The 127,164-nt window shown below is 42.0% G+C and overlaps 2 protein-coding genes across 2 annotated transcripts in view; one reads left to right on the plus strand and one right to left on the minus strand.

Annotated features, from left to right (window-relative positions):
* NEMP2 (nuclear envelope integral membrane protein 2) overlaps positions 1-2,748 on the plus strand; it is a 23,362-nt gene extending 20,614 nt beyond the window's left edge. The window contains exons 8-9 of the mRNA XM_068968444.1: positions 1,674-1,850; positions 2,607-2,748. Of these exons, the coding sequence (XP_068824545.1) occupies positions 1,674-1,850; positions 2,607-2,748 (319 nt within the window). The remainder of the gene's footprint in view (positions 1-1,673; positions 1,851-2,606) is intronic.
* A 9,193-nt stretch (positions 2,749-11,941) lies between these two features.
* MFSD6 (major facilitator superfamily domain containing 6) lies at positions 11,942-73,822 on the minus strand. Its single transcript, XM_068967863.1, has 6 exons — positions 72,267-73,822; positions 41,498-41,595; positions 18,487-18,648; positions 17,564-17,662; positions 15,912-16,192; positions 11,942-14,009 (listed from the first exon to the last, which is right to left on the minus strand). The coding sequence occupies exons 1-6, from the start codon at positions 73,820-73,822 to the stop codon at positions 13,806-13,808; spliced, it is 2,400 nt and encodes a 799-aa protein (XP_068823964.1). The 3' UTR covers positions 11,942-13,805.
* Positions 73,823-127,164: the final 53,342 nt, after the last annotated feature.

Consider the following 127,164-nt stretch of genomic DNA (forward strand, 5'->3'; position numbering starts at 1 on the left):
GACTGGCCACTGCACACCCTTGAGGCCTCGCATCCCTTGTCTGGCTTGTGGCCTGAGGAGTCCAAGCGAATTCCTTCCGCTTTCCTTGTCAACGTCCGCTACCCTGCCGAGAGCCGAGTGTGTTCTCTTACCTGTGTGGTGATGCTCTTATGCGTTTGCTGTGCGTTTTCTTAACACAGAACTAGCAATCGAAATGTACTGTAACTTCCTCAGCTTTTCATACTGCTGGTGAGTAATTATGTGAAGGATTAGAAAATAAAATAGGAACTCACAGGGTAAACAATAAGCCAAAGAAATAATGCTTTGAATGTGTAGTACTTTCTAGTTTACAAAGAGCTGTTTGAATACATTTTGATAATATATGGTTAGTTTTTATTTTACCTCTGTTGAACACTTACTGTAGGCTGTTCACTGTGCTAAGCATTTGATACAAAGTAATATTTTTCATCTGTCCAGTGACCTCCTGAGGTAGACCATGTTGCTTTAACTTTTTTCCCATGTGAGCAAAGTGAGGCTCAGAGCTGTGAAGGAGCTGCCCAGCTCACACAGTGGGTGAACTTTACAGCTGAAACCGTGTCCCCGTCTTATGCTCCGAGCTCAGGCATTTTCCTCCATGGAGACCAGGCTAGGTGTTCAGAAAAGGAGGAAGAAATAATGTCAGTGGTTCCCTAATCCAGGTTATCAACCACCAGACGAGCTGTAAAAGTTTAAAGATTTTCAGGCCCCACACGTCAAGAAAACAAACATACGTTAAAACACCTCCTGGTGACTGTGTTGCTCATTTGTATTTGGGAATCTTTGGTTGAATTTTAAACCACCTAAAACATTTTTTTAAAACTCACTGATAAATATACGTGTTAAAACCTCTTCATTATTACCATTCTTTATGGGATTCTTCTCTTTAAGACTGTTTCAGTTGGAAAAAAGTTCCAATCGTGAGCCCCCTCCATATGTAGCAAGAGAATAATGATTTTAATATTATGAATTACTGTGTGTACACGACCCTTGTACTCAGGGGAAGTGTGTTTACTTCCTCTGAGGTTAGTCAGCGTCTCCACCACTAGATGGAGGCCATACCCCGCAGATCTTCCCAGCTTCTCTGTTTAGACTCAGTGGCAAGTGATTCTGCTGGGTCTCCATAAAAGGTCATCTCAAAGGTTTGCTGGTATTGGTGCCCAAGAAAATCAGCAGGGCAGGCAAAAAGAAGCCAGGTTTTTAATTGCCTGATTTGAAATCACTGAGGAAGAAAAATACAATTATGTCTCTATCAGAAATTGATGCTCAGGACTTCTTGGTGATCCAGTTGTCTAAGGCTTTGCACTGCCAATGCAGGAGGCCCAGGCTCAGTCCCTGGTTGGGGAGCTAGATCCAACGTGCCACAGCTAAGTAAGACCCCATGGGCTGCCATGACGATGCCACAGCCAAAAAAAAAGGATCCTCAGTGCCTTAGGACATTATTTCAGCTGGTCCAGGAAGAGGGGGAGTGTACAGTTAGGCCCAAATTACACGTTCTGTAAACCTCAATTGGGATAACAAGAGAAATAAGTAGAGTATGATATAGAGGAAGTTAAGAATTATTACTTTCTAAGAAATGTATTTTTATAAATCTTAAGAGTTGAATTGAGCAACCAGGTATGGCCAGGAATCTAGCAACCAAATGCTGCCTGTTTTAGGAAAATGAAGAAATGGTTTACATCAGAGAAGCTGGTGGTGAAGTTTCTTACTGAAGACGAGTACAGGGAACAAGCTGATGCCGCCACAACCTGCGCCCTGGAGGAGCTCCGCCAGGCCTGCCGCAGCCCCGGCTTCCCATCCTGGCTGGCGGTCTCCAGGCTCCAGGAGCCGAAAAAGTAAGCCTTGCCCCGCTGCCCACACCACAGCTGGGTTGGCGTTACCCGGAAATAACGCGACAGTTTGGATCAGGTGCTTAAGGCTAGAAATACAGCTTCCCGGGTAACATGACGTGGAAGCTGTCGAGCTTCTTTTGCTTCAGTGTTCTGCATTGCACCTTAGAACTACCAGGGTCGGAGAAAATGTTGATCTGATGTATTATATAGGGAAGGCCATAAAGACCACTCATAGGAGAAGGGAGACAGAATGGGATGCGTCCTCTGCTTCTCATACGATATATTATATAGGGAAGGCCATAAAGACCACTCATAGAAGGGAGATAGAATGGGATGCGTCCTCTGCTTCTCATGCTTTAGGGGTGGAAACTCATTTATAAAGTTCCCCAAGAAAGAAATCTCTGCCCCAGCCTCTGAAGCTTTATCCAAACAGCAGTGCCCTCAAATTAAAAATTGAAGGGGGAAAGACACTAAAGTAGTGAATAAATAATACATTTAATAAGAGAGAAAAGGAATTAGAAAACTGGAGTGGGTCTGTTTAGCAGCACCTGGTGCTTCCAAGTCTGCCTGCTTCCTGATCCTTCCCTGAGTGTCTGGAGGAGCACACAGCCATTCTTGTTTTCACACCCACTGTGCAAATGCCATCCTCTACTGATGCAAAGCCAAATTTAATTAAGGGGGATAAGCAGCCAGGGAACATGATATCTTCCAAATAAAGCTTTCTGTGATAACATTAACTTTATTTGAAATAAATACTAGGTTTGCAGACTTTGTTCTGGGAGGAAGCCACTTGTCTCCTGAAGAAGTGAGGCTCCATGAGGAACAATATGGCCTTGGGGGCGCCTTCTTGGAAGAGCAGCTCTTTAACCTGAGGACTCCTGACAGTCTGCCTGCACAGTGACTTCATCCTGGACAAGGAAGTGGGCATGCGCAGGGATGCAGAGCTGTTCCAAGGAGCAGTGGCCAAAGCATTCGCCACAGAGAAACATCAAACCATACTGGAAAGGAAAGCTAAACTTTATTGAAGATAACTGATCCTTCTTGGTCAGTTCTGTGTATTGTCCTGTAGGTGGCCACTGAGATCGTGTGACGGTCATTATCGCTTTGCTTGAATGAAGACTCTCGTTAGGAACAAGGGAATCGTGTTGATCTTCAAAGGTCCAATTAATATGAATAAGTTCCTTGTCAACTCCAGGGCATTAAAACGTCTCTTAAACCCCAGAACTGCAACAAAATAGTGCATTGCTCTTCCTGTGTGTTATCAATGTAAGGACTGGAAGAGACCTGGAATATCCTGGACCAATGTTTTCCAAAGTGTAGTCCACAGGATGCTACCGTGTTAGCAGGTAAGGGATCCTGAGGTCAACCAAGATGGATACATGATTAGACAAACATACTGCAGGACTTATCAGAGCCTTTAGTAATGCTGATGCCTGTTGTGTGAACCTCCTGAAGAGGAGAAATGGTGTGTAGCAGTCTCTGACTTAATTTGAAAACAGAACCCTTCTTTATGACATTAATATTCCTTGGACAGAATGTTTAGAAAATGCTGATGGTGGAGGAATGGAGACTTGGAAAAGTTAAATAACTTATCCAAGACCACAGAGATTTTTAGAGGCAGCTCTGGGACTAGAATTCCAGCCCTACTCTTTCCTATGATTCAGGTAGAAGAGACTTCTAGAAGCAAGCTGAGGGGCCGTCTCTCCACAGCCTTGGGTCTTAACAATATTGCTGACATATTTTTTTACTTTTTAATAATAACCAAGTAACTGATAACTTCAATAAAGAGAAACATTTCCTAAGGTTATATTTTAAAGTTTTGACAGGACTTTTATAGACATATATTAAAGATTAGAAGTTAGAATTACTTTTCTAAACTTTTTGTGTGTGTTGAAATTGTTGAACTACTTTTTGTATTTCTTTGTATGTTGAAATTTAACCTCAAGTTTACTGGCCTATTTTTTAAAACTGTGTAATTATATATAACAGTTTCCTACGAAACAGATTTGTGTTCTTCCTTATAGAGAACAAATCTTTTTCTTGATTCATGATGTTAATTCTGGAGTGAAGTGAGGGACTGATTGTGAGCTTTGACCTTGAGGAAAAGAGGCCAAAACATAGGTCTGAGGAAAGGTCTGGACGTGGCACAACGACCCAAGGGTTCAGATGATGTTGAGCTGATTCTCTTTAGGAATCAAATATGGACTCTCTTGCTATGGGGGGCCACGAGGAGCAGCAGCATAAAGAATAAGACATCTCCCGTCTCTCATCTGCGTTGAGTAAAGGGGACCTGCCCTTCTCAGGTGGTTGGCATGGGTTCTGTGCCTCATGCCACCGTGGGCGTGTAGCTGGGGAGCACAAGGGAACCTTTGTTGTGTTCTGCTTCCACAGGCTGCCTCGTAAAAGCTCACTGTTGCTAGCAAATTGGACTGTTTGACACCAACATATGTGGGTGAGATGTAGTGTAGGTGGCCATGTTTGAATAATCATATCCTTCTATATTATTTTTTAAAGGTTTTAAAACATATATCACAAAAATTGCTTTGTGAACTAATAATACTCAGGGCTGGATTACAAGAGAGTGTCCATCTGACATTTAGGACAGTATTTGAATTCATGACTTTTTTTTTTTTTAATCTAGAAATTTAAGAAATTTTAGATTTTAAGAGGATTGGAATATTTGATATCTAAACATGTGAAACAGTTAAGACCCCCAGAATAGCATCAAGAAAAGACAAAGGATCTTACATTTTTCTGTATGTGATTATTACTCCCAAGTTAAGAGAAGTACAATGTTTAAATCACTTTTTTTTTTTTGGTCCAACTGAAAGAAGGATCTTATGCAAAAATAACAGAATGGATGTAGAATTTTGAAGACACTTGCAGTGAGACAGGTATTTTTAGCTGACCCTAAGAGCCAGATGCTTTCTGTATTTTTTTTATTTCCTCTTTTACATATTTTTAATAACTGTTTTATTGAGATATAATTTATATACCATATAGTTCATGTATTTAGAGTGTACAGTTCATGATTCTTAATATCTTCAGAGTTGTAAAATCATTGCCATAATCAATTTTAGAACATTTCCGTCACTCTGAAAAAAACCACTGTGCCCGTCAGCAGCCACTCACTGCTTGGCCCCCGTCTTTTTTCCCTGAGCCACAGGACCTAGAGGTCTGCTTTCCATCTCTATACGTGCGTATTCTGAACGTTTCATATCAGTGCATGCATGCGCGCTCTGTAGCTTCAGTCAAAAGCCTCATACAGTTTGTAGCCTTTGCTTTCTGGCATTTTTCATTTAGTATAATTTTTTTTAACTTATTTTTTAATTGAAGGACAGTTGCTTTACAGAATTTTGCTGTTTTCTGTCAACATAAATCAGCCATCAGTTCAGTTCAGTTCAGTCGCTCAGTCGTGTCTGACTCTTTGCGACCCCATGAATCGCAGCACACCAGGCCTCCCTGTCCATCACCAACTCCCGGAGTTCACTCAGACTCACATCCATCGAGTCCGTGATGCCATCCAGCCATCTCATCCTCTGTCGTCCCCTTCTCCTGCCCCCAATCCCTCCCAGCATCAGAGTCTTTTCCAATGAGTCAACTCTTTGCATGAGGTGGCCAAAGTACTGGAGTTTCAGCCTCAGCATCATTCCTTCCAAAGAAATCCAGGGCTGATCTCCTTCAGAATGGACTGGTTGGATCTCCTTGCAGTCCAAGGGACTCAAGAGTCTTCTCCAACACCACAGTTCAAAAGCATCAGTTTTTCGGCGCTCAGCCTTCTTCACAGTCCAAGTCTCACATCCATGCATGACCACAGGAAAAACCATAGCCTTGACTAGACGGACCTTAGTCAGCAAAGTAATGTCTCTGCTTTTGAATATGCTGTCTAGGTTGGTCATCACTTTTCTTCCAAGGAGTAAGCGTCTTTTAATTTCGTGGCTGCAATATCCCCTCCCTTTTGAACCTCCCTCCCATCTCCTGCCCCATCCCACCCCTCTAGGTTGGTACAGAGCCCCTGTTTGAGTTTCCTGAGTCATACAGCACATTCCCGGTTGGCTATTGCATATGGTAATGTAAGTTTCCAGTTTACCCTCTCCATACAGCTCACCCTCTCCTCCCCTCTCCCCATGTCCGTAAGTCTATTCTCTGTGTCTGTTTCTCCATTGCTGCCCATTTTTCTAGATTCCATATATATGCGTCAGAATACGATATTTATCTTTCCCTTCCTGACTTACCTCACTCTGTATAGTAGGTTCTAGGTTCATCCATGTCATCAGAACTGACTCAAATGCATTCCTTTTATGGCTGAGTAATATTCCATTGTGTATATGTACCACAGCTTCTCTATCCACTCATCTGTCAATGGACACCTAGGTTGCTTCCATGTTATACTATTATAAATAGTGCTGCAGTGAACAGTGGGATACATGTGTCTTTTTCAGTTTTTATTTCCTCAGGGTATATGCCTAGGAGTGGGATTGCTAGGTCATATGGTGGTTTTATTCTTGTTTTTTAAGGAATCTCCATACCGTCTTCCATAGTGGCTCTATCAGTTTACATTCAACAGTGCAAGAGCATTCCCTTTCCTCCACATCATTTCCAGCATTTATTGTTTGTAGCCTTTTTGGTGATGGCCATTCTGACTGGTGTGAGGTGATATCTCATTGTAGTTTTGATTTGCATTTCTCTCATCACTTCATGGGAAATAGATGGGGAAACAGTGGATATGGTGTCAGACTTTATTTCTTTGGGCTCTAAAATCACTGCAGATGGTGATTGCAGCCATGAAATTAAAAGACGCTTACTCCTTGGAAGAAAAGTTATGACCAACCTAGATAGCATATTCAAAAACAGAGACATTAGTTTGCCGACTAAGGTCCGTCTAGTCAAGGCTATGGTTTTTCCTGTGGTCATGTATGGATGTGAGCGTTGGACTGTGAAGAAGGCTGAGCGCCAAAGAATTGATGCTTTTGAACTGTGGTGTTGGAGAAGACTTTTGAGAGTCCCTTGGCCTGCAAGGAGATCCAACCAGTCCATTCTGAAGGAGATCAATCCTGGGATTTCTTTGGAAGGAATGATGCTAAAGCTGAAACTCCAGTACTTTGGACACCTCATGCGAAGAGTTGACTCATTGGAAAAGACTCTGATGCTGGGAGAGGTTGGGGGCAGGAGGAGAAGGGGACGACCCAGGATGAGATGGCTGGATGGCATCACGGACTCGATGGACGTGAGTCTGAGTGAAATCCAGGAGTTGGTGATGGACAGGGAGGCCTGGCGTGCTGCGATTAATGGGTCGCAAAGAGTCAGACGCGACTGAGCGACTGAACTGAACTGAACTGAATAATGAGCGATGTTGAACATCTTTTCATGTGTTTGCTAGCCATCTGTATGTCATCTTTGAAGAAATGTCTGTGTAAGTCTTTTTCCCATGTTTTTTTTTGTTTTTCTGGTATTGAGTTGTATGAGCTGCTTGTATATTTTGGAAATTAATTCTTTGTCAGTTGTTTCATTTGCTATTATTTTCTCCCATTCTGAGGGTTGTCTTTTCACCTTGCTTATAGTTTCCTTTGCTGTACAAAAGCTTTTAAGTTTAATCATGTCCCACGTGTTTACTTTTGTTTTTATTTCCATTACTCTAGGAAGTAATGGGAGAAGGCAATGGCACTCCACTCCAGTACTCTTGCCTGGAAAATCCTATGGATGGAGGAGCCTGGTAGGCTGCAGTCCATGGGGTCGCAAAGAGTCAGACACGACTGAGCGACTTCACTTTCACTTTTCACTTTCATGCATTGCAGAAGGAAATGGCAACCCACCCGAGTGTTCTTGCCTGGAGAATCCCGGGGACGGCGGAGCCTGGTGGGCTACCGTCTCTGGGGTCGCACAGAGTCGAACAGGACTGAGGCGACTTAGCAGCAGGAAGTAATGAGGATCTTGCTTTGATTTATGTCATCAAGCATTCTGCCTGTTTTCCTCTAAGAGTTTCTGGTCTTATATTTGGGTCTTTAATCCATTTTGAGTTTATCTTTGTGTATGGTGTTAGAAGTGTTCTCATTTCATTCTTTTACATGTAGCTGTCCAGTTTTCCCAGCACCATTTATTGAAGAGGCTGTCATTGCCCCATTGTATATTCTTCACTCCTTTGTCAAAAATAAGGTACCCATAGGTGCATGGGTTTATTTCTGGGTTTTCTATCTTGTTCTATTGGTCTGTATTTCTTTTTTTATGCCAGTACCATACTGTAGCTTTGTAATATAATCTGAAGTCAGGAAGGTTGATTCCTCCAGCTCCATTCTTCTTTCTCAAGACTGCTTTGGCTGTTTGGGGTCTTTTGTGTTTCCATATGAATTGTGAAATTTTTTGTGCTAGTTCCGTGAAAAATGTCACTGGTAATTTGATAGGGGTAACATTGAATCTGTAGATTGCATTTGGTAGTATAGTCATTTTCACAATATTGATTCTTCCTACCCAGAAACATGGAATCTCTCTCCATCTGTTTATGTTGTCTATGATTTCTTTCATCAGTGTCTTATAATTTTCTGTGTACAGTTCTTTTGTCTCCTTAGGTAAGTTTATTCCTAGATATTTCTTTTCATTGCAGTGGTGAATGGGATTGATTCCTTAATTGCTCTTTCCGATTTTTCGTTGTATGTAGAATGCAAGTGATTTCTGTGCATTGATTTTGTATCCTGCAACTTTGCCTAATTCACTGATTAACTCTAGTAATTTTCTGATACTATCTTTAGGGTTTTCTATGTACAGTGTCGTGTCATCTGCAAACAGTGAGAGCTTTACTTTTCTGATCTGGATTCCTTTTATTTTTTTTTCTTCTCTGATTGCTTGGCTAGGGCTTCCAGAACTATGTTGAATAATACAATAGTGGTGAAAGTGGACACCCTTGTCTTGTTCCTGATCTTAGGGGGGATGCTTTCAGTTTCTCACCACTGAGAATAATGTTTCCTGGAGGCTCATCATATATGACCTTCACTGTGTTGAGGTAGGTTCCTTCTATGCCCATTTTTTGAAGAGTTTTAATCATAAATGGGTGCTGAATTTTGTCAAAGGCTTTTTCTGCATCTATTGAGATTATCATATGGTTTTTATCTTTCAGTTTGTTAATATGGTGTATTGCATTGATTGATTTGTGAATATTGAAGAATCCTTGCATTGCTGGAATAATCCCAACTTGATCATGCTGTATTAGCTTTTTGATGTGTTGCTGAATTCTGTTTGCTAAAATTTTGTTGAAGATTTTTGCATCTATGTTCATCAGTGATATTGGCCTGTAGTTTTTTGTGTGTTGTCTTTGTCTGGTTTTGGTATCAGGGTAATGGTGGCCTTACAGAATGAATTTGGGAGTGTTCCTTTGTCTTTGATTTTTTTGAATTCTTTTTTGAGGAGGATAGGTATAAATTCCTCTTTATATGTTTGGTAGAATTCCCCAATGAAGCCATCTGGTCCTGGACTTTTGTTTGTAGGGAGTTTTTGTTATTTCAGATTGTTTTCTAGTGATCGATCTGTTCAAATTGCTTGTTTCTTTTTGACTCAGTCTTGACAGGCTGTATGTTTCTAGAAATTTGTTTCTTCTAGGTTGTCCAGTTTGTTGGCATATAACATTACTTGTCATTTATCTCCCCATCCTCTTCAACTTATGTTTTGATTAATTTTATCCCTTAACTAATATCTCTAATCACTTAATGTTTACAGTGCATGTTGGAACTGAATGCCTTATTAGACAGCTTACTGGGTATATGTAAGCATGTAACACAGTACTATAGTTTGGGAGCATACAGTGGGATTTAAATGTCACAGCATACTCAGAGAGCTAGAACTTGATTGGAGAAATGAGACAGCATTTGTGTCTATTTGCCACACAAAAATGCTGGCAGTATTTAGGGAGTGTGTACTCTGTGTAGGGCATGTCATTTACACATCAAACGTAAGGCGGATGCTGCGATGACCTTAATTTTACAGAGGAGGTCCCTGATGCCACATGGGCTACTTACAGGTGTGAGTCCCCACTGGCAGCAGTGAGATGCCCATCCACACAGTGGCTCCACGGCCAGCACTGTTAAGGTCCTTGGGTTGCCGTCCGAAAGTGGGGACCTCCCTGGAGCCGCAGTGGGGTAAGTGGTCCTGCATTCACCACCTGAAGGAGGTGGGAGCTGAGAGAGAGCAAGGTACTCACCTGGACTGGCTCATATCTTCCCCCTCTGGACATCACCAAGTTTCCGGCTACTGTCTTATTTTAAACCACAGTTAGTCCTTGCACAAGGTAAGTCGCTTTGTGATTTGAGAGCCCACTTCCCCTTCCCCCTTTATTCTCTTTCTGTCCAGACACCAGCCTCTTTCCCGTCTGCCTGGTGATTTGGGATTCTTGAGCCAGGGGTTCACAGGAGTGCTCTGGGGCTTCAGAAGTAGCTTTCTCTGTTTCTTGTACCCAGGAACAGAAGAATTTCTGAAGAGAAAAGCATCTTTTGCTTCCCTACATTCAGCTCTGTCACAGCCTAAGAGTCGATGTGGAGTTAGGCAGTGAGTCTAGGTTAGTCACTCACAGGAAGCCACACCCATTGTTACTGGGCGCTTGTTGTGTGCTGATGACCTTGTCATCTTGTCCTTAAAACCACACCAGGTGATGTAACGAAATGCCTCTTCACAAAATAATGTTAATTTTAGGGGCCACCCTTTCACAGTGAAGATGAGAAAACTAAGACCCAGAGATCTCCCAAAGGTGGTTTCTTCCTGTTTCTGCATGTCCAGCATAATAGCCAGGAGCCGCATGTGGCTGTTTAAATAGCAAGAGAAATGAATTCCTCGGATGTACCAGCCACATGGCAACCACTTAAGAACCGCCTGTGGCTAGTGGCTGCCACACTAGAGGGCGCATCGAGCAGTGGGCATGTCTGCTGGCCCTTCCCGACTCCACGGCATTGGTCTTCAGAATCCCTGCTGACCTCCAAGTTTTCTCTGCAGGTTGCCAAACCTTCCAAGTTACCTCCAGGGTGGCACTCACGACTCACCGCCGGAGTTTGAAGGTGCTGGACTTCCACGTATCTGGAATATCTAGGGATCCTATATGGAGCTACAACCATGCCATGTGAGTACCAGGCACATGACGGGCAGATTCAGAATGACCAGGGCTTTTCTTCAGGCTCATTTTACCACAACAGAAGCAGGGAAGGGCCTCCCTGCCTCCTGGGGTCAGGGAAAGTCCTGGGTGGACATTAGGTGGGTTTGAGTTTTGAATCCTGGCTTTGTGACCCGGGCCCCATAAGCTGAGTTAGCTGCAGAATCCTCATACTTAATGTGGGGACGGTGATACCACAGCAGGTGGTTGTAAGGCAGGAGGACAAGGTCATCAGCACACAGCAAGCGCCCCGTAACCATGGGTGTGGCTTCCTGTGAGTAACTAACCTAGAGTCACTGCCTAACTCCCGATCCACTGCAAGGGATACTGCTTAAACAATGGTCCCAGCGCCATTGGCAGCCTCCACCCTGGCAGTTTTGGAGGAACTGCCATCAGAGGGAAGCAGTTCACCCAGCATTCTGCTTCCTGTGGCCCATGACAAGATGAATAAGCCAGTAAGGCTGTGATGTTCTTCCTGTGAATTCCTTACACTTTTCATGAGGTTTTTTGGTAGGTGGAGGGATATGTGTTAGTGTCTGTCATCTGTTATTCTACTGAAGGCTTTGAGCAATAGTTTACTAATTCGTAACTAACCTCTTCAGATACCACATGAGCTCAGCGCTTTGTGTAACTTACTTTTTCTGCAATTAAGGGAAAAATATGAAACAGGTCATTAAGGCAGTGATTGCCAGCCTGGGCTTTGTGACTTCCCTAGGTATTTCCAGGGGTCCTTAAAAGGGATATAAAATTATAAAATCAAAATTTAATTTGCACTCTATTTTTAATGGCACTTTAAGGACAGAAGTCACAAAGTCTACAAACCCATGAAGGTGTCTGTTCTGAAAGGTTGGAAATTACTGCATTGTTGAGTCAGCTGTCACAGTAACTGTCTCATAATAAAGGCCTGTAGAATTTGATCTCATTCATTACGGAGCAAGGGACTTTTATTTGTTTGGTCACATCATTATCATTTAGGAAGTATTTAAAAATGGTATTTAGTTTTATTTGAACATGTCAACTGTGCATTTCCAAAACAGCAGGCTTTTCAGAGGAATAAATCAGAACTGTAAACACAAGACACAGAAGTTTTTTGACTTCCTACAGTCAGTTTCACAAATCCACATACTGTATATTCATAGGTGAGGTTCAGCCTGTCACCCATCTATTTCTATAATTACATAAGCATAATAAATACATCTGATTTTTAAAGGTCACTTAAAATGAGTTATGATAATTTACAGTACAGTACATTTCAGTCAAGTGCAAAAATAACTATTTGCTTAATTCTTTTCCTTCCCATTTTATTTTTAGGCTGTGTTCTGTGGTGAAGCTAGATATCCAAGTGTAGAGTTCCTTCTCCCAGATGCTGCTGTGGGCAGAAGTGTGGTGTCGTGGGGAAGCCCTTACTTTACAGTTGGTCCTGCCTAATCAGGGTCAGAGAGTAAGGTGAGTTTTTCATTTTTAACTCTGTTCTTTTCTCTCCTCTCCTCTGTGCTCATCCACAGTATTGTACACACTGTATAACTGCCCTTCCTTCAGCTAAAGCAGCGTTCCCTTGCCCACAGCCCTCCCCCAAGGCTTCCTGTAACCTCAGCGTTCACTTTGAGCAGCAAGCTTGATGCAGGAGTCACCTGGCCACTGTCCTGACTGCAGCTGTAGTATTTACAGTAGTGTGTTCATACCTGAACTGTCCAGTGTCTGACTGTGTCTTCACGGGAAAGAATAGACTGATACTTGTGTCTTAAGTCATTGGAAAGTGTACTTATTTCTGTCTTTCCCACTCCTGGCTTCCTGTTCACCACCATTTTTTTTCCCCTCACCAAAAAACAAAACAAAAACTGACCCATTATGTAATTTTAAAAAATTGTATCCCTCCCCCAGGCACTTAAATTTCATATGGTTATTTGTAAGTAGTACTGCTTAATTAAAAGAAACCCTTAGGAATTCATTGATTTTGCGTTTGTTTTATTCCATCAGCTAATTAGAGCCCAAATCACTAGAAAGCTGTAAATAGTGATAGAGGCTATTTACAGTGTCAATATATTTAGTAAACCTTTGTCTATCAAGCCACAGCATACTGAGTTGGTTGGTTTATTTCAAATATTCCTCCCTCTGGTCTTAAAGGCCATTTAAAACAGAAGGCATTTTAAAGCTCAGCTTAGCTTGCAGTGGTCAGTAACAGCTTTTGCTGCTCCAAGAATTGACTATTTTCATTATATACCATACACATATAAAAATATATTTCCTAGAGATATCCCCAGTTTCTGACGAAACTTTTTCCTTTGTTTTTCTTTCTTATTAAACAAAAACATAGATGCTACCAACTTTTATCTGGTTACTTTTAAAATAAGTCTTATAATTTTTAAATGGTTCTTTTTAAAAGAAACAAAATTATAGATGTATTCTGTTTCCTCTCCGTTTGCATTAAGAACCAAATAATTAGAATAAATAATCAGAAGAGGGAACTTATATCAGCATTCACCTTGAAACACTTTCTTCCCCTCCACCCATTCAGTGTAACTGCTGGTTCCAACTCTTACTGCCCTGGCAGAGAAGTCCTGTGGTCCTTAACCTACAAACCCAAGAACCGAAAGCCCTCACTGAACTCCATTCTCCTCCTGTGACTCCAGTGGGGCTGTGGGAGGTGGCCTGTCCTGCCAATATGTACTGTAGCTCCTTTGTGTGTGGGTGTCTCCTTGGCGATGAGTTCAGGTGTTAGAAGCGTGTGTGGTGCTGTGCCCCTCAAGTGAGGCGTGTCCTGGGTTCAGGCGCCTCTCCCTCTGTCCTGGCAGAGGAGCCCAGCTCCATGCAGGGTGTGAGGTGAGCGGGACGCCTCAGTGTCCCCCAGCGGCAGGTGGAGCCTGGTGGTCCTCACTGTCCTCTGTGCGCGGGTCCACACTGGGGTGAGCAGGGCTGCTCTGCGTCTGAGATGCGGCTGCTGGAGGGGATGGCTGGCTTCTAGGTGGGTCAGGGGGAGCCTCACATGGTCCAGGCTGGGCTCCACCAGCCGCAGAATGTTTCTGACTCTCACTGGTCCCCTGGAAGGTAAAGATAGGACGTGCCCCATGGTCAGTGCTAGCAAACTTTCTATATGCTTTCAAGTGAGATAGAGGCAGCATGGGGAGAGCATCCTGAAGCAACCGCTTCAGGAAGCAAGTGATAGAGGAATAAGGGTGGAACAGCTTACCTTTCATCTCCTTTCCTATGTGCAACTGCCAAAGCCGCATGAAAAACATAAACACTGTAAGCAGATGTACCTTGTGGATAAAGGATACATTACTACCACAATGCCTGCTACTCCTAGGAAAACAGTCCGCATCAGCAGATGTTTCCTGCGCTCCCACTGGCCACTGTGGCAAGTCGCTGGGTGAGCAGCATGGAATGGAAACTCATGCTGTTTGCTGAGGCCAGAGCCTTCAAGGCTGGAAGGCACCTTGTCTAACAGGGAGTGAGGAAGGCATTCTCGGCCTTGGAGAAGGGACCAGGAAAAGAAAGGTCCTGAAATGAAGAATCCTGATGTGTATTTAACTAAACAAGTAAGACAGAACATCCATGTAAAAAAAACAGTAAACGAGCCCCTATGTGACCAGCTGGTTTGAGGGAGTACCTGTCACTCCAGAACATCACCTATACCATGTCTGTAAAATACCACATTCCTGGTTTCTGAAAATCAGAAAATATGTTTTTGTTTTTCTTTAATGGATTCCTCTCTGAACTAATACCCATCACTTCAAAAAGTTTTGTTTCTGTAATTGATTCTAAAATGTGAAAGAAAAAATTGTATGATGACTTCTTTATAAGAATAAGTTATACCAGCTAGTTTTAATTAACCTTAACATACCAGAAAAAAATGTTTAATGATGCTTAAGCCTCATAGGCTTCTGTGAAAATGAGGATAAGTGTCCCAAGTATGAAAACACTGCCATTTGGGCAGAAGACCTCATTTTTCCTCCTGCTTCACCTCCTTCATACGCTCCTCCCACCCTCTTGTCCCTCTTGACTTGTGAGCAGAGGATTTGCATGAGTTTATTATCTTGATAGACCAATAAGATCATACATGGACTAGACGTTACCAGCAAAGAATCAGATTTGGTTTAAGCTATAGAAATATTATGTTAGTTTACAAAATTATGATAAATTAATTAATGTATTTCAAGTTAAACAAATTATCAAATTACTTTTTAAGTCTTTCTCCTTTATTTTTTTTCCTCCTATGTCCTCTGAAACTGCTCTAGATAAAAAACTGGTGATTCATCCCATGAAAGAGAATGATTTGATTAAAAAAACACAGGGACGTTAAACGCATTACTTTGGCTAAACTGTTCATAGAAGTCACACTTAATCATTTTCCAAAAATATTAATATAGCTTCAGTGACAATTACCTACAATGTTTTATCCATGAGATTCGACTCTACTCAGGAGAGACCACAACTCTAAGGGTAAGAAAAACCACACTTTTTATCTTTCAGGTGAGCCCACCAGCAAATCCACACTCCACTCAGTTGGGTATCCTATAAGACCCCTACAGTGGCTCAGAGTACTAACTAATTCATCAGATATTTACTGACATACTACTATATAGAAAGTCCCCACTAGAAGTTTTAAATTAGAGATTAATATATATAATCCACCAAGGCAAGAACCATATATCCACACAGTAACTAGTGTCCATCAACACAGACATTTTAAAGAAATATAGAAAATCAGAATGAATTTCTTTCAAGAAGTACTGTCTTGTCTGTGAGGCCTTTCTGAACTGTGTAAGGCAGAATTTTCCCTCTATGAAACCTTGTATACACCTCTGTAACACAGTTGTCACAAAAGTACTGAAATTACCTGTCTGCATGTTTATTTCCCCGTCAGACCTCCCAGAAGTTTCGCTGAGCGAATATCTGAAAAAACCAGGCCTATGTAAGGGGGCGCAGCAGAGGACCTTTACCTGTAGAGGCTGTATCTCAGAAGCACGGTTGTCCCTTGTGAGCTGCATCATCTCTTTAATCTGGTAGAGTGCGTAGGCAAAGGTCACCCAGGGAGAGGAACTGACCCCCCAGGCTGGCTTGTTCACATCCTCCTGTTCTTCCTGGTGCTTGGTTTTCTTGGGTGGAAGTCTGGGCTCAGTGCGTGGCATAACATCTTCTGTCTGTTGCTGGACCAGGTCGATGGTTGCTATGGGAACAGGGCTAGAGGGAACGGGAATCCTTTCTGCCAACATCGTCTTGTCTGGAGAGAAAATCATGTTTAAATCATTTGTCAGTTTTCAGTGTATTTAAACAGATGCATGTAAGTATATATAAATAGTGAAAAATAGACAGACAACCTCGATCATCCCATGCCAGTGTGCTTGGGAACGGCAGCAGGTGGCAGTGTAGGGAGGGTGGCTTTCCCACCTGGTGGCGATTACTGAGCAAATGAATGTGATGTCTGCCTTCCAGGTCTCCTTCCAGAGCCTAACAGACACGAACCTATTTATGAAATGTATTGTTTGTGTATCAGTATGTCGTATTTGTGGGGCATAGGTTATAGCTTCGGTATAACCACTTACAGTACTGAAATTGTAAAGAGAAGCATCGAAACAGGAAACTCACATGACAGATGCTTTTATTAGGCTTTTACTGAAGGCATGGACCAAGCTATGTAAGAGAGATGATCTGGTTAGGATTATGGAAGAACAAGAGTGAGGAAAGTCAGTATTGGTCTTTCTTTCTGAATAACTTGTTGGAATTAAAATCTGTCGTTGGGGTTTCTGTAACAAGTTAGTGTTTCTCTTAATAGAAGCACTTTGAGTACTTGAGGCAAATGCTCGTCAAAGGACAAGACACTGTAGAAGATGAGCCTGTTCCAGGACTCAAAAGCTGAGAAAGAATATTTGTTTTAATGGTTGGCCTTCTTCATTCAAAAAAAGAAAATTAAAAAGTTGATTGCCCAAATAAGTTGAAAACTTGTTTTCATCCACGTATTATATTGGATATAACCTTCTTGCTGTATAATAATTTTAATGAAGTCCATACCTAATCTGCCTGCAATGCAGGAGACCTGGGTTCAGTCCCTGGGTTGGGAAGATCCCCTGGAGAAGGGAATGGCAATCCCCTCCAGTATTCTTGCCTGGAGAATCCCATGGACCGAGGAGCCTGGTGGGCCACAGTCCATGGGGTCGCAAAGACTCATACACGACTGAGCAGCTACGACTTTCACTCTCATGCCTGATTAAGGGAAAACTTCAAATTAACGCTTAGGCTTTTTTTTTCAGATGAAGGTAAGGCACAGAGATGAATGTCACTTCCTGTCCCTAATAGTAAAATTACTGTATAGTCCTTTATGTATTTAAAATTTAAATCTCTTTAGAATACCAGAGAAATTTAAAACCAATACTTCCCCAGAAACTTAACAAAAGGAAGAAAACCACAAGCTATTTAAAAAACCAGTATTCTTTTCAACACAGCAAGTGGCATCTCTCCAGCCATGGTGCACATGAGCTCAGAGCCATGCGGGTCTGTGGCACACTGTTAGCACCTCTGGGTTTCTCAGGGGTATGTGCAGAACTCCCCTTGGCTTCAGCCTTTAGAACCATTAAGGGTCAATGCACATGTTTACCTTCTTCCTCATCTGGTACCGCCAGCCACTGGATCAGGGCAAAGAGCAGGAGGATCACCAGGCAGGCCATGCCGATTCCTCGGAAGGTTGCAGCAGCCCCTGTGAAAACAAGTGACGCTCCAGAGAGTAGCTCCTGGAAAGGCGGGTAGCCCTCACCCAGGCCTGTCCATGTTCCAAAGCTGAGAAAGGCAGCAGGGCAGAGAACGGCAAGTGGCCGTTAGCTTCGTACCGAAGGAGAGACACAGGTCTGGGTAGTTGTCAACAGACCCAAGAGCTGGTATTGGATATCTGTCATTGATCAGATTTTCAAACTGCATTTATAAAATAAAAGACTGTCTCTGAGTGCCTTTTTAAAATGCAGTGGGCTCTCTTCTTCATAAGGGCCATCTACCTATTAAACAGTCCTATTAATCTGTAGTTAAAACAGCCAAGCTCAATAGGTGCTATAAATTCAGACATCTGTGAGCCCACTGAGTAGTGAAGATCCTGGAGCAGAATAATCCCACCTCCACCTCGGCCCCCTGTATTTCCGGTAACGGGGAACCGTTGGAGCAAACAGACAGTTACCACAGATGCGGGGACGTCACCAAAGCCAGATGGAAAAACAGTGATGAATTATCTTTTCTCCAGCATTTTCATCAACAGGTTTAGGGCACTTCAAACCAAAAGCACGCGGGATTATTCCTTTGTTTGGCTCCTCTGAGGTATCTGTGTGGCACGCGGTTAACTGTCTGTCTGCTCTAATCATCTTAACTACCGAAGCACACTGCACTGCAGTTCTGACTACTGTGAAAGCTAGAAAAAGAATGTGAAAACGAGAGTCTGGCAATCTTCAGTAGTAATCTGAGTGTTTATGGAGGTGTTGCTGAAAACCTGTAAGGTTTCATCAAAGAAGAAAGGGAAAGAAGGCAAGCCATTCTTACCAAAAAAGTTGACTAACACGCCTCCGATCATGGCACCACAGCCTCTCCCCAAACCCAGATGAAGGCCTTGCAGGATGCCCTGGGCAGACGTCCTCAGCTCAGGGGGAACCGCGGCGCTGAGATAAGAGATGCAGGCCGCCCAGATGGCCGCGTGTGTCACTCCTGGGGAGAGAGGGGAGCAGGCGGGACGGCTGGTCAGCACTCCTCAGGCTACTCTATTTTGGAATGTGAGTTACTAATGAGGAACATACATGTGTACACATACATAGATATATACACATCTAACAAAGATGTTTACTTTTTTGTGGTAAAATACACGTAACAAAATTTGTCATTTAACCATTTTTAAGTGTATGGTTCACTGGTTTTAAGTACAGTTCCAGTTTTGTGCACTCATCACCACCATCCATCTCCAGAATTTATTTTCAGCCCAAACTGAAATTCTGCACCCGTTAAACAATACCATCTCCAGGCCTTGAGAACCACCATGTACTCTCTCTCTCTGTGAGTGTGGACTGCTTGGGTACCTCATACAGGTGGGCTCATACGGGGTTGGTTCTTTGGTGTCTAGCTTCTTTCACTTAGCATACAGTCTTCAGAGTTCGTCCATGTTACATATGCCAGAATTTCCTTCCTTTTTACGGCTCATGGATATGTAGCCTTGTAACACTCTGTTTATCCATTCATCTCTTGATGGATATTTGGGTTTCCACCTTCTGGCTGTTGCGAATGCTGCTGCTGTGAACACTGATGTGCAAGTGTCTGAGTCCCTGTGTCAGTTCTTCGGGGTATATGCCTTAAAGTGGAATTACTAGGTTACATGGTAATAATACATTTAACACTTTGAGGGTCTGTTTTCCACAGTAGCTGCACCATTTTACATTCCCACTAGAAATGCTCAAGGATTTCAGTTTTTCCATATTGTACCAGATGTTATTTTCTGTGTTTTTATAATAGCAATACTAATGGGTATCAGGGCTTCCCAGGTGGCGCTAGTGGTTAAAGAACCCCCCTACCAATGCAGGAGACATGAAGAGATGCAGGTTCCATCCCTGGATCGGGAAGAACCCCTGGAGGAGGGCACGGAAACCCACTCCAGTATTCTTGCCTGGGGATTCCCCAGGGACAGAGGAGCCTGGCAAGCTGTAGTCCGCATGGCTGCAGACTGTCAGACACAACTGAAGCGACGTAGCACAATGGGTGTGAAGTGGTATCGCACTGTGGTTTTGATTTGCATTCCCTAATAGTTGACTCATTGGAAAAGACCCTGATGCTGGGAGGGATTGGGGGCAGGAGGAGAAGGGGACGACAGAGGATGAGATGGCTGGATGGCATCACCGACTTGATGGACATGAGTCTGAGTGAACTCCAGGAGTTGGTGATGGACAGGGAGGTCTGGCGTGCTGTAATTCGTGGGTTGCAAAGAGTCAGACATGACTGAGCGACTGAACTGAACTGAATAGCTACTGATACTGAATGTTTTTCATTTATTAGCCATCTATAAATCTTCTTGGAGAAAATTTGTGCAAGTCTTTGCTCATTTTCAAATTGGGATGTTTGGGTTTCTTTGCTGTTGTGGTTGTTTTTAAATATATTTTGGATATTAAAACCTTTTTTGGGGTACCTGTTTTGACATTAAGAATAGATACATAGATCAATGGAACAGAATAGACCCCAGAAATAAACCCATGCATATATAGTCAATTAGTCTACAACAAAGGAGACCAGAATATACACTGGAGGAAAGGCAGTGTCTTCAGCATGTGGTGTTGGGGAACATGGACAGCTACATGTAAGTCAATGAGATTAGGGCACTCCCACACACCGTATACAAAACAAAATGGTTTGAAGACCTAAATGTAAGACATGGCACTATAAAATTCCTAGAGGAGAACATAGGTAAAAACATTCTCTGACATAAATTGTAGCAAAATTTTCTTAGATCAGTCTCCCAAAGCAAAAAAGAAAGAAAAGCAATAATAAACAAATGGGACTTGATATAACTTAAAAAGATTTTGCACAGAAATGAAACCATCAACAAAATAAAAAGACATCCTAAGGAATGGAAGAAAATACTTGGAAGTGATGCGGCCAACAAGGAGTTAATATCCAAAATCTCCAAACAGCTCATAAAACTCAATATTGTAAAAACAACACAGCCAAAGAATGGGCAGAAGTCTTAGACATTTTTCCAAAGAAGACAGCCAGATGACCAACATGCACATGAAAAGATGCTCATCATTGCTCATTCTTAGAGAAATGCAAGTCAAAACCACAGTAAGGTATCACCTCACACTATTCAAAATGATCATCATTTAAAAAGTCTGAAAATGCTGGAGAGGGTGTGGAGAAAAGAGAGCTCTCCTGCTCTTCGGTGGGAATGTAAGCTTGTGCAGCCACTATGGCAGAAGAGGTTCGGAGGCTCCTTAAAATACTGAAACAGAGCTAGCATGTGACCCAGTAATCCAACTCCTGGACAATTATCTGGAAAAGACACAAATTAAAACTAATTTGAAAAGATATGTGTACCCTAATGTTCACAGCAGCACCATTTACAACAGCAAGACAGAGCAGCAACCAAATGCCCGTCAGTGCATGACTGGCTCAAAAGATGTGGCGCACAGACACACAATGGGATATAACCCAGCCCCCAAATGAAGGATTTCCATTTACAGCAACAGCATGGACCTAGAAATAGTATAATGAAGTCAGATATAGCTGCTATACGATATCACTTATATGTGGGATGTAAAAAATAATACAAATGAATCTATGCAAACCAGAAACAGGCTCACAGACATAGAAAACAAACATATGAAAGAGGAGAGGGAGGGAGGGGGGTACAAATTAGGAGTATGGAATTAACAGATAAAACTACTGTACAAAAGATAAGCAATGAGGATTTACAGTATAACAGGAAATTCAGTATCTTGTAATAACTTAAAATATCTTTTAAAAAATCACTTTGCTGTACATCTGAAAATAATGCAGTATTGTAAATCAATTTTTAAAAAAGATTATTTCCAGTTTTTCCATTATATTAGCACTATGATTAACATTTTCAGAGAGATAGCTTTTATGTGTCTTATTTACATTAGCTATAATTCTATAAGTGGGGTTAATGACTTGAAGGATATAATCATTTTTTCGATTTTGCCTTTTAATATATAGTTTCAGTTTGTTTTCCAAAAGACTGCAGGGACTATTTACAATGCCTCATTACCAGTTTCATTATATTTTCACTATTGGTTGGCAGGAAGAGGAGGATAAAGATAACAGGATGGGAAAAAATTGATCATTAATGTACAGGAACTACACATTGTATGAATTTAAATCTTTATTAGAACACAGCTTTACATGTAACAGGAAGATATTGTCACAACAGGTTTTATAAACAGCTGCAAAGGATTAAGAAATCATCTGGTACTGCTTACATTAAGATGTGGACTTGCTCCTGAAAAATAATCTCACTTGGAGATAATATCATCAGAAAGTTTTAACCCATGTTTTGGAAAATTGAAAGCATTAAATTGAAAAATTAATATTCATTTAAGATTTAATCTGACAATCTGCTTCTGGCCAAACTGGAATAACAGGTACTGGATTTACTTCCTTCTTGAAACAACCAAAAACTGGACAAAATATATGGAACAATAGTTCCCAAGACACTGGATGTCAGCAATAAGGACAGTGATCTCTGAGAGACGGGAAGCAGTGCGGGGCCCAGCCCACTGGGTCAGAGTCTGACAGCTGCAAGGCACAGAGGGCACCAGCAAACTGAGGAGATGGGGCAGACGGGGCAGCTGGGACCCCAGGTCAGACAGCCAGAGAGGACAGAGCTCCACAGGAACTCCAGAGGCCCGCAGGTGGCTTCCCTCAAGTGTGCAGCAGAGCACTGATTAACAAGTGCGTGTGTCAGGAACCATCCAAAGCCAGGTAAAGAACTGCCCAAGTCAATACAAAAAACACTCCTCAGAACCCATCCAGGGCTGGGAATAGTACCTGTTTCTACCAGCCAAACTGGAAAAACTCATGACTCCTGGGATTGCTAGATTCAAAAGGGTCTTGTTTTAGGACAACCAGCAGGGACCTTCTGTATAGCACAGCAAGCTCTGCTTACTGTTACATGGCAGCGAGGATGGGAGGGGAGTTCGGGGAGAATGGGTACATGTTTGCATGTGGCTGAGTACCTTTGCTGTCCACCTGAAACTCTCACAATGTTGTTAATCAGCTGCACTCTAACACAAAATAAGTTTTTAAAAAAACACTGAGGATAAAAACAAACAAAAGGTCGTGTATTAGTACTATGAAAGAGTTAGCCCTAGTTTAAACGACGTTCTGGTCCCATCTAAGTAGTGTTTAAAAGCAAGACTCAAGAGGGTCATACTATTTCTAAGTTTAGTTATGTTCCAGAACAAAGCTCAAGAATATTTGTAGGAAAGCAAAAATATACAGCACCTAAACGTAAAATTCACAGTGTTGAGCATGTAATCAAATACATTGCTATTCAGTTGCTAAGCTGTGTAGGCCTCTGTGACACCCCATGGACTGCAGCACACCAAGCTCCTCTGTCCCTCACTATCTCCCAGAGTTGGCTCAAATTCAGGTCCATTGAGTCGATAATGCTGTCTCACCATTTCATCCTTTGCTGCCCCCTTCTCCTTTTGCCTTCAATCCTTCACAGCATCAGGGTGTTTTCCACTGAGTCAGCTCTTTGCATCAAGTGGCCAAAGTATTGCAGCTTCTGTTTCCGCATCAGTCCTTCCAATGAATATTCAGGGTTGATTTTCTTTAGGATGGACTGGTTGGATCTCCTTGCTGTCCGAGGGACTCTCAAGAGTCTTCTCCAGCACCACAGTTCAAAAGCATCAATTCTTCGGTGCTCAGCTTTCTTTATAGTCAAACTCTCACATCCATACATGACTACTGGAAAAACCATAGCTTTGCCTAGACTCTCAGAGTCTTCTCCAGCACAATTTGAAAGGATCAGTTCTTTGGTGCTCAGCCTTCTTTATGGTCCAGCTCACATCTGTACATGACTACTGGAAAAACCAAAGCTGTGACTATATGGACCTTTGTCGGCAAAGTGATGTCTCTGCTTTTTAATATGCTGTCTAGCTTTCCTTCCAAGGAGCAACGTCTTTTAATTTCATGGCTGCAGTCACCATCTTCAGTGATTTTGGAGCCCACGAAAACAAAATCTGTTACTGCTTCCACTTTTCCCCCTGATATTTGCCATGAAGTGATGGGACCAGATACCATGATCTTAGTTTTCTGAATGTTCAATTTTAGGCCAGCTTTTTCACTCTCCTCTTTCACCTTCATCAAGAAGTTCTTTAGTTCCTCTTCATTTTCTGCCATTATAGTGATATCATCTGCATATCTGAGACTTTTGATATTTCTCCCAGCAATCGATTCCAGCTTGTGATTCATTCAGCCCAGAATTTCACATGTTGTACCATTCATATAAGGTAAATAAGCAGGGTGACAATATACAGCCTTGTCATACTGCTTTCACAATTTTGAACCAGTGAGTTGTTCCATGTCTGGTTCTATTAGGTTGGTGCAAAAGTAACTGCAGTTTTGCACTGTAGAACTTTACCATTTGATATCAGAATACATTCTTAAATATATGTGGTTATGTTACACATCATTTTAATGGGCATTTCTCGCTTCATTTTTTGCTAATGACATTATTTGCTGTTCATAGTTATCTTAGGGAAATGATGTTAGACAAAAAGCAAATTTGATCAGTTTTCTTATTCAAGTTCAAAATGAGTCATAAAATAGCAGAGACACTCACATCACCAACGCATTTGGCCCAGGAACTACTAACAAACATACAGGGCCGTGGCAGTTCAAGAAGTTTTTCAAAGGAGACAGAAGCCCTGAAGATGAGGAGTGCAGTGGCCCGCCAGCGGCAGCTGACAACCAAGAACCATCATCGAAGCTGTGAAAGAACTCAATGGTGACCGTTCTATGGTCATTTAGTATTGAAGCAAATTGGAAAGGTGAAAAAGCTCCGTAAGTGGTTGCCTCACGAGGTAACCAAAAGGTTTTAGAAATCATTCTGAAGTGTCTTTTTGTATTCTACAAAACAGCAAACCATTTCTCCATCAGATTGTGACCAAAAGCGGATTTTACATGACAGCTGGTGATGGCCATCTCAGTGGTTGACCGAGAAGCTCCAAAGCACTTTCCAGAGCCCCAAACTTACACCAAAAAGGCCACGGTCACTGTTTGGCGGTCTGCTGCCAGTCTGATCCACTGCAGCTTTCTGAATCCCAGTGAAACCATTACCTTTGAGAAGCATGCTCAGCAAATTCGTGAGATGCAGTAAAAACTGCAATGACTGCAGTCGGCGTTGGTCAACAGAAGGCGCCCAGTTCTTCCCCATGACAACGCCTGACAGCATGTTGCATAATCAACGGTTCAAAAGTTGAACAAATGGGGCTCTGAAGTTTTGCCTCAGTAGCCAGGTTCACCTGACCTCGCGTCAACCAACTACCATTTCTTCAAGCATCTTGACAACTTTTTGCAGGTAAAAGCCTTCCACAACCAGCTGGAGGCAGAAAATGCTTTCCAAGAGTTCATTGAATCCTAAAGAAAGGATTTTTATGCTACAGGAATAAACAAATTTATTTCTCATTGGCAAAAATGTGTTGACTGTAATTGTTATTATTTTGATTAATAAAAATGTTTTAAGCCTAGTTAAAATGATTTCAAGTTCATGATCCAAAACTGCAATTACATCACACCAATGTAATAAATGTTACTTCTTGACCCACATACAGGTTTCTGAGGAGACATGTAAGGTGGTCTGGTATTCCCATCTCTAAGAATGTCCCCCAGTTTGTTGTGATCCACACAGTCAAAGGCTTTAGCGTAGTCAATGAAGCAGTTTTTTTTTTTTTCTTTTTTTCTGGAATTCACTTGCTTTTTTTATTATCCAATGGACATTGGCAATTTGATCTCTGGTTCCTCTGCCTTTTCTAAACCCAGCTTGTACATCTGGAAGTTCTTGGCTCACATACTGCTGAAGCCTAGCTTGAAAGATTTTGACCCTAACCTTGCTAGCAGGTGAAATGAGAGCAACTGTATGGTAGTTGAAACATTCTTTGGCATTGCCCTTCTTGGGGGTTAGAATGAAAACTGACCATTTCCAGTCCTATGGCCACCACTGAGTTTTCCACATTTACTGGCATATTGAGTGCAGCACTTTAATGGCATCACCTTTTTAGGATTTTAAATAGCTCAGCTGGAATTCTGTTACCTCCACTAGCATTGTTCATAGTAATACTTCTTAAGGCCACGTGACTTCACACTCCAGGATGTCTGGCTCTAGGTGAGTGACCTCATCATCACGGTTATCCAGGACATTAAGACCTCTTTCTATGTAGTTCTTTGTATCTTGTCACCTCTTCTTTATCTCTTATGCTTCTATTAGGTCCTTACCATTTCTGTCCTTTATCATGCCCATTCTTGCATGAAATGTTCCCTTGGTATTTCCTGAAGAGATCGCTAGTCTATCCATTCTACTGTTTTCCTCTATTTCTTGGCATTGTTTAAGAAGGCCTTCTTATCTCTCCTTGCTATTCCCTGGAATTCTGCATTCAGTTGGATATATTACTCTTTCTCCTTTGCCTTTGACTTCTCTTCTTTTGTCAGCTTTTTGTAAAGCCTCCTCAGATAACCACATTGCTATTTTGCATTTCTTTTCCTTTGGGATGGTTTTGGTCACCACTTCCTGTACAGTGTTATGAGCCTCCATCCATAGTTCCTCAGGCACTCTGTCTATCAGATCTAATCCCTTGAATCTACTTGTCACTTCCACTGTATAATCATAAGGGATTTGATTTAGGTCATACCTGAATGGTCTAGTGGTTTTCCCTACTTTCCTCAATTTAAGTCTGAAGTTTTCAACAAGGTGCTCATGATCTGAGCCACAGTCAGGTTCAGGTTTTGTTTTTGCTGACTACAGTATGGAGGTTCTCCATCTTCAGCTGCAGAGAATATAATCCATCTGATTTTGGTACTGACCATCGGGTGATGTCCATGTGTAGAGGTATCTCTTGGGTTGTTGGGAAAGGGTGTTTGCTAAGATCACCATGTTCTTTTGACAAAACTCTGTTAGCCTTTGCCCTGATTCATTTTGTACTCCAAGACCAAACTTGCTTGTTATTCCAGGTAACTCTTGACTTTCTTTTGCCTTCCAGTCCCCTATGATGAAAATGACATCTTTTTGGGGTGTCAGTTCTGGAAGGTGTTGGAGGTCTTTATCAGTTCTGTAGCTCAGTCATGTCTGACTCTTTGAGACCCCATGGACTATAGCACGCCAGGCTTCCCTGTCTATCACCAACTCCTGGAGCTTGCTCAAACTTACGTCTGTCAAATCGGTGATGCCATCCAACCATCTCATCCTCTGTCCCCTTCTCCCACCTTCAATCTTTCCCACCATCAGGATCTTTTGTAATGAATCAGTTCTTCACATCAGGTGGCCAAAGTATTGGAGTTTCAGCTTCAACATCAGTCCTTCCAATGAATATTCAGGACCGATTTCCTTTAGAATGGACTGGTTGGATCTCCTTGCAGTCCAAGGGACTCTCAGGAGTCTTCTCCAACACCACAGTTCAAGTATCATTTCTTCAGTGCTCAGCTTTCTTTATAGTCCAACTCTCACATCCATACATGACTACTGGAAAAGACATAGCTTTGACTAGACGCACCTTTGTTGGCAAAGTAATGTCTCTGCTTTTTAATTATGCTGTATAGGTTGGTCATAGCTTTTCTTCCAAGTAGCAAGCATCTTTTAATTTCATGGCTGCAGTCACCTTCTGCAGTGATTTTGGAGCCCAAGAAAATAAAGTCTGTCACTATTTCCATTGTTTCCCCATCTATTTGCCATGAAGTGATGGGACCGGATGCCATGATCTTAGTTTTTGTAGGTCATCAGTTCAGCTGCTCAGTCATGTCTGATTCTGTGCAACCCCATGGATGGACTGCAGCACTCCAGGCTTCCCTGTTCTTCACCATTTCCCAGAGCTTGCTCAAACTCATGTCCATCAAGTCACTGATGCCATCCAACCATCTCATCCTCTGTCATCCCCTTCTTCTTTGAATGTTGAGTTTTAAGCCAACTTTTTCATTTTCCTCTTTCACTTTCATCAAGAGGTTCTTTAGTTCTTTGCTTTCTGCCATAACGGTGGTGTTATCTGCATATCTGAGGTTATTTATATTTCTCCCAGCAATCTTGATTCCAGCTTGTGCTTCATCCAGCTCGGCATTTTGCATGATGTACTCTGCATATAAACTAAATAAACAGGGTGTTAATATACAGCCTTGATGTACTCTTTTCCCAATTTGGAACCAGTTCCATGTCCAGTTCTGTTGTTCCATGTCCAGTTTTAACTGTTGCTTCTTGACCTGCATACAAGTTTCTCAGGAGGCAGGTAAGGTAGTCTGGTATTCTCATCTCTTGAAGAATTTTCCACATTTTGTTGTGATCCACACAGTCAAAGGCTTTGGCATAGTCAGTGAAGCAGAAATAGATGTTTTTATGGAACTCTCTTGTTTTTTTGATGAGCCAGTTTCAACGTTGGCAATTTGATCTCTGGTTCCTCTGCCTTTTCTAAAACCAGCTTGAACATCTGGAAATTCACGGTTCACATATTGCTGAAGCCTGGCTTGGAGAATTTTGAGCATTACTTTGCTAGCATGTGAGATGAGTGCAATTGTGCAGTAGTTTGAGCATTCTTTGGCATTGCCTTTCTGTGGGATTGGAATGAAAACTGACCTTTTCCAGTCCTGTGGCCACTGCTGAGTTTTCCAAATTTGCTGGCATATTGAGTGCAGCACTTTCACAGCATCATCTTTTAGGATTTGAAATAGCTCAACTGGAATTCTATCACCTCCACTAGCTTTGTTCATAGTGATGCTTCCTAAGGCCCACTTGACTTCACATTCCAGGATGTCTGGCTCTAGGTGAGTGATCACACCATCGTGGTTATCTGGGTCATGAAGATCTTTTTTGTACAGTTCTTCTGTGTATTCTTGCCACCTCTTCTTAATATCTTCTGCTTCTGTTAAGTCCATACCATTTCTGTCCTTTACTCTGCCTATCTTTGCATGAAATGTTCCCTTGGTATCTCTAATTTTCTTGGAGATCTCAGGTCTTTCCCATTCTACTGTTTTCCTCTATTTCTTTGCATTGATCACAGAGGAAGGCTTTCTTATCTCTTCTTGCTATTCTTTGGAACTCTGCATTCAGATGGGTTTATCTTTCCTTTTCTTCTTTGCCTTTAGTTTCTCTTTTTTTTCTCAGCTATTTGTAAGGCCTCCTCAGACAACCATTTTGTCTTTCTGAATTTCTTTTTCTTGGGGATGGTCTTGATTACTGCCTCCTGTACAATGTCATGAACCTCCATCCATAGTTCCTCAGGCACTCTGTCTATCAAATCTAATCCCTCGAGTCTATTTGTCACTTCCACTTTATAATCATAAGCTCTGTACAGTCAGCAAAAACAAGACCTGGAGCTGACTGTGGCTCAGATCATGAACTCCTTATTGCAAAATTAAGAGTTAAATTGAAGAAAGTAGGGAAAACCTCTAGACCATTCAGGTATGACCTAAATGAAATCCCTTATGATTATACAGTAGGTATCTATAGATCTGGTCAACTTTAGCTTCTTCAGCATCAGTGGTTGACCATAATAGAATAAACATTATTTTCACTGGGTACATTAGATTATATGCCTTGAGAAATAGCACAATAATTTTTCTTATGTATGTTTCAGTAATCATTTAAAGTAGGTTGTTTTTTAACTAGAAAGATATACTAGATGATTAGAGGCAGTATGCATACTTAATTAATTTCAACAATTCAAATGAAATATTTGCTTTATTTGGCTTAACAACTACAGTACCTTAGATAATGCCAGCCTTCTCTGAATTGAACAATGCCTGGATAGAATCTTGATTATAAATGTTGACAGTAGTATAAAATTTAAATATTATTATATATATCTATGTAAACAATAATTACTAAAGATGCGGCTAACTTTTCAGATATGACTATTTTTTCATTAGCAGTTAGGGAAAAACCTCAAAAATTATAATAAATAAAATGAAATTTATTCAAAATCAATTCTAACTAATAACCAGCATAGGTTTTGGAAGTCATTTCTTAAAGATGAATCATCAAAGACCTGAAACCACATGAGATGGTTTTAAATTAATTTTAATAGTGATGCCAACTCTATTGTTATGTCTATGTTTCAGCAATCAGTGACAGGATTTACAAGGAGACATAGATTGGTCTACATATTTATATGATGCTCAGTTGTGTCTGACTCTTTACAACCTCATAGACTGTAGCCCACCAAGCTCCTCTGTCCATGGGGATTCTCCTGGCAAAAATAGTGGAGTGGGTTGGATCTTCCCAACCCAGGGATCAAATCCAGGTCTCCCGCATTGCAGGCGGATTCTTCACCAGCTGAGGCATCAGGGAAGCCCTTTACGTGACCAAATGGTAACAAGTATATTTCTGCTATAAGTCTATATCAAATGTAATTCTAGCAGTTATTCTCTTCAATGTGAAGGCTTGGACACACACAAAATCTTTCAATAATAAAGAGTTTCTTTTCTTTGTTTTTCCCAGTCCTAAGGGGCTTTCTAAAACTTTGAGTCTTTTAGGATAATTAAAGCATTTTCCAGCAGGATGACTGAAAATTAGGATACTTTTAAACTAAATCTGTTGGCTGGTATTAAGGGGCAGTTATAAAAAATTCTCTATAGTTAGAATTCTAGAGTTTCCTTATTGCTTTTGGGGACTGATTAGATAATTGGAAACTACATTCTTTAAAGCAACTCAGGGCTTTAACTGAAGGGAAAAATAGTAAAGCATTTAGAGAAAAAAATTTCTCTGGTACTAAAAGCAGAAGAATGAAAGCAATTCTGTCTGTATGCTCCAACATTTTCCAAGGTAGATGTAGAATTAAAATTGGTTTATCTGAAATACCTTATTTTAAAATATCATGTAAATGGGAGAATCCATATTACTTCCAAGAAGTAGTAAATCTAAATCCACAAGAGAGCACTCGGTTGATAACAACACCTTGTATACAAGACTATTGTGGAGTTGCGGTTCTTGTTCTTAAACTAATGCAGACTTCTAGTAATTATATTAATAAGCTGAAACACTTGCCAATATTTTTACTGCGCTTGTGTTCTAGTCCTCTAAGTTTGAATCATTATAAAGCAATCTAGAAATCTAAAAAAAATCCCACCATTTTCCATATTTGTAAAATTGTATTTTAGGTATAAAAAAAACTTTCCTTTAAAATGTAAAGGGTAAGAGATATCATAAGCAGGAAGAAGAAAATGTTTCTTATGTGCTTGACTTTTATTAGATAACTATGAAAAGGAATAGATGATTATTCTGTATATAATGAAATAAGCTAATGTATTCAGTGGCATGGGTAAATATGTTTATACTAGAGTTATCCATTTTTAAACCTTGTAGTGTGAGATAACTAAGTTGCTGGATCAAACAGCACAAATAAAAAGATGTTACCTCCCTGACTGATAATAGTAACAAAGGCACATGAACGGATTCTCCTTGCAATATGTATTACTCTTCCTTGACTACTTGTCATCAAACCACTGGTAATTTTGAGTGGCAATTCAACACCAACTCACATAACAGGTTCTTAATAAATGTTTGACTGGCAATTCAACACCATAGGTTAACTGACAACTAGTGATTCTCCAGGATCACTCAGGTCATGAAAACTTAGCTTCTCAGCCTTTTTTACCTTCCCTGGGGTCCCTCAGGATCACCTTCAAGGCTAACAGAAATTTAGAGATACTTTCACACCACCTACTGCCAGGACCTTAGCTGTTTGTGAATACACTACATTTCAATAACCTTGAACCACTGGAAAGAATTAAGATTAATGTTTAACTTTTCCCATTAATAATGATAATTTTTAAGTCTGTGGTGGCTGAGTGGTGAAGAACCTGCCTGCCAATGCAAGAGACGTGGGTTTGATCCCTAGGTCGGGAAGATCCCCTGGGGAAGGAAATAGCACCCACTCCAGTATTCTTGCCTGGGAAATCCCATGGACAGAGGAGCCTGGAGGGCGACATCCATGGGATCACAAAAAGAGTCGGACATGTCTAAGCAACTAAACAACAACAACAATTTCCATTAATGATGTTATTATTACAGCAGCTTACTCTACCAGGAACTGTGCTAAATATTTTATATAGCGTTATCTCATCTGTTGTTCTTAGGAATAAGTACCATTTTTTTCTTCATTTTCCAAAAGGGAAACCAAGGCACAGAGATTAAAGTGCCTTCTCCAAAGTGATACAGACATCAGGGTAGTGGGACAGAATTTGAAGCACTTCAGTGCTTAAGAAATAAACTGTACATTCTCATAACTATTGAAAGTATTCTATAATAGTGTGTGTTAGCCGCTCAGTTGTGTCTGACTCTTCGTGACCGTATGGACTGGACCCCTCCAGACTCCTCTGTCCATGGGGTTGTCCAGGCAAGAATATTGGAGTGGGTTGCCATTTCCTTCTCTTTATTATTCTATAATAAAGGTAATCATCTAATTTGAGAGGTTTTATTGATAATACCAAATATCCCAAAGAACCTATCAATTTTTAAAAATGTATATTCTTACTGCCTTCTTCTCCTCCCTTCTAAAAGTGCTCACAGCACACATAATATCAAGTTTTTTATATGCCCCAAAGAGCTCTATACCTTATAATACTCAACATTCCCACCTGATTCTGCCACATGAAGTTCAAGATTGTTCAGTCTTGGCTGACAGGCATGCTCTGTTACAATACATGGCAGGTATGAACAAGAAAAAATCCTTTCTTCCCAAGTAGACAGCTGCTCTTTGTACAATCCTGCTTGGCTTGGGGAAATCACATCATAATGGCAGGGAGGGGTGAGAACTGACAAAGTACTGGGAAACAAGGATTGTTTTGTTTTTCTTGCTCTGTCACTGACATGCGCTTACTCAACAAAATATACACATCCCTTTAGCACTGGCACACTAAATCACCTGTGACAAACCTTTTCTATGCATGGACCAAAGCAGACATTTCCATTAGTTCACTGGACCATTCAAACGTTGAGATTAAAAGAAGTTTCTGAGAGATCAACGTGGTAAAAATCAGTAAGAGACTCTTCTTCAAAACACAACACAAGAAAAAAAGAAAAAAAACAAAACTTCCATTGGGCAGGCAATACAAAAAGCAGTCAGTACTGGTTACAGTCATGATCCTGTGCTGAGACGGGCCTTGGAGCCTTAGTGGCCTCACCCACTGCGTGGTTTCTCTCCTTGCTCACGTCAAGCCCAGTGGGCAAGGAGTCCCTCAGGGCCCCGAGGCGGGCTCACTGCTGCGCTCCACACACGGGCACCTGGGCAGCGGTGCCTGGTAGAGGAGGGAGGAGAAGATGACACGGGGAAGCCTTTACGGGCTGGGTTTACAAGCGATACATCATTCCTGCTTACTACCAGGCAGAATCAGTCATCCGCTCATACCTAACTGCCAGGGAGACAGGCAAGTGGAAGCCAGTGTGTGTCTATGAAGAAGGGACACAGCAGGCAAACAGCAAGCCAGTCTCTGCCGAAGTCAGGGCCACCAACAGCAAGGGACCTTCCAAAAAGAGTAGAGGACCCCACAAAGAACAATGGTCCTAGTAGAAGCTTCAAGAACCTTTTTCGTCTGGCATGAAGGTGACTTTATGAATGGCAGGTGACAGTCAATGCTCCCAAGCCCGCCAACACACTTAAGAAACTGCTGCAAGAACCTGCTTTGTTTATTCCTTCACCAGCACCTGCCGAGCAGCCAGACTAGGTGCCGGAGCCCCTGCTCTGCGCTGAGACTGATGATATGCAGAACATGTCTAAGCGCTGCGGAGCTTACAGTCTCGAGGGTGGAGGGGGAAGGATGCACCCGAAGGAGGGGCTGACTGAGCTCCCTGAGGATGAACAGGCTAGGGCCTGGCTCAGGGCTTGACACATACTGGCAACTGAGCAAAAGAGCTGAAATTAAACTCAGCAGGCAGTGGCCTGCGGGCTGGGATGTGAGGAGAAAGCATTTGTGGAAAAAAGGTACCCTGGGTAAGGATGGAGAAAACTAACTCTCGTGTGAGTGAAAGTGGAAAGAAGAAATGAAGCTTCTATAAATTTAACTTAGCAAAAAAAAAAAAAAGACTTATAAGTTGCTTTATATAAAAAAAAAAAAGCCTATAGTTACTACACCAATGTTTTGGGGGCCTTTGTGAATTTTACATGCTGGCATAATACCCGTGCATGTGTGCTAAGTTGCTTCAGTCATATCCAATTCTTGGCGAGCCCATGGAGTATAGCCTACCATGTTCCTCTGTCCATAGGATTCTCCGGGCAAGAATATTGCAGTGGGATGGCATGCCCTTCTCCAGGGGACCTTCATGACCCAGGAATCAAACTTGAGTCTCTTACATTTCCTGCATTGGCAAGTGGTTCTTTATCACTAGTGCCACCTGGGAAGTTGTTATACCCTTCAGCTCAGATCAGTTCAGTCGCTCAGTCATGTCCGACTCTTTGCGACCCCATGAACCACAGCACGCCAGGCTTCCCTGTCCATCACCAACTCCCGGAGTTTACCCAAACTCATGTTCACTGAGTCCATGATGCCATCCAACCATCTTATCTTCTGTCATCCCCTTCTCCTCCTGCCCTCAATCTTTCCCAGCATCAGGGTTGTTTCAAATGAGTCAGATCAGGTGGCCAAAGTATTGGAGTTCCAGCTCAGCATCAGTCCTTCCAATGAACACCCAGGACTGATCTCCTTTAGGATGGACTGGTTGGATCTCCTTGCAGTCCAAGGGACTCTCAAGAGCCTTCTCCTTCACCACAGTTCAAAAGCATCAATTCTTCGGTGCTCAGCTTTCTTTATAGTCCAACTCTCACATATAAATGACGACTGGAAAAACCATAACTTGACTAGATGGACCTTTGTTGGCAAAGTAATGTCTTTGCTTTGTAATATGCTATCTAGGTTGGTCATAACTTTCCTTTTAAGGAGTAAGCGTCTTTTAATTTCATGGCTGCAATCACCATCTGTAGTGATTTTGGAACCCAAAAAATAAAGTCAGCCACTGTTTCCACTGTTTCCCCATCTATTTCCCATGAAGTGATGGGACCAGATGCCATGATCTTAGTTTCTGAATGTTGAGCTTTAAGCCAACTTTTTTACTCTCCTCTTTCACTTTCATCAAGAGGCTCTTTACTTCTTCACTTTCTGCCATAAGGGTGGTGTCATCTGCATATCTGAGGTTACTGATATTTCTCCCAGCAATCTTGATTCCAGCTTGTGCTTCTTCCAGCCGAGCGTTTCTCATGATATACTCTGCATAGAAGTTAAATAAGCAGGGTGACAATATACAACCTTGACGTACTCCTTTTCCTATTTGGAACCAGTCTGTTGTTCCATGTCCAGTTCTAACTGTTGCTTCCTGACCTGCATACAGATTTCTGAAGAGCCAAGTCAGGTGGTCCAGTACTCCCATCTCTTTCAGAATGTTCCACAGGTTCCTGTGATCCACAGTCAAAGGCTTTGGCATAGTCAATAAAGCAGAAATAGATGTTTTTCTGGAACTCTCTTGCTTTTTCAATGATCCAGCGGATGTTGGCAATTTGATCTCTGGTTCCTCTGCCTTTTCTAAAACCAGCTTGAACATCTGGAAATTCACGGTTCACATATTGGATTGGAGAATTTTGAGCATTACTTTACTGGTATGTGACATGAGTGCAATTGTGCAGTAGTTTGAGCATTCTTTGGCATTGCCTTTCTTTGGGATTGGAATGAAAACTGACTTTTTCCAGTCCTGTGGCCACTGCTGGGTTTTCCAAATTTTCTGACATATTGAGTGCAGCACTTTCACAGCATCATCTTTTAGGATTTGAAGTAGCTCAACTGGAATTCCATCACCTCCACTAGCTTTGTTCATAGTGATACTTCCTAAGGCCCACTTGACTTCACATTCCAGGACGTCTGGCTCTAGGTGAGTGGTCACACCGTCGTGATTATCTAGGTCATGGATGTCTTTTTTGTACAGTTCTTCTGTGTGTTCTTGCCACCTCTTCTTAATCTCTTCTGCTTCTGTTAGGTCCCAACCATTTCTGTCCTTTATTGTGCCCATCTTTGCATTAAATGTTTCCTTGGTATCTCTAATTTTCTTGAAGAAATCTCTAGTCTTTCCCATTCTATTGTTTTCCTCTATTTCTTTGCATTGATCACTGAGGAAGGCTTTCTTATCTCTCCTTGCTATTCTTTGGAACTCTGCATTCAAATGGGTATATCTTTCCTTTTTTCCTTTGCTTTTCGCTTCTCTTCTTTTCACCCTTGGCATATCTTAAAACGAGTTTGAGAAGTTGCCACCACAAACCGCTGTGTTTAAGGTCGAGACTGAACGACACTATAGACTAGTCACTCAGTGTCTCCTCATAGCAGCCACACAGGAGAACTTCTTTTTAGCAGAGCTGGTTAACATTTCACTTCCCCGAAGATAACTTTAAAAAACTCTTCACTGACTAGTCACTTATGGCAAGGCTTTAATGCATAGTTGCAATTTAACTTTTTAGAGTAGAATCTTCTAAATTATATTTCTCCTGGTCCTAATTTTTATGATAATTCTTTATTTTACTTTAATGCATATTATTTAACATTTATTGAAAGCTAACTATGTGCCAGGTAATATGCTAAATACTTTGCATAAATTAATTTATTTAACACTCATTTCAGCCTAATCTGTAGCACAAAAGTCTAAGAGGCTTAGAGTGAGTGATTAAGCAGTTTGTGTAAAGGACACAGACCTACAGGTAGGGGAGCTGCAAGATGATCTAATTCAAGGCTAGGCACTGTATGGTTTCCAGATTATTGCATATTTTGCTAAGCTGTCTCAAATAATATACAGGATGATGCAGGAGCGTAAATAAGTAAATAATTAAGATGCACTGATGTTTTTAGAAAGGTGCAATGGATGGCAGGATGGCATCCTAGGGAAAAAGCTAGCAGATTAAAGATTCAACTTTTAAATTTAGTTTTCAGCTTTTCTTCCCATATTTGTAAGTCTCTGAGATAGAACCTCTTCTATTATTCATAAGCTTTACTAATTAGAAAATATCAACTACAGTTCATTTCTCAGGGGACTGTGAAACCAGAAAAACAAGCATTTATAGTATGTCTTCCTATGATCATGTCTCTTTGGAAAATTCAAAAAGCATAAGATGTGGTCTTTGCTCTTAAGGGTTAAAACCAAGTCAGGAAGTAATATTTGTTCAATAAAATATCTGGGTAACAAGTAAGTGCTAAACTGTACCACAGTCCCTAAGTTTGAGAACAGTTCAGAAAAGGAAGAGCTAAATGTCAGATGCAATTTGCCAGCAAAGCATTGTTGGGGCAGGAGATATTTAAACTCTAAAGGGACAAAATAATGTCTATTTTGAAGATGCTATGTATTAATAAGAACTTTTAGTAACTGTAAAGCATGGGAGCGATAAAGAATAAAACTGCTCTGTTACAATTTATGAGATTCTTCTGATTAAAAATTCACAGTAACATCAATGACCTCCGTATGTCAGTCTACCCACTGAAATACCAAGAGCATTCTGTATATATTATATAATCATGTGACAAGCTACTTGTGTTTCAAGAGTTAAGTCAGACAGAAAATTTCCAATATGGATGATAGCAGCCTAGAATCACAGCTAGAATTTCCACTGTCAGATAAGGACCGCAAAGCTAATGCTTTCATAATTCTTCTGCACTCTACCAGAACATGAGAGGAGGGGAAACGTGATGCTCACTTGGCTGAGCAGGCATACTAAACAAGAAAGCAAAGCTTCATAAATGTCAGTTCAAGCCTTCCTACTGGTGACATTAAAAAACTGTCTTCTATCAAAATCTTAACCCACATCTTACTGGTCAAGCATCCTGCACACGAGGAACCGACACAGACCTCATTTTCACCCTTCAGTGCCTGAGCCATTAAGGTGAGCGCCACAGAAGGACCTCTTCAGTTACAGCAGCCCTGGTCTGGCCTGCCTCTCCTTAAATACATTTTAATAGCAAGAATAATTTGGATCACATGCATCTCTAAGTCTTGCAAGGGTTTAAAACTAACACCCACATAAAAATGAGCATAACACATCTGACCTTGATTTTTATCAAAAGTGTATACTCCTGCTCACAAGAATATATTTAAATGCTTCTCATACAGAAGTAAAGGAGAAAAACCTATGGGTTTTGAAAATGAGATCTTTAAATAAGTATAAACTATCCCACCCCCTCCATTGCAACCAGCAATGCTTTGAGGCACTTAGACTCACCATGTCTTTTTTTTTTTTTTCTTTTCTTTTTTTTAAATTTTAAAATCTTTAATTCTTACATGTGTTCCCAAACATGAACCCCCCTCCTACCTCCCTCCCCTAAAATAAATTACAGGCTCCTTACTACTGACTACCAGTCAGTAAAGAATCGGCCTGCATTGCAATGCAGGAGACCTGGGTTCCATCCCTGGGTCAGGAAGAGTCCCCTTGAGAAGGAAATGGCAACCCACTCCAGTATTCTTGCCTGGAAAATCCCGTGGACAGAGGAGCCTGGTGGGCGACAGTCCATGGGGTCAGAGAGTCTAACACGACTTAGTACTAAACCACCACAGGCTCTTATGAATAGGAAATGTATCTTTCTGCTTCTTTACATGGTAGCACCAGTTGCCTACTGAACAACATGTTTGCTGCAAGAGACACTGGCTACTAAATGTAAGAAAGAACATGGAAAAGAAACATGCTCGTAATCCCCAACAGTGTCCAACAGTCTTACCCACATGGCCTCCTTCCTAGGGGCCGAGAGGAGAAAAAATATGTTTTATCCCCATCCCATCTGCCAGTGATTATCAGCACGGCCTGAGGAGCCAAATGCTAAGATGATGATAAACAGCTTCCAGGAATGTGGAATAACAAGGCATCCTCCTCCATCAGTTACAGGCACCCCCCAAAAGGAAGAGAGGAGCAGCCCGAGATATGGGTTCAAGCACACCCCTTGTCTCTGCCCCTTTGGTTGCTCAGAGGGTACTGGTTCTCATGGTGTTTGGGGAACGAGGCAAGGGGCGAGAGGGACGATGAGGAGCCAGCCCTCACCTCTTTTGTTTAAGAAGACCCTCTCGTGTGGTGTGGGGGAGGAATGAAAGAGTGGAAGTTTTGTCGTGACCATTAGGGGTGAAAGCCAGCCTCCCACCCCACCCCAGCCTTCCCTGCTATGGCTGGGTCTATGGAAATTGTCAGGTGGCAGTTCCTGTCACAGGGTTACGGGGCATCTATCATGACAGCGGACTTGGCCTGTAATTAAACCGTTCCTGCTTTGTCATCATTTCTTGTCTGACTGCATCGCCAGTAGAGCTGCCTAGAGCACCAGGACTTGACAGTCATTTGGACAAGCCTTGCAAATATGGAAGAATCCAGACTGGAAAACAACCCTGTTTGGTCAGAAGTGTGTTCCTAAAATGCAGGATTTATTCCACACAGATAATCCACTGTTTTCCGTGGCAGGCACGGGTCAAATAAAGGCAAGGGAGTCTTTGGTGTACAGCCAAAACACTGAGGCCTCACTTCCGCCAGGGGATGGACCCATGCCCTCCAGGCTTAGACACAGAGAGCCCTGTGGAGCCAGTCCCAGAGCCCTGTCAGACGAGGAGGCTCTTTGTATGTACAGATTCCCCCTTTTTACTTACTTCAGATCAGTAACTAGGTCTCTGCTGGCACAAGGTGAAATACAATCAAACACAGAGGTATAAACTGCAGCCTGCCACAGGAGGCAAGGGTGACTGCCTGGAGTGGCACGTAAGTACACTTTGTAAAACCAGGCCTGGGTCAGCAGCTGAGGATGACAGACCCACCGAGCCCTTGCCAGGATCTCCCACTCGGGTTCCCAGGAAGGCTAGTCTGCTCTGCACAGACTGCTTTGGCAGGGGGCGCTGCTCTGAGCCAACATGTCCATTTCTCTTTAGGTCCCTGGCTGGATCCTAGTCCCCCTTCAACATCCTGATCATCTGTGATCTCCTTAGGGAATCTTTTACCAATATCTCCATCCTCCCATTCTCTGCTTCACAAAGCTGATCATCCCCTCTCTGCAGCATCTCTGGTACCTGGCACATTGCTCCTGATTCTGTCTAACACACAGGGTAGCAGGCATGTGTTTACACATCTGCCTTCCAGAACAGTCAGCGAGACCTTGAGGGCTAAGTTAATATATTGTTTTTTAATTACATTCCCAGCGCCTGGCATCCTGCTTGACTTGTGGTGGCTGCTAAACATTTCTTTGATAAATTAACAGGAAAAAAAGTGTCTCAATTCACAACAGCATTTGTTTTATTCCCTCTTACAAAATTCTTCTGTTATAAATATCTTCTTTAATCATTAAAAAAAAAACTTCTCTCATTAGCTCTATTTTCTTAAGTCACTAATGCAAACCATCTTTTTTCATCTAATTCATATTAAATTAAAAGGAGAGAAAAAAGTATATGCAAGTATTATTATGACAGGTATACTGGTTTTTTGTTTTATTTCTAGTTTAGGGTCTGCACCTGCTATCACAGCAATAAATAAAGTAATTAAATCAAGTGAGCATCCTCCTCACAGAACAGAGCAGGAATTAGAGGTGGAATTCCTAAGAACTGTGTTGCATATATCTTGTTATCATTGCACATATCTTTCCTGCATTTCATATTTTGTGCTTTTTCTTATATGACAGAACACTGAGATGTATGCTCCACCTTAAGACTCTTCAAGAGTTCTCATGATTACAAACAATTTCTTACCATAAGACCAAACTTCCATTTTATATATATATTTATAAATATAATCTGTTTTCATCATTTATACCACTGCATCAGACCTGAGAAAAATGTCTTTACAGTGTGTACATACTTGAATTTTATAATTATCATATGACTATAAATTATGTCTCCTTTCAGTTAGGATAATTTTTTTTTCTTGAAACGGCATTTGATGAATGACCTTGCATTCAGTACATTTCATTTAGATATATAATTGTGAATCTTTCATCTTCTGTATTAGGATGGAGAATTATGTTGATGGTACTGTATTTTTTATCTTCATGGTTATGGAAAATGATAACAGCAATCCATAAAGCTAATGAAATTGTATATAGTCACAGATTATTTGGTACAACTAATGATTTAGGAGCCTGGGTGGTCCCAGAAGACCTCAATTCCAGTGATGTGGTCCTGAACCTTTATTTTAATCATAATACCAATCGCCAAATGGAACAGCCAAGCTGCTAACGGAGCTTCTCCGGATACAGTCTGGATTATATAGAGCTAATGAACAGAAATCTATGTTTTCACTGTTCTTAAACCACATGGCAAGAAGTTTTTTTCAAAGTTACATGTTTCAAGGAAACAGTCCAGTGAAGCAAAGAGAAGAACTTAGGTCAGGATATTTGAGCAAAGATATTAAAGGTTCATGGGAAAACAACAGTCTGACTGTAAAGCTTTAGTTACAAATCACTAGCTGTGATCGGAGTAACTGAAGAAATAAAATAATTATGGCAAACATTTTTATCAATTAGTTAATCGACGAAAACACCAAAATCTTTAAAACATAAATCCTTTTATATTTAAAACCACCTTTGGATGTGCACACCTCACAATTGTATGTAAGAGTTTATTGCAGAGTTCCTCTTTCTTTGTTGAATCACAGGGTGTGGGAAATAATCCAGCTTTGTTTGGCTTGACAAACACAGAACACTCAGAGGAACTGAAGAGCCAGTCCCGCTGATGTCACCTCTTCCTTCACAACCATTTCAAACTCATGAAACAGTGGGTCTGTCCTTCCTCTGTAGAGTCAGATGCTGAAGGCCACTGAACTTTCATGTAGTCATAACTCAGGTGGAAAAATAATCCTAACTCCAACTATTAACTTACCTTGAAGAACTTCCATGGGCAGAACAGTCCAGGCGTTTTCCAGGTAGGAAATATAAATATAGCGAGCTGTATTGCAGGCCAGACCAATGTACAGAACCCTAAAAAAAAAAAGAAAAATGAGTCACTAGTAGAAATAGAAAACACGCAAACATCAACTCCTTTACCTCTGCCCAGAATATCCCTGATCCAGCAGATGGCTTTCCAAACTCAGGAGTGGAGAAACTAAAGGACAATTAAGTGCAACCATGAACGCTTAGGGATAAGAAGATGGCTTCCAACATATCTGCTCTCAGCCTTTTCAAAATGCTTGTTAATATAAAAGCGAACGTCGCCCTTCCTGAAACTTAATTAGTCACAGAGATGATGCTTTTTTAAGATAGTTTGGGCACACTGCCATCTGTAATGACATTGCTGGCTTCCTTCCAGGTGGCTCTAGGGTAAATACGCCTAGGATTGTAGCTACCTCGCTATGTCGGGGAAGGACAGGATAAAAATGAGAACGTCTGAATATGCGGCCTCACTTCCAACACGTAAGACACCGAGTGGTTTCCCAGGGAGACTCGCAGGGTCACTGAAAGCTACCCTCCAATGATGAATAATAAACTACCTGGAAATCAAATACTTTTTTCCTATGAGTTCAATTGATACAAGCTCATTATTTTTAAAAAATCCATGATATCACATGCTTATGAAATTGATAAATGTATATCAGCCTCTAGCTTTCACCCTCGCAATCACCACCGCCAAAATTACGAGTGAAAACCAAAGAAACAAAAGCCTAAAGTGGTGAATCTGAGCACAAGTTTACGATCTCTCTCTTCTGAGACAGATGGGCTGGTTTAGAAGCAAACGGTGGCTTCTTCTCTCTACCAAATACAGCCTGGGGGGTTTCCTTTTCTTGGTTGTTTTCCATTTCTTGGGTAATTTCCCCAAGGTTAATACTTTTCTTGTTTTCTAAACCCAAGTGAATGAAAACTGGAAGGTAAAAGAAAGAAACCAGTCTGACAGTCAGCAGTTATTTTCCTAGTTTTGCTCAACTGTGTTTTTATACTAAAATCATTCCTATAAACAATGTTCTCTTTTGCCAACACTGGATTAAGGAAAGGAAATGCTCGGAGCTATCCAGCTGGCATTCACTGCAGACATGCACAGAAGATGGGGGAAGACAAAAGGACTGAGGTGGTGGGGATGGGCTAGGAAATGGATACTAGGCAATTTAGGAGATCTTCAACAGTGAAATGGCCTGAGTTATCAGAACCTTTGGATTCTGTGTTCTTCTTATTTGTATGTTTTGAGGGAAAAAGTATGTCTCAAACCTGTTTGATAAAAAGTCAGCTGAACAAACTTGCTATAAATCCATCAACCAGGGCCCTTCTGCTGGGAAATAACAAAAAATCCACAGGCGATTAAAATGTCAAGTACACTATACAAGCAAGTTACACAAATGTTTCCTTCCAGGTTCTAAGGCAGCCCTGATGATGACATCAGCTTCACCTCACTCACGCTCAGCAAACATGCTCTATAAAGGGCCGTATAGTGAGCATGCTTTCGGATCTTCTGCAACTACTCAACTCTGCCGTTGTGGCGTGAAAGCAGCCACAGGCAAAACGTCAATGAATGAGCATGGATGGCTGTGTTCCAGTACAAACTGAATTAGGAGCACTGAAATTTAAATTTCATGTCATTTTCACGTATTGCAAAATAGAGATTTTTTTTTTCCCAACCATCTCAAAGGGTAGAAACAATTCTTAGTTCCCAGACCCTACAAAATAGGCAGCAGGCCAGATCTGGCCCCTGGGTCACAGCTAGCCAACCTCTGACCTAGCTCATTAGTGCTTCTTAACTTTGTACATCAGAGCTACTTGGGCAGCTGTTAACAACTACAGACGTCAAGGCCCACACCACTCTCAATTAGGCTGAACCCAGGCTCTGTGCTTTTAAAAGCTCCCCAGGTTATTCGGATACTGAGCCAAAGATGGAGAACCACTGATCTAGCCCTTTCTGGGCAGCTCCCAGTAATTCTTGCCCATAATCCCATCATGAAATATTGGGTAATACATCTTCCTCGTGTTCTTATTGCCTGTTCGTGGTAAGTTGCTTCAGTTCTGTCTGACTCTTTGAGACCCCATGGACTGTAGCCCACCAGGCTCCTCTGTCCATGGGATTCTCCAGGCAAGGATCCTGGAGTGGGCTGCCATTTCCTTCTCCAGGGGATCTTTCTGACCCAGGGATCAAACCCGTGTCTCTTATGTCATACTGCCTATCCTGAAGCTTTCTTTTAAGCCCACTTTTGAACCAGTTACCACAACAACCACTATTCAACCAGGCCACGGTCCACAGTTCTTGGCTCCAAGTAACCCAGAATCGACTGGCCCAGTTTAAGAGGCAGATTGTGCTATGCCTTCAAACCTCTGCCCATGTGGAATTCAGTCACCGGAATCTGTAACTTTGGGGAGCTTTAGGTCCCAGATTACCACCAATAAACCCAGTGGATACAAATTGACACATCCTTCTTTTCCACACTTCTAATCTCACAACTGATAGTCCTTCCGGACCGGACCAAACATGTGCCTTAAAGGAAAAACCACAAAGAAAGTATCCAGGGCAAGTTACTTCATGTCTCAGAGCCTCAGTTTCCTCATATATCAAGTAGATAGTAACATCAGCTCTGCAGACTCATGGTGATCATTACAACACAGTGAGTTGCCCATGATAAGCACTCAGTGAAAGGTGTTATTATTACTAGTCTTATTAAAGAAAAGTATCCAAGTATCTGTTTTTCTGATAAAACTTTGATCCCAGAATTCCAAAAGAGAGTGTGGACATGAACTTTCCTTCCTCACCAACCATTCTGGGGAAGCCAATGGCTTCAAAAAATCAAAGGGAAAAGGATAAGCAGAAAGGAAGACAGCATTTTGGTCTATGAAAAGAGAAAGTAGTATGAATAATCACGGAAAAGTACTGCAGCAAGCTAAGAATCTCTCTACTATCTGAATGGGATATTTAAACTGAGACATTATTCACTGACTGGTGTGCTGATTGTGTCCCCTCTAAAATGCATGCTGAAATTCTAAGTCCTAAACCCTAGGATTTCAGAGTATGGCTGGATATGGAGGAAGGACCTTTAAAAAGGTAATTAAGGTAAGATGATGTAACATCAGTTCAGTCTCAGTTGTGTCTGACTCTTTGCGACCCCACGGACTGCAGCACCCCAGGCTTCCCTGTCCATCACCAACTCCCAGAGCTTGCTCAAACCCATGACCATTGAGTCAGTGATGCCATCCAACCATCTAATGTACAGAAGATGGGAGAAAAGCCTCTGTTGTCCCCTTCTCCTCCCTCCCTCAATCTTTCCCAGCATCAAGCTTGTTTCAAATGAGTCAGTTCTTCGCATCAAGTGGCCAAAGTATTGGAGTTTCAGCTTCAGCATCAGTCCTTCCAGTGAATATTCAGGACTGACTTCCTTCAGGATGGACTGGTTGGATCTCCTTGCAGTCCAAGGGACTCTCAAGAGTCTTCTCCAACACCACAGTTCAAAAGCATCAATTCTTCGGCGCTCAGCTTTCTTTATAGTCAAACTCTCACATCCATACATGACTACTGGAAAAATCATAGCCTTAACTAGATGGACCTTTGTTGGCAAAGTAATGTCTCTGCTTTTTAATATGCTGTCTAGGTCGGTCATAACTTTTCTTCCAAAGGAGTAAGCATCTTATAATTTCATGGCTGCAGTCACCATCTGCAGTGATTTTAGAGTCCCCCAAAATAAAGTCTGCCACTGTTTCCATTGTTTCCCCATCTATTTGCCAGGAAGTGATGTAACATGGGTGGGCCCTAATCCTACGTGACTGGTGCCCTGGTAAGATAGGGTAGCAACAGACACAGAGGGGAGACGAGGTGAAGACAGTGGAAGGCAAGCCAGGGAAAGAAGTCCTCAGAAGACATGCATTCTGCCAGCACCGTGACCTGGGACTTTTAGCTTCCAGGACTGTGAGGAAATAACATTTCTGTTTTGTGGACTGAGAGCTCTAGCAAATGAATACATGCACACTCGTGGAATTTAGAACTTGCTAATAAAAAGGAATTTATAATATGTTTTACTAAACCATCTTCTGGACAATCAAATTCATTATACTGCATATAGAGCACAAGTTTGAAGTCCAAAAATTTTCCTGAGCATTAAGAGGTCTGGAAATACAGAAGAGTCTGAAAAATGCCTCTCAGTGAGATATGGAGACCTACCAAACACCTATCGTGAAACAGCTCAGAAACAATATCACTGCTTTCCTGTTTCACAGCAGGAAGTCAGTAAGTATAAAAGTAGACAGGAAATAAAGACAATTTTAGAACTGGTGGCATAGATAAATTATCTGTAAAGAACACAGTTGGTCAGGAGCAGATGATTCAGCAGAAAATACCACACCATAGAACACTCAAATCACACATCAAACTCCTTGATTTGATGCTTGAGCAAAATATAATGGTGGGAGAAAAGTACTCTTGAGATTCTAATTTCTTACAAAACCACAACTCACAGTATTAACAAGATAAGTTGATTGGTGATTATCTTATAATAAAACTGGTACTTTATTCCCCCCCTAGGAAAACAGTATTCAAGATACAGATATAATTAATTGTGAGTCATCCTTCAATTCCTAATACAGTTGTGGGTTAATTACGATGCCCTACTTTTGTAATTCAAACCATCTATAACATGGCTGAATGCCCCCTGAGAACGTTTCTAAACCACAGAGAACACGAACTTTGCTCAATAAACATTAACTGAGGTAACACTGTGTGCTATACACTATGCTGGACTAAAGGGGAATTTTAAAAAATGAAGTGAAATTGGGATTTCCCTAGTGGTCCATGACTAACACTCCATGCTTGCACCTCAGGGAGCCCAAGTTCAATCCCTGGTCAGGGAACCAGGTCCCCTGTTGCTGCAATGAAAAGATCCTACATGCTGCAACAAAGGTTGATGGTCCTTCATGACATTACTAAGGCCCAGCGCAGAGAATAAATGAGCAAAAATAAATATTTTAAAATGTTTCTTAAAAAATGGAGAAATCCTCCACGCCTTCAAGTAATTTAGTCTAGTGGGGAGACAGACACAGAAGCAAGTTAAGTTAAATACAGTACTCCAGGAGGTCTGCACAAAGTGCTAAGACTGTGACAAAGGAGACGTTCCAAGACACCTGCTGCTGCTAAGTCTCTTCAGTCACGTCTGACTCTGTGCGACCCCATAGATGGCAGCCCACCAGGCTCCCCGGTCCCTGGGATCCTCCAGGCAAGAACACTGGAGTGGGTTGCCATTTCCTTCTCCAATGCATGAAAGTGAAAAGTGAAAGTGAAGCCGCTCAGTCGTGTCCGACTCTTTGCGACCCCATGGACTGCAGCCCACCAGGCTTCTTCGCCCATGGGATTTTCCAGGCAAGAGTACTGGAGAGGGGTGCCATTGCCTTCTCCACAAGGCACCTGGGTTAGAAGCAAATGGACAAAGAGGGAGGGCTGAGCATCACAGGCAGAGGAAAGAGTAGAAGGTTAACTATGAAACCTCAAGCATGTGTGTAGAGAGGGTGTTTGAAAGATATAAGAAGGATCAAAGTCTCAGGATTTATGAAGAGATGAGTGAACCTCTCCAGTCCAGATCCACTCTGGAAATTATCCCCTGTTCCAGAGAAAATATAGGTTATGAGCAGCAGAGGAAGACTGAAGAAGGATTACAATGCTCTCAAACGAATGAGACAGAAGAGCAGTATCACAGGGAGAGAACCCATTCTCAGCTGAATGAGTAACTGGCAGCAAGCATGTTGCCAAGCCTCTAATGGAGAAACAGAAAAGTTTCTCAAAAAGGAAAAACCATGGGATGGGGCTTTCCTGTTGGTCCAGTGGTTAAGAGTCTACCTGCCAATGCAGAGGGCACAGGTCTGATCCCTGGTCCAGGAAGACCCCAGCAGCTGAGCCCATGCGCCACAGTTACTGAGCCCACACACTCTATAGCCTGTGCTCTGCAACAAGAGAAGCTGCTACAGTGAGAAGCCTGCACACTGCAACTAGAGACAGCCCAAGTGTAGCAATACAGACTCAGCGCAACCAAAAAAAAAAAAAAAAGTTTTTTTTTTTTTTCTAAATTTTAAAGAACGCTGGAGAAAACAAAATGCCCTGGGTAAAGATGTTTTTTAATCAACCAGACATGAAATATTTGCAGATGGAGACTGAACATGCGCTCAGCCTGTGGTTCAAGTCCTTGCACAAAGACACAGTGTTCCAATGCACACAAGTGTTGCTCCAGGACTGGAACAAACTAAGATTCAGAGAGTAACATTTTGACAGGTCACAGACCACTAGGACAATGTCCTTAGCTACACCTGGCTGGAGTTTCACAGGAATACCAATTCCTAATGAAGTGGTCATAAGTACCAGATGCTTGGAGTACTGTCTGCGGTTTGCCTCGTCCCTGAGTCAGCTTAGGTTTGCACAATGGTGAACAGTATATGGGTTCACCCTTAGGCTGCATTCCATTATTCCCAGGTCGTTCTTTTCTGGTCTATATAAACTTGTCAGAAAAACAAACAAACAAACAAATTCCTTCAGACACCATTACAGATGTCTTTCTAGAGCAGGCAGACACCAGCTGCTAATTAAAGTCAGCATTCAGTGTGAACAGTGAATGAAGAATGAAGCTTATTTCCAGTGTAATTACCAGTTCATTCTGACAACCTTATAGTAAGATGATGTTCCCGACTGTCAGCTTTAAAAGGTAGGAAAATATATATACAGACTTTTCAGAAGACAACTAAACTAGAAGATTTAAGCCCTGAAGAGTTACATTTTAGCTAGAGAATTCCTGGTTCCTCATATCCATCCCCCTCCTCCCATCCCTCCTCCATGAGGGACGCTCACTGTGGGTGTGCTCCTGTCTAGTAGGAAGGGGTTCACTGTCACTGTCTGCAGCCTCTTGTCCTGCCTCCCCTTTCTTGCCCCATACCCAGGGCTGGCTGGCTTGAGTGGACCCTAGCCGGCATTCCTGGGAATTCCCACCCGAGGCAAATCATGGACACGTCTCATGCTGCAGTGGTAGCAAAAGCAACCCGACAGGGCGTGGAGGTGTGGCCGAGAGCCAGGGACCTGAGCAACGTGTGGCAGCAGCAGCCACGCCGCATGCCCGGCGCTCACCCAGAGGTGGCGGGCCGGTGACACACCACCGCTTCCTTCTTCCAAGACACGACCTTGGGCACTAGTATCTCTGACTGTGAGAGTCTGACCCTTGAAAGGGCTCATCTCTTCTAAGGAACCTTCTCAAATGTCCCCAGGTATAACTGATCCCCTCTCACCCTGTTCTTCTGTTAGACGCTGTTTCCATCCGAGCGCTCATCAGAGTCTACCCACGCTGCGCAGAGAAGACTGAGTGTTCTTGGGAGGCAAGGGCTGGGTCTGCTTCACCATGTTCTCAAAGGAGCCCCGCTGCTCACGCGCTCAGGGAGTCATAGCAACTTAATAAACTCTATGTAGACGGATAAAACCTGAGGACCAAAAGCAGCACTATTCTCAAGAAAACAGTATTTCAGGATACGCCACTCTCATTTTGGATGGCATAATTTTTCATCATACGGGACACACCCATTCACTGGGGGATGTTTAGGATCCTGGCTCTTGGGCATGAAATGTCAATCTCTGGAAAAACTAAAATGCTCTCCCCTCCACCCCTGACACACATATACTTCTAAACCTCCTTTTGGGAACTATTAGAAAGATCCCTCTGAAACAAAGGCCTCCTGGTCACTGTGTTACAATGTTGACTGTGTGTCTCCATATTCAAGTTATATCAGTACATAAACAAACCTACGAGGAACAGACACTGAAACATGTCCGATGGTTATCTTAGAGATTTGTGATAACAGACCATTCGCAGTCTATGGAGTGCAATTCTGTAGATTAGAGTTTGTGTAGTGGGTTATGCACTTTTTAATAATCATATAAAAATTAAGATTTTAAAAGATGGGGAAAACTATAAAATTAGGCATGGGAAACCAACCATTAAAAACCTAGGTTAAAATAATAGAAAGGCTAGTAGAATTCCATAGTCAGACGGTCTTTAAAGTATCTTTACATCTGTGTTCCACACTAAAGAAACCAAAACCAATGGAAATCATAAACCCCAATAACAGAATCATTTTCAAGGAAAACGTTTGGCCCTACATCCAAAGATAAGCAAATATTTTTATATTTTTGTGTTTTAAAATGCTTAAGTTCTAAATGATCCACCAGCCACTAACCACTTGATGCTGTCACCTAAAGCAAGCTAAAACACTCAGTTCAGTCACTCAGTCGTGTCCAGTTCTTTGTGATCCCATGGACTGCAGCACGCCAGGCCTCCCTGTCCATCACCTACTCCTAGAGTTTACTCAGACTCATGTCCATCGAGTCAGTGATGCCATCCAACCGTCTCATCCTCTGTCGTCCCCTTCTCCTCCCACTTTCAATCTTTTCCAGCATCAAGGTCTTTTCAAATGAGTCAGTTCTTCACATCAGGTGGCCAGAGTATTAGAGTTTCAGCTTCAGCATCAGTCCTTCCAATGAATATTCAGGACTGACTTCCTTTAGGATGGACTGGTTGGATCTCCTTGCTGTCCAAGGGTCTCTCAAGAGTTCCCCAACACCACAGTTCAAAAGTATCAATTCTTCTGCACTCAGCTTACTTTATAATCCAACTGTCACATCCATATATGACTACTGGAAAAACCATAGCTTTGACTAGATGGATCTGTGTTGGCAAAGTAATGTCTCTGCTTTTGAATATGCTATCTAGATTGGTCATAACTTTTCTTCCAAGGAGCAAGCATCTTTTAATTTCATGGCTGCAGTCACCATCTGCAGTGATTTTGGAGCAAAAAAAAAAAAAAAAAAGTCTCTCACTGTTTTCATTGTTTACCCTTCTATTTACCATGAAGTGATGGGACCAGATGCCATGATCTTCGTTTTCTGAATGTTGAGCTTTAAGCCAACTTTTTCACTCTCCTCTTTCACTTTCATCAAGAGGCTCTTTACTTCTTCTTCACTTTCTGCCATAAGGGTGGTGTCATCTGCATATCTGAGGTTATTGATATTTCTCCCGGCAATCTTGATTTCAGCTTGTGCTTCATCCAGCCCAGCATTTCTCATGATGTACTCTGCACAGAAGTTAAATAAGCAGGGTGACAATGTACAGCCTTGACGTACTTCTTTCCCGATTTGGAACCAGTCTGTTGTTCCATTTCCAGTTCTAACTGTTGCTTCCCGACCTGCATACAAATTTCTGAAGAGGCAGGTCAGGTGGTCTGGTATTCCCAGCTCTTTAAGAATTTTCCAGTTTGTTGTGATCCACACAGTCTAAGGATTTGGCATAGTCAATAAAGCAGAAGTAGATGTTTTTCTGGAACTCTCTTGCTTTTTCCATGATCCAATGGATGTTGGCAATTTGATCTCTGGTTCCTCTGCCTTTTCTAAAACCAGCTTGAACGTCTGGAAGTTCACGGTTCATGTACTGTTGAAGCCTGGCTTGGAGAATTTTGAGCATTACTTTGCTAGCATGTGAGATGAGTGCAATTGTGCGGTAGTTTGAGAATTCTTTGGCATTGCCTTTCTTTGGGATTGGAATGAAAACAGACCTTTTCCAGTCCTGTGGCCATTGCTGAGTTTTTTAAATTTGCTGGCATATTGAGTGCAGCACTTTCACAGCATCATCTTTTAGGATTTGAAATAGCTCAACTGGAATTCTATCACCTCCACTAACTTTGTTCGTAGTGATGCTTCCTAAGACCCACTTGACTTCACATTCCAGGATCTGGTTCTAGGTGAGTGATCACACCATTGTGGTTATCTGGGTCATGAAGATCTTTTTTGTACAGTTCTTCTGTGTATTCTTGCCACCTCTTCTTAATATCTTCTGCTTGTTAGGTCCATACCATTTCTGTCCTTTATTGAGCCCATCTTTGCATGAAATATTCCCTTGGTATCTCTAATTTTCTTGAAGAGATCTCTAGTCTTCCCCAGTCTATTGTTTTCCTCTATTTCTTTGCATTGATCACTGAGGAAGGCTTTCTTATCTCTCCTTGCTATTCTTTGGAACTGCTAAATAGCAAATATAGCATTCTAATCCTCACATCAGAGGAAGAGAGTTACATACACATGTGTACACTTACATGTTAAGAGAATATCTCTGGAAGAAGATGCTAGCCCTCATGTCACTGAGGGGCTCCATGGGGCACGGTGAGGGGCTGAGGGGCTGTCCCAGGGCGGGATGGAGAGGCTTACTGGTTATCTTTCAGTGCCCTCGTATGTGTGTGCTCAGTTCCTCCATCAAGTCTGACCCTTCGCAATCGCATGGACTGTAGCCTGCCAGGCTCCTCTGTTCATGGGATTTTCCAAGCAAGAATACTGGAGTGGGGTGCTATTTCCTTCCCCAGGGGATCTTCCTGACCCAGGGATCAAACCTGCTCCTCTTGTGTCTCCTGCATTGGCAGGCAGATTCTTCACCACTAGCACCACCTGGGAAGCCCCTTGTGTATATCTACTTTCTCAAAGAATAGAGATCAGTTATTAAGTCTCATGTAGCTATAAACAGACACAGTAAATGATGTATGATGTCTGACCCATGGCTCTCCTACCAGAGGGAATCATTTTCTAGATTCCTATTTTGGTTTTAAAACAATACAACATCCTGGAAGAATGAACACATGTGTGTGTGCACCTGAGTCAAAATTGTTAATCGGCTATACTTCAACAGAAAATCACACGCTTAAATGAAAAAGCAATACAACCTCCTAACTTAATTAATCTTCAGTATTATTTCCATATTTGAATCTATTATGAGACGTAAGTCAAATAGTCATACAAATAGTTAAGAAAGGCACATGAAATACTCAGTATTGCCATGATTGGTTCCTTCTAGACAAAGAAAATTGTCATTCTGTAGAGATAAACTTAAGAAAGTATTCATTTGCTTCAAGAACCACCTGGATCAACTGAAAGTATTATATGTAATACAATAGGGAACTCTGAATCAAAACTGCTAACAAAAAAGTTTCTATTATACAGCTTTTCTCAGTGGCCTTTATGACACAGTGCTCTGCCTAGCTCTCTGTCCTCTAGCTGCATGAATTCCCAAGGGACCCACTGGGCCACCCTCCCCACCCATTCCTACCTCTGCCCTGAGGTCCCACTCCTCCTTCAGAGCTCACTCAGCTCCTTATACGTGGTCACAGTGTCATGTGCTTCTCCTCATAACCCTTTTCTGAGTTGTAACTGTACAACTTGACTGTATGCTCTATGCAGGGTGATGTCTATTTAATATGTTGATGTAGATTTATTCACTGTGCTTGACACATAGTACACACTCAATAAATACTCATGGACTGGTGGGAATACTCATGGACTAGTGTTCTTGCCTGGAGAATCCCAGGGACGGCGGAGCCTGGTGGGCTGCCATCTATGGGGTCACACAGAGTCGGACACAACTGAAGCAACTTAGCAGCAGCAGTGGGAAGATATCAATACTTTAAACAGAACATCACACAACAAATATTTCTTGAACATAATCTGTGCTAAGTGCCAGGTATAGGGCAGTGAACAAGGTATGAATGTAAACTATGCAAAACTATCCGTGTAATTATATGTATATGTAGGCACCTACTGGGCTTCTCTGCTGGGCTCAGCTGGTAAAGAATTCACCTGCAATGCGGGAGACCTGGTTTTGATCCCTGGATTGGGAAGATCCTCTGGAGAAGGGAATGGCTACTCTCTCCAGTATTCTTGCCTGGAAAATTCCATGGACAGAGGAGCCTGGCAGGCCGCAGTCTTTAGGGTTGCAAAAGAGTGTGTCTGACTCTCTTGCAACACACAGGCTCCCATTATATTGGTGATTATATATGCATACTTGTAATTACATACATATGTATAATATAATAAGATACTTGATCATGGTATAGGAATAAGTGATGGGTATATGGGTTTTCCAAGTGGTGCCACCAGTAGAGAATCCACCTACCAATTCAGGAGATCCAAGAGACATGAGTTCTATCCCTGGGTCTGGAAGATCTCCTGGAAAAGGAAGGCAACCCACTCCAGTTTTCTTGCCTGCAAAATCCCATGGGCAGAGGAGCCTGGTGGGCTACAGTTTATGGGGTCGCAAAGACTCAGACACGATTGAATGACTGAAAATATGTGTATTTAGTCAAAGGCTGAAGGTCTTTCTTTTTCTTTTCATGTGAAAGAATAAACTGTCTTATAAAAGAGGCCTACAACTAGGATGATTAAAACAATGGATGTCCACATTTGGCAGTATTTTTGATTAATGTTAATAGGCTATGCTTAAAGATAAATATCCAGTCATTTATGAACAAACAGTAGTTCAATGAATAGTTGACTGCAGTTTGTATTTTGGGGGGGGGGGGGGCATCCTGAAGTAGTAGTCAGTGGAACCTCAGCACATGTGCACAAGCAGATAGCAAGGCTCTTGGGCACCCACAGGCCTATCTCACCAGGGTGAGAATTAGCACACAAGCCGCAAAGCTCAAAGAGTCAGTCAGTGGTGCTGCCACGCCAACCACAGCACAGCCGGAGGGATCACCGACAGGGCCTCTGGAAGACATCAAGCTTCTATCGCCAAATACAGCTGGCCGCTAGCCCGTCTTCGTAGAACACAGCATAAGACTCAAACCATTCGTCAGAAGAGTAAACTCGGGGGCTGGGGGAGAATATCCATTTAGCTGTGTATGTTTTCTACAGCTGCTAATATTTCCTTCTATTTGTTCTGCTGGAGATAGAAAAGGTAAAAGTGAAGTCTTAGTCATTCTTTATTTGCTGCCTTCGAATCTCTCTTCTCCAAATGACCAATAAGCCAAGCTAAGAGAAAGACAGTGGTGACCATCAGCCAGGTCAAGGTGCCGGTTCCTGGCCATTTGTACATTTCTCCATTGCTCTTTTAGTTTTTGTCAATCTACTTTTTCTCAGCTTGTGTATATCTCTAGGTAGAAAACTAAGGATGTTTAAAATAAAATGGAAAAAACAAAAACAGAACAGACCCCTGATTAATGGAGCCCAACCAGCTGAAAGGTACAATACGCTGTTTTGTTGTTATACTTTCCATTTGGGCAAAAATCACATGACCAATTACACTTACATATACATCCACATACATATACATCCACACACACCACGATTTTGTTTAAAAATTTTCCATAAGTATACATAAAATACAAACTCTGTAATTTCCAGACAAGAACCACTGACATCTGTCATAGCAATTAATTTGAAAAAGGCCTCAGGAGTTTTAGTTGACCCTATTTCCCTTTCATGCCTTGGAGAAGGGAATGGCACCCCACTCCAGTGTTCTTGCCTGGAGAATCCCAGGGACGGGGGAGCCTGGTGGGCTGCCGTCTATGGGGTCGTACAGAGTCAGACACGACCGAAGACTTAGCAGCAGCAGCAGCAGTAGCATGCTGTAAACAAGTCCATCGAAATTCAGGCTGAAGGAATATCATGACCAAACCAAAAGGACATAATAATCCTACTGTTCGTGACTTTGGCCAGACCACAGCAGGAAGTGGTTACAATTAGGAGATCACTGACCAAAGGAAAAGAAAAAAAAAAAAAAAAGGAGTCTGAATGAGTGGGAAGATAAAAAGAGGAGAGTCTAGGATAAGATGTTCTGTGGAAAATCCCTGAGGGAACTGGAGAACCAAAGCTGTGGGAGGGACATTCAGATATGTGAGGGGCTTTTCTGCTGAACAGGGAGTGGGCTGTGTGGGCCCAGAGTCATACCTGTGAGCAGTCAGCAAAACAGGCACGTTGTTTCAGCTGCTAAGCAGAAACTACGAGAGTGCAGCACTTTGTCCTTTTAGCTCCATTTGATCCTGGGAAGATGTGGACCTGCCTGGACCTCCGGCGAAAGCCTGGAATATACCCAATAGGAGACAGAGCCGGTAGGAGACAGCAGGCTCTGGTCACACCTTTAGAGACCCAGTTACAGCCACACCTCAGGCCATCTGCTGGACTGTTCAGCTAGACAATACACTCCTTGTTTTGCTTAAGATACCCTGGGTAAGGTTTTCTGCCACCTCAAGTGAAAGAGTCCTAAGTGATCCAAGATCTTAGCTGCCTTGTGAGGTAGCAAGTTCCACATGATTAGAAGGGTCCAAACAAAGGCTAAGTAACCATCTACCAAGGATTAGGGGGAGAGAACTCAACTGGGCTGAACTTAGGCCCCTGTGATTTTCCTGGGACTACCATAACAAATGGGCTTCCCAGGTGGTACAGTGGTAAAGAATTCACCTGCCAATGCAGGAGATGAAGGAGATGTGGGTTTGATCCTTGGCTCAGGAAGATCCTCTGGAGGAGGAAATGGCAACCCACTCCAGTATTCTTGCCTGGAAAATCCCAAGGACAGAGGAGCCTGGTCGACTACAGTCCATGGGGTCATGAAGAGTCAGACACAACTCAGCGACTAAGCAACGGACACCATAACAAATACCCCAGACTGGGCAGCTCAAAGAACAGAATTTATTTTCTTCTAACTCTGGAGGCTCTAGGTCTAAGATCACGGGGTCAGCAAGATCCAGGTCTTCTGAGGCATCTCTCTTCAGCGTGTAAATGATGCACCCTCCGCCTGTGTCCTCACAGGGTGCCCCCTGCACGTGTCTGTGCCCCAATCTCTTCTCAAAAGGACATCGGTCGTATTCGATTAGGGGCCACCCTAATCAGTCAGTTCAGTCGCTCAGTCGTGGCCGACTCTTTGCGACACTATGAACTGCAGCACACCAGGCCTCCCTGTCCATCACCGATTCCTGGAGTCCACCCAAACTCATGTCCATTGAGTCGGTGATGCCATCCAACCATCTCATCCTCTGTTGTCCCCTTCTCCTCCTGCCTTCAATCTTTCCCAGCATCAGGGTCTTTTCAAATGAATCAGCTGTTCGCATGAGGTGGCCAAAGTATTAGAGTTTCAGCTTCAGCTTCAGTCCTTCCAATGAACACCCAGGACTGATCTCCTTTAGGATGGACTGGTTGGATCTCCTTGCAGTCCAAGGGACTCTCAAGAGTCTTCTCCAACACCACAGTTCAAAAGCTTCAATTTTTCAGTGCTCAGGCTTCTTTGTAGTCCAACTCTCACATCCATACATGACTAGTGGGAAAACTATAACCTTGACTAGATGGACCTTTGCTGACAAAGTAATGTCTCTGCTTTTTCATATGCTGTCTAGGTTGGTCATAACTTCCCTTCTAAGGAGTCAGCTTCTTTTAATTTCATGGCTGCAATCACTATCTGCAATGATTTTGGAGCCCCCAAAAATAAAGTCACCCACTGTTTCCCCAGCTATTTCCCATGAAGTGATGGGACTGGATGCCATGATCTTTGTTTTCTGAATGTTGAGCGTTAAGCCAACTTTTTCACCCTCCTCTTTCACTTTCATCAAGAGGCTCTTTAGTTCTTCATTTTCTACCATAACAGTGGTGTCATCTGCATATCTGAGGTTATTGATATTTCTCCCAGCAATCTTGATTCCAGCTTGTGCTTCATCCAGCCCAGCGTTTCTCATGATGTACTCTGCATATAAGTTAAATAAGCAGGGTGACAATATACAGCCTTGACATATTCCTTTTCCTATTTGGAACCAGTCTGTTGTTCCATGTCCAGTTCTAACTGTTGCTTCCTGACCTGTATACAGCTTTCTCAAGAGACAGATCAGGTGGTCTGGTATTCCCATCTCTTAAGCATTTTCCACATTTTGTTGTGATCCACATAATCAATAAAGCAGAAATAGATATTTTTCTGGAACTCTCTTGCTTTTTCGATGATCCAGAGGATGTTGGCAATTTGATCTCTGGTTCCTTGCCTTTTCTAAAACCAGCTTGAACATCTGTAAGTTCATGGTTCATGTATTGCTGAAGCCTGGCTTGGAGAATTTTGAGCATTACTTTGCTAGCATGTGAGATGAGTGCAATTGTGCAGTAGTTTGAGCATTCTTTGGCATTGCCTTTCTTCGGGATTGGAATGAAAACTGACCTTTTCCAGTCCTGTGGCCACTGCTGAGTTTTCCAAATTTGTTGGCATATTGAGTGCAGCACTTTCACAGCATCATCTTTTAGGATTTGAAGTAGCTCAACTGGAATTCCATCACCTCCACTAGCTTTGTTCATAGTGATGCTTCCTAAGGCCCACTTGACTTCACATTCCAGGATGTCTGGTTCTAGGTGAGTGATCACACCATCATGATTATCTGGGTTATGAAGACTCTTTTGTACAGTTCTTTTGTGTATTCTTGCCACCTCTTCTTAATATCTTCTGCTTCTGTTAGGTCCAGACCATTTCTGTCCTTTATTGAGCCCATCTTTGCATGAAATCCTCCCTTGGTATCTCTAATTTTCTTGAAGAGATCTCTAGTCTTTCCCTCATAGCCTCACTTTAATTTACCTCTCTAAAGACCATATCTCTTAATGCAGTCACATTTTGGAGTACTGGGGATTCGGACTTTAAGGGGTGAATTTCAAGGGCCACAATTCAGCTCACAAAAATGACCTCTAAGCCTACTTACAACTCCAACATGAAAGAAAGTTGAGTAAAAAGTCCTAGTTTGTTTTCCTCAAAAGCCATCTAGGATTTCCCTGGTGGTCCAGTGGTTAAGAATCTGCCTGCCAATGCAGGAGACCCGGGTTTGATCCCTGCTCCAGAAGACCCCACATGTCCTGGGGCAACTAAGCCCACGCACCATAACTACCGAAGCCCGAGAACCCTAGAGCCTGTGCTCCGCAACGAGAGTCACTGCAGAGAGAGGCCCACAGATTGCAACTGGGGAGCATCCCCCATGCCTTCTCATGCACAACTGGAGAAGCCTGCACATAACAACAAAGGCCTAGCGCAGCTAAACAGAAAAAAATATATACACTTGGCAAGTGTGACTGTAAAAAAAAAGCCATCTGCTCCGTGGACCAGAAATAGAGCCTGTGCAAGCAGAGGCAGCTTCTCTGGGCCTCTAAAGTCAAAGTGAGTCTGCATCCCTAGAGGAGGATTGTTAGCATTTTGTATAACCCAATCTACTGTATTTACTCATTTATGTTATCTAGGGCATTGCTATTTACTCTTCCAGAGGTTGATGTAAAATGAAAGGCTTTGACAAACAGTGCTAATTAACACATTTTCACAAGGGGCAGTGCAACAGGGCGCCTGCTGTACTCGGGCTGAAGTGGTGGCATCCAGGGCACAGGCCACAGGAAGGGGACTTTTCTCAAGAATGGTCATAACTGCCTGGGTCATACTACAGGCATTCTGAAAAGATCAAATAAGCACGTTAAGAAAAACGCAAATGTGTAAACTACCATTAGATACAATGCAGATATTTCAGCAAGAGCAGCCAAGTCTTTTACAGATTCCATCTGAGCCAGCACATGGAGAAATGTTTAAGGTTTAGGATTCTAACATCCACTGAAGTCAGCTGGTGGTGGAGAAAGAAATCCTCTATACAGATCCCAGGGACTGCTATCGTCCGCCCCCTCCCCCGTCGCTGACTCGACGGTCTGTTGCCGCGGCAAGGCCTGGATAAGCCGGCATGAGTGGCTCTGTGTACATTGCTGACTCATCAGCAAAACCCATGGAAGCCTAAGTCCCTGGTGGGGTGGCCAGGGAGGAGTGAGATCGGACGTGCGGTTTTCACATAGAGAAACCAAGCAAAGCGAGAACTTAGATCAGCAGCGTCACCAAAGACACGCCATCAAATCCAACACCCTTGTTTTCCAGAGACAGGAAAATACAGAGAGGCGGGATAGGGCCACTGTTAGTAGGCCAGTGGCAGGCCAAGGGCCCTCTGCTCTGTGGCTCTTAGGCCGGCCACAAAGTGCTCTGCTCCTACTGCGAGGCCCCTGCGCAAAGTCAAACCTACACACAGGCTCGAAAAAACACCTCTGAATTGGATTCAGGAAGTTGGGTGTATGTTTAGGTCGACTTTACAAGATGGTTAATATTTTAAACTTTGATGAGTTGGTAGGAATGAGGGAAGAGGAAAGTAGAAAAAACAAAGGCCACTCAACAGCTGCCCAATATCCTGGATCACAAAAGAAACATTCACCCAGAAACAAAATTTGGGGTTCCTAGAGGAAATGACTCAAAAGACCCTTTCTACTGATGCAGAACCAGAGACCTCAAGTACCAGTGCTGTGGCAGGACACAGGGTGAACCAGCATTTCTGCCTCCACCCACGGGCTGGAAAAGGGCTGCCTCCAGCAAGCAGACTTCGAAATCAAATCATCAGAAGTTGACTGTATGGTTTGGGATGGGTAAGGAGCAGAGGGATTGCCCTGGCGGCTCAGCAGGAAAGAATCCACCTGCAACGCGGGAGACCCAGGTTCCATCCCTGGGTTGGGCAGATCCCCGGGAGGAAGAAATGGAGAGCCACGCCAGTGTTCTTGCCTGGAGAGTCCCAAGGACAGAGGAGCCTGGCCGGCTGTGGCCCATGGGGTCACAGAGCCAAACACGATGGAGCAACTCAGCATGCACACACATTCAAATTATAAAGCCTACAAAAATATCGTTTAGATTTAGTTCTATTGGTGATCTAGGAATTGGAAATGGAAACAATGATTTTCTGATTTAGCCTAACTAGGACACTGAACATAAAACTGTTCCCCTATAAAAACTACAAGAATCTTCTTTGTGGAATAAAGTATATTACAGCTATTAGTAGCATTCCTGAGGTAAGGTAATAAAAATCAATCCTACACTCGGGCATTTGTGTTAAAAAACAATAATAATTGATTTGTTTGCTGGTCTAGTCCTGGTTTGTTTTCTTTCCCAGTTTAATCGCACCTAACAGATAAACACTAGCCACAGAAGATAACGCTTAAGCCATTAGGCCGTTTGGGGCATCACATTCCCTCTAGTATTGCGTTTCTCCAGGCAGAAATGAGGGGCCACAGTCCTAAGGGTGAATGGAGACTCTCTCTAGAATGAACTCCTTCAGTTATGAGTTAATAACACCAAAAGAGCATTAAAGATATAGCCACGACTTCATGTCCTGACTTTAGAATATAATTTTCTTCCCCTTAGAAGCACTGAACTTGTCACTTCCCGAAAGTCCTGTTGCATGGCACAGCTTCCAGAAGTAACGCTGATAGCGTCATGTGTCTTGCCCCAGATAGCTTTACTAGCTGAAGGGAAGGGAGGAGAGTGGAGGAGGAGGATGGTTACAGAAACCCCGGGCTGAAGTTAGCTGTTCCAGCTATGTGCCAAGGTTTCCTACAAACATCTCTGGCTTCATTCTCTCTCCCAAGATCTAGACTCATAAACACAACTTCCCAATGGGCATCTTTCTCATCTGATAGGACCTCCACAAGCCCCATTCTTCCGCACTGATAGCTCTTCCCTGGGTTTCCTTGCTTGGTAAGTGGCACCACCACCCATTTGGTGCCCAATTCACAAGATAACTCTTCTTTCTCACTCCACCTACACTAGGCCCTGCCCCCCCAAAACTCTTGATTTTACTTGCTTTTCTCTTTTCCAACTCCCAGTGTCTCAGGTACCTAAGCTAACACTTCTGTAACACCTAGTATTTTCCTTTTATGCTACGTCATCCACCCCCTACCAGAAAGTGAACTCTGTGAGAGAGGAACCTTATCTGTCTGGTTCAGTACTGTATTCCCAGAATAGAACCTGGTCATTTAATAAAGACTTCTTTAAAGAAACACTGAAAGAACATAATATTTAATTGTGAACTAACTCTGTTAATGATGTATGATACCTAGTCATGTCTGATAGCTAGTCATCATACATGCATTTCTGTATGATGCCTAGTCATCATTAAAAACATTTTTGCCACTTATATACAGTGTGAATTGGTTTAATCACATTACTCTCTTCCTAACACTTGAAGGTAGTTAATCCGGAGGAATGACAATTTCACTGGGGGTAAAAAAAGATAATTTGAGAGAATGGAGTATTTTAGAGGAATGGAGAGCTCACCGGGAAGACAAAAGAGGGTGGTTGGAGCAGGTGAAAAAGTTGTATCAGACACTGGTCACTCAGAGCAGTCCAAGATGTGAGGCTGGGCTGCATAAAGGGACAATATACTCGCCAATCTAAGACCGTGCCTATGAACCTACAAGGTAGCTGAGAACACAGGCTTTGGAGTCTGAGTGGCTGGTCTGAATTCTACCACTGCTAGTTACCAGCTGTATGACTGTGGGCAACTTACCTTAGCACCTTGAACTTCCCCTCTCTGAGACAGACACAGCAATGCCTAACTCACAAGGCTACTGCAAGGATAAATGGGGGCTTCAAGGTAAAGCATTTCACCAGTGACTTGGAGGGCACTTGGATGTAGTAAATGCTGAAATGACAGTGTTAACAACTATTACTATTTTCTCAATATTATACTATAATTATAATGTTTGTTAAGTTTGGAGATTTCTTAATTTAAAATTTTTATTTTTCAATAAAATTTAAAAATTAAAAAAATTTGTGATTCTGCAATTCTATTGCTATTCTGCAATTTTGAAGTTGCTAAAAAAAAAACAACAACACAATTTTATCTGGGATTGGTGGAAGGCACAACATCAACAAAGGTCATGCATGAGTCACCAGCTTGTGACTCAAGCAAGAAAGGACAACTCATTATTTATCTGAAACTCAGGGAACGAAGTAAAATGGGACTTCTCTAAAGTAGGGCAGAATAAACAATAATAAATGCTCCACCAAGAGAAGTGTTGCAGAAAGGGAACCCCTTCCAGGACCTGAGAGTGGGTTCTTGTCTAACATTCAGAAAGGAATTGTCCGGAAACAAATGGTCCAAGCAGACACAGCTGACAAACCATAAAACCTGAGACGGCGAGCCACGCAGCAGAGTCCTCCTGGGTTCCTTTAGCCTGTTGCTCTCCACCCTTCTCAGTAAAGTCTCACCCTCTGTGTCTCCTTGGACAATTCATTTCCAAGTGTTAGACAACAGCCCCCTCTGGGGCCCTGGAAGGGGTCCCCCTTCTGCAATAGAAGTGTTTTAAAGAAACATCAAGGCAGACATCTGTTCATGCCACCTCTTGCTCAAACTCACCAATGACTTCCCATTGCTCTTAGGGAAACACACTCTCTCTCGGTGGAACCCGGAGCCCTTGCACGAGCCCTGCCCACCTTGCTGACTTTTATCACTCCTCACTCCTCGTTCAGGTGATACGCACACTTGTGGTTCCCTCATCTTCCCTGGGTGGCTTCTGTGCAAACACCACTCTGCTCAGATGTCTCTTCCTTAGAGAAAGCCTCTCTGTTAGCTCAAGTGGAAACGGTCACCTCTTCTCAGTCACTCTGGGAACCTGCGTCCTGCGTGAATTTTGGCACGTCATCATTCATCATGATCAGAAATGAGATAATCTGTGTACTGTTCACTATCTACCCCAATAGAAGGTTCGTCCTACGAGGACTGGCCTTTGTCTATCTCATCACACATTCCAAATAACCCCAAGACCTACAAAAGTGCCCGTCACCTAGGGCATGTTTAAGAAATATGTGTTGAAGGAGTGAATTAATAACAACAGGAATAACACCACCTGTTGTTTACAGCTGAGCACTTACTATATCCTATGCATTATCTTATTAATCTTAACAATGGTATGAAGTCAGATACAATTTTTACCACCATGTTACAAATGAGGAACCTGAGGCTTAACAAAGCTAAATTGCTGGCTTATCCAAGGTCAGATACAGTTGAGCACTTACTATATGCTATGCATTATCTAATTAATCTTAACAATGGTATGAAGTTAGACACTATAGTAAGTGTGGGATTTGAACCCAGGTCAAATGCACACACTCACACATGTGCACTCTTTACAGGTGAACCGGCAAAAAGAAGAACACAAGGAAACAGGAGACCTACCAGACTACCCAACACTCCTACCAGGGTTTGGGAAGATGACTAGGGTCAAACCTGGGCCAATTTACTTTCTGCTCCTGTTCATTCTCCTAAATGGAGTGAACGCCCGACCGACATCCACAGTTATAACCAAGGACCATGCCGATCATCCATTGCTGAGGTGACCTCACTACACTCAGCAGCCAACCACACCACACAGGATCATGGGCCAAAACTACGGTCCCCAGACAAACGCAACTCGACACTGATTTTTTCTGAAAATGTCTGAGCTTCCTTCTACGTGTTATCTTTTTAAAGGAAAGAAAAAGTTAACAAGTTACTGTTTGTCAGCCCCCCAGACTACTATTCAAAGATGTTGTTGACAGCAGACAAAAGGCAAAGAAAAGATGATTAATACTTGAGAAATAAGAATGGGGTGCAATTCTTCCAGTTGGAAAGGTTTTGGAGGGGTATGCTATGAAGGAAGCTTGAAGAAAAATTCTTATCTACTATTCAAAGTATCTTATTGTAATTATATAATTAAAATCTACCAGGCATCCCAAGAATAAGTAGAAATAAGTTAGCCACACTGCTTAGGCTTTTGACTTGCACAAAAAAGGCAGTAATTGACACTGTATGACTCGAGATAATTAAACAGCTGGTGCAAACACTCATACTTGGACTCGCGTCAGGAATAAAATGCAATATCTCTGGGATATCACTTGACTTGACTTTTTAGTACCTCGATCTCTTAATATATAAAGAAATATTATAATTACTGCCCAAGTCAGGTTATTTGATACATTTTGATATTAATTCTTAATGAGGTACTATAAATTTCCATCTGATTTCATTTTAAAGAAAAAGAACTAAGACTTGAAGCCATGATAATTCTGTAAAAGTAGGCTTTTAATCATTTAAATGTATGCTACTTAGGGAAAGCTATACGGGAAACCCAGATGCTCAATGGTAAAGAGTCCTGCCCATGCAGGAGATGAGGGTTCAATCCCTGGGTCAGGAAGATCCCCTGGAATAGGAAATGGCAACCCCCTTCAGTACTCTTGCCCGGAAAATTCCATGGACAGAGGAGCCTGGAGGGCTACAGTCCATGGGGTCGGAAAACATTGGACCCAACTGCTGCTGCTGCTGCTAAGTCGCTTCAGTCGTGTCCGACTCTGTGCAACCCCATAGACAGCAGCCCACCAGGCTCCCCCGTCCCTGGGATTCTCCAGGCAAGAACACTGGAGTGGGTTGCCATTTCCTTCTCCAGCACAGGAAAGTGAAAAGAAAAAGTGAAGTCGCGCAGTCGTGTCTGACTCTTAGCGACTCCATGGACTGCAGCCCACCAGGCTCCCCCGTCCCTGGGATTCTCCAGGCAAGAACACTGGAGTGGGTTGCCATTTCCTTCTCCAATGCATGAAAGTGAAAAGTGAAAGTCGTGTCCGACTAGTAGTGAGCCCATGGACTGCAGCCTACCAGGCTCCTCCGCCTATGAGATTTTCCAGGCAAGAACACTGGAGTGGGGTGCCATTGGCTTCTCCAATGCATGCATGCATGCTAAGTTGCCTCAGTCGTGTCTGACTCTGTGTGACCCTATGGACAGCAGCCCACCAGGCTCCTCCATCCACAGGATTCACCAGGCAAGAACACTGGAGTGGGGTGCCATTGCCTTCTCCAATGCATGCATGCATGCTAAGTCGCCTCAGTCGTGTCTGACTCTGTGTAACCCTATGGACAGCGGCCCACCAGGCTCCTCCATCCACAGGATTCTCCAGGCAAGAATACTGGAGTGGGCTGCCACTTCCTTCTCCAACTGAGACACATACATATTAACGGCACAAAATCTCAATGTTTATTTTACCTGATATATAAGGATACAATATGTCTCCTTAGAACATATACAGCTTTAAACATACACACACTCTCACTCTCTCACACACACATCTGGTTCTTTTATGGGAAGATAATTATACTGATCCACTATAAACTGACCTAAGCTTCAAGCTATTTTCCAATCTAAAATACCAAAAAAGGGAGAGAATATATGTATCTAGCACCAAGAATGGAAACTGAATATTTTGCTGTACTTCCTTAAAGAAACAAAATGTTACAGATAAATGGAGGGCTTCCCCATCTTCTTTCTTCCCCAACCAGTCCCCTTCTTTTTATGTCCTGTCCAGAAAGCTAGGGCTATATGAACTCAGGATGCATTTTCCCTCCATAAATTTAAGTGGTTTTTTTTCTATACAATTAGGCATATCCATAAAAGTATGTATAACTTTTGAAATGCATTGTTAAAATTTGCATAAGTGTACCAAACTGTGTATTATTTTGCTTTCTCCCCCATTCAACATCATGGTTTGAGAGCTTTCTATGTTGACATACTGATATAGTCCGTTCCTTTTCTGCATAATATTCCATCTTACGACAACCCTACACTGAATGCATCTATTCCCCAATTGATGAATATTTAGACCAGTTCTCTTTCTCACTGTTAGAAAGCTGCAGTAAGCAAGTAGCATCTTTGTACATGTCTTTCTGCATGTGTGTAAAAGTTTCTCTGATGGCTCATGAGGTAAAGAATCTGCCTGCAACATGGGAGACCTGGGTTTGATTTCTAGGTTGGGAAGATCCCCTGGAGGAGGGCATGGCGACCCACTCCATTATTCTTGCTTGGAGAATTCCCATGGACAGAGGAGCCTGGCAGACTATAGTCCATGGGGTCACAGAGTCGGCTACGACTGAGCGACTAAGCACAGCACACAGCAAACGTTTCTCTAGGCAGATAAGTATCTTAAAATGCAATTATCAAGCCATAGGAAATGTCCAACTTGTACATTACCATGGACTGCTGAATTGGTCTCCACAGTGGTTATCAAGCAACATAATCTACCAGAATATTGGCTAAATAATAATTTAAAAAATCAAGAGAACTACTATATGCAAGTCACTGTTCTAAGCAATTAATGTGCTTTATCTCATTTAGTTTTCATGAAAAAAAAGGTTAATACTAATGATATTCCTACTTATAGATGACAAAACAGAGATACAAAAATTATATAACTTCTCCAAGGCCACATGGTTCCAAGAGGCATAGTGAAGCTCTAAACCAGGCAACATGCCTCCCAGTCCCTGCTTGTAACCACTATGGACACCGCCTTTCATGAATAAGGACAGGAAGAGACCCTTCCCTGGAGACTGCAGCTATCTCCTTTCTCTATTTTCTTACTCTTGGTCCCTGTTTCTTTTATTCCTTGTCCTTTATTGTTCCCTCTCCCTAACTCACGTCTCCCTTGGTCGACTGTAAACATGTCTAGAACACCGAGGCTCAGGTGATGGCATTGGAGGGGTGCTCAGAAAGGCATTTGCTCCTGAAGCAAGACGTGGAAACAGGTTACAGTATCATACAATTCCCCATAAACGTGAGGATACAAGGATACTATTTTAAACCATAAAACAGAGACCAACATGTCAATAAGATCAGAAACTCAGAACAGGATCTTGGAGACAAGCGTAACTGATTTTCCTCAGCCCATTTCTCTTCTTCCACAACAAGATTTCCTTGCTCACTTCGCTCACGTTCCTGGTTTTAACTATCCCAAATCTGTATTCCCAACCCTAACCTCTTTTGGGGCTTTTATAATAGTCAACTGTCTGTTCGACCTTCCCACATAGATGTTTCAATTTTAAGGTAAACCAACCGATCGCTGGATTCTGATGAACTTCCACTCTCTCCTCTATCCTGTATCTTCTCCAATTTCCTCCTGGATTTGGCAGAACCACTGCACCCAAACTGAAACACGAAGGCCTCTACATCACTTCTCACATCAAACCATTCCACTGATTCTACCTCCCCCACACACTCCTTCCCTCAGCTTCTGCTGCTACTGCTGTGCTCCAGGCCTCTATCATCTCTCACTTGGACTCTTTTAAGAACCTTCTCAGGGGGCTTCTGCTTCAAAGTTCCCCACTGCATTCCAAATAAATGAACACCGCTGGCTCTCCTCTGCTCCGAACCTCGCCACGATGCCCTACTGCACCCAGGATAAAGTTCCTTTCCTAATCCCAGCTCCTATCTGGCTTTCAATCTCCCCATCTTTTCCAACCCCCTTCCTTTTAGTGTTCATCCTTGCATCCTATTAAACTGGGTTGTCCAGGCCTAATTAAACTCTTCAATTAAACTTAACACGTATGCAGAGTTTTGATTTTTAAACGATAAGAGTAATAGTTACTCCTTTAGATCATGTATAATTTCAAACGAGATGGCTGAATGGCATCACCAGCTCAATGGACATGACTCTGAGCAAGCTCCAGAAGACGGTGAAGGACGGGGAAGCCTGGAGTGCTGCAGTCCACGGGGTCGCAAAGAGTAGGACACGACTGAGTGACTGCACTACAATGACAACATGAGAAATAAGCCTTATCATTTTTTTTCTATTGTGGTAAAGTCATTTTGTAAATAAAAAATAACATTCCATTAAGAAAAGAGAAGGAAAAAATCTTCAGGGCCCTCCTCTGTTGTTATTTTTTAAATCAAGAATTGAGTTATTCTATTTCCATTCTTTCCCTTCATTGTGGCGATTGCCAGCTAAGCAGTTAAGGACTGTGGATGTCAGGATATAACCAGGGAAACAGGGAAATAGGCACCAACCTTAATTCAGGGTGGTTAGATAGATGGCGGAAGAGCTGAGAAGCCAGAGAACCTGGAGAAAGCCGCAGCCAGCCTCCGCAAGGCCTAGGTCTGAAGGACGGGGTGAGGGCCGTGTTACCAGAGCTCAAGGTCACTCACAGCACGCAGAGCCACAGGTGAGAGGCGACTTGGCAGGGCATGGAGGACTCGGGTTGGCAGGAGGCAGGGCTGAGTCTGGGAGCAGGGCTGAGCACCGCAAAGGAGGGAACTCTCAGCACACCAAGTGAGGGCTGCAGAGGGCGGCCCTCAGTCTCCAGCTGAGTACTGGCCAACACCTGCATCTGAGCAAACCACCGAAGCCGGGGCGAGAACCACATGAATTAAAGGGATTAAAGGGAACAATCTCCAAAGTTCACCCAAGACGGAAGAGGGAAGGCTTTTCCCTTTCTTCATACCCTCTCATCCTCCACCCGGGCCTCTCACCAGCCTGGCTGTTACCACCCCAGCTGAAATACCTAGGTACACACCCCCAGACCGTCTAAGGCAATTGGTCTAAGTGTAGCTGGAGCGTTAGGAGTTTTAAAAGCCACTGCAGCAGCGGAACCCAGCAGACCAGGGGCTGGGAGAAGCAGCTTGTGGAAGCCTGCACTGGCCCTGCAAGGTGCAGAGAGGCCCCAAGAGCCAAGGGGCCAGGATCAACAAACAAGGCCGAAGAGGCAGGTAGAAACAAGGGAGAGGGTACGAAGCAATACAATCATAAACACAGTCCTAAATCTCCAGCTCCAGGTCCGCTCCCCTGATCTCGCCAGCTGCAGTTTCCTCCCCATTCTGACGCTGACGGCTATCCCTCCAGTGACAGACTGCTAACACTGTCCCGCGTGTCCTCAGCTGTGGGCCGGCGTCTTGCTATCCGCTCTTGCTCTCTGTGCAGCGCCCACCAGGAATGTCTGTGTTCCTCCTCTTGCTAGTAGCGTCGTGTATTTCCCTCTCTCCTCCCTAAATGACCAGCCAACTCATTTGGATACTTAGCAACTATTTAGTAGTAATTAATGGCTAATGATGGTTAATATATTATCGCTTCCAGATAGTATTTGCATGACAAAACTGACTGAGTATAAGAATTTCAGGTCAAAGTTAGAATTGCTTGAGTAGATTTTTGTGTGTGCCTTAAAATGTAAATCAATTTGAATCACATAACATAGGTGATGGCCTAATATTAAATAGTAATGATTTTTGTTGTTCTTCTTAGTCACTCAGTCATGTCTGACTTTTTGTGACCCTATGGACTTCAGCATGCCAGACTTTCCTGTCCTTCACTTTCTCCTGAAGTTTGCTCAAACAAATGATTAATTGAAATGTATTTTGATCACAACTCTACTCATGGTTGCTGAAACATTCAACAAGGTGAATATAGCCTTAAAATACATTTATATTTCTAGATAAAGAAATCTAGTCATTACATAAATTAGCCTAGAAATGTACTTGCTGTAAATACCAAAGTCTTGTGGTTTTGAATCAAAAGAAATTTACTTTTTTAGTGGAAATAGGAAGCATTATCCTATTTACCTGAGATAGCCACTTTCCAGTGGGGACAAAATCCAAGATTGAAATCAGAAATCATTTACTCTGTGTGTGTTTAGACTGATAGATATGTTAGTCAATGAAAAATGGGGTCCAAGCTGCCGAACTGCTACAATAGTAAGTGGTTCAAAACTGGACATGCTGTTTTAAAATTTGTTTTCTGGTATGATGGTTTCTTCACTATGAACCTATATAAACTTATGAAAATCTACTTTTTAAAAATTATTTTTGTTGTTGTTTTAATTTCTTAGTTTTTAATTGAAGAAAAATTACAATATTGTATTGGTTTCTGCCATACATCAACTTTTGACTATATTAGGATAGTTACAATTTTTGTGGCTATGCTGACTCCTTTAAACAAACCCCCATAACCAGGCTCCTCCATCCATGGGATTCTCCAGGCAAGAATACTGGAGTGGGCTGCCATTTCCTTCTCCAGAGGATCTTCCCAACCCAGGGATCGAACCCAGGTCTCCCGCATTGCAGGCAGACACTTTAACCTCTGAGCCACCAGGGAAGCCTAAGATAGTCACAGAATACTGAAAAACATGCATGCATATATACGGGCCAGACAGATCTCTCCGTATGATCCTACAAGGAAAACATAAAGGCTATGAATTCATAGAAAGATGATTTCTGTTTATCAACTAGCAACATGATATTCTTCCAATTAAAAAGTAAAACTGTCATCACTAAATTTTTAAGCCCTCAAATCTCAACCACCACTAACCTGACTTCAAAAATTCTCACCAAGGGAAACATATCCATTCTACTTACATACATGGGCATAATCTCACCACAACTATCAGAATCTTTTAAAAGTAGTTAATTCATTTCAATGAACAGGATAAAAATTCAAAAGCAGTAAATGACCACAAACTGATGGAATCCCAGTAGGCTTCTGGGAACAACAATGTGACCACAAGAGCTTTCTTCTTCCATTACATCATTTAAGGAAAAAAAGATGCTTTTGTATGTGAAACTAGAATATTAAGGTTAAGTGAGTCATTCGTTTTTACATAAGGAGATATTAGCGTTCATGTAATGAGTTTTTATGTAATGAGTTCTCTCTTAAGAAAAGAAAACACAAGTGTGGAGTTTATGTAATTACCAAACCTAACGGTAAACCCGCTAGGGTTCTATCATAAAGCTATATACTTTAGACAAAAGGCAAAGGTAGAAGAGAAATTACTTTTCTTAGCATGTGAGAAGACCTTAACAATTTCTGTGAAAATAAAACCTACATGCACACTGTGTACTGAGTCGACATTCAATTAACATTATTGAGTGATTAAATCATGATGTCTAGGAAAGCCACTCATGAGTAAGACCTGACAAGGTACCTTTCTGGGAATAAATGGCTGTGGGTTTTAAACACACTATTAGGTGAGGGGAGATCCTGCTCATACAACCCAACCAAGCTGAAGAAATTCATCACTGTGAGTCTAATTCATCACAGCTCGGAGAACATAAACATAACCTGGACAAGGTTAAAGGACAACCCCAGACCATAATATCACAAGGCTCTCTGAGTGTGCCTCAGGGACCCTGTGTCTCTGGTGGCTGTCCATATAGTGCCTGACTTTGTGACAACAAAGGGGTCAGAGATTTGAGACGGAGAAGGAATGGGAAACAGCCTCCCAAAGCAAAAATCAAACAAGGAAAAATAGTCACAATTGCACTGGGAAAAGAAAGATTCTAGGTTGAAACTTGACATTAGAAAATATTTTCTTCAGTTAGTCAAAGGGATATTAAAGGAAAAAAGATCAATGTTTCTCAGATCTTGCCAGTGTCTATTTCTCCTTTGTAATTTCTCATAGAACAGTAGATTTAAAGATTACCACATACACACAAACGCACACGGTTGCTTTTAATTACAGCAACTTCAAATTTTAGGGACAGACAGGCCATGCTTTTCTATGAGGTTTAAGTGTATCTGGCTCCACATTTTAGAGCCAACAGCAAAGCAGAAAGACATAAAGAGCAAGGTACTATTCAAACAACTTCAGACAAACATTAGTGGTAAGAAACATTACATAAAAAACACTAAGTATTTATAGATTTTTTTGCTTAAAAGATTACATGGGAAATTTTAGGTAGAAGAAAGATTTTTAAGTATCCCATGTTTTCATGGCAGATAAAAATGCAGAGACCCATGTAATAATCAGAAAAAATTATATAAGATGCTCTTCCATGTAATATCATGGATTAATGATTTTGGTGTGTTACATCACAGCCTTATTAAATATAATGGACATCTTCAATACACCATATATTCAAGGTCTTTCTGCATCAGCAAGTGGCTGAGAATAACTGAAGGCTGAAAAAACATAATCCTCTTTATCTACTTAAACTCTTCTTCATAAATGCCTTAGACAGCTGGACCCTTCAAGGTCCATGGAGTAATAGAGTTGACTAAATTGGTGCTTTTATACCTGAAAACACTTAATGTAAGAGTCTCTTAGCATACAGAAGGGAAACACCATATTTTGAGATAATTCAACTAAGTTCTTTATTTCCTTCCTTTTGATTCTATTTTAAAGAGAAAGAGCAACAGAAATCCCCACTCCCACCTAAACCTTACCCCCAACACAAATTATAATATCCGTAAACGTGCTCAAAGGAGCTATAAACTATGAAAAGATGAAGTTCAACTGCTGAGAGGCAGCAACAGTAGGCATGCTCTTACCTGATATGGCCAATCAGTTCAATAAGCTTGTGACTAAAAAAATAAGCTGTCAGCTCAGACACATGGCTCAGGACTGAGCAGACCCCAAAGAGAGTTGTTGTTCCATTCAGGTCCTCCAAATGCCAGTAGAGAAAGGTGAACACGAAGCCATATCCGAAACCCATAAACCAAGCCACGAACAACACGGAGCCGTACTGCACGCTGCAAAGCAGCCTGATCAAGTCCCAGAAGCTGAAGGCCTGCGAGTGGCTGGTGGTGGTCGGTGTCTCCTCAGAGGACTCCGTGGAGCTGTTCCTCTCCACCTGAGGGATCTCCACCTCTTTCCCTTTACTTTCACTGTTTTTGAAGTGGCTGTAGCGGAACCGGAACTGGGTAGCAACAATCAAGGCCATGGTCATGAGGACCCCGAAGACGAAGAAGACGATCTGGTAGTTCCGGTACTCGGGCGGCTTACAGCCCTTCCCTTCGATGAGCACGTCCATGTGGGTGTAGTCGATGCCGATGCCCACAGACAGCATGGCCAGGCCCCAGCCCAGGGAGCCCCACATGCGCTGCAGGCCATAGCGGTCTCTGTGCTTACCCAGGTACTGGAGCGTCACTGTGTCCACGATCGTGACGGAGGAGGCGCTGAAAAACTCTCCTATTACAACAACGACCAAGACCACCAGGAATATGGCTTCCACTTCTTGCTGATCATAAACAAGAGTGACTCGGTCAGAAGGTACAGGCTTGGTGGTGGTGACGATGGAGGTGGTTGTCTCCCTGGTTGCATTTCCTGGGGGGGCAGAGGAGGTTGCAGTGCTTGGGTTCAAGGTCACAATATGGTCAGTAATTTCATCGGTCTCAGGCTGCAGAGTGGGTGCACTGGTCTTGTTTGGAGCTGTCGGGAAGATGACAGTTTCTGTGACATTGGGTTCTGCTTCTGACATCACTGGCCCATCATAAGGAAGCAGGTGCCTTTTCTCACGAATTCTTGGGGAGGTGGTGATGAAAGAGACGATGGAAGAATTTGTCGGCAGGATAGTGAATGGGTGACTTGAATTGGTGGGATGAGCTGTTGGGGGGATCTTTGGTACACATCGCAAGGTAGCGGGTTTGACAAATCCGATGCCCAGGTTGAATAAAACCCAACACAAAAGAGAAAAGAGGAGGACGATTTTGCCTTTTTTAAAGCGATCTGCAACTACACCCCAAAAGGGGGCACTGCAGAATTCAATGAAGTATCGAATACCTACCAGCAGTCCACTCTGGCTGGGTGACATTCCCAGCTGCTTGTAATACACAGGCAAAAGGGGGTAGAGAGAGCCATATGCAGAGTAAAAGAAAAAATAAAAGACCTTGGAAATGAGAAGATCATTGTTTATCTTAACGCAGTGTTTCTCTATCCAGTCTATTTCCTCCTCAGGAATAGCAGCTGTTTCAGACGGGGACGGCGTTTCGTTTGAAGGTGGTTCTGGTTCCCTGGAAATACCATTAAAAGGATCGGCCAGCACGTATTTCCTCTTTTGTTCCTCTTCATCATCGGTTAAGATGGCAACTTTATCATCTGTCGCCATGGCTTATCACCACCATCAGAAAGCTGACGGCCTTCAAAATTTTGGCTGTTGATCTGTAAAAAAAAAATTTTAAAGAAGGCTTAGAATGAAAATGATAACATTTAAACATAAGAGTTTCACCTGGTGGGAAACAGAGGAGTTTCAAACTACAACTAAAAGTAATAATTGTGAGAGAAAACTATCACCATTCACTTGCAGCCATACAATAATGATAAGGAAAAATAACTTTACAAAATTCAAGCGCTCTCTCTGTGGCCACTGACTGGCTAAAATTACATCTTCTAATAGTTCATTCTTCAGGTTCATTCTCAATCTTTTCACTGATTCCTAGGGAAAATGTACAAATAATAGGGATTACGTCTAAACCAAATAAAGGGTAAACAGTATTTACAGTTTCTCGATTTTACTTTTCAAACAAATCCATTGCACTATGAAGTCTAGAATGCTTAGAAAATAAAGGTAGCTAAAACCACTTCAGTTTCTTGGGAAAAAACAGAAATAAGCCCTTAACCACAAACACAAATGTGATGAGAAAAAGGGACCCAATCGCACATTTGCATCTGCATTTGGTCACTACAGCCATAACAAAGATATCCTGATAAGGAAGTAGTCTTTATGCTGCTTATATTACATACATTTTCCAGATGTGCTTTTATAGACTGTAGTTTAAGAAAATGTCAGAAAAATAGCAGATAGCATTTACTGAGTACATCCTCTGCACCAGACTACACTGAAAGATCTTTAAATGTGTTAATTCACATTCATCACAATATCTCTATTGTCTCCTCCACTTTACAGATGAGAAAAAATGAGGCGTAGTGAGTTTAAATAACTCACATGTGCACAGCAAGGATTTGAACTCCAATATTATGATTTTAGGCTTCCCACATGGCTCAGTAATAAAGAATCCACCTGCCAATGCAGGAGACTCAGGTTCAATCCCTGGATCAGGAAGATGCCTTGGAGAAGAAAATGGCAATCCACTTCAGTATTCTTACCTGGGAAATCCCATGGACAGAGGAGCCTGGGAGGCTACAGTCCATTGGGTTGCAAAAGAGTCGGACATGACTTAACAACTAAAACAACGACATTATGGCTTTAGGACATAAACTCTAGTATACCACACTAAACTGCCAAATACCACATTTTGGATAATAAAGTGCTATTAAATCTTTTTATGAGACAGGGTGTTTCATATGAAAGATAAGCAATATAACAAAGGTAGAAACTTATCGGAATGATGCCACATTCCCCAGAATTTCCTTTTCTTCTATTATACAAATGATTAAAGAGTCAAAAGGTCTTGCTTGCATCAAGATTTGTCAAGGTGCAATGAGTATATTTGTATGTAGGAGGTGTACATATTAAATACCTATTAATTCCTCTCATCTTCTTTACTAGAGAGAAATAACTCCACCCTTTGGAATATATTTTCCTCTCCGTTTTCCCAAAATGAGAAGTAAATTTCTGAAGATCTTCCAAAATCATGCTTGTAAACATTTAAAAATGTCTACCTAGCTTCAGGCAGACAGTAGAAACATAACGTGATGAGGCCTGTGTAATAAGTCAAATAAGTCAAATTATCTTTTACCACCAAAAGTCAGGTGTCAACATAGTTCTAGCTTTGAAAATGTTCATATATTTCTCTTTAGGTTAAGTTTTTTTTTTAATTTGAGGTAAAATTCATGTAACAAAAAAGGAGCCATTTTTAAGTGAATAATTCAGTGGAATTTAGCACACTCACAATGTTGTACAACCATCACCTCTCTCTAGTTCCCAAATCACAGTTTTCTTAATCATACTGGAAAACTTTTTTTCATCTCCCACAAAACTTGAAGGAAAAGCAAAATCCACCCTTCTGCTGCCAGGCTAGAAGATTTTCCTCACTATTCTCCCTTATTTTCCTTTCATCATTAGCGCCTGCACCTACTCAGGTCAGCACCTCCAATTCTATTTCATCACCTGAAAAACACAGTCATTCTCCTTTGGACTTATTTTCTAAATTAATTTCAGTTTGAGCTCAAACTTCAAAGAAATGTTTGTCATTTTTAAAATGTATAAAAATTACATGACACTTCTGGTAAAAATGGCAGATTGAGCACATCTGTTTCACTGCATCCCTAAACCTGACTCAAACAGCAACACCAACGAACACCCACGCTTTTAAAGTCATAATCCAAGCTGTGAACATTTAAAGGTACATAATAGCACTAAAATAAAATCCTGGAAGCCAACACATAGACAACTGGTAAATAATGGTGAATCTGAGAAAACTGAAACCCTGGTTGACAGTGGGGAAAGCCAAGAACAACGAATTACAATTTATTCCTCAGAGTCCCTCAAAGGCTCACGGGTTGGCCATATGAGGTTCATCTGCAAGTAAGAGGGCATGTGTTTAAGGAGGGGTTGCTGCTAACAACAGAGTTAACAGAAAGTCTGGACCCCAGCGCAGAAGGCCCAGTCCCCTTCCCCTCTCCACCTAGCTAGCCAATCAACTAGAGGATATCCCTCTGGAGAGGATAAAACGGAGTTCCTGAGTCACAGAGGACCAGTAAGAGCTGAGAGTACGGGTACCACACTGAAAAGAGGGGGGCGCTGAGTGAACATACACATCCTGGATTCAAGCCCTGGCCTGGACCCCCAGCCCTGCCCCACTTTCCACACTAGCTTCTCAGAGGCTGGAAGGTTCTTCACTGGAGAATTTGACCAACCCAAGAGAAACGACCTCTCAGTCATGATATTGAAACCTCCCCAACTAACATTCCAACCAAATCACTCCACACAGGAGCTCAGGGTCTTAACAAGCCCTGTCACTAACTGTGAGTAGTCATCAAGAATTACAAGACATTTAACAAATGGCTCTTACAGGAAAGATGGAATCAAAACAGACAGGAAAAAAATCAATATGGAGAAAACAGAAGTTCTATGAGGAGGAAAATAGTTCTTAAATATAATATTAATATTTTCATAAATAAGATACATACATGCTACAAACATGCTTGAAACAAATGAAAAAAATAGAAAGTTGAAGAACAGAAATAATAGAAAGTCTCAGCAATGTAAGAAATATATATATATAAAGAAAAACAAAATGGAAATGTTAGAACTGGAAAATACAATAACCAAAATACAAAAACTCTATGGATAGACTCAACAGCAGAATGGAGGAGAGGGAAGAATCAGTGAACTGCAAGTATAATAGAAATTATACAATCTGAACAACAGAAAGAAAATGGATTGAAAAAGATTTCACAGAGCTTCAGGGACCTGTGGGACTATAACAAAAGACTGAACATTAATGACATCAGAGTTCTTGAAGGAGACGAGAAAAAGAGCAGCACTGAAGCACACAAAGAAACAAAGGCTGAAAACATCTCAAAACTGGCAAGAGACATAAACCTACAGATTTAAGAGGCTGAATGAACTCTGAACAAGTGAAACCCACACCGAGACACAACATAGTCAAACTGTAAACACCAAACACACAAAAATATCTTGAGGGCAGAGACAGAAATCACAACTTACCAACAGGGGAAAAGCCATTCAAATGATAGTATGTTTGTTTCTTTAAAACCAGAAACTAGGGACCCAAGAAGGAATACAATATTTTTTAAATGTTGAAAGAGAAAAATTGTCAAGCAAGAATCCAGTATCCAGAAAAAAAGACAGTCCAAAACCCAGGAAACTATGGACCCATATCCCTTATGAACACAGACACGAAAATCCTTAACAAAATATTAGAAAGAAAATTTAGCAAGAAGAATTGTGCACTATGACCCTGTGGGATTTATTCCAAGGATGCAAGGCTGCTGCAGTACTTGAAATTCAATGTAATCCACCATATAAACAAGCAAATGAAAAAAAAAAGGTAACACGGTCCTAACAACTGATGCAGAAGAAGCATTTGATGAAATTAAACACTCATTCCTGAAAAGTCTCAGAAAATTGGAATAAAAGGGATCTTCTTCAACTCAATAAAGATCTCCTACAAAACCCCACAGGTAGCATTACATTTAATGGTGAAAGACTGGGAAGAAGGGAAGATGTTTTCATCACTCTAAGGCAACGTCGTGGTGGAAGTTCTAGCCAGTGCAATACAGGGAAATACAGGAAACAAAAAGTATACAGATCAAAAAGGAAGAAACTGTCTCTGTTTACAGTGGCACGATTGTCCATGCAGGAAATCCCAAGAAATCTAAAAAGCTTCTAGAAAGAAGAAATATTTCAGCATAAATTAACAAAACATGTACAGGACTATATGCTGAAAAACTACAAAAGGCCAGTAAAAGAAATAAATCTGAAGAAATGGAGAGCTATATCATGTTCATGGGCTGCAACACTCAACACAGTAAAGACTTCAATTATTCTCAAATTTATATTCAGGTTTAACACCGTCCCTATCAAAATCTCAGTAAGGCTTTCTGGGAATTTGGGCGAGATCACTCTAAAATTTATCTGAACAGGAAAAGGAATTAGAATAGCTAAAGCAACATTGAAAAAGATTTATCACCTGAAGTGAAGTCACTCAGTTGTGTCTGACTCTTTGCGACCCCATGGACTGTAGCCTACCAGGCTCCTCAGTCCATGGGGTTTTCCAGGCAAGAATACTGGAGTGGGTTGCCATTTCCTTCTCCAGGGGATCTTCTCAACCCAGGGATCAAACCCAGGTCTCCCATATTGCAGGCAGACGCTTTACCATCTGAGCCACCAGGGAAGCAACATTGAAAAAGATTTATCACCTAGCCACATACTAATCAGGACTGTGTGATACTGGCAGAAGAACAGACACATAGATCAGTGGGACAGAGCAGGGAGCTCAGGAATAAATCTATACACACATGTCCAAGTGATATCTGACAAAGATGCAAAAACAATTTGGTGAGAGAAAGATGATGACCTTTTCAACAAACAGTGCTGGTGCAATTAGACATCAAGTTGGACTGTGAAGAAGGCTGAGCGCTGAAGAATTGATGCTTTTGGACTGTGGTGTTGGAGAAGACTCTTGAGAGTCCCTTGGACTGCAGGCAGATCCAACCAGTCCATTCTGAAGGAGATCAACCCTGGGATTTTTTGGAAGGAATGATGCTAAAGCTGAAACTCCAGTACTTTGGCTACCTCATGCGAAGAGTTGACTCATTGGAAAAGACTCTGATGCTGGGAGGGATTGGGGGCAGGAGGAGAAGGGGACAACAGAGGATGAGATGGCTGGATGGCATCACTGACTCGATGGACGTGAGTCTGAGTGAACTCCAGGAGATGGTGATGGACAGGGAGGCCTGGTGTGCTGCAATTCATCGGGTCGTAAAGAGTCGGACGCAACTGAGCAACTGAACTGAACTGAGGCAAAAAATAAACAGCTCATACATTATATGAACACTCACTCAAAATACATCATGGATTTAAATGTAAAACTATACAACTTTTAGGGTAAAAAAAAACCCCTAGATTCTAGTGCTAGGCAAACAGTTCTTAGACTTAATATCAACAGCATGACTCATAAAAGGAAAAATTGATAAATTAGACGTTATCAAAATTAAAAACTTTTGGCCAAAACCAACACAATATTGTAAAGCAGTTTTTCTCCAATTAAAAATAAATAAATGTTTTTAAAATTAAAAACTTTTGCTCTGGGAAAGACTCTATTAAAAGAATGAAAAGAGAACTTTTCCTGGTGGCCCAGTGGTAAACAATCTGACTTCCAGTGCAGGAGAAGTGGTTTCAATCCCTGGTCCAGGAAGATTCCATATGCTGAGGGGCAATTAAGCCCATACACCACACAACAAAGACTCATCACAGCCAAAAAAATAAAAATAAAAATAAGAAAAGACAAGCTGTAGACTGGGAGAAAATATTTGCAAGCCACATATTCAACAAAGGGCTAGTATCTAGAATATGTAAAGAATTCTCAAAACTCAACAGAAAATATACCAAACAATCCAATTAAAAAACAGATAAGACATGAAGAGACATTTCATCAAAGAGAATATATAGGATATACAGATGCAAATAAACTTGTGAAAAAATGTTCATTGTCACTAACCATTAAGAAAATGTAAGAACATGATATATGTAAAGAAAATGTAATGTAAAAACATGATATACCACTACATATCTATAAGAATGGATAAAATAAAAATAGTAACAACACCAAATTCTGACATCAATAAAGAGAAATTAGTTCATTCATACATCGCTGTTAGGGATGTTAAATGGTACAGCCACTCTGCAAAGCTGTTTGGCAATTTCTTATAAATTTAAACAGTGACTACCATGTGACCCAGCAATTTCACTTTTGGGCATTTATCCCAGAAAAGTGAAAACTTGTTTTCACACAAAAACCTGTTCACAAATAAAGCAGCTTGATTTGTAATAGCCAAAACCTGGAAACAGCTTAGGTGTCCATCGTGGATGAATGGATAAAAAAACCTTGGCACCTCAATACCACTGAAAATTGTTCAGCAATAAAAGGGAATAAATGATTGACACAGTAACCTGAATAAATCTCCAGAGAATTAAGAAGCGTGAAAAAAGGCAATCTCAAAAGATGATGTACTCCGTGATTCCATTCACACATCGTCCTAGGAGTGGCAGAATTACTGGTGTGGAGAACACAAGAGAGGCTGCTGGGGCTCACCAGGAGTGGCGTGGGAGGGAAGAGGAGGTGGCTGCGAAAGTGCGACAGGAGGGCTCTGGTGCCCTCAAAGTGCTCTGCATCTTGGCTGTATCAGTGTCAGCCCTTATCCTAACGGTTTTGCAAGATGTTACCCCTGGGGAAGAGTGGGTACTGGGTAAATGGGCTATCTCTGTATTATTTCCTATAATTGTATGTGAATCTACAATTATCTCAGAATAAAAGATGTTAATTTTAAAAACTTAAGATAGCAGTTACCCTGGGGTGAGGTAGTAGCTAGAAGAAGGTCTGGGGTCTTGATAATTGTTTTCTTTTTTAATCTGCATCTTTTATTAAGTGGAAGTGTTCACTTTGTAAGAAGTCAGTGAACTATATTATTTTTCAACAGAAAATTAACTTGGGGGGGGTGGGGTGGGAAGGGGGCTCAAGAGGGAGGGGATATATATACATATACACACACATACACACACATATACTCACGGCTAATTCACATTGTTGTATGGCAGAACCAACACAACATTGTAAAGCAGTTATCCTCCAATTAAAAATAAAATTAAAAAAAATAAAGTGAAGCACAGAAAAAAAATGAACTTAAAGACTTAAAATATAAAAAGAAAAGAGATGAAAGTAGAAGAGAAAAGATAATTATAGGCTCACCCAGAAAGACAGGTATCTAAAAAACTGGAACTCCGAGACAAAACAGAGAAAATGAAGAGATGGGAATTTTTTAATTCAAGAAACTTTCTCAGAACTGGAAGATATGAGTTGTCTGAAATGATTGTGGAGTACTGACATAGTGGATAAAGCAGACCCAAGCCAAAACACATGAGCAAGCTTTCAGAACTCGAGAACAATCAGATGGCCCTACAAACTTTCAGAGACTAAAATGTGTCACATACTAAGGACCAGGAACCAGAATGGCTTCAGGAATCTCAGCAATAATCCTGGAAGCTATTCCAAACCAAATTATCACTCAAGTTTATAGGGGGAAAAAAGACACTTTACATATGCAATTTCTCAAAAAACAAATGCACTTCTCATATATCCTTTCTTAGGTTGAGCACTGCCAAAACAAGGGAATAAAACAAGAGAGAGTAAGACACGGAATTTAGAAAGTAAGAGGACCAACACAGGAGAGAGGCGAAGGAAAGATGTTGTGATGGTGACGAGAGGTCCTAGGGTGACGCAAAGGGCGGGGTCACTGGGGCAGGTCTGCAGGCTCCAAGCAGACGTTTTGTCAGCAAAGTGACATTGGCAGAATACCAATACATCTGAATGTCCTAAGGTTAGACCACTGGTGAGAGTTTAGGGATTAATTACTGGTAAGTGTAGAGAAAGGTAAATAAAACCCTATAAGAAAGCAAAAAGTTGCAGAGGAAAAGACAGATAATCATGCTTCACTATTCACTCATGTCTCAGCTACATGGTCATAGTAATGTAAGCAGTGACTATTAAACTATTCAAAATTGTCACGTACCTGTATGAAGAAAATAGGAAAATGAGAAGGCTGAATGGCCATGGAGAGCCGAGGCAGGATGGACACTTAGCTCTGTATCTTCCACCGTGGGAAAACAATAGGTAATGCCTTCATTTAAAAACCACGAACTCAGAATACAAGCTTTTTATTTCAAAACACACTGGTGAATATAAAAATAATCACCTTAAAAGCAGAGAATGTATTAATATTTGCCTCTGAGAGAGGAAATGAGGCAAGATGGTGTAAGAAGTCTAATTAAAAAAAAAAAAAAAGCCCTGCAAACTTGCTCAGTTTTTTTAAAAAAAGCTTTGTATATACATAACTCAACTTAAAAATAAAAATCAAAGCTAAAAAATAATTTTGCAGTTGTAGGAGCTTTGTCTTGTTGAAAGATAATAATCAAAAGCAGTTACTAGCATCCTTCCATCACAGACTAAAAAGACTTTTCAGATTTGTACAGATCAAATTCTAACTGCATGAATTCTAGCCAGGTGGCCTTTATTTAATTATTCCTCATAAATCAACTGCTGATTCTATAACAGTAGGTCAGAGAAGGACACAAAGTTGCCTTTAAAAAACATAATTTCTAAATTGTTCAAGGGATGATGAAGAACTAATGTCCAAATGATAATTCAAAGTTGCAAAATATCTTACAATAGGAGGTTGATTTCAGAAAAGGCAATGGCACCCCACTCCAGTACTCTTGCCTGGAAAATCCCATGGACACAGGAGCCTGGTAGGCTGCAGTCCATGTGGTCGCTAAGAGTCGCACACGACTGAGCAACTTCACTTTCACTTTTCACTTTCATGCATTGGAGAAGGAAATGGCAACCCACTCCAGTGTTCTTGCCTGGAGAATCCCAGGGATGGGGAGCCTGGTGGGCTGCCGTCTATGGGGTCACACAGAGTCGAACACGACTGAAGCGACTTAGCAGCAGCAGCAGCAGCAGGTTGATTTAAACCTTGATGAGTGACTTTCCCCTAAACCATTCTTTCCTCTCCATCAGATTCAAATGATTTTTGATTATCATAAGGTTATGAAAGGTTTCTCTTGTTACATGAGTCCAGGTGTTAAGTAATTCTCATAGTATCAACCAATGCAAAGTAGTGAAGAAAATGTTCATGTAATATGACATTCAGTACCTGTTATATGAATGTCACATTCAGTAACTTTTTTATATGAATTTCAAATCTAAAAATACAAACAAAAACTTTTCGTTTCAACTCAGGATATTAGTGTTTAGACTCTAAAATTTTCAGTTCATCCTTAGATACTGAAGAAAAGGAACTGAGATAATCCACATTGTGAATACAGAAACAAAATAAAGTATAACTGTAGCCATCTGTAGACTGGTCCCAAACTGGTTCCAAATTGGGAAAGGAGTACGTCAAGGCTGTATATTGTTACCCCACTTATTTAATTTATATGCAGAGTACATCATGAGAAATGCTGGGCTGGATGAAGCACAAGCTGGAATCAAGATTGCCGGGAGAAATATCAATAACCTCAGATATGCAGATGACACCACCCTTATGGCAGAAAGTGAAGAACTAAAGAGCCTCTGATGAAAGTGAAAGAGGAGAGTGAAAAAGTTGGCTTAAAACTCAAGATTCAGAAAACGAAGATCATAGCATCTGGTCCCATCACTTCATGGCAAATAGATGGGGGAACAATGGAAACAGTGAGAAACTTTATTTTCTTGGGCTCCAAAATCACTTCAGATGGTGACTGCAGCCATGAAATGAAAAGATGCTCGCTACTTGGAAGAAAACTTATGACCAACAGCATATTAAAAAGCAGAGACATTACTTTGCCAACAAAGGTGCGTCTAGTCAAGGCTATGGTTTTTCCAGGAGTCATGTATGGATGTGAGATTTGGACTATAAAGAAAGCTGAGCGCTGAAGAATTGATGCTTTTGACATGTGGTGTTGGAGAAGACTCTTGAGAGTCCCTTGGACAGCAAGGAGATCCAACCAGTCCATCCTAAAGAAAATCAGTCCTAAATATTCATTGGAGGGACTGATGCTGAAGCTGAAACTCCAATACTTTGGCCACCTGATGCAAAGAACTGACTAATTGGAAAAGACCCTGATGCTGCGAAAGATTGAAGGCGGGAGGAGAAGGGGATGACAGAGGATGAGATGGTTGGATGGCATCACCGACTCAATGGACATGAGTTTGAGTAAGCTCTGGGAGTTGGTGATGGACAGAGAGGCCTGGCATGCTGCAGTTTGTGGGGTCGCAAAGAGTCAGACAGGACTGAGCAATTGAACTGAACTGATAGCCATCTGTGTAATTAAAAGATCAGGAACAAAAAAGAAACAAATGAACTCCCGCAAAACCTCTGTGTTTTAATAAAATTAAAACGTGTCAAAATCAATACAATATTGTAAAGTAATTAGCCTCCAATTAAAATAAATAAATTTAAATTTTAAAAAAAGTGTCCCAAAGCAGGACATGCTTTGGCTGACTTCAGTTCAATTCAGTCACTCAGTCATGTCCGACTCTTTGTGACCCCATGAATCACACCACGCCAGGCCTCCCTGTCCATCACCATCTCCCGGAGTTCACTCAAACTCACATCCATCGAGTCGGTGATGCCATCCACCCATCTCATCCTCTGTCGTCCCCTTCTCCTCCTGCCCCCAATCCCTCCCAGCATCAGGGTCTTTTCCAGTGAGTCAGCTCTTCGCATGAAGTGGCCAAAGTACTGGAGTTTCAGCTTTGGCTGACTTAGATTACATTTAATTTGCCATAAGGATCTACAGAATAAGTATAGGGAACAGTAAGAATATTTATATGTTGGATGAAGTACTTACTGTGTTTGCAAACATAGGAGAGATTTTGTGTATTTAACAGTCCATCAACTTGAACCCATTAAGCTAATATTTTGTTTTAAACTTCTGAATCTTAAAGATTTTTTAAAACAAACTTTTAGAAAGAGAGAAGACATTTTAAATTATAAGCAGAAACAAATCTATGAACTTCTCTGGGAAATCTTTACTATAGGTTTGCAGTCAGTCCTACTTGGATGAAGAGGGCAGGGGGGGCTTTTGTTTTTCAGAAATCAGAAAAATTTTCTCACCTGGCACTCTCTACTGATAGTAATCAACATCATTACTGTGAAAACCTGGAAAGGCATTCAACTAGTATCTACACCAAGTCATTAAAAAATAGCAGGTATTTCTGAATTATTGACGAGAGGTGATGAAATCATTTTTGTTAAAACTGATAGCTTTCTTCATTAAATATTTAAATTCAAACTGCTAAAACATATATTGAGTTATCCATAAGTAGATGAGTACTGAAGTAGATTCAACTTGTGAAGAAAAAAATCTTAAACCTGAATATATTACTTGGAACAACAAATGCCAAAGGTCAGATCTACCAACACACGATGATGTGTGCTTTACTGTAGCAGTGACATAACCATTGGTGATGGAGAGCCAACCCTTGGCTCACCCAGAAGGGAGACATTCCCTCCTGGCAACACTGCTCTCTTAATGTGATGCTGCCCAAAGACCAGAACTGAAGCTGCAGATGGGGAAAGAGCTACCCTGTCAGCTCTTATGGACCACTCACTAGGCTTCTGAGCAACTCAGATCATAGAGCAGAACTTTAACTATGGCTGCAATTTATTCCCAACACAGACATGGAGAAACCACTGTAAATGAGCCTTAGCATTGGGCACCCCACTCTAGTACTCTTGCCTGGAAAATCCCATGGACAGAGGAGCCTGGTAGGCTGCAGTCCATGGGGTCGCAAAGGGTTGGACACGACTGAGCGACTTCACTTTCACTTTTCACTTTCATGCATTGGAGAAGGAAATGGCAACCCACTCCAGTGTTCTTGCCTGGAGAATCCCAGGGACAGAGGAGCCTGGTGGGCTGCTGTCTATGGGGTTGCACAGAGTCGGACACGACTGAAGCGACTTAGCAGCAGCAGCAGCATCCTGGTATTCACACACTACACTGTGAACCATTCAATTCACCCCCGAGTGTTTTCCAGAATAGAGTTTTCCTTAAAGGAACAGCACTCAATGTCAATTCCAACAGACCTTTTTCAATAAGGACTGGTTTAGCATCTGCTACACACTGAGCCAACGTCATGAAAGAGAAATATAAGGCTGGTTTTATAACAGGTCCACATGCTGCAAACGCACTAAGGTATGCAAAGGTGAATGACTGTTGTGGAATCTGCCTTTTCCTCTGGGAGCATTTTGACATGACTCCTTTATGGCTGCATGAAATTGTGAAAGATCCAAAGCAGTTCTACTCTTGTCAACCCTGTCTGATTCTCTAGGGTCCAACTGGAGCCCTGTGGGTGCTCAGTGCTACCCACAGACTCCCCACAACCCTTCCCAGAACCCAGAACCTGCCGTTTCTTGTCATTCATGGTGGACCTTTCCCAAGCTTGTAGCAAAATGCGTCTGCTAGGGGACAAACTGATCCATATGGTGGTTAATTCATAGCCTGCGGCTGCCCACTTTAGACAGCACTTTTGTATTTTAATAGGAGCTTAGTGGGGTATATTATTCTCACTATTATTTCTAAATAAAACACAACACTTGCTGTGGCTTAAAATGGACTAACTCATTATTCCTCACGACTGTTCTCTGGGGCAATATGATTACTTCCCGTTTCAGACGAGGAAAGGAGAAACAAAGAAGGTAAATAATTACCCCAAGGGAATAAGTGGCAGAGCTGGGATTCAAATCGAGAAGTCTCTTCTCTTAGCAGTTACTGCCTCTTGACACGCTGGGCAGCTACTAGACAGGGAGCCAAAGACCTGGTCTTGGGTCTCAAAGACTTCATAGTTCAAAGGTGAGCCCAAAACACAAGGAAGGTTTAAATGACAAGTCAGAAGAATAACAGAAGCCACAGAACACTGCATAATCATCAAAAAATGTTACTGACAAGAGGGGTGCTTCCAGAGTTCAGAAAAGAGAGTGCAGATTCCAGATGGGAGCTGTCAAGAGCATGAGGGACTTAACCTGACCCTTGACAGATATGCAGGGTTAGGCTTTAGGCAAAGAGGATGAGAAAACTACTCTGGGACAGGGGAAAGAAAAGACAGCAAGACATCCTTACAAGGTTAACCCTGGGGCTGATGGGCAAATGAGGTGAGCAGACAGTAATAGCTTATAGGAGGCCTCAAGTAGTAAGCTACGGAACGAATGGATAGAATACAAAATATTACATTAGGGACTGATAATGAAGATAAAAGGCTTCCCTGGTGGCTCAGTGGTAAAGAATCCGCCTGCCACTGCAGAAGACGCGGGTTTGCTCCCTGGGTTGGCAAGACCCCTGGAGAAGGAAATGGCAACCCACTCCAGTATTCTCGGGAAATCCTAAGGACAGGGAGGAGCCTGGTAGGCTACACTCCACGGGATCGCAAAGGAATTGGACACAACTTAGTGACTAAACAATAGCAATGAAGACATTCTTTTTTTTAACCCCACAAATCTAGCATCAACTATTAGATGGGATGCAAGCTTGGTGAGCAGCAGTTCAGACAGTGAAGAGCCTGCTGTCCTGCTATCCAATCCAGTGGTGAGCCAAAGGCAGGTGCAGGCACGGGTGACACAGGAGTCTCTGGGGTGGGAGTGGGAGTCTTAAAGGATGAGTAGGAGACACCCGCAAAGGAGGCGCTGAGCGTGATGCCAAGGCGTTCCTGAGTGGGAAGTGAGACGGGCAGAGACTGAGAGCCTCACTCCACCACTGTCCAGCTCTGTAGCCTTGGGAAGGCTTCCAGCTTCTCAAAGTCTTATTCTTCCTTATCTACAATATGTGGAATACATGGATGTTTTTCCATTAGGGTAGCTGTGAGGATGGAAAAAAGATGATGCCTGTTGAACTCTTAGCATGGTGCCTGACCTGTAAGAACGTGTGCATGTTATTTATTTTGAGCATAATGGAGAGCCACCAAAGAGAAGAGGAGGGCAGAATGACAACATGTGTATTTTGCAACGATCGTCAGAGCTTCAGTATGGAAAACAGATCGTCAGCATTCTGCTACTGCAACCTCTACTAAGGATTTCCTAACATTTGATCTTTTATTGTACTGTGGCTCAATAGTAAAAACCTGCCAGCCAATGCAGGAGATGTGGGTTTGGCCCCTGAGTCATGAAGATTCCCCCCACTCCGGTATTCTCACCTGGGAAATCCCATGGACAGAGGAGCCTGGCAGGCTACAGTTTATGGGATCACAAAGAGTCAGACACAACTAAGCGACTAAACAACAACAACTGCACTTAACACTAATTGCAAATACTAATATCCTGTGATGGAACCATTATAGATAGAACTTTATGAATCTAATGCAATCTTTTACAAATCAAATAAACTGGCAGTATTTTCCTGACTCCTTCCTCAACTTCTGGAGGTTGCTCTCACACCTGAGCTGTTGCATGATTTAGGGGTGATTTTACTGCTCTTTTAATAGATATTTCCTGTGTGCCCCAACTAGATTTTAAACACCTTGAGGGAAGAATTCAGGACTCAGTATATCGCCCTTTACTCTTGAGCTCTCAATAAACATTGGTTATCTTTTACAAACACCTGATGGCAAGATTCTAAAGGTTCTTCTAAGGCTTAACGTGGCAGACATTTATTTTAGAAGCGCAGAGAGAAGTCCCAGTGGCTCTCCTGGCTTTGACATAGCAGTGCCTCTTTCAGCCTCCCTTTCCTCAGTGTAAAATGGAGACTGAAAACACAAACCCAAGTCAACTAACTCTCAGAGGGATTCTGGGGCTTAAATGAAATAATGTATGAAAAAGCAATTTTTCTAACTCAAAAGCAACATAGGAAAATTTGGTGGTGGTGGGCATGATATTTCATTACAACTCTGGGTCTTATTTTGCCATTACTCCAAAAGCATTCTTCCCGAGTGTTCTCGTGGTAATCTCTGGCATCACCCTTGAACCCTGGAACCCAGCTAGTATTTTATCCATCATTGCTCATCCATGAATTTACATCCATAACCATTTTGATGACCATAGCCTAGCTGGGGAGTGGGGAGGAGGTGCATAGGCTCATTAGAGGACATACTGTTGGATTATGAACTAGAATAATTAAGTAAACCAGGCAAGAAATAACTATCCATTTAAAATACAGCCCCCTGGGGGCGGTCCTAAGATGGCGGAGGAACAAGACAGGGAGACCACTTTCTCTCCGACAGATTCATCAAAAGAACATTTAAATGCTGAGTAAATTCCACAAAACAACTTCTCAATGCCGACAGAGGACATCAGGCACCCAGAAAAGCAGCCCATTGTCTTCGAAAGGAGGTAGGAAATAATATAAAAGACAAAAAAAGAGACAGAAGAAGTAAGGATGAAGATGCGTCGCAGGAAGGGAGTCTTAAAAAGAGAGAAGTTTCCAAACACCAGGAAACACTGTCCCTGCCGAGTCTGTGGCGAGCCTTGGGAAGCACAGAGGGCAACATAACAGGGAGGAAAAATAAATAAATAATTAAACCCCGCAGATTACGTGCCCAACGGTAACTCACAGCAGAGAAGCAGTGCAGACTCCTGCACCCGCCACCAGCAAGTAGGGGCTGGGCAGGGAGGTGCGGGCTGCATTGCTCAGAGTATGGACCGGGCCTGAATGCCCCGAGGGCAATCTGAGCAAACTAACTTGGGCTAGCAAACCAGACTGTGGGATAGCTACCACTTGAAAAGCCCTAACCTAAGACACCGCCAGGCCCGCGCACAGAACAAAGGACTGAACAGAACTAGCCGGCTGCATCCCCCTCCGGTGACAGGCAGCCAGAGCCCGAAGGGGGCAACTGCAGCCCCAGAGAGACATTATCTACCAAACTGCAAGCAGGTTTCTTTGCTAACTAAGACTTCTCAGGGTTCTGGACGGTCAAACCTGCCTGAGGAGGTGTGCCGGGTGTACGCCCAGAAAACCGAGTGGCAGGGACGGGGAAGGCCGTAAGTTGCAGCGAGTGCGCTCACCAAACACCTCATCACCTGAGCTGCTTGGACCTGGGAAGGGCACAAAACGCAGGCCCAACCGAGTCTGCGCCTCTGAGAACTACCCAAGTGCCTGAACCTGAGCAGCTTAGACCTGGGAGGTGCATGCAGCCCAGAGCCGGCCTCGGACAGTTCCCGGTGGAGCAACCTAGAGCCTGAGCAGTGTGGGCAGGGAGGGCACATGCACCGTGAGCAGGGGCAGGCCCAGTGTAGCTGAGATACTGCGAGCACACACCAGTGATATTTGTTTAAACAGTCCATCCCTCCCCACAGCGCGACTGAACAAGTGAGCCTAAAAAAGTGTCCACCACTGCTCCCCTTGTGTCAGGGCGGAAATCAGACACTGAGGAGACCAGCAAACAGAAGAAGCTAAAACAGAGGGAACCGCCTTGGAAGTGAAAGGTTCAATAGATTAAAACCCTGTAGTTAGTACCGACTACATAGGAAGGGGCCTATAGATCTTGAGAAATATAAGCCAGACCAAGGAACTATCCGAAAATGAACTGACCCCACACTGCTCACAACAACACCAGAGAAAGTCCTAGACATATTTTTACTATTTTTACAATCATTCTTTTTAAAAAAATTTTTAAGTCCTCTATTACTCCTTTAATTTTCATTTTTATAACCTACTATTACTTTGCAAAAAAAAAGATCCTATTTTTTAAAAGCAAACTTCAACTATATATATTTAATAATTTTTGTGACTTCTTTTTTCTTCTTTTCTTCAATATTGTATTTTTGAAAATCCAACCTCTACTCTAGATTTTTAATCTTTGCTTTTTGGTATTTGTTATCAATACCTTTAAGAACCCCATCTTCAGTACCCATTTTTACTTGGGAGCGAGATTACTGGCTTGACTGCTCTCTCCTCCTTTGGACTCTCCTTTTTCTCCACCAGGTCACCTCTGTCTCCTCCCTACCCCTTCTCTTCTCTACCCAACTCTGTGAATCTCTTTGTGTGTTCCAGACTGTGGAGAACATGTAGGGAACTGATTACTGGCTGGATCTGTTTCTCTCCTTTTCATTCCCCCCTTTTATCCTCCTGGCCACCTCTGTCTCCTTCCTCCCTCTTCTCTTCTCTGTATAACTCCGTGAACATCTCTGAGCAGTCCAGTCTATGGAGTGCACATAAGGAAGTGATTACTGGCTAGCTTCTCTCTCATCTTTTGATTCCACCTCATCTCATTCAGGTCACCTCTAACTCCTTCCTCCCTCTTCTCTTCTCCATGTAACTCTGTGAATCTCTCTGGGTGTCCCTCACCGTGGAGAAACTTTTCATCTTTAACCTAGATGTTTTATCAATGGTGTGGCAGAGAAGAAGTCTTGAGACTACTGTAAAAATAAGACTGAAAACCAGAAGCAGGAGGCTTAAGTGCAAATCCTGAGAACACCAGAGAACTCCTGACTCCAGGAAACATTAATCAACAGGAGCTCATCAAATGCCTCCATACCTACACTGAAACCAAGCACCACCCAAGGGCCAACAAGTTCCAGAGCAAGACATACCATGCAAATTCTCCAGCAACACAGGAACACCATGCTGAGCTTCAATATATAGGCTGCCCAAAGTTACTCCAAAAACACTGACATCTCATAACTCATTACTGGACACTTCATTGCACTCCAGAGAGAAGAAATCCAGCTCCACCCATCAGAACACCGACACAAGCTTCCCTAACCAAGAAACCTTGAGAAGCCACCTGTACAACCCCACCCACCGCCAGGAAACTCCATAATAAAGAGAACTCCACAAACTGCCAGAATACAGAAAGGCCACCCCAAACTCAGCAATATAAACAATATGAAGAGACAGAGGAATACCCAGCAGGTAAAGGAACAGAATAAATGCCCACCAAACCAAACAAAAGAGGAAGAGACAGGGAATCTACCTGATAAAGAATTCCAAACAATGATAGTGAAAATGATCCAAAATCTTGAAGTCAAAAGGAATCACAGATATATAGCCTGGAGACAAGGATTGAGAAGATGCAAGAAAGGTTTAACAAGGACCTAGAAGAAATAAAAAGAAGTCAATATATAATGAATAATGCAATAAATGAGATAAAAAACACTCTGGAGGCAACACATAGTAGAAAAATGGAGGCAGAAGATAGGATTAGTGAAGTAGAAGATAGAATGGTAGAAATAAATGAATCAGAGGGGAAAAAAGAAAAACGAATTAAAAGAAATGAGGACAATCTCAGAGACCTCCAGGACAATATTAAACACCCCAAGATTTGAATCAGAAGAGTCCCAGAAGAAGACAAAAAGAAAGACCATGAGAGAACACATGAGGATATAATAGTTGAAAACTTCCCTAAAATGGGGAAGGAAGTAATCACCCAAGGCCAAGAAACCCAGAGAGTCCCAAACAGGATAAGCCCAAGGTGAAACACCCCAAGACACATACTAATCAAATTAACAAAGATCAAACACAAAGAACAAATATTGAAAGCAGCAAGGGAAAAACAACAAATAACACACAAGGGGATTCCCATAAGGATAACAGCTGATCTTTCAATAGAAACTCTTCAGGCCAGGAGGGAATGGCGAGACATACTTAAAGTGATGAAAGAAAATAACCTACAGCCCATATTACTGTACCCGGCAAGGATCTCATTCAAATATGAAGGAGAAATTAAAAGCTTTACAGACAAGCAAAAGCTGAGAGAATTCAGCACCGCCAAACCAGCTCTCCAACAAATGCTGAAGGATATTCTCTAGACAGGAAACACAAAAAGGGTGTATAATCTCGAACCCAAAACAATAAAGTAAATGGCAATGGGATCATACGTCTCAATAATTACCTTAAACGTAAATGGGTTGAATGCCCCAACCAAAAGACAAAGACTGGCTGAATGGATACAAAAACAAGACCCCTATATATGTTGTCTACAAGAGACCCACCTCAAAACAAGGGACGCATACAGACTGAAAGTGAAGGGCTGGAAAAAGATATTCTACACAAATAGAGGCCAAAAGAAAGCAAAGGTAGCAATACTCATATCAGATAAAATAGACTTTAAAACAAAGGCTGTGAAAAGAGATAAAGAAAGACACTACATAATGATCAAAGGATCAATTCAAGAAGAAGATATAACAATTATAAATATATATGCACCCAACATAGGAGCACTGCAATATGGAAGACAAATGCTAACAAGTATGAAAGGGGAAATTAACAATAACACAATAATAGTGGGAGACTTTAATACCCCACTCACACCTATGGATAGATCAACTAAACAGAAAATTAACAAGGAAACACAAACTTTAAATGATACAACAGACCAGTTTGACCTAACTGATATCTATAGGACATTTCATGCCAAAACAATGAATTTCAGCTTTTTCTCAAGCACATACGGAACCTTCTCCAGGATAGATCACATCCTGGGCCATAAATCTAGCCTTGGTAAATTCAAAAAAATTGAAATCATTCCAACCATCTTTTTGGACCACAATGCAGTAAGATTAGATCTCAATTACAGGATAAAAATTATTTAAAATTCCAACATATAGAGGCTGAACAACATGCTGCTGAATAACCAACAAATCACAGAAGAAATCAAAAAAGAAATCAAAATATGCATAGAAATGAATGAAAATGAAAACACAACAACCCTAAACCTGTAGGACACTGTAAAAGCAGTGCTAAGGGGAAAGTTCACAGCAATACAGGCATACCTCAAGAAACAAGAAAAAGTCAAATAAATAACCTAACTCTACACCTAAAGCAACTAGAAAAGGAAGAAATGAAGAACCCCAGGGTTAGTAGAAGGAAAGAAATCTTAAAAATTAGGGCAGGAATAAACGCAAAAGAAACAAAAGAGACCATAGCAAAAATCAACAAAGCCAAAAGCTGGTTCTTTGAAAGGATAAATAAAATTGACAAACTATTAGCCAGACTCATTAAAAAACAAAGGGAGAAAAATCAAATCAATAAAATTAGAAATGAAAATGGAGAGCTCACAACAGACAACACAGAAATACAAAGGATCATGAGACTACTATCAGCAATTATATGCCAATAAAATGGACAATGTGGAAGAAATGGACAAATTCTTAGAAAAGTACAATATTCCAAAACTGAACCAGGAAGAAATAGAAAATCTTAACAGACCCATCACAAGCATGGAAATTGAAACTGTAGTCAGAAATCTTCAGCAAAGAAAAGCCCAGGTCCAGACAGCTTCACAGCTGAATTCTACCTAAAATTTAGAGAAGAGCTACCATCTATCCTACTCAAACTCTTCCAGAAAATTGCAGAGGAAGGTAAACTTCCAAACTCATTCTATGAGGCCACCATCACCCTAATACCAAAACCTGACAAAGATGCCACAAAAAAAGAAAACTACAGGCCAATATCACTGATGAACATAGATGCAAAAATCCTTAACAAACTTCTAGCAATCAGAATCTAACAACACATTAAAAAGATCATACACCATGACCAAGTGGGCTTTATCCCAGGGATGCAAGGATTCTTCAATATCCGCAAATCAATCAAAGTAATACACCACATTAACAAACTGAAAAATAAAAGCCATATGATTATCTCAACAGATGCAGAGAAAGCCTTTGACAAAATTCAACATCCATTTATGATAAAAACTCTCCAGAAAGCAGGAATAGAAGGAACATAACTCAACATAATAAAAGCTATATATGACAAACCACAGAAAACATTATCCTCAATGGTGAAAAATTGAAAGCATTTCCTCTAAAGTCAGGAACAAGACAAGGGTGCCCACTTTCACCACTACTATTCAACATAGTTCTGGAACTTTTGGCCACAGCAATCAGAGCAGAAGAAGAAATAAAAGGAATCCAAATTGGAAAAGAAGAAGTAAAACTCTCACTGTTTGCAGATGACATGATCCTCTACATGCTGCTGCTAAGCCACTTCAGTCTGTGCGACCCCATGGATGGCAGCCCACAAGGCTCCCCTGTCCCTGGGATTCTCCATGCAAGAACACTGGAGTGGGTTGCCATTTCCTTCTCCAATGCATGAAAGTGAAAAGTGAAAGTGAAGTCACTCAGTCATGTCCGACTCTTAGCAACCCCATGGACTGCAGCCTACCAGGCTCCTCCGTCCATGGGATTTTCCAGGCAAGAGTACTGGAGTGGGGTGCCATTGCCTCTACATAGAAAACCCTAAAGACTCCACCAGAAAATTACTAAAGCTAATCAATGAATATAGTAAAGTTGCAGGATATAAAATCAACACACAGAAATCCCTTGCATTCCTATACACTAATAATGAGAAAATAGAGAAATTAAGGAAACAATTCCATTCACCATTGCAATGAAAAGAATGAAATACTTAGGAATATATCTACCTAAAGAAACTAAAGACCTATATATAGAAAATTATAAAACACTGGTGAAAGAAATCAAAGAGGACACTAATAGATGGAGAAATATACCATGTTCGTGGATTGGAAGAATCAATATAGTTAAAATCAGTATACTAACCAAAGCAATCTATAGATTCAATGCAATCCCTATCAAGCTACCAGGGGTATTTTTCACAGAACTAGAACAAATAATTTCAAGATTTGTATGGAAATACAAAAAACCTCAAATAGCCAAAGCAATCTTGAGAAAGAAGAATGGAACTGGAGGAATCAACCTGCCTGACTTCAGGCACTACTACAAAGCCACAGTCATCAAGACAGTATGGTACGGGCACAAAGACAGAAATATAGATCAATGGAACAAAATAGAAAGCCCAGAGACAAATCCACACAACTATGGACACCTTATCTTTGACAAAGGAGGCAAGAATATACAATGGAGAAAAGACAATCTCTTTAACAAGTGGTGCTGGGAAAACTGGTCAACCACTTGTAAAAGAATGAAACTAGAACACTTTCTAACACCATACACAAAAATAAACTCAAAATGGATTAAAGATCTAAACGTAAGACCAGAAACTATAAAACTCCTAGAGGAGAACATAGGCAAAATACTCTCCGACATAAATCACAGCAGGATCCTCTATGACCCACCTCCCAGAATACTGGAAATAAAACCAAAAATAAACAAATGGGACCTAATTAAAATTAAAAGCTTCTGCACAACAAAGGAAACTATAAGCAAGGTGAAAAGACAGCCTTCAGAATGGGAGAAAATAATAGCAAATGAAGCAACTGACAACTAATCTCAAAAATATACAAGCAACTTCTGCAGCTCAATTCCAGAAAAATAAATGACCCAATCAAAAAATGGGCCAAAGAACAAAATAGACATTTCTCCAAAGAAGACAGACAGATGGGTAACAAACACATGAAAAGATGCTCAACATCACTCATTATCAGAGAAATTCAAATCAAAACCACAATGAGATACCATTTCACACCAGTCAGAATGGCTGCAATCCAAAAGTCTACACACAATAAATGCTGGAGAGGGTGTGGAGAAAAGGGAACCCTCCTACACTGTTGGTGGGAATGCAAACTAGTACAGCCACTATGGAGAACAGTGTGGAGATTCCTTAAAAAACTGCAAATAGAACTGCCTTCAGTTCAGTTCAGTTCAGTCGCTCAGTTGTGTCCAACTCTTTGCAACCCCATGAAACGCAGCACGCCAGGCCTCCCTGTTCATCACCAACTCCCGGAGTTCACTCAGACTCACGTTCATCGAGTCAGTGATGCCATCCAGCCATCTCATCCTCGGTCGTCCCCTTCTCCTCCTGCTCCCAATCCCTCCCAGCATCAGAGTCTTTTCCAATGAGTCAACTCTTCGCATGAGGCGGCCAAAGTACTGGAGTTTCAGCTTTGGCATCATTCCTTCCAAAGAACTCCCAGGGCTGATCTCCTTCAGAATGGACTGGTTGGATCTCCTTGCAGTCCAAGGGACTCTCAAGAGTCTTCTCCAACATCACAGTTCAAAAACATCATGACCCAGCAATCCCATTGCTGGGCATATATACCGAGGAAACCAGAATTGAAAGAGACACATGTACCCCAATGTTCATCACAGCACTGTTTATAATAGCCAGGACATGGAAGCAACCTAGATGTCCATCAGCAGATGAATGGATAAGAAAGCTTTGGTACATATACACAATGGAGTATTACTCAGCCATTAAAAAGAATACATTTGAATCTGTTCTAACGAGGTGGATGAAACTGGAGCTGATTATACAGAGTGAAGCCAGAAAGAAAAACACCAATACAGTATACTAGCACATATATGTGGAATTTGGAAAGATGGTAACAATAAACCTGTATGCGAGACAGCAAAAGAGACACAGATGTATAGAACAGTCTTTTGGACTCTGTGGGAGAGGGAGAGGGTGGGATGATTTGGGAGAATGGCATTGAAACATATATAATATCATATGTGAAACAAATCATCAGTCCAGGTTCGATGCAGGATACAGGATGCTTGGGGCTGGTGCACTGGGATGACCCAGAGGGATGGTACAGGGATTGAGGTGGGAGGGGGCTTCAGGATGGGGAATATGTGTATACCCATGGCAGATTCATGCTGATGTATGGCAAAACCAATACAATATTGTAAAGTAAAAAAATAAAATACAGCCCCCTTAAAAACATTTTAATTATATTTGTAACATAGCAAATGTGAAAGAAAGGAGGTGAAATTATCTCTAACATATTTTCCTTCACTTGCTAAGATGGTGAAAAGAACAAATTATTTTCATCTCAAGAAGAGGGGAAACAGAATAGATTTTAACCCTAAATAAGGTTTTAGTGATTAAAGCCAAGTGGATTTTCACTTCTACTCTGTGAAAGATACACTTAAATATCAATTTTAAAAATTGTAATTTAGATTCTCAGACCTTATCAGCCATCATAGAAGCAGATTTCTATTCATTTCTTTAAGGCTTTTGATTAAATATTGTGTCAAGAGGTTACAGAATAAATTTGAAGCAAGGCCCAGAACCTCATTTCCCTCTCTCTCTCAAATAAACCTCCTGTCTTAAAACAAGCCCAGTATGAGGTACAAGCAACGGTTGGTAGTATAGCATGGAAAAAAAATGTTAAAAAAAATTTTGTATATCTTGTGAATTTATCCAAACCAAAAAAATCCAGTAAGTGTTCAAAATTGGAAGTGAAATTTACTAGACATGCTGTTAGTGACACTCTGTATTTATTTGTCAAGAAGAAAAACAATATAAGGATTTAAGGGGGTCACAGAGGTTTGTAAAAATTAGAATCAGTGCACAGTCATCTCTCCCTAAACCAAGATCAATAGCCAGTTGCATCAATGAAACTGTTTAGAATAACCAAGCTCCTGAATAGGCTGGGTTTCCAATATTCATTGAACGTCCATAGCTGAAGCTTAGAAACCTTTTCCCCACTGAAATAATATTACAAATAATGGTGGTACTCAGATGACTGAACCAAGAGTGCTAAAAGTTACAATGTGCATAACTTTTAAATTAGGGGAAATTCTTTCTCAATACTTTTCAACCTGTAATATAAGCAACAGGTCATGAAAGACAAGCCCACTCAGAGGTTCCCCATCCACTTTCCTCCATCCAGGAGCCATGGAAGTGGGCATGGCGCCACCAGCCACTTGCTTCCTCCAGGGCAACAGTTCTAACCTATAAAAATGTGGAGTTCCTGCCAGCGGTCTTTGAAGCCACTGAATAAATGCGTTGCACATACATGTTCCACTCATTTTCAAATGTATGCTGATGCTACCATCATATTATCTTCTTCTCTAATAAATGTTTATGCAATTCTGATTAGCTTTCTGACATTATGCAGTTTCTCAGACAGGGGCTCCCACAAGGGCAATTAGCATCAAGTGGGAGCCTGAGAACCATGGTGTCTGCAAAGACCTTCGAGGTAACAGAACAGGTACTGCATTAGAAGAGGGGAGAAAAAGGAAAGCATGAAACCTGGTCAGCATGAGCACAAACCCAGTTACAGTGGGAGCCACAGCAAGTCAACCCTTATCATTTGAAAATTGCCTTGATTATCCAATTATTTACCATTTTAATGATTATAAACACAACCTTTGTTTCTTTGCCAAGAAGTTAACACAGAAAAATCTTACCTTTTCTTTCTCTTTTCTTATCTTTTCAAAGCATAAAACAAATAATTTTTAAAAGGTTGATAATGAAAGTTGAGTTATTTAAAGTTTTAGATTCTTCTCTGTAAAGTACCACTTCATACTTCAGAAGCAATCTATACAGAATATATATGATTATAAAAGGAATTACAATTCTATTAAAATGCTTTTTGATTTTTAAAAGGTTTTTTATTTTTAAACCTATGTGAATGCTTGTTTTATATACACAGACACATTCATTTTTTTTTCAAATTTGTTCAGAAAAGGACTGACTTTGAGCAAATACAATTATTATAGGACTATGAGTCTAAAATCTAGAAATACAGGAAATACTAAATACTAGAAATACAAGAAAATTAGACTGTGGAAAAATAAGAATTATACTGAGAGATAAAAAGACAACTCCAAGTATTAGTTGTATAACACTGGATTAGAACATTAGCACATGTGTTAGTTGTGTAAAATAATGCTATATTTATAATGGGTGCTTGATAAATGCTTATTCAATAAATGACTGGCTTATTCAATAAAAGACTTACTTGGCTATTCTGGCATTATTAGTCACTGAGAAAGTTAAGAGGCTTAAAGAGTGTATAATATATATATATAAGACATGGCATTCTAAACAAAAATTTATAGTTGCTTCTTTCTCAAACATGTCTTTTATGAGTATACAATCTAGATCAAAATATGGATCTCACAGTTTAAAATACATTCTTCCATAGACATGTAGCTATCACCAATGACTTTTCCTTATACCCCCTAACTACACTGCAGTTTATTTATTTATTTTTTAATTTTAAAATCTTTAATTCTTACATGTGTTCCCAAACATGAACCCCCCTCCCACCTCCCTCCCCATAACATCTCTATGGGTCATCCCCATGCACCAGCCCCAAGCATGCTGTATCCTGCGTCAGACATAGACTGGCGATTCAATTCTTACATGATAGTATACATGATAGAATGCCATTCTCCCAAATCATCCGACCCTCTCCCTCTCCCTCTGAGTCCAAAAGTCCATTATACACAGCTGTGTCTTTTTTCCTGTCTTGCATACAGGGTCGTCATTGCCATCTTTCTAAAGTCCATATATATGTGTTAGTATACTGTATTGGTGTTTTTCTTTCTGGCTTACTTCACTCTGCATTATCAGCTCCAGTTTCATCCATCTCAACAGAACTGATTCAAATGAATTCTTTTTAACGGCTGAGTAATACTCCATTGTGTATATGTACCACAGCTTTCTTATCCATTCATCTGCTGATGGACACCTAGGTTGTTTCCATGTCCTGGCTATTATAAACAGTGCTGTGATGAGCATTGGGGTACATGTGTCTCTTTCAATTCTGGTTTCCTCGGTGTGTATGCCCAGCAGTGGGATTGCTGGGTCATAAGGTAGTTCTATTTGCAATTTTTTAAGGAATCTCCACACTGTTCTCCATAGTGGCTGTACTTACACTGCAGTTTAAAACAAAGTTTTATATACTAAGCACATCCCAGCATATGTAATCTAATTTGTCTTGCTTTTTATGCTGTTAGGACTCTGTTGAATTCAGAGCTACCAAGTGCTATCAGTTTCTTTCAGAAAAGGATTTATTACCTAGCCCATTAAATAAGACACTTCAATAAACATACCATACTAATACTTTTGAAAATGAAAATATTCAATGCTGGTAAAGATAAATATTAATAGGCACTCTCAATAACTGAGAGTAGAAGAAAAGTCTTTCTAGAAGGCAAGGATTTAAGTGTATGGATGTTTATCATAATGATGAGAACTGAGACAAAGTCAGTGATCAGCAACAGAAGCAGCTGAATTATGTATCTGAACATAAGAAAAAAAAAGAACCTTATACCCACAGGATGGAAAACTGAACTTAACAGAACTTAAAATTAACAGAATATGGATAAATGTTCATGAAAAAAAAAAGCATTAAGTAGAGAAAAAGCAAGACACAAACCTGTATGTAAGAGTTTACATTTGTAAATTTTGTCCTTTGTACAAAATATACTTTAGAAAAAGATTTGAAAATAATATCAAAATGTTACTAAGGGTAATCTCTAAGAAGTAAAATTAGGAGTTACTTTAATTTTTTTCTTTTAGTTTACTGGATTTTTTTTCCCAAGAAGTATCACTTTGAAAATACATATTTAAAAGAAATCATTTGAAATACAAAGCATCTGAATGATAACTGGGACACCTTTGATCCTGCAGTCCTGGAAAGGTCACTGGGACTTGCTCAATTGAAGTCTGCCTATCATTGTGCAGGATCCTGCAGGAACAACCGAAAGGGCCAGTTACAAGAGCTCAGAGACGCTCTTAAAAGGTAAAACATCTTCAAAATAGGGGAACCTCATTAATAGGAAATAAAAGGTAAATGGATATCATTTTTACACTTTTGAAACTCTTTTATTCAAACTCTCTCATAAAGGTGAGTTTGGGTTCTATCCGTTCATTAAACACAATTTCCCAGAAATCATTTTCAAACAGAAGAAGGCACTCCACAATAGCTACAGAAGCTGGGCTATGCTGGATTGGATCAGTGCATTTCTGTAAAAGTCATAGAGAGTGAGTGTGTCACTTTGTATGGTTCTGCTTTAAGTGTTTCGTGTGGGGGCTTTGGGCTTGGCTCTGCTGAGAAAGGCCTTGGTTACCTTGGGCCAAGGGTATTCTACCTTAACCTCGTCCCTAAAAATGCCCAGAGCAATTATAAGAATTGAGCATATGGCTCATAGGGACCCACTCCTCCTCCTCTGGGAGTCCTGGGCTCTGCTGGCCCCATCTCCAATCTTCACCCCATGGTGGCCACGTGGGAAGTGGGGTAGGAGCACCTGCCCCACTCTACAGAACCACTCGGGGCTAGGATGCCAGCCTAGGCTTCTTGCTCACTTCCACTGGACACAATTCATCCACAAATCAGACTTGTTGAGACGACACCAGCTCCTCTTTCCAGTTCTCCTTTTATCCCCCACAAAGCCACACCAGAGTTCTCTCAGCCACCACTGATTCACGGCGTCCCATCACTTTCTCTCCCCCAAGTTCCACTCTTGGTCTCAGATCAAAACGTTTCCTCATTCAGAGTTAAGAAAAGAGTCATTAAGACTTGGACTTCCCTGTTTTCTGCACATTCTCTGAATCTGGCTCCCCTACTCAAACACAGGCCAGGACAAATGTCAGAAAAGATGTCTCAGCCCTCCTTTCCTCAATCTTCTTTTATATCTCTGGAATATGGTTTTTCTAAGAGCCTAGTATTCTTCCCATCTTTGCCCCCATCCTTTCCTATTCTTAACATTCAGCAAGACCACCAGGTTTCATGGTAATACAGGCCAGTCATTCACATTTCCAAACCTTAACATCTCTTCAACGTAATTGACAAAGGGATAAAGGCAGATGAAAACTACTTTCACTTTTTTCTTTTTTCTGGCCAGGCCTCAAGGCATGTGGCATCCTAGTTCCCCAACCAGGAACAGAACCTGCACCCACTACAGCAGAAGCACAGAGTCGTAACCACTGGACCTCCAGCAAAGTCATGAAAGCTACTTTTAATACACAACATTTGGGATATTTCTTGTTGGTGCTGAGATACGGGTGTATACGTGTATCTGTTCGCGTATGCTATTTAAAGCCACAGAGGAGCAGCCAGAGTTGCAATAGCTATAGTACAGATGCATATTAATATACAGGTTCACAGCTTAGGTGTTCCACATTTTTTGTTTGTTTTGGTTTGGTTTAGTTTTCTATTTGGGCTGAACGCCCATAAATCATTATCTTAGCAAATGACTCTCACAGTTTCCAAAAGTCACCCAGCCAACTAACTTAAATGATGCCATTATACAAAGTAGCAAATAAGTATCTTATAAATACAAAGAAGGAAGAAGGAAAAACAGCTACAAAGCAAATGTTACTGAAACCCAACAATAGTGCTAAGTACTGGATAACATGTCATTCAGGATTTAGGACAATAAATCAAGCTGACACTGGCCTTCTCACCCTCCAAAATGCCAGTAAGGTATAATAATGGGCCACAGACAGCTAATGTTGGGTAATTAACTGTGGAAGAATCATATCCAAGTGGAATGTTCTGGATGGAGACATTAGAATGTTTTCTTTGCCCCATGCAGAATTCACAGCAGATGTATACGTCTGCATTTCCCAAGAATCCAAAATGCTGTGTCCTGGAAAATAACACATTCCTTTTGCTCTGAGGAAAAGGTTTTACCCAAACTGGCTTTGCCTTCAGGTAGGATTTTGCACTTGATTTGTGGGTTTAAAGAGGACCTACTGAGTAACAAAGTTTCCTAAATCAAAAGACTGAGACTTCCCTCAGCCCAAAACAGAATTAGAACCCTACATGAAATGTTGGATGTCACCTAAAATTGTCAGAATATCTCTTATGCAAAATAATTTTACAGTTACCCTTTTCTCAGAATTACCTATTGCATTTACAATGAACCAATCTTATTCACTTTTCCTTCATGTACAAAACACAAGGAAGAATGTGTTTTCCTGATTCTGAAAAATGTGAATGTATTTTATTCTGGATTTCTAAGTCCGAGCAGGGAAATGTATTAATTTTTAAGAATTCTAAGCAGTGCTTTTTATTAGTATTATATAAAACTAAGCCAAATTGTGGGATTGTATATATATATACATCAGACAAGATTATGTACATATATACATATGTATGTTTCTAAACTACATGTGTATGGATATATATATATGCATCAGACTAGATTAACTTGATAATAGCTTCCTGCTCATGAAATTATGTTACTAAAAATAATTACACCTGAAGTCATCTCATAGAAATGACACAGCAGGTAAATTTATATCTCCTACTCCTAACTACTGGGCTTCCCAGGTGGCTCAGTGGTAAAGAATTTGCTTGCCAAGGCAGGAGACACAAGTTTGATCCCTGGGTTGGGAAGATCCCCTGGAGGAGAAAATGGCAACCCACTCCAGGATGCTTGCCAGGCAAATCCCATGGACAGAGGAGCCTGGCCGGCTATAGTCCACTGGGTTGCAAAGAGTCAGACACGACTGACCACACAATGCACGCACTCCTCCTTCTACATAAAGACCAATTATGCTTCCAAAGACAGCCACCACTAGCAAGAACAGGAAGAAATTCTTACCATCTTGTCTAGCAGAGAACCTGGGTGTGGGCTTCCCTGGTGGCTCAGTGTAAAGAATCTACCTGCCATTGCAGGAGACATGGGTCTGATCCGTGGTCCAGGAAGATCCCACAGGCCACAGAGCAACTAAGCCCATGCGCCACAACTACTGAGCCTGTGCTCTAGAGCCCGGGAGCTGCCACTGGGGCCTGCACACCCTGAAGCCCCTGCTCCCCATGAAGAGAAGCTGCTGCAGCAAGAAGCCTGTGCACTGCAACTAGAGAGGAGCCCTCGCTCGCTGCAACTAGAGAAAACTGCAAGCAGCAAAGACCCAGCACAGCCAAAAAATTAATAAAATTTAAAAAGCGGGGTGTGTGTACCAAAGCATTATTATGGAGGAAAATCGGGCATACTATAGAATATGCTATAGGTATTGTTAGAAAAGATAAAACTTAGTCATCCAAGACTCATCACCCTTTGCTCCCTTATCTGCAAATTCCAGAATACCACCTTCCTCTTTGATATGCTGAATCCCATGTTTCACTTCTCTAATATTACAGAGTTTAGGCACATTCACTTTTTCCCTTATTTTCTGTTATTAAGTGAATCAATTCCACTCTTTTTCTCTATTTAGTTTATATAATAAAAGAACAAGTGCCTGTTGCAAAAAAAAAAAAAAAATGTTTTGTAAGCCCAAAATAACTTTATAAGGTAAAAAGGAAAAGTACCCTCCTTTCTTTATCATCTGAACCCACTTCCTTCAGGAAGCCACCTGAAGAGACAAGGTATATGTGTGCTTGTATGCAGGTCTGTATATAAATATCTTCTGCAATTTCTTTTTTTCACTTACCATATCATGATTTTTTTCCTAAGATAATATGCCAAAGCAGTTAACAGACACATTTACATGTAGTGCACTTCCTTTCCCTACACTGAGATTGTTAAATCAAGATTTACTGAATAGCAAAAGAAGTAAAACAAAAAACCTCTCAGTCTAATACTAATATATCTGGTTATGATCATTTTTACACTTGCCTTCAATATACAAATGGTGAGAACAAACGGGTGAATGTACATGCATAAATACATATGCACTATAAGTATGTAGATTCTTACACAGATAAATGCTAACATAGTAATGTATGTATATTGAAACGAAATTAATTTTCAAAGGCAAGAAGCAAAGGAAGGCACCTGCATAGGTGGTGAGGCTTCTGGGCTTTTCTGGGAGGGACACCGTGTGGAAATTTCCTGGCTTTGGAGGCAGTGACACAGGGTCAAATCTAACCCCACCTCCTACTGATTTTGTGGTTTTTCTAAGTCCCTTAACCATTTGAGCTTCCTTTTCATCATCCGTAAAATGGGAAAAGACTTATCTTACAGAGTTTTAGAATTTAAGTGTTTAAGATGGTGCCTTGAACATTCTAAGTGCTCAAAAAGCGCCCCATTACCGTTAATAATCCAGAAACTATATATTCTAGACCTGGTGATCTGATACCTCATATCACCAAATACTTGCAAACCTTGCTATTTTATCTTTGTGTTTTGGTTTGGCTTCATGTTTTTATATTAATTTTGTTCGTACAGACACAGAAAGTGTCTTAGAAATAAATTACTGTAAACATGCCTAGCAGCTGCAATGCATTATGGAAATATGATCCTTTCTCCTCCTAGTCCCCCAGGGTATCTTGCTCTGGGCTCAGTAGCAATCTCCAAGCCTCCTCCTTAAAGCAATCCTAAGTTTTTCTTACAACTTGTGACAAACACAAGTCATCTGAGTACCACAAAATCACTGAAAATACCTCTCATGTCTGCTGATGACCAGCAGCTTCAAGTGTCAAAAGCCGACCTTTCCAATGAAGCTGCCTCCTGGCCTCTCCTTTCACTTGCCAAGGCCATCAGTGATGCACACACCTGTAGCGGACCAGTCATCATGTCTTAGGGAAATGAATGCCCTGCAGACACCAGGGGCCCGCTTTTATCACCTCCTTGGCCAACTGGACATCCACCACACCTTTTGCATTCATTTATTTTTGAAGAGGTTAGATTTCCACAAAATCCTACACTTCTAGAACAATTAGGAGGAAGCTTGTCCACTATACTGTTCAACCATCTCCTTTGACAGGTGAGAAAACGGAGACTCAAGATGTGACCCGTCTGACGGCATACAAATAATCTAGACACCAGTTGGGATTAAAACCTCAGCTCTCTAAGGCTGGTTCTTCCTATTACTGACAGGTATGGTTTTATCTGTTCCAGTAGCTCTGTCAAATGTTTATGGAATATTTTCGGATGAAAGGAAACGTTCTTGGTTGGGAGTGAGTGGGAGAGGAGAAATGTACCGTGTCCTGGCCTTAAGGGTATTCAGTCCACCTGCCTGTTCACGTGGGGGTGGATAAATGAAGGGGAAAGTTGCATTTGGGATTTTTCAGCATCCTACTTAAATTTGTAGGGGGCTGTGTAGAAGATAAACAGGACCCCCAAAGGACTAGAAACCCCCACTCTTACCTCAAAATGGTTCTAGGGACACGTTAGGCCAAGTTGAAGTAAAGAAACACAGAGGTGGTGTATTTCTTCTAGGATGGTAGCAGGCAAGGGAAAGAGGGTTTTTTTTTTTTTTCCAGCATTTGTTCACCTGGGGGAATCAGACTGTCAGTTTCCTCCTCCAGCCGCCCAAGCGGCTCTGTATCTGTTCGCTGGCTGGCTGCTGCTTTTCGCCTGCCTTTCTGCGACGATGTTTATGGCAAGGGCGCGAGTGGGGCTGGGCCAAGACGGGCCTGGACACCGGGGCCCAACCTCACCCCGCACCCGGGCTGCTGCCGGCGCCGGGCGAGGGCTCCCTTGGGCAGCGCCTTTGTTTTCCTGACTCCAGTTACGTTTGCGGAAGTGCTGCCCGCGCCGGGGTGCCGGCTATAGCCAACCCTAGCACCCCAAAAGATGGCAAACGACCGGGGAATCCAAGGGCAGGGAGACAGCAGCGGGCGATCGGGGCTGGGAGCGGTGACACCCCTCGCCCCGCCGCGCGGGCTCTGGGCCCGTCCTCGCCGGCCGCCCCCCTCCGCACAGCAGGTGTGCGCGCCGGAGGGGGGCTCCCCGCCCTCGGCTCGGCCCCCGGGCGCTCGGGGCCCCGACTCACCTGCGGCGGGCGGCGGCGGCGGCGCTCAGCTGCGCGGGGCGCGGGGCGCCATCTCCCCCCGGCGCGGGGCGGCGGCTCTGGGCGCCGGGGCGGCGGCTGCCGGGGCGGCGCGCACCATCTCGGGCGGGTAGCCGGCTCCTCCGGGGCTGCGGCGGGGGAGTGCGAGCCGGTGGGGAGACCAGGAGCGGCGAGCCGAGCGCACCGGCCGACCCGACCCCCTCTCCCTCTCCGCTCCTGCCTCCGTCTCCCGCCCGGCCTCCGCCGCTCGCTACCGGCTGGACCCGTTTCAGGGCCGAGCGCGGAGGACCCGCCGCCAGGTGCAGCGCTCCGCCTCCTGCGGCGGCGGCGGCTGCGTCGGCGGCAGCTCCTCCCGGCCTCCCGCCCGCCGGGGCGGCCCCGGGGGACCCGCGGCCTCAGCCCTGCCGGGGAATCGCGCCGCGCTGGCGGGGAGGAGACGCGAGGGTCGATCCCCGGGTGCCCCGACCCCGGCTGGGACCCACGCCCCACAAGGCGAACGATGCGGGCCTAGCTCCGGGGGGAGGGGGCGGAGAGTGGACGGACGGCTGCTTGGGGATTGTAAAGATCAACAAGCATAGCCATCGTTTATTGAGCGTCTATTAAGTGCCAAGCAGAATGCCGACAGTATTAACGCGTTCGTTCAGCGTCTCTAGACCGACCGTGGCCTGGCCAACAGTCCTCAGGTGACCCGGGAGAGAGGAGCTGGGCAGGAGACAAATAACCGGGGTGGCAGGCCTCACTGGGGAAGGGCTGAGACTGAACAGGCTTTCCAACTGAGAAGGTGCTACCCGAGTATCTCGCTGAAGAGGTAACGATGTGTGTTGCATCAGAAATGTAATTAGAGTTGTATTTCTGGCTAGACACGCAGAGAGGGTGGGGAGAGTGGAGTTGGCTGTAAAGGGTATTCCTTCAGCAGGCATTTTTGGGGCACCTGTGATGGGCCTTTGGGGTACCAGATCCTGCTCTCAGGGAGCTTATGTCTTGTTCTGGCAATAACGGCAATAATAATGACCACTAACATGGATGGATGTTTCTCACATAGGAAGCTCTGTTTAAGTACTATTTAAGTTTTACCATAATCCCCAAAATATAGGTACTATTATTCCCATCTTACAACTGAGGACACCAAGGCTGAAACTGAATGTGACCTACCTAAAATGACATAAATAGTAAATGGGTGAGAAGGCTTTCATGTCTAGACTTTAAGCTCTTAACCACGAAATCATACTGATGAGAATTTTATAGGCCATGAAGCTTTAGGATTAGAGGCTCCTCTTTAACGGAGAATAAAACAAAGTTACACAGTCACCGTGGCCCCTCCTGGAATCTGGGACTGGGTACCTGAAGCTTATGCTCCATTAGCCTCATGATAAACCCACTTGCAATACAGATGAAAGCAAAACAAGGAAAGGCACTGCATGTTAAAGTTTGATGAAGGAGATCGAGGTGGTGATTGGACTCTGCAAAGGACAGGTTTTGGTCTGGTGTGGCCTAAAGACGGCTTCCCAGGCAGAATTTGGAACTGAACAACTACGACCAGTTGGTAGCTGTCATAACAGAATTATCATGCTTCTTATCTGTCCCAATATTAAAGAAGCAACCTTTGGAAAAAGAAAAGGAAGAAAGTGAACAAACTCCAGGTCTAACATGGTTCAGTTTCTCTCCTGTGTATGAAAGGAAGGCAGGAAGAACCTGGGTGGGGTGTGGGGGATTCTTCTTCATCTACAGCTGCCCAGAGGTGACTCCATGTTGACAAGTGAAGCGAAATCATTCTAGAAGTTGAAGCTGGTTTCAGATAGGAAGGGTGCCCTCAAGGGTCAGCAGAGCACAAAATGTTGTTTTAATTGGTTTTTTTAGGGCAGGATTTTTTTTTTCCTGGTGTATGTGTGTGTGCTCAGTCGTGTCTGCTTCTTTGCAACCCCAGAGACCAGTCCAGCAGGTTCCTCTGTCTATGGAATTCTCCAGGCAAGAATATTAGAGTGGGTTGCCATTTCTTACTCCAGCCTTTTCCTGATAGCCCCTTCCCTTCTCAGTATAACTACGGAGAAGATGCAAGTATGCAGAAGCAAAAAGTGACCTGCCTCTTCTCCCACATCTCCCTACCCCCGGTGAAGTGACTAGTGGGTGTGGGTTGGGAAATTAGCTTTCAACTATACTACAAGGCAAGCTGTCCCAGAGGTCATTGCCCAGAAAGGCTCAAAGACAAAATCACGTGGCTAACTGAATCAATTTTAAAACGCAGAAGAAGAGATCAGGAGATAGATTAACACAGAGACTAGGATATAAGCAGATGGTATATTTTATGAAATATGCAGAGAACCTGTGCCTTTATCTCGTGTCAGTTTTCCTGTGCTGATGGTGGGATTATAAGGATCAGAGTTGAGGTCGATCCTGGCAGTCAGAGGGTACCTGGGGCCAGAGCAAGCACATATTTTCTCTATTGAGAGATAAGAAGTGAGGATGGCTGGCCAGTTCCAGCTCACCAGTTAGCCTGATGAGTAGCTGTGGGATTTTATCGGCATTTCTCAGAAATTTAATTTCATTTCTTCTCCTTATCGTGTTTGTTTCTCTTCTTTCCTTTGGCAGAACTGACTTCTTAAATAACAAAGCAAACGTATTACAATAGGTAATAATGAGAAAAAATAGCTAACACTTACATAGAACTTACCTGTGCCAGGTACTGTTCAAAGCCCTTTTTATGTATTTATTGATTTAAGCCTCACAACAGTCACATACACGTAGGTACTGTTATCACCCCATTTTACAAAAGAGGAAATTGGTACATATAAATGTGGAGTGACTTTACCAAACTTATACCACTTGTCAGTGATAGAATCTGCATCTAGGTAGAATCCACCTAGGAAGTCCGGCTCCAGGGCCCAGGCTCTTAATCAGTCCCTCTTCCTAGCATATGCAAACTCTTACAGACATGAATATTCACATATGGCAGCTTGGGGGATTTTATTTTAAGCCAGATGATGTCATCCAGTTTTCTCGCTCCACAACATGGGGCGCTATGGACCGTGCCTCACCTTGAAACTCTCCTGTCCCCTGATTTTGTGACCTACAGCCTCGGGTTGTGCAATTCTTCTCAGGCCACTTCAGGTTCCACTTCAGTTTTGTTCTTGGCCTTTCTTTCCTCCTTTTTTCCTGTGATTGCTTTCACCCCCTCCCCTGGCTTTAATCCCAAAATATTTAATGATGCCCCCCAACCCCTATCTCCAGGGAAGCTCCTCTCCTGGGTGCCAGACCCATGTGGCCAATTCCAGCAGGCGGCCATCTACCACCCCTCCCCTGCCGGCTTTTACTTCTGGGTTCCCAAACCGCCCTGGGCTTCTCTGGCGGCTTAGATGGTAAAGAATCTGCCTGCAGTGCAGGAGACCTCGGTTTGATCCCTGGGTTAGGAAGATCTGTTGGAGAAGGGGATGGCTACCCACTCCAGTATTCTTGCTTGGAGAATTCCATGGACAGAGGAACCCGGCGGGTTACAGTCTCTGAGGTCGCAGAGTCAGACACATCTGTGCGACTGACACTTTCTCTTTCAAACCATCCTCCCCACCCAGTTGTGCACAGCGCTGTACTCACCTCTCCCTTCACCCTAACCCCCGCACCCAGCGTATTAATTTCCCCTGCTGCTCCAACCAGCTACCATGAGTGCGTGAAGTAAAACAACAGAAACCGACCATCTTACATGTCCGTAAGCTGGAAATCCAAAGTGGGTTTCTCCAGGCTAGAATCCATGTGTCTGCAGGGCTGCATTCCACCTGTAGGCTTTGGGGTGAAAGTGAAAACTGAAGTCGCTCAGTCGTGTCCGACTCTTTGGGACCCCATGGACTGTAGCCTACCAGGCTTCCCCGTCCATGGAATTCTCCAGGCAAGAGTACTGGAGTGGGTTGCCATTGTCACTCTAGCCTACCAGGCTTCTCTATCCATGGAATTCTCCAGGCAAGAATACTGGAGTGGGTTGCCATTGTCTTCTCCAGGAGATCTTCCCGACCCAGGGATTGAACCCGGGTCTGCCACATTGTAGGCAGATGCTTTACCGTCTGAGCCACCAGGGAAGTCCGGTAGAATCCACTTTTTGGACTTCCCCAGCTTCTAGAGGCTTCTTGGCTCCTAGCCCCTTTTTCCCATCTTCACAGTATATACATAACTCTGACCTCTGCTTCAGCAGGCACACTGCCTCTTTTGACCCTCCTGCCTCCCTCTTATAAGATCCCTTGTGATTACACTGGGCTCACCTTGCTGGTCTGGGGTCATCTCTTGCTCTCATGAACCCTGACTTGATCATAACTCCAAAGTCCTTCTGACAATGGAAGGTAACAGAGTTGCAGGTTCTGGCGATTAGGACATGGACATCTCTAGGAGGCCATGATTTTGCCCATCACACCCAGTAAACACCAAGCCCTGTGGAGTCCACCTTTCAAATACTCCTGGAATTTGACTTCTTCTCTGTACTCCTGTGCTGTGCTCATCCATGAGGTTCTCTCTCCCCTGCCTTATGACAGTCACTTCTCTGGCCTTTCAGTGTTTTCTCACCCCAATCAATCTTCCCTATTTCAACCAAAGTAATCCTTAAGAACACGAGACAGTGTCATTTCTTTGCAGTCCCTCAGGGTTGCCCAACACCATGGGGTACCTACTGTTCACACTGTGTTGTGCCTCCTGGATGGGCTACCAGCAGACCTTAGTTCTCCACTTAAAACTCATCCAAGTGGTTAGGACTTTATGTTTTCACTGCCAGGACCCAGGAACCCTGGTCAGGGGAACTAAAATCTCTGAGATTCCATAAGCTGTCTAGTTCAGCAAATAAATAAATACACCATCCATCCATGGCCTCCTTTACTGTAACAAAGACAGTCAAAAGTCCGGTAGTTAAATAGGACTATAATTTTTTTTTCTCATGTAGCAATCCACAAGTAGGCAGTCAATGATTGATAGTATGACCCCACCATCCACACAACACGGATTCCATGCTTGGTCTAGGTTGACCATTTCCAGCACATGGGCCAGGGAGAGAATAAGCTCTGGCACTTATAGGGAAGCCCTCAAACTCTCATACTTGCACACATGGTGTCCATACATATCACCTTGGCTGTGATATGCTTGGAGCTGCATGTCCATATCTGAGTGCAAAGGAAGGAAACAGTTTCAGCTCTGCAGCCAGAGACCCAGCTAAACTCCATTGCTACGAAAGAAACGGAGAATGGATTCTGGGAGTCAAGGAGCAGTCTTCCACAGGAGAGAAAACAGGGTCACACAAGGGAAAAATGAAAGAATGTAACTTTGATTGGAAGATAGGGAGGACCCTTTGAGGAATTAAGAGTAAACTGGACTTGAGGCATAAGTTGGAGATGACCAGGTGGAGAGCTCTGGGAAGACTTTTCCCCTAAGAAGGAGCTGCCTTGAGGCAGCTCTTAAGCTTAGGTCACTGGAGCAGAGGGAGTGGTGGCCTAAGGGGAAATGTCAAGAGATAAGGTTGGAGAAGTAGGCAAGAACCAGGGCAGGCAACAACCTTGATGTGATGGGCATCACAGCAAGCATCTGGAATTTTAATTCACATTCAGTGAGATCTATTGAAGAATGCTTAGGAGATCTGATTTGTGCCTTTAAATCACTGCAGCTGCTACATGGAGAATGGTATGGAAAGGGCAGAAGTGGAAGTGAGACCCAGTTGGAAAGGAGTTAGTGGTGAGGAGAGAGATTAACAGTGTCTGGGGGCCGGGTGATGAGCAGTGGGGATGAAGAGAAGTGGATGGATTCGAGAGAGTGCATTGGAAAGTGTCTCAGCACACTTGGCGATGTACTGGGTGTGGGAGGCAAGGGAAAGGAGGTGTAAGAATGACTCACAAGTTTCTGGCTTGAGCAACTGGGTGGATGGTGACAACCTTTAGAGAGAGGGAGAAGACCGTGGGAGGAGCAGGTTGGAGGGGAGAAAGGAAGAGCTCACATTTGGGCATAAGCTGGAGGAGCCTGTGAGACTTGTCAGTGGAGCTGTGAAGTAGTCGGTTAAGTCTGTGTTTACAAAACTCAGAAGAGAGGGTTGGACCTGGCAGTTATCAAAATCGATGTGCTATTTACAATCACAGGAATGAAGGGGTCACCATATACTAACAGAACCCCGAGAAAGGCCAACATTTACCAGTTGGTATAAGAGGAGGAAGGGCTTCCCAGGTGGCTCTGTGGTTAAGAATCCACCTGCCAAGCATGAGATGGAGGTTTGATCCCTGGGTCGGGAAGATCCCCTGGAGAAGGAAATTGCAACCCACTCATGTATTCTTGCCTGGGAAATCCCATGGACAGAGGAGCTTGGCGGACTGCAGTCCATGGGGTCTCAAAGAGTCGGGCACAACTTAGTGTCTAAACAATTCAACAACAATATAGGAAGAGAAGCCAAGAAGGATTAGCCATAGAAGTAGGAGGAAACTCAGGAAGGTCTTCTAATTGTGGTCATCTTACTATAAATGGTAATGAATCTACTGCAGTGGAGCAGAGTTAAACTCTGGTGATAGAAGGAAATATAAAATCCGGTCCCTTCCATCAGAGGCTTGCGAATTTACTAGCAAAGACCTGGCTAGAAATAGATTGATTATAATAGAAGGTCGCATATGCTGTGAGTGGCACACAGATTATCTTTTAAAAAATATCACTTTCATTATTTCTGGCCTATTGCATAAAGTTTTAATCTTTAACTACCTTCAATCAAATGCTAAATCTTGCCAACTTTATCTCCTTGGTATTTTACTAATATGTTTCATCTTATCCATCTGTACACACAGTACTCCAAGGCCCTAACGCAACAGTCTTCATAATGACTTTGCTGTTTCCATCCTTGCACATCAATCCAGTACAAACCAAAGCACCTAAAATGGATCTCAGTTATGTGATTTTTAAAAATACACTTATTTTGGGGAGTTCCCTGATGGCCTTATGGTTAGGATTGCAGGCTTTCACTGTCATGGCCTGGGTTCAATCCCTGGTCAGGGGACTGAGATCCTGCAAGCCATGTGGCATGGCTGAAACAAACATATATACAATTAAAAGTTATTAAAGTGGTGAATTTCATGTAATTTTTTTGTGATAATTTTTAAAAGTGAGTTTATGAAGCAACTAATATGAGAATTGATTTTAGAAGATATGTTGACAAAGTTCATGGCAAAATTATCTTGTCTATACATTTTAGATTCTGCTGATATTATAAATTATACTCAAATTCCATTCTGAAAGAAAAAAAAACACAGAAATCAACATGAAAGAATATGTAATGGCAAAATATAGAACAATATGAGAAATAAAATACATAATAATATTGAATTTTAAGTGAAAGAATAAAATAAATATCCATGAGTCAACACTAATATAAATAAATGAATAAATGAGTAAGGAAGAAGGAAAACTTTTTTTGTTCAAAAATTCCAATTCATAAATGTAGAAGTAATGAGGAAAATATAAAATCTCCATTAGAACAGCACAGTAATAACAGATCTAGCATGTAGAACAATGTTGAAAAAAAATTGGAGGATTTACACTATTTAATTTCTACACTTACTATAAACCTATGGTAATCAAGACATTGAGGTATTGGTATAAAGATATACAGACCAATGGAACAAAATGGAGAGCCCAGAAGTAAATTCACAGGCATATAAAACTCATTTTCAACAAAGCTACAAAGGCAATTCGATAGAAAAAGAATAGTCTTTTCAACGTAGGTGCTAGAACAATTGGCTCTCCGTATTTAAGAAGTGAACCTTGATTCATGTTGATGTATGACAGAAACCAACACAATATTATAAAGCAATTAAAATAATTAAATTAAACTAGTTTAATTTAAACATTGATAATTAAAAATAAAATAATTTTAAGTGAACGTTGACTTCCCTGTTACCATACATAAAAATTAAGTCAAAATTAATCATAGGCCTAAATATAATAGGTAAAACATAAAACTTCAGGAAGAAAATGGGAGAAAACTATAGTTACATTTAATTTGGCGAGTTTTATTAAACAGAATACAAAAAATACAAACGATAAAGAAAATAATCAGTAAATTAGACTTCACCAAAATTAGGAACTTTGCTTTTCCAAACACAATGCTCTACAAATGGAAATACAAGATATAGATTGGGAAAAATTATTTTCAACCATATATACAACAAATGACTTGCATCTAGAATATTTAAGAATTCTCACAACTCAATAATACGACAAATAACTCAACTTTAAAATAGACAAAAGTTTTCAAAAGATACTTTACTAAGAAGGTATATCAATGTCAAATAAGCCCATGAAAAGATGGCCAATATCACTAGTCATTATAGCAATGCTTTTAGTTGGGTGCAATTTTGCTCCTACACACCAGAGACATTTGGCACTATCTGGAGACATGTTTGATTGTCACAAATGAGGTGGAAAGTACTACTGGCATGTAGTGAGTAGAGGCCCGGGATGTCCCCTATAATTCCTACAATGCACAGTGCAACTCCAAACACAAAGAATTGTTTAGTCCAAAATGTCACTAGTAATTGGGGCTTCCTAGGTGGCGCTGCAACCCATTTCAGTACTCTGCCTGGAAAATATGGACGCAGGAGTCTGGTGGGCTGCAGTCCATGGGGTCGCGAAGAGTCGGACACTACTGAGCGACTTCACTTTCACTTTTCACTTTCTTTCATTGGAGAAGGAAATGGCAACCCACTCCAGTGTTCTTGCCTGGAGAATCCCAGGGACGGGGGAGCCTGGTGGGCTGCCGTCTGTGGGGTCGCACTGAGTCGGACACGACTGAAGTGACTTAGCAGCAGCAGGTGGCGCTAGTGATAAAGAACTTGCCTGCTAATGCACGAGATGCAAGAAACTCGGGTTTGACTCCGGAGTACGGAAGATGCCCTGGAGAAGGAAATGGGCCCCCACTCCAGTATTCTTGCCTGGAGAATCCTATGGACAGAGGAGATTGGCAGACTATGGTCCATCGAATCGCAGAGTCAGACATGACTGAAGCAACTTAGCAAACGCACATACAAGTCATTAAATAAGGTTGAAAAATCCTGCTTTAGAGAACCGCCAATTAAAAACACCAGTGTACATGTTGTTGAATAGGCAAATAAGTAAGTAACATTAAAAATGAGTATAGTAGCTGTCGTAGAGTATGTGGGGAAACTAGAACCTCATACAGAGCTGCTGGGAATATAAAATCATTATAATACTTTGGAAAATAATTTGGCAGTTTCTCAAAAAGTCAGTCATAAACTTACCCACAGTTATTCCCCTCCTAGGTAGTTCCCTAAGACAAATGAAGGCATATGTTCACATAAAGTCTTACACACGAATGTATGCAGAAGCTTTATTTGTAATAGCCGAGACCTGGAAACAACCTAAATGTCCATCATTTTGCGAATGGATAAGCAGATTGCGGTTTTTGCATGCAGTGGGATTACTACTCAGCAACTAAAAAAAAGTAGAGATGCATGCATTGATGGATATGTAAACATACCTGGATGAATATGAAAAATAATTATCGAGCGAAAGAAGGTAAACAGCCACCTATAAAAAAAGTGTTTTATAATTCCTTTTATAAAACTCTTAAAAATGCAAACTTATCCATAGGAACAGAAAGCAGATAGCTGACTGCCTGGGAATGGAGTTGGGCGGAGAAGGGAGGGGAGAGAGAGAATAATTATAAAGGGGTGTGAGGAAATTTTAGAGGATGATTAATATGCTCTTTACCTTGACTGTGGTGACTGTTTCAAGATGATTCATAAATGCATATCAAAGTGTGAAAGTGAAAGTCGCTCAGTCACGTCCGACTCTTTGTGACCACATGGACTATATGGACCATGGAATTCTCCAGGCCAAAACACTGGAGTGGGTAGCCATTCCCTTCTCCAAGGGATCTTCCCAACTCAGGGATCAAACCCAGGTCTCCTGCACTGCAGGCAGATTCTTTACCACCTGAGCCACCAGGGAAGTCCTTATCAAAGTTTACACTTTAAATAGGTGCAGCTGCTTGCATGTCAGTTATAACTCAGCAAAGCTCAGGAGGCCTGGAGGTTGCAGCTCATGTTTGTGTCAGTGAGTAAAATCACTCCTTCCCTCCTGGACCACATCTTATTTCATAAGCCAGACGTAACTCTGCAGTACTAGAATGAAAGGCAATCAATACTTCAGAGTATTCTTGACTGCAAACACTCTGCCTAGTAGGAGTGACCTATACAGAAAGGCACCCTATACTTGGGTCCAAAGGACCCAAGATATTATACAGCAAATGAGGAAATTTCCCTCCCTTGCTATATAAAATTACTGTTTAATAATAGACTGTTGCTAATAAGGACAATCCACGCATGTTAAGAAGCCAGAAAAGTACACCTAATTATACCCATCTTCCCCTGGAGAAGGAAATGGCAACCCACTCCAGTATTCTTGCCTGGAGAATCCCATGGACAGAGGAGCTTGGTAGGCTACAGTCCACGGGGTCACAAAGAGTCGGACATGACTGAGTGACTTCACTTTCACTTTCACTTTCCAGATGCTTGCTGAAGCCTTCTTCCAGAAGGTCTAGTCAATGCAATATGAAAATGAAAGATGGGTTATACATGTGGAAAAGGGAGAAACACAATCATAATATTTATGCTGTTTGACTGTATACCTAGAAAATTTGGGAGAATCAAATTGAAGAATTATTAAAATTAATAATAGGTTTGTGTAATATGATAGGGTACAAAATTAATATACAGAAATCAGTGTTTCCCAAATAGCACTTTAAAAACTAACACGATAGTGTGGGGAGGAAAATGACTCCATTCAGACATTTTCTCCATCCTGATCACTTCTTCTGAACATTTTCTAAATCTTCTGTATCCTTCTTCAAGTGTTTTATTTGGGGGAAGGAATCAACTAAAATGTACTTATGGTCCTTATGCCTTTCTGGAAAAGCTATCACTGTGGTTTCCAAAGTGGTATCATTTCCCCTCGATTCAGTGTAAAGCCTTGGTTTCTACCTCGTTCAGTATGCTGCCTGCCACAGCCACGGCAGGATCTGTCCTACCATTTCTGTATCTGGGAATTTACTAATCAATTGATTTGCACAAAATGTAAATACTGAATTTTTTTATACTGGTTATTTTTCTATATGATGATAGACACTTAATTCAGGAGAGCTGTGTAGGTAAAACAACATATTTGTAAATATGAAAGTGAAGTTGCTTAGTCGTGTCTGATTCTTTGTGACCCCATGGACTGTAGTCCACCAGGCTCCTCCTTCCATGGGATTCTCCAGGCAAGAATACTGGAGTGGGTTGCCATTTCCTTCTCCAGGGGAATCTTCCCGACCCAGGAATCAAACCCAGGTCTCCCGCATTGCAGGCAGAGGCTTTAACCTCTGAGCCACCAGGGAAACAGTAATTATAGGTTTAGTTAAATACAAAACAATGAAAGCAAAGACTTGTATACTCACCAACTTGTGCAAATAGAATTTACTACTTTTTCTACATGGCATTTTAAATATATCTTAAAGTAAAAGTATGAAACAATTAAAATATTTTTGGTTATTTAAAACCAAATAAGTTTTATTATTAAATACCCCTAACTGTTTGCTGTGGGACCCTGAGTTCTGAGGGAACTGAGTTCCCTCGCTGTGTGAAACTTTCTAGATTTGAGAATCTCTTATAAAATTAATGAACTGAGAATTGGTTATCTTTAAGACCTCTTTAGCTAAAATTTTTTGTAATTGCATTCTGTATATCTCAAGTGTTTTCATCTTTTAAAATATCATGCAGTAAATATTTCCCTTTAAAGCCGAAAGCAGCTCCATAGGTCAGGAGTTAGAGCACGGGTCGTGTAGAGTCAGAAGCCTTGTACTTTTTCTTTGTGTTGCTACTGTTGAACATTTGTTTGTAATATCAATATTCTTCTTTGTAACCTATTTTTAAAATGTTATTATATGGCACATGGGGAATGTAAAAGGAACCATAATTCTATCCATCATCACTTAACTAGATTCAAAGTTGAGTCTCTGTTAAATTTAATATTGCCAAAATAAAATAGGAATGACATTTACATTCTTAATACCAGGTCATTATTTTACTATTGACAATATGTAAGTAACTTAGTGATTATCTGAATACTATTTGTTAGGCACTGAAAGTCCTGGTAAAGTCCTTCCTGAAACAAAGTAATGCAGAGCACAGAGAGAACAACACGGCACAAAGGTCCCGGCTGTCCCGGCGGAGAGGGCGTACTCACAGCCTGCTTCAAGAGCACATGTCACAGCTGACCCTCGAACAGCATGAGCTGGGATTGTCTGAGGCCGTTTACGTGGGTTTTCTTCCAATAAATATCAGTTCATTTCAGTCGCTTAGTCGTGTCCGACTCTTTGCGACCCCATGAATCGCAGCACGCCAGGCCTCCCTGTCCATCACCAACTCCTGGAGTCCACCCAAACTCACGTCCATCGAGTCGGTGATGCCATCCAGCCATCTCATCCTCTGTCATCCCTTTCTGCTCCTGCCCCCAATCCCTCCCAGCATCAGGGTCTTTTCCAATGAGTCAGTTCTTCGTATCAGGTGGCCAAAGTATTGGGGTTTCAGCTTCAGCATCAGCCCTTCCAATGAACACCCAGGACTGATCTCCTTTAGGATGGACTGGTTGGATCTCCTTGCAGTCCAAGGGACTCTCAAGAGTCTTCTCCAACACCACAGTTCAAAAGCAAATTCTTCGGTGCTCAGCTTTCTTTATAGTCCAACTCTCACAGCCATACACGACCACTGGAAAAACCATGCTTTGACTAGACAGACCTTTGTTGGCAAAGTAATGTCTCTGCTTTTTAATATGCTGTCAAGGTTGGTCATAGCTTTTCTTTCAAGGAGCAAGCGTCTTTTGATTTCATGGCTGCAGTCACCATCTGCAGTGATTTTGGAGCCCAAGAAAATAGAGTCTCTCACTGTTTCCATTGTTTTCCCATCTATTTGCCATGAAATGATGGGACCAGATGCTATGATCTTAGTTTTCTGAATGCTGAGTTTTTTTGTTTTTGTTTCTTAATTTTAATCTTTTTTTTCTTAAAATTTATTTATTTTAATTGGAGGCTAATTACTTTACAATATTGTATTGGTTTTGCCATACATCAACATGAATCTGCCACGGGTGTACATGTGTTCCCCATCCTGAACCCCCTTCCCACCTCCCTCCCTGTACCATCCCTCTGGGTCATCCCTGTGCACCAGCCCCAGGCATCCTGTATCCTGCATCAAACCTGGACTAGTGATTCGTTTCTTATATTTAAGCCAACTTTTTCACTCTCCTCTTTCACTTTCATCAACAGGCTCTTTAGTGTTTCACTTTCTGCCATAAGGGCAGTGTCTTCTGCATATCTGAGTTTATTGACATTTCTCCCTGCAATCTTGATTTCAGCTTATGCTTCATACAGCCCAACATTATGCATGATGTACTCTGCATATAACTTAAATAAGCATGGTGACAATATACAGATTTGATATACTCCTTTCCCGATTTGGAACCAGTCTGTCGTTCCATGTCCAGTTCTAACTATTGCTTCTTGACCTGCATACAGATTTCTCAGGAGAATACCAATACTAATAAATATAGTATCTGAGTTTTCATTTTATAGATCTTTAACTATGAGGAAAAGTTTGTATTTGGTTAATGATCCTGAAATGTGGAATAAACAAAACTAGTACTTGAGCCCAAAATGTTGTTCCTGCCCTCATGGTGAGTCATTTGTCAATTACTTTGTTTTTGAGGCAGAGATAACAGTATGTGGATTTTCTACTGCACAAGTGGACAGCACCCTGAACTCTCTTCATTGTTCAAGGGTCAACTGTATTTGAGGAAAAATACTTGTCTATATTCAAGTGATCCTCCTTAAAATATTCTTCCATAATACCATGGGTAACATTCCTTTGTAGATAATTAGATATAGGAATTATCTATATCGCATGTCACATATTTGGGGGCATACTGATTCAGTTGTTCATTCATTCAACCAATATTTACTAAGCACTTGTGCTTTCCTGATAGCTCAGTCGGTAAAGAATCCACCTGCAATGCAGGGGACCCCAGTTCAATTCCTGGGTTGGGAAGATCCGCTGGAGAAGGGATAGGCTACCCACTCTAGTATTCTTGCGCTTCCCTTGTCACTCAGCTGGTAAAGAACCTGCCTTGCAATGCAGGAGACCTGGGTTCGATCCCTGGGTTGGGAAGTTCCCCTGGAGAAGGGAAAGGCTGCCCACTTCAGTATTCTGGCCTGGAGAATTCCATGGTCCATGGGGTTGCAAAGAGTTGGACACAACTGAGCGACTTTAATCTAATCTAATCTAAGCACTTACTTTGTGCCCCTCACTGTTCTAGGTACTAGGAACAGAGCCGAATAACAAAGTCCCTACTCCCATCAAGCTTACATTCCAGAGGGAAAATATAAGTTGTAGCCCAAATGTTAGTTTTTTCTTAAAGAAATGTAGTATCAAGTTTTGTTTCACTGTTTTCCCTGAGTTATAAAAAGTAATTCTTGTTTATTGGAAACAAGCAACAAAAAAGATGATACAGAAAAGGAAGATTCTTTTGTAATCCCACAGGTTGGCATAATTACCATGAATAATTTGATATATATACTTCAGTTCTGTTCAGTCACTCAGTTGTGTCCGACTCTTTGTGACTCCATGAATTGCAGCATGCCAGGCCTCCCTGTCCATCACCACTTTCCAGAGTTCACTCAAACTCATGTCCATTGAGTCGGTGATGCCATCCAGCCATCTCATCCTCTGTCGTCCCCTTCTCCTCCTGCCCCCAATCCCTCCCAGCATCAGAGTCTTTATACAGAGTGCAAAAAATTATTTTTAACTTACAAACTGCATTGCTTTTCTGTGAAATGTTTTTTTCACTTACCAACACTGTGTACCATGAGTATGTTTTCATATAGTGCTTTTAGATGTAACTCTTCCTTTTTCCTGCATAATATACCATCCTATCAGTTCAGTTCAGTCACTCAGTCTTGTCTGACTCTTTGAGACCCCGTGGACTGCAGCACGCCAGGCTTCCCTGCCCAACACCAACTCCTGGAATTTGCTAAAATTCATATCCCTTGAGTCAGTGATGCCATCTAACCATCTCACCCTCTGTCGTCCCCTTCTCCTCCTGCCTTCAGTCTTTACCAGCATCAGGGTCTTTTCTAATGAGTCAGTTCTTCACATCACATATAAACTGCAATTTATTTCAACCATTCTTCCATTTATGATCTTGGAGGTGATTTCCAGTTTTTCCAAGATAACTAGTACTTTTAGTGTTTGGTTTAAGAAATCTTTGCCCAGCCCATGGCATTTTAAACTCACACTGGAGGGCTTAAAGACAGAGAGCCCCCGCTGGCAGCTGCCTTACTGGGCTGGGAAGTCAGAAATTGGAGTTAGGAACTTTAACAGCTATTATCTAAGGGCTTAAGATCCCAGAGGAAAGAGGAATATACAGCTGTGAGACTGATGCTTTGACTGCAGTTTCCTTCCAGGGCTTTTCCAAATTCTAAATTGTACATATTCGGGGTAAAAGGCTGAGAAACTTAGCAAAGAGCTGTGAGGTTCAAAGAGTCTCAAAATCTAGGATGAAATTTTGACAGTCTCACCTGTTTTTCTTAATTTCCTGTGTGTGTGTATGTGTGGTGGGGAAGAGGGGTGGGAAGTGGGCTGTAAGAAAGGCTTGAATGCCAAGCTAAAGCCCAGGAACTAGGAGAAAGTTGCCAGAGGGTTTTAGGGAATGGAGGACCTGACTGAGACTCAGTTTCATGAGGTAGGCATTGGAAGAGCCTCTGGTGAGTGTCCTTCCAATGAGGACACTGGAGCGTAGACAGCTGTGTCCACCCACAGTCACAGATCACTCACAGCAGCTGAGCCAAGGCCACTGCCCCCAGTCTAGGTATTCTTGAATTACTGCAGGTGTCTCAAAGCCACACTGACAGTGTGTGTGCAAGGGGGGTCAGGGGCAAGGAGAGGTCTGGCCGAACATGGTGACCTGGAAGTGTGAAGGATGAAAGGATGTTGGAGCCCAGGGTGTGGGGAGACAGCAGGGAGGAAGAGCTCGAGGATAAGGACAGGACCCCAGAGCTTCCCTCAGGGAAGGATATGAAAGAGCAGAGCTAGAATCAGAGAACTAAAAGGCTGGAGGAGTCTATGCAGAAGGGGGTGGGCAGGATGGGAATGGTGATTACTTTGGGAACTGTTGAGTCTCACCAACTGGCAAGATATGGAAGCAGAAATGGCCAGCAGGTAATTAGATATATGGGTCTGGAGTTTAAAGCAAGATTGGGGTTTTCTCCTCATTCTAATCCATTCGTCGCTTTATTCTTTTCCATCTTTTACAAATTTGGGAATCAAGTATATGGGTGATATAAAGTTGTAAATATCGATGAGATCTTTAAGTGGATAAGTACATAAAGAAAAGAATTTCTAAGCATAGTATATTATGATTTTACTCCAATCCCACCCCACAAGCCACAATAGAGATAATCTGATTCATTATGAAAACTGGATGTCATGGTTAGAATCCCAGAAAAGTGTTGTATAGATTCTACTTGAACCTGATAAATGACTTTAAAATTAATGGTAGTTAGAACACAGTTCATTTCATGGCTGGAAATTTCAAATTTTTTGAAAGTCTCATGTATCGAGTTCAAACTTGCTTCCTATAATCTTCGCTCATTGGTTCTATAAGTATTTAAACTTTTATCTTCTTTCCACAGTAAAATTGTATAATTCAAGGACTACCCTAATGCTTACAACTGGCCAACTAATCATCAGCATATAATTAGTTTTAAAGAAGAGCAATGGAATATTAAAACAACCTGATCTACTTTTCTCAGCTATTAGATTTGAAAGATTGATGCTATCTTGTGTTGGCAAATGAATATTCTGATCCTTTGTTAATGATATTTCTATTGGTACACCTTTTCTGGAGGATACTTCGTCACTAGGCACCAAAATTTAAAATGTCCATTTTTATTTTATTTTTTGCCATGCCATGCTGCAAATGGAATCTAGTTCCCTGCTGCTGCTGCTGCTAAGTCGCTTCAGTCATGTCCGACTCTGTGTGACCCCATAGATGGCAGCCCACCAGGCTCCCCCGTCCCTGGGATTCTCCAGGCAAGAACACTGGAGTGGGTTGCCATTTTCTTCTCCAATGCATGAAAGTGAAAAGCGAAAGTGAAGTCGCTCAGTCGTGTCTGACTCTTCGCAACCCCATGGGCTGCAGCCTACCAGGCTCCTCTGTCCATGGGGTTTTCCAGGCAGGAGTACTGGAGTGGGCTGCCATTGCCTTCTCCACTAGTTCCCTGACCAGGAATCAAACCTGTGCCTTCTGCATTGAGAGCACACAGTCTTAACCACTGGACCACCAGGAAAGTCCCTAAAATGTCCATTTTTGATCTAGCAGTTCCACTTCTAGGAATTTATCTAAATGAAATAATTGGAGAGTGTTCAGATATACACATTTATCAAGCATATTCGTTGGCTTTTTTCCCCCGGTAAATGTTTTAATTAAGTGTTAATATAGTATGTGTATGTGTGTGTGCTCAGGCGTATCTGACTCTTTTGTGACCCCATGGACTGTAGCCTGCCAGGCTCCTCTGTCCATAGGATTCTCCAGGCAGACATACTAGAGTGGGTCACCATTTCCTCCTCCAGGAGATCTTCCCAACCCAGGAATCGAACCTGTGGCTCCTGCAAGTACTGCACTGGCAGGTGGCTTCTTTACCACTGCAGCACCTGGGAAGCCCTGTAAATACAGTGAGATAGACTAAACTCAAGTCTATAGGGCAATGAATTTTTACAAAGTGAACACTCCTATGTGTCTGCCACCGAAGTGCAGATCATTACTGGCATTTCCCCGTCACTGCTGCTGCTGCTGCTAAGTCGCTCAGTCGTGTCCGACTCTGTGCCACCCCACAGATGGCAGCCCACCAGGCTCCCCCGTCCCTGGGGCTCTCCAGGCAAGAACACTGGAGTGGGGTGCCATTGCCTTCTCCCGCAGTCACTGCCTTCCCAAAGGGAATTGTTACTCTCACGTTGAAGATCAAGTTCCCAGGGAAGCAGATACTGACATTACTGTACAGCTGGGACCAGTACTTGTGGGAGGGAAGATGGTAGAAGGCCAGGGGTCCAGAGGAAAAAGGAAAGAGAGGGAAGAAACATGACTGGGCAGAAGTAAAAGTGGGCTGAATTACAGTCTCAACAAAGTCTTCAGCTAACTCTACAGGGCACTCTGAACCTGGGAGAGCTCTTCAGAGTTTTCCCAGGTTGAGTGAGGGCCTTTATAGCCAGCTCCATAATTGGGAATATAATCGGAGGTCAAATAGCTCTCTTCAGCTGAGGCACTTCCTAAGAAGACTTCCTGAAGGGGGATCTTGATATGTACACATTCCATGAGGGCAGCTTGGTTTTGAAGATTATATAGTATCATCCAGCATATACTTTTGTGGGTTGCCTCTTTCATTTCACATTATGTATGTGAAATACATGCTGTTTCATCCCATTTCTGTGTACCATACTATATTTATTCATTCTACGATAGTTGAGGATTTGCTTAGTTTTCTGGTTTGGGCTATTATGAGTACTGTTGATATGGACATTCTTATACATGTCTTTTGATGATTATTTGTATGCATTTCTGTTGGGTATGTACCAAGAGAAAGGTCATAGAATAAGTACACTTTCAGTTTTATTAAATATTGCCAAATATTTTTGTATAATTTATAATTCCACCAATGAGTATATGCAAGAGACTTAGTTGTTTCAAATTCTCACTAATATTTGACACTGATTGTTAAGCTTTAATTATGGTGGTGGATATAATGGCTCTACAGTGTTTAAATGCATTTTCCTGATGATTAGTGATGTTTACGTTTTTTGATATGCTTATCAGCCATTCAAATACTCCCTTTTGTAAAGGGTCTTGTGACCATTTTCTAATTGGACTTTGTATCTTTTTCTTGCTGATTTATAGGAGTCTTTTATATCTACCAGAGAAGTCAATGGCACCACACTCCAGTACTCTTGCCTGGAAAATCCCATGGATGGAGGAGCCTGGTAGGCTGCAGTCCATGGGGTCGCTAGGAGTCGGACACGACTGAGCGACTTCACTTTCACTTTTCACTTTCATGCATTGGAGAAGGAAATGGCAACCCACTCCAGTGTTCTTGCCTGGAGAATCCCAGGGACGGGGGAGCCTGGTGGGCTGCCGTCTCTGGGGTTGCACAGTGTCGGACACGACTGAGGCGACTGAGCAGCAGCAGCAGCTTATATCTACAGGATATAGATCTTTTGCTAGGTATATGTTACAAATATCTCTCCTACTCTGTGGCTTATGTTTTCATTATTTTATGCAGAGAAAGAAAACAACTCTAGGAAAGTTGACTAAAATGCCAACAGTAGTTTTGTCTGGATGTTAATTTTTCCTTCTTTCTACTTTTCCATATTTTGTAATTCTTTAAGAAGCATGTGATGAGGAAATAATTTAAAACACAATGAGAGAAATGAGTTTTGAAAGAAAAACAGCACATTTAAAACATGATGTGTGTATGTGTATGCATGTGTGTGCACACACGTGCTTAGTCATGTCTGACTCAGTCATGTTTGACCCACCAGGCTCCTCTGTCCATGGAATTTTCCAGGCAAGAATACTGGAGTGGGTTGCCATTTCCTCCTCTGGGGATCTTCTAGATCTGTGGATCGAACCCACGTTTCTTGTGTCTCTTGCATTGGCAGGCAGATTCTTTATCACTGCACCACTTGGGAACCTTTACAACATGACGATGTATTTTAAAGGTGACCCGAAGAACTTTGCGGCAGTTTTCCTTCACTGTTACATACATGCCTAGGCTGATCCGCTAGAGACCCCTGGTGGAGAGTGTTGTAAAGTTTACAGCAAATGTTCCAATGTGC

Source organism: Capricornis sumatraensis, chromosome 3 (genome assembly GCF_032405125.1).
Source record: "Capricornis sumatraensis isolate serow.1 chromosome 3, serow.2, whole genome shotgun sequence".
Lineage (NCBI taxonomy): Eukaryota > Metazoa > Chordata > Mammalia > Artiodactyla > Bovidae > Capricornis > Capricornis sumatraensis.

Bases quoted from the DNA above. Each gene is read 5' to 3' on its own strand.
- MFSD6 (XM_068967863.1), bottom strand. From the start codon at position 73,822: ATGGCGACAGATGATAAAGTTGCCATCTTAACCGATGATGAAGAGGAA. The intron at 41,596-72,266 runs GTAAGAGCATGC...TTTTTTTTTTAG, and splicing joins GAACTGATTGGCCATATCAG to GGTTCTGTACATTGGTCTGG. The intron at 18,649-41,497 runs GTAAGTTAATAG...CTCTCTCCCCAG, and splicing joins GCCCATGGAAGTTCTTCAAG to GAGTGACACACGCGGCCATC.